The 144179-nt window shown below is 35.0% G+C and overlaps 2 protein-coding genes and 1 long non-coding RNA gene across 5 annotated transcripts; 2 read left to right on the top strand and 1 right to left on the bottom strand.

The window, feature by feature from the left end:
- Nucleotides 1–12244: 12244 nt before the first annotated feature.
- Nucleotides 12245–24971, bottom strand: LOC122525999 (opsin, blue-sensitive). 2 transcript variants are annotated; one of them, XM_043649065.1, is made up of 9 exons: nucleotides 24666–24971; nucleotides 15218–15504; nucleotides 14836–15050; nucleotides 14074–14265; nucleotides 13650–13865; nucleotides 13369–13499; nucleotides 12966–13296; nucleotides 12780–12875; nucleotides 12245–12697 (listed from the first exon to the last, which is right to left on the bottom strand). In XM_043649065.1, exons 3-9 carry the CDS (start codon nucleotides 14892–14894, stop codon nucleotides 12586–12588), a joined length of 1137 nt encoding a protein of 378 aa, XP_043505000.1. In that variant the 5' UTR covers nucleotides 14895–15050; nucleotides 15218–15504; nucleotides 24666–24971; the 3' UTR covers nucleotides 12245–12585. The 2 variants fall into 2 exon arrangements, with proteins under 2 accessions (XP_043505000.1, XP_043505001.1); XM_043649066.1 differs by having other exon boundaries at nucleotides 14836–15037.
- On the top strand, nucleotides 15966–21455 carry LOC122526002. Its single transcript, XR_006305925.1, has 3 exons — nucleotides 15966–16252; nucleotides 21145–21351; nucleotides 21417–21455. It is a non-coding gene; the product is annotated as an uncharacterized LOC122526002 (long non-coding RNA).
- A 22469-nt stretch (nucleotides 24972–47440) lies between the features above and the next one.
- On the top strand, nucleotides 47441–128185 carry LOC122526000. 2 transcript variants are annotated; one of them, XM_043649068.1, is made up of 9 exons: nucleotides 47441–48142; nucleotides 53585–53911; nucleotides 81156–81231; nucleotides 101384–101510; nucleotides 109742–109877; nucleotides 118508–118641; nucleotides 123323–123435; nucleotides 123580–123653; nucleotides 126883–128185. In XM_043649068.1, the coding sequence occupies exons 2-9, from the start codon at nucleotides 53866–53868 to the stop codon at nucleotides 126966–126968; spliced, it is 792 nt and encodes a 263-aa protein (XP_043505003.1). In that variant the 5' UTR covers nucleotides 47441–48142; nucleotides 53585–53865; the 3' UTR covers nucleotides 126969–128185. The 2 variants fall into 2 exon arrangements, with proteins under 2 accessions (XP_043505003.1, XP_043505002.1); XM_043649067.1 differs by having other exon boundaries at nucleotides 53310–53911.
- Nucleotides 128186–144179: the final 15994 nt, after the last annotated feature.

Below are 144179 nucleotides of genomic sequence, written 5' to 3'. Positions count from 1 at the left end.
TTCGAACATCTCTTTTTATCCTCGTCAGCAAAATTTTCTACGATCTCGCGAAGGAAGGTATTCTTCAGGTTAATCCGCTATGCAGATATTCGCCATCTTGAAATTCCGGAAGCTCCACTCAACTTCCGAGAGTTTCGCCAATAAGTTTGTATATCGCGGTATTGCAGCTGGCCACGCTTGTCTGCTTTCCCTATGACGGTATCGTCGATTCTCTCTCTCTCTCTCTCTCTCTCTCTCTCCCTCTCTCTTTCTATTTCTCTTTTTCTTTCTTTTATTTTTTTCCCTTTATCGTACACTCTCTTCCTCTCACTTTCTCTCTCTCTTTTTATTTTAGTCCTATCTCTTTCCTTGTCTCCTTTCCTCCCACGTGACGGATCCCTAAGCCGTGGGGAGAGACGGCTCGAGGGAGAAAACGGAAAACGGTGGAGGATGACAGAGTGCTTCCAGGGGAAGAGGTGGAAAGGAAGTAGTTCCGCGTAACAATGTTAAAAACGTGAAAATATGCGGCGAAGTGCACTCGTAAAAGGAAAAAAAAAGAAAGACAGAAAGAGGAACTCTGCTCGGCCGCAACCGGATGGTGCGATAAAAGGTTGCGGCACCCTTTCCCTCTCTCTCTCTCTTGTTCTATCTTTTCCCCTCTCCCACTTCTTCTCCGATCTCTCGTCTCAGCAACCCTTTGTCGGTCCTATCGTCGGCCGACCTTCTGCCTCCGGGCAGCTAGCCTTGAAGGGTAGCTCTTTGAAACAGTGCTGAAAATCGTCGTCCTTTGTTTAACCGCCCCCTCCCCTCACCACTACCTTCCCCTCGTTAACTTTTCGTGTCTCTTCCTGGTACTCCGTTCGTCATTCGTTTTTCCCGTTTTATCGTGTTATGCCTTTTTCTTTTCCTTTGGTATTTTATTTTTTTCAATTTTTTTGTTTTTATCCTACGTTACTTCGTTTCTTTGTTCTTTGCTCTTTTTCTTTTTCTTGTTCTTTTTCTTGTTCTTTTTCTTTTTCTTTTTCTCCCCGACAGGTACACTTCGGTTAAATTCCATTTCGTCGAAGCTTTACAGTGTTTTCCTTCTCTCCGGTATGTGTAATCGATTTTCTTTCGCGTCATTCATCACCCTATGTCAGCTGATTTTTCTTCGTCGTCGTCGTACTGATGTTACCTGATAGTCTCTACGAATGAATGACGACGAGTGGGCTTGTGCCGTGGTAGTTAAAGGGTAATACTAAGGAAGGTAGGAGGGGTGTACGTTAATTATGAGCGACCCAATCGTGTCGCGAATAATCAAATTTTCACCCTTTTCCGCGTTAGCAACGCGTCACCGCGCCGAGCCGAGAGAAAAGTGAGCTTGGGAAAGGTCCGAGCGAGAGGAGGAAAGTGTGTAAAAAGAGGAGAGGAAAGAGAGAAGGAAAGAGAGAAGGAAAGAGAAAAGCGATAGCGAGGGGAAGCTGAAGGCTGAGGTGGTTGGAAGGGAACGAGGAAGGGAAACTCGTTTAACGAGACTGCCGGGGGTAGCTGATACACGAACGACACGGAATACATCTGGAACGAGATGCAAATTACGGACTTACGAAGTATTGTTGCGAACGTGCACCGGCTTACGTTGCAAAATAATAAATTGCGCAACGTCTGCGGTACCGCGAGACTTCCAACGTTACGATTTGAGAGGAGAATAAATATACCCTTTTATTATTACTTTTTAATTCGGAAAAATTCAAGCGCATCGTTGACATCGCTCTTTTATTTCCTCTTTTTTCTTTTTCTTTCTTTCTCTTTCTACTCTTTCATTTCGTTTCATCGTATCATCTCTCTTCCCCTCTCTCTCTGTCTCTCTCTCTCGTTTAACGAACGAGATGCAAATCTTTTTTAAAGGATTCAAAGTCGACTTGGATCGTATTAGCCTTAATATTATCATCGAGTTATCTCTGTCTTTCTATCTATTATATTTTCCTCTTTTTTATTTTAATTTCAAGAGCTTCCTCATTAGCATATTAGGAAGGTAATTAGCAACTATCGTCCCTTCAACATGCTTCTTTTTATTTTTCTTTTTTCCTTTCTTTCTTTCTTTCTTTCTTTCTTTCGTTTCCTTCTTTACAACTAATTTTTCTAAAACAAAGCCGCCTAGAACGGATTCGTTTATCTTTTCGATCGAATTAGTCCTTTTTTCGAGCTCACATATCTATGGTAATTCTTTTTAACGGGATAAACGAGATACACGCTTATATCTCATTCTCTCTCTCTCTCTTTCTTTTTCCCTCCAAAATTTGATTATCGCATACGTTTAATTTTCTGGTAACGTCCATGCGTTTCTCGTTGACGGAACGATCGTACCTCAGTTTTATCAAACATCTCTTCTCTCTCATAAGCGAACATTATCATCATACCACAAGCAACGAATTTATTATCCAATCGCGTATTTCGTTTTATTTATTCTCCTCTCTTACTCTACGAATCTCTTTTACTTGCATTTATTTATCTCTTATTCTTCTCCCTCTCTCTCTCTCTCTCTTTTTCCCCAAGTGTTGCAAAATGTAGAAGCTTAGGTCGTTTCTCTTTTACCGTAATTTTTTTATTAGGGATCGGTGGGTCTCTCTCTCTCTCTCTCTTCGGTGTACTATTCGTTGAAGTAACACTCGCGCTGACTCGCGGCATTACGCGAATTTACATTTTCTTCGTACGCCTTCGTTCCCCGAAGCCTCCTCTCGGAACTCGCTTGCACGTGATCGGAAACGGAAGTAGTCGGATTAATTCTGTAAACGCCTTCTCTCTCTCTCTCTCTCTCTCTCTCCCCCTTTCTTTTTCTTTTTCTTCCTATTTCTCTCAAAAGGTTCACAGCTAATCGATCGAGCGACTTCGTTCGAACTTCGAGGAAGAGCCCTTCCTCCCCCACTTCTTGCAATTTCTATTCACCTCCAGTGAGTTAATCGATATTTTATATACTTCTTCTTCTTCTCCGACGTACCGGAAGAAGGAAAGAGAAAAGGGATCGTTACTCTGAAAGAAAAAGACAGCTTCTCTCAGCGATCTCGTAAATTTCCGTTAGATCGCTGTTCATCCTTCTGCGTTCCGATAAAATCAAAGAAGAAGAAGAAGAAGAAGAAGAGGTAAAGAATAAGATAAGTATTTAGGTAAATAGATCATTTTAAAAAAAAGAACACGATTTAGGTCAAAGTAACTTTCGAAAGAAATAAAAAAAAGAAACCCTGGTTACAATTGGATTTGCTAATACAAAAACAAATATCTTTATTATTTTTATTCTTTTCGGAGAATTTGAACGTTACCTGAGCGTGTCACGGGAAAAAAATCAATTGAACGATAATAAAAAATGTAACATTAGATGGTTTTTCTCTAATAAAATTGCATCCTGGACACGAGCTGATGTCTTTTGTGAACCCTTGTGCGAGTCAGCGTCTCTCTCTCTCTCTCTCTCTCTCTCTTCATCCCTTCCTCTCTCTATTTCTCTTTCTAAGCTGGTCCCTATGGCAACGAGCGTTTAAGTTCGCTTTAGTATTTCAGACTAGGGCAAAACGTTTGCATCTTCTTCCTTCCAGTACTCGCACCCTTTCTTATTCATCCCTTTTCTCTTCATCTTTCTCAACCTGACAAGTATTGTCCAAGTTGAATTCGTTAAAGAATGAAAGAGAAAGAGAGAGAGAGAGAGAGAGAGTAGGAAAGCTTACCTTCTTACATGGTTGTTTTCTTTCTATTCAAGTTAGTCTTTGCAACGTAGTCTTATAGCTATGTTTCGCGTCTCTCCCCCCCTTCCCTCTAACCACCCTTAGTTTCGTCCTTCTCTTCGTCCACGCTGGACTGGACTTAAGTTCCAAATGGGTTTAGCTCTGGTATCTCTTGCAAGAGTAAACGTCGTGGAACAGAAGACCGAATTGCAGACCGTCTGTCTCTTCCTTTCTTTCTCTCTTTCTCTCTCTCTCTCTCTCTCTCTCTCGTTGTCGTTCTCCTTTTGCGATCTCTCTTAGTTCTACTTTGTGGGTAGAATCTCTTTGTTTCTCGAGGCAATGTTCCTCGGCATTGCACGGCCCAATAACCGCGGCCTCGTCCGACTAACCGAGGATTTATTCTAGATAGTCGTGTCTGTTTCTACCAGACGCAACTCAGACGATAGATCAAGAAGTGATCGTCGAATTTTTACGAAAAAGTATAAAAGCCAACGATATTTATTTACGAGTTTTTTAACTGCATTCGTTTTTTTTTTTTTTTTTCAAAATGTTCCGATCGTTTTGTTGTTCTACAGATGAGATTTTTTTATCTGGTGTTTTATATAATTATTGTTTTTTAATTTGCAACTAAGTGTGTCATACAAAAGGATTTTACTATTTAATTCGAGATAATATATTTATATTGAGTTATAAATATAATATAAGCAAAATATTGCTACATCAAGTGAGCCTCTCAAACTGTTCAAGGGTTCAAAACGATTAAAAAAATTAATTTTTAAAATTGTATTTAAATTCAAGATAACTTTAAAATAATTCGTAGATATTTCTCGTAAATTCGTCGAGTTAAAGGTAGAAAATTCGTAGTATTTTAACGAGAGGTAGAGAAATAGAAAGAAATAAAAGAAAAATAGAAAAGTTCTTGGTAGCAAAGTAGGAAAAAAAGCGACGTTCTCTTTTCGCGAATTTTCGTGAGTATGGATGACTTCAAAGTGGCGAAGTAGAGAAAGAGAAAGAGAGAGAGAGAGAAACGTTTTCTCACTTTCACTCGTTGTCTCTCTACATCTCTTTTCTCTTTTTTTCTCTTTCTCTTTCTTCCACGCAGTACATACACACATACACACACCCACACATTGCCACGATGGTATTATCGTTCCCGTGCGAACTATAAAGGCCAACCTCAAGCGTTACCGCCTTGACTGCAATGCCGAGACTTTCGGCTTGAACGATGCACCCGAGACTTCGTTTTACAAAGCGTTTAACGAACTCTGCTTTCTCGCGTCCTCTCGATTCATCTTCTCCTATCTTCTTTCTACGTTTCCTTAACGTTAAGGCCTGCCCCCGACCGACTTTCATCTCGAAAATCGCGAGAGAGAAATCGAGTAAAACGAAATTGCGTTGCTCTCTTATGCTAAAGGATTTTACCTTTTTCTTTCTCTCTCTCTCTCTCTCTCTCTCTCTTACGCTGTAAAAATATCTCTGTCGTTGTCGAGGAAAACGAGAAAACTTAGATGATCATGGAATATCTTTATTGAATAAAACTTTACTCGACTTGGTAAGTATATTCTATCGGAAATAACGAGATCATTCTACTGTAAATCTTTTAAAGCTCCAATCGACTATGATATCGAACGATATCGTTCGCGGTAACGATTTAATCGATAATGTTAACGAACATTAACCGCGCCGAACCTTTTGGGTCACAAGTGCAAATGTTAACGGCGTGTCTCGATTGAACGTAACTCGGTGTTTCGCGCGGTTAAGCACCCCGCGTTTTCCCATACCCAAACCCTGCCAATTATTTTATCACATTACTCCCGCATGATGCGATAACAACGCTGTCGATCAAATTTCAAGCTACGAAACATCCGTTTCAAACGATTTGCCGCACGTGTATCCGTTTCGTTTGTTCCCCACGATCTGTTTCTCCCTCTGTCTCTCTCTCCCTCTCTCTCTCTCTCTCTCTCTCTATCTTTATTTCTTTCTCTTTTTCTACCTCTATTTCTCTGTTTCACTCTAATTCTATTTCTACGAATTAAACCGTTCGGAAATCATGAAGAATTTATACGATTACGCGCAAATTAAAATGTCGTTTACCGGTCATTAATAAACAACCTTGACAGCAACCTAACCCACCTAGTCGCAGATTTTAAATGCGGAATTCGACAACATTTTATTCAACCGACCCCAACTCGACGTTAACAATCGCGTTCGTTCTTGTTTCGTTTTTATCGCATTTACTTCGATTTAGTCTCGTTAACCGAACGACCTTTTTTATTTTTCACTTTTTTTTCTTTTTTATCTTTAGGAAAGATTTAAATGTTCGTGTATTTTATATGAGCGAGTGAAATTTTGGGGATATTTATTGATATCATTTGCCGAAGTTCAAATGCCTTTGTAAAGAGAGAGAGAAAGAGAGGAAAAGTTGGGTTATCAAATTTCTAAACGTGACGGACACCGATGAAATATGAATCGATGAAACGATTCGTTCGCTCGTAGGAACCTTTCAAAGCCAGAAGCAAAATAATTCGATCGTTTTGTATCCGGCCGGATGGATAGACAGCCGTGACAATGCTTTCCTTATTTGTGTCAAGTTCTATCGATATTGTTGAGATATAAATAAGTTAATTACTGTCATTAATTATTGTCGAGTGGGACAAGCACTTTAAATTGTTCACTGGCCATCCTAATTTATTTCGCTCGTGGCCTCGTTAATTTTACGCCCGTTTTATCCTCGTAAATGCATTTTCTCAGCATTTTCCTGTCCTACCGCGTCAGCATCGATAAATAAAAATTCGTTATTTAGATCCCGAGACACTTTTAACGTACTTATAAACGCCGCTAATTAAATTTATGTATTGACGAAAGAAACAAAAATCAAAAGAAGAAGAAGAAGAAGAAGATGAAGAAGAAGACAAAATTAAGATTATTTATATAATAAATAATTCGATAGGTAAATTTCGTATTGTTTCCCCTAAGGAGGGGAAAAAAAAGCAGGCTCGTCGGTCTTCCTTCGAAGACTTTGCTAAATAACGTTATTTATCAAATGCTCGTGCACCGTTTCCTTCGTCGTAGTATTCCAACCTCTTTTCTACCCTTTTTCCAGAAGATCAATACGCGTTAACAAGGTGGTGAAACGTCACCGATAAGGCCGATATTTATTGCTACCGTTAATATACATCCTACTCGGCCAAATAAAAAGAACATAAAATCCGGCTTAATGAGCATCGTGGAGAGTTTATTACTGCGCGTTTAACTACCACGGATTAAGATGGCTCTATTGAGAAAGATAAAGTTCACCAAAGCTGATGTGCTTTCCTGTCACGAGTTTAAAGATAAATTTCTTGAATAAAAAAATAAACAAAAATATAAATTCTCAGAAAGATAAAATGAGAGAGAGAGAGAGAGAGAGAGAAAAAAAGAACGAGAGAAGGTAAATTGAAATATTGCAAGTCAAGCTGTTTTACTTTCTAATTTTCGAGTTGAAGGATATATAGCGTATCTTCGAAATACACACCTACTTTCCACAAATATCCCAAAGGAGAAGAGGATTCATCGACGTGAAGAAAAGATATAGGAACGGTGAATTCTTTTTCCTCTTTGCTAGCCTCTTTCTGATCCCTCGACAAAGAAAGAAAAATCCTATTACAGTAGAAAGGGATCATACCTCTAATAGACATATCGAATTTTTTCTTGCCTCTTCCATCTTTCATCTTTTTCCTCGTTCTCTAATGCAATGATTTTTCCAATGCAAAAAGGATGTATACATATAGTTGATAAAAGTATCAGTTAGGTACTATCTATTAACTGTCTAACAGTTGAAACAAAGACCGAATACGTTAGACAGTATTCACGTTCGAACATAAACGAAGACTAATGCGATCAGATCAGATCTAGAACCAGCAAGTTCGTCGCTCAGCGACGATGACGACGACGAAGACGACGATGACAACGACGTCGACGACAACGACGACGACGATGACGACGACATACAACGCTTATTTGAAATTTAATGGATCTATTTTGGCGTCGACGTATTGCGGAAGGAGTTGGAAAAGTTTATTATTGAGGACGAAACACACACATACACATACACATACACACACACACACACACGTTTGACCAAATGTGTATGCTCGAGCTTATTGTTGTAAGAGAAAATCAATTTTACGATTCGTCCTAACTAGGAACCATAAGCAACCGAGATACGATCCGATCCGATCTCATAGCGTTTCTACCAATATCGAATCTACTTTTACGCAGTAGTACGAACCAGTCGGTTCTTATTCGGACAAAGTAGACCACGGCTATTCGGTCTACCGCGAAACAACTGTGGTTACAAGTTTGACTTCAGGATAACTAGGGTGGTACACTACTAGAAAGCTGGTATAGTTGTTAATGGAAGCAAACGTTGAATCGGTCCCTTCCTAACTACGCGACTATAACTGCCTGCTTTTCTCCTTCCCCCTTTTTCCATCCCTCTTTTTCTCCCCGTAGATAAACTATTAACCATTCTCTACGCGCTTTATCTATCCCCTCGATCTTGCAAATTGTAATTCCAACAGCTCTACCCTTATAATCCAACACTTATGGGTTATAATGTATATTTTTTTTCTGTTTGACAAGACGGAATAAACAATGTTCACTGTCGTTTATTATATATTCCAACAATGAAAATACTTCAAGGTAATCTCATTTTATTCATATTACCGTATATCAATTTCCCATTATATTTTTCGTTAGGAAAAACAAGCAACGTTCGTCGATTGGGACGCGATGGGGAAAGACTCGAACGGTGATGGGATCCAAGGTAGTGGAAGTAAAAATGCAGAGAAAGAGAAGCAAGCATCTCGGAAAGAGGAAAAGTGAATGGTGGGGATGCCAAGGATAATAAATATGCCCGGACCCGGCGCCCATAAATCCCCCGTAATTGAATTTTCAACATCTATAACTAGCCGTCGCTCGGTGCGACCTCGGCAAACGGGATGTATCTTGAAGAACGAAGCCAGATGATTTCTTCTCTCGTTGCACTTCTCGATGAACGGCCCTTTTTCGGCTTTAACTTCTCTCCCCCCTCCCAACTCCATTTTACTTCCCCGCTTTTTTTTCTGCCGCCCCTTTTCCTGGCTGCTAGGACAATCGATCCTTCGATGTTCCTAGCTTCGCTCTATTTTTAATTCGCCCCGCGAGTTGGTTGGTTCAACTTCTTCCACCCACGCCCACGCCTTCTTCCCCCCCTTCCCCCCTTTCTCCAGCACCTTCATATCTCTTAACTTCCCATTCCCTATTTTTCTTTTTTTCTCTTCCTTCCTTTCTTTTCTCATTCGTCGTGTCTTCTTCTTCTTCTTCCTCTTCCTCTTCCTTTGCTTCTTCTCTTGACTCTCCAAGAAATCGAAGAGTTCCTTTGACGCGAACATCTAATCAAGGATTTCCTCGACTCCAGACTCTCCTCCTTGTGCCAAACCGAAACCTTCACCCTCTTGCACCACCTCTTCTTCAGACTCTTTTCTTCTCTTTCTCTCTTCGTATCGCGACATTAGCTCCCTTACCTTCCCCCTTTCCCCTTTCCATCCTTCTATCGTTCTTCTCTCTCTTTCTCTTTGCATCTATCTATCAATCTATCTGTTCTTTTTCTCTTTCACGCCGTGCCATGCCAACTATATAGACCGACCCGACGCAGAAAACTTTGATTGTACGTAACTTGAATACGCCTAAAAAGGAAAAAGGACAAGAGACAGAAAGAGAGAGAGAGAGAGAGAGAGAAAGAGAAATAGAATTCGGCTTTATCGTCGTCTTCTCGGTCTTCTCGCAAAAGTACGATGAGATTCGAGCTGATTGGAAGTCCTATCGTTGAATGGCTTTTTACCTACATATATATATATATATATATATAGGTGTATTTTCTATCTTTCTTTCCTTATTTCTATATACATCAATCTTTTCGATCTCATTATACATATATGTAAGATTTACGTATAGAGATATATACTTATAATGGTAATAATAAAGTAGTATTTATTAATAAATACTTAACAAGGTATAATGTTTTTAAGAGATAGAATAGTAAGTATCTATAATCCAATAATCTAATAATCTAATAATAAGTGTAACTCCCCACGTCCCGAAATCAACCGCAAGGAACACCCGAATCCGACTCGTCGTCGCCTATCGTAATCCTTCGCCGTTCCTCGTTGTCTTTCGTACCTCCCGTTACACTTATCACTCCTCAATTATTCAACTCTCAGAAAAACGCAACGCACCGTCCTTCCCGTCGCCCACTTATATCCTACATCCCCTCCATCGTCTTCCGTTGTTTCTCGTCATTCCCCTGGAAACTTCCCGATCATTCCAAACTACGCACAAAGGCTTTTCCGGTATTTCACATTATCGAGAACATTCGGGAGACTTCAATGTAGCTTCACAAAGGCGACAAGTCCGGACGGTGTAACCTTATACCCAACTAATATTCTTATCTCACGCTCTTTCTTTAATCTCGACCGGATGCATTCTTTCATTTCTTTCAATCACTCTACACTCATACCATTCACACATTCATATCTATACTTTTTAACAATTCAAAACCCCACATATATTTCATAAGAGTACAATTATTATATTTATTTAAGAATTTTTTTGTCTTGGGGGACTCTACTAAATGTTCGATTATTTCTCATATTTTCATTTGATATTTCATCGGGAAATAATATTTTTCTTGGATTTTGTAAAAGTATTTTAAAACTTGTCCGTTTGCTTGCTTTCAAACTTCTTTTTCTACTTCAACAGTTATATATTTATAAATATATATATATATATATATACTTGAAGTAAATCTGAGTCAGAGTCTGTTGTATATGTATTCATGAAGCAATGTTTCTTGCTTGAGGGTAAAGTTGGACGGTAAGTTTGTCTGGTGTCTCACGTTATTCATTACTTTCGCTCCGTCGACTCGTCGTCTCCAGAGCAATCCTGAAGAATGATACGAAACGAGAGATTAGTATAAACGCAAATGTAACCTAGGCTTTTAGGTATGCTTGGGCAGGGGAAGGTATGGTGGAAGGTGATGTAATCAAGAGTAACCTTTCATTCCTAGTAGTCAGTACGTAGCATTTTCAAATGAGTGATACGATTTAGCTGTGCAAATCGTTGAGAACTCGGTGTTGAAATTTATCGGGTATTGAAATTGAATTCATACATATGCACAAACGAATGAACGAAACGTACGAATGATATGGACAGTGACTACTATTGCGAATTGCGTAATCGATCTTCATATCGTTAATTTATTACTTGTAAGAGCTTAATTAACGTTATGGTCGATTCGTATTTCGAACGCGCCATGTTATTGAATTATTTCGAGTGGCCTTTATTTAATAGAACGATTACGTTCAAGATTAGTTAATTTATTTATTTTAGGGATATTCGTTCATATATCCGGATAATGTCGAGCGTTTTCCATTTACATGGATTTATAGATACATCAATCTGATTTATTATAATTAAATGCGTTAATAGATATTCGATTCTAATGAAATTTATTTTCAAATTGTTATTTTCCACGATTAAATTCATTTGAAGTTCGTCGAAAGTTTTTTTCTTTTTTTTTTTTTTTTTACTCTGGCACGAAAACAATTTGGTTTCATTTTTTTTTCTTTTCTTTTCCTTTTTCTTTTTTTGGTTCGATCGAAGTAACTTTGTTTTTGAAATTTTTGAAGAAGAAAAAGATTCGAAAACTTTTTAAACCCACCCATTCATAGGAGCTGATATTTTTTTCTTCTTCTTCTTCTTCTTCTTCTTCTTCGCTTACAATTAAACTCGTTTTCGTTTTACCGTATCGTAGAAAGAACTTTTCTTTCGAAAGATAATCGAACGGGTATTAGATTAATGTCTTTCAATCTTGATCTCATGAATTGCATAAAATATCGAGGAGTTCTTTCAACAAACAGAATGCTGCTTGTTGTGCCACGCATTGGAGAACCTGAGCAATCGATATTACTTTCGATGTACGTGTACGTGTACTCGTATTTTGTATTACAAATAAAATACCATCGATATAATTGGTTGCTTTTCAGATGCAACAATCCTTTTACAAAATGGATTATTTTTAATCGATAATTTATTTTCATTATTCCTCGTACTTATATTGGACTTTTGATTTTTCTTCTTTATTAATCGTTGTTCATTTATTTCACTTGCCGACACATTTATATCTTTCGATATTATTTTTCAGTTTTAATCGTTCGATTTAACGACCGTAGATTATTCTTTTAGATTATTATTTAATTGAATAAATAATCGATAACGTTGAATGATGTAAAATATTTCTTTTCTTTTTTTATTTTATTGTTGTTTTTCGAAAATATCGAAAAACATCACGAACGACTGACATCTTTCATAGAATTTTGAAATTCTAACAACCCTTAGCTCTTGCCGGTAGTTGATAAAGTTCGAGATATTGATTTAACAGAGGGTAAGACCTGCTTCGTATTTTACTCGTTCTCGATAAGGAAGAAAACAACATTTAAAATTTTAATACAACTTTTTTAATTTAAGCTCATAAGTTCATAAGAAACGAAACATTATCTCATTCGATGCTTGCTTTATTCAAATTTATATAAGAAACCACAATTTAGCGTGCGTGTACCACGTACTACTATTTAATAATAATAATAATAATAATAATAATAATAATAATAATAATAATAATAATAATAATTTTTATACAGCATATTAATATAATATAATATGTATATAGAATATTAATATAACAATTTGTATATAGAATGTATTGACAAGTAAAAGAAATCACAAGGAAAAAAAAAATCGATATCGTATTGGTGGTGGGTTTTCAATACGATTCGATCAACTGTTATTGCCCAAATGATTTCAAATTTTCATTAAGGAACATGAAATATATTTAGAATTATGCTTCATCCGTCTTAACTTTTTCGGTCTGCGCTGAAACATTATCTGAAACTGGTTCCGGTTCGCGTATTCCCATCCACTTGCATCGCTTTTCTAATTCTTGACGATACCTTTATGAACAAAATATTCAATTTAATCATAGAAATGAGTTATATAAATAATGATTTGTACAAATATAAAAATAAAAATTACCTCGGATGATTGATAGCATAAATCCATGGATCTATGCAGGAAACACATTTAGCGAACATTGCTGGTAACATGCCAACATGAGGTGTCAACAATTCGCTAAGAACAAATAAATTTATAATTAAATTGAAGAATGTATCAAATGGACGAGTGTATTGAAATAATTATACATTCCGTATGTTTTCATACCTATTTCCAAAAGCACCGATCATTGCAACAATTGCATAAGGTGTCCACGCGCAAAGGAAGAGGAAGAAAATTGTGAAAGCTACTTTAGCGATTCTGAGTTCAACGCATCTTTCCTTATCCTGATTTGATACTAAAGATTTGACGTTCATTTTTTTAGCCTGATCGCGAAGCATTTTTTCGTGCTGTCTAATTGATCTAATTAATTGAGAATAAAAGTATACGATAAGGCTTAATGGTATCACGTAAGACCAGATGAAGATAGATCCCACGAAGACTCTCGTGTCCGAGTTATCTGATAGAAAATCAAAGCTGCAGGTGGTTAGGTATCCCTCTGAAATATCAAACTTAGATAAATAATCTGTGATGAAAATAAAATCGTCAGAGAATAAAATCATCGTTATACCTGGCACGTATCTGCCCCATATCTCAAAAAGCGGTAAAATTGAAAATGGTAAAACCCAGAACCAAGTAAACGCAATGATTAATCCAGCTTGCGATCCGTTAAGTCTACCATCTATCGGACACGATATTGTTCTAAAAGATAATAAATAAATAATAATAATAATAATTATTATTATTATTATAAGAAAAATTAAATTTATATTTAATGTTTTGTATCAAATAGTTCATATTATTTACGGATATTTTATCTGATGTTGGATAGAAAGAAAACGTTAGAGATACCTGTAACGATCATAGGCAATAGCAGAATTAGTTATCGCTTGTCCAATACCGGAAACACTTCCTAAGACTGCAAATATGCTGCAACCCAATTCCCAGCCCCAAATGCGTTGTAGGAAGCTGTTTACTAAGAAGTGTGGTATTTCAGCTGCCATCACCAGATCGAAGATGGCAAGGTTAACGATGAACATATTCGAGGGTGTCCTCAAATTTTTTGATCTGTAACAAGCATTTCAATTTTATCAGTATACGATACCAGGTAAATTCTAAACACGATGCTACCGTAAACAGCCTAAAGATGGCGTTATAAGTTAAACTTATATTCGACAAATGTAATATAAAATAAAATGAAAACGGCACGTGTGAGTAGATAATAGTTAATAACAATGATAATAATTTCTCGTTAACTTTGGACATATGTACGTACGTGGTAAATATCCATACGACGCATCCATTTCCAACGACGGACATGACAAACAGCATAAAATAAATAAGCGAGATACCAATGTGCCAATACTTTCCAGGTGCAAGATATGCCCTCCAGTGAACGTGCACGAGTCCCATGTGTTCCGGTGGTACGTTCCAACCCAAATACCTTTCTTGCATTTGTTGAACGTCTCTAATGATAATAAGAGAAGACAAAAGTCATAGAAATTGGGACGTTAAAACGTTTTATCTCGAAAGAAAGTTTCGACAAGTACCGAGTCCTTATTAAAGTTAGATAGACAAGAATTATAATACCTTTTTCTTCTAGACATTTTCGACCCTCTCTTATCGACTTACCGAGTATTATTAGCTTCGTAAAGGAATAGTTGAAAAGGGAAGGATGATGAGAACGTAGTAACCTTCTGACTGATTAATATTTCGACAAATATTCGATCATCGTTCGATTGAATTTGTTCGTCACATATTTTTATTATTTTACATTGAATATTTTGTTTTCTACTTTTTTGTAAAATTATATTATATTCGCGATTATAGTTGCACGATGATGGGATAAAGAAAGAAACAGAGGAGGAAGATAAGAAGAGAGAAAAAAGGGATTCGAGTACGCACGTAAGCTTCCTGTGTCTACTTCGCCGGATTATTTCTCTCCTTTCATCCTCAGAACAATGTCGAATGATTATGAAAGAGAAAAAAAAAGGACAACAAAACGAAAAAGAGGATGGAGAAGTTACGTTTTACCTACCCCATTCCGCTGACAAAAGCCTGAGGGCCATTCTCGAAGGTATAGTTCTGTAGCAGCATCCTTGAAGTCTGTGTCGTTGGTTGGTAGACTGACGAATCGTTAAAATGGATCTTTCAAGAGATACGAGGTGTCTGAACGAAGAGTTTTAATCGTCGACTAGACGGATCCTATCCACGTCCAAAAGGTTTTCAATCCTTCGGACCTTGGATAGATAACTGTCGTTGATAACGAAGAAACCAATATTTAAATTTAAACATAATTTTCTTTTTTTAATTGTAAATTCAAAGTTCTGATCTTATGTTTTATTTTGTTTATAATTTGTAACAATATTTTATAACGATCAATTAATTAATTAATTAATTAACTAATTAATTTAGCTTACGCCAAGTCAGGTTATGTGAACTTCTACTAAAATGTCTACGGTCCTTTTTCTGATCGGAATTGAAGTGAGACGCGGTTGACAGCACGTTCCGCAACTCACTTGGTCTGCACCAAATTTGCTGGGCTCTTTTATATCATTCAATCTCCTCAATCGAGGCTGACGTGCCGGTTGATATCTTAATTCGATTTACGAATGTAAGAAACCTTTTTCTACCCTTGAATACGTCCAGTCACGCAAACTTGACTCTACTCCTCCTCCTCCTCCTCCTCCTCCGCCTCTTCGTTTTCCTATGAGAAGAGATGTCCTTTCGTGATGTACTTTTAATCTTCTGTCAAGGTGATCGAAATCGAAATCGAATCTTCTTCTTTTATAATTCATACCAACGCGCGTATACGATAATGTACGAAAAAGATGAAAGGGTTTAGGATTATCTTATTAAATTTTTATCATGATAATTATTTAATTTCTACGTACGCGTAGAAGACGTAAGATTATTGGAGAAAATATCTGTTGCATATTCTTATTTAATGAAAAAAAAAAGAAAAAGAGGAAAAAATATAGATTCCGAAAACATTTCTTTAAAGAATTGCTGATAATCCAGCATCATCGTGATCGTAAAACGAGTACGATCTAACGTCATAAATATATTCTTCTTTCATATTCACGGTACGAGGAAATGAAGAATGGCGTGCCGGTTGAGAGTTTAATTCGATTTAGAAATGCAAGAAACCTTTTGTTCGGCTGAGACCAGCTGGTCACGCAACTTGATTTCAAATCTACCCTTTTATGCCTCCTCGTCCTTTCGTAATGCTTTACGATGTTTCGTATTTCTTTGTTTTTTATTTTCTTTAGTGAAGGCAACGTTGGTGGGGACCGTTATTAGTCGGGAGTTTAGATTCTTTAGTTGGTAAACGAGGATGCAAAGTACGCAAAGGAATATTTCAAAAATCGTAGATTTATTTTTAAATACTAGGAACCCATGTGTTACCGTTGGAAGAACGCAAGGACCGGAATAGAGAATAATCGTGGCAATTGGTTTGTGCATTTGTCTTTCTCTCTCTCTCTCTCTCTCTTTCTGGGTTGGTGGAACGACGTTAGTTGGAACGAGGGAAAGCTAACAAATTGTCCAATCCATTAATCTCTCCAGCGCATACGCTTCTGATCGAGACTAGGCGTTAATCGTGGAAGAGAATGAGATCAGTTTGGTGTTAAATACTTAACACGAATACTCGTGAACAATTTCATCGTTATTGTTATCAAGATATGTAGAAGAAAATGGAAATAATGAAAAAGAAAATAATCAAGAAGAAAAATAATCAAATAAAATATAAGAAAAGCGCGCGCGCAAATAAAGGATTAAATGATACTAGATTGTACGTTTTTTTTTTTTTTTTTTTCATAGAGTCAAATGAACGAGACTAAAGGATTCATCTGGTAAAAAAGGAATTCTCATTCGTATATAACACAACCCAGCTAGAGAGAAAGAAAGAAAGAAAAAGAGAGAGAGGGAAAGAGAGAGAGAGAGAGTGCATCATGCGTGCGAGTATTCGAGCTCAACGGAACAACCGCAGCCTTCCCTCGTCCACCGAGTTAAATCATAAAATTGTCCGTGGGGTGGCCACGAAATTCCACTGATTTACGAGCAGCAGGTCGTCCGTTTTGCTCGTACTCGCGCCGATGGCTCGATGGAGTGTTACTGTGGACTCGGTTGAGGGAACGTTAAAATATTCCCTCTCTCTCTCTCTCACTCTCTCTCATTCTCTATCATTCTCTATCATTCTCTATCTCTTTCTCTCTCTCTCTCTCTCTTCATCTTTCTTTATTTTTCCAGCTTCCTCTCTTTATTTCCATTCCTCGCATTCTTTCTTCCTCGTTGGAAGATACTGTTTCGCGTGTGTTTTTGTACAGTGATCCTGGTCAGAGAAATGACCACGAAAAGGGAGAAAAACAAGCACGATGGAGTAACAGGGGAGGTTAAAAAAAATAAGCGTAAAAAAGGGAACTTGGATTTTCATAGCGTCGCGTAATAGTAGGTAGGGTAGCTGAGTTTTTCACGATTCACAGAACAGATATATTTACGAGCTTTGTTCGTTCGTGTAATTTCGGCGACTCATCGAGGCCGGCCACGCCGGTGTTGTTCACACGCGATAGAAATTTCGTTGGGTGGCTTGAATGACGTACAATGAAACACTTCCGGTTGATTCGTGATCACGTTGTGAAAATGGGATTAATTTTTTTTCTCTTACTCTCACTCGCTCACTCGCTCACTCTCTCTCTCTCTCATTCTCTTTCCTATTTAAATATTATAATCTATATTCATTATATCTTTCTCTCATTTCATATTTAATATTATTACTATTATTTTAAAAAATATGAAAAATAATAAGCGCATCCTCCATCCGTAAACACCGTGCACATTATTTTCTATCTAAACGACCTCCCCTCTTCCTGTTTCCTGTTCATTCATTTTTTATAAGTGTCGTCGACTATCTCATTTTCCTTCTTTTTTTTTTCTTTTTTTGCTCTCCTTTCGATCTCTCCGAATTCGTCGTAGGTTTTGTATCTCAAAGATATTCATAGTAAAATCGAGCTTTTCTCTCTCTCTCTCCCTCTCTCCCCCTTTCTCTCTCTCTTCGCGGTGCAGCAAGCACGATATGCTCGCTTTTTCTTTTGTTTTTCATGTGCTTTTAGCGTGTAGTAGGTAGCGGCATGTAGCTCGCGCACGTTGTCCGATATAAATAATGATCGATCGTACCGTGGGTTTCGAGCTGGCTGGGTGGATGGCTAGTTGGATGGTTGGTTGGATGGTTGGTTGGCAAACGGCAATGGAGAAAGGTATTCGATTGGACGTTACTCTCTGTATCTGTGCGATACTCGTTAGGTAATGCACTACTCGATGGAAGAATCCTTGCTGTTTCCTACCCCGTTAAGCAGGTATTGGACATTGTATCAGAACCATTTTAAACAACTCGGAAAGCTACTCTCTCTCTACTCCGATGACGTTACGAAAGCTCGAACATGACATATTTGAAAGTCGAGGAGAAAAACCTTCAGGTAGAGACACTACGAGAAACAGAGAGAGAAAGAGAGAGAGAGAGAGCTAAATGGACCTAGCCGATTTTACAGGATAAAGATGATATCAGATTAACGAATATCGAACGGCTCGATCATTTCAATAGGCTTTTGTTTTTTCCGATTGAAACGAATTGTATTTGATATTGATATAATTGTAATGAATACGGTTGATCTTTGAGTATAATTCGAGTATGATTTTTAACATGATCATCTCGGTCACTTGCATAAGAAATGTCATACTCATTTTTACGTTAAATTATATTTTCTCTCGTGAAAAGATCAAAAGGGTAAACAAATAATAGTTGAAATTATTTTGATATGGTTTACGATAATATTCGGAAACACTTTTTAATCCGTGTATATTACTTTAGATACAGATGACGCGATAATGACAGTTAGTCGAATACAATTTGACAAGGAACGCGTTAAATATCAAACACGGATTTATTACAAAAAACATTTTTTAATGCGTTTGATACGATTCCTGCGATATCACAATTCCATATAATATTACAACGTTCTCGTTTTATTGATTTTTAAAATAATATATACGTAAACATAGATCGTGTTTCAATAATCGAAAAAATAATATTAACAACGATTTTATAGATATACAGCCTTTGTCACGTGAAAAATATTTCCAAGGGGGGGGGGGAAATAAAAACGGACATCTCATGTTCTCTCATCAGCGTAATAGTTTTCTTTCTGGTATGTGCGAGTAGGATGGGAATAGGTAAGAACAGAGTTTCGATGTTGGCATCGCCGTGCTATTATCACCGTCGTCATTTCGATGGAAGAAAGGATTGTCGTCAGTTACGAATAGAAAGAAACGAAAATCTTGCCATTTAAATCTACATCAGGAACGCTTATTTTTATCCCTTTCGCTCATTTTCTATACTTCGTCGTCGTTTCTTGTGGTCGTTGGTTTTTGTGGGGTTCCGTTTACGGTGGCTCAAACGAAAAACAAAGGAATGCAGATTGGAGAGGGAAAAGGGAATACACGGATTAAAGAGGATTAACGCTAATTGATTGGTCGGTCGATTTCCCCTTCTCCTCTTTCTCTTCTTCCTCCTCCTCGTTCTCGTACTCCCTCTTGCTTGTTTGATAGCTTCCTTAGTATTAGTCAGGAACGGGCTCTAGGTTAAAACACAAGAGGCATCAACCTAGGGGAAGAATGGCTTTGGAGCGCCAACATCGTAAAAACAAAATAATAATATTAGAAGAGGGCAACGAAATCAAAACGTTGCTTGGATGAACAGTTTCATCCAAAAATAGGATTACAAATACCGTTGTTTTAATATCTTTTTTTTATTTCTTTTTTATTTCTTTTTCTTTTTCTTTTTTTTTTTAATCAAATACGGTAAAACCAGTTGACCTAAGAGTGTCATATATTTTTATAAAGCAACTATGATATTAGTATTAATAATTGTTTCTTCATTTAACGTTCGTCTAATCGTTCGATTTTGTTGGTTCTTTAAAATAAAAGGGTTCGAGTGGAAGTGAATATTTGGCGATGCGACAAAAAGATTGCAACTTTTTTTCCAAGTCAAGAGGGATCGTGATTATTCAAATTGTGTCATAGACTCGTACTCACGAGTTGAAATAAATTTTGTTCGCATTGATGAACCGACTACTATCAAATCCATTTACCTTTCTCTCTCTCTCTCTCTTTCTCTTTCTTTTTTTTTTCTTTATATTTCATTGAAACAACCCTCTTTTTCTTCAATAGGAGGATGTACATACCAAAGTTACGAGCGAAACACGAAAGCTGAGTTATCGAGATTGATTTTTCTGCGAAAATTGGGCACAGGTCTTGTAACACAAGTCTTCCCCTTCCCCCGTTCCTCTTATCATTCTCTTCCATTCTTATTTCATTCTTATCGCTATTCCATTCTTTACGAGCTTTCCGATCGGAGTAAAAACTCGAGAGCTATACCGAATATATTTTCAAACTAAATGCAAATGATTTTTTTCATGCTGAATTGTTATCGAATCGATGAACCAAATTCATCGCCGAGGAAGTCTGAGTTATAAAATACAAAAATAATGTACAGGGTGATTCCTTTAACGTTTGCAACGATTTTTATGAATTAATAATCTGATATAATAAAATAAATAATTAACAGAGTTATATATTTTACAATTTCTTTTAATTAATTAAAATCATTAATAAAATTGGTCAAACAATTAAGACAAAACAAAATATAGATAGCAATAAAACAAATTGAAAATGAATAAAAAATTATTATTTCATTTTATACTAATTATAAATAAAATAAAAAAAAAAGTAAAATTTGCCAAAGCATAATACTTCAGCATCGATAAAGTTGAGCGAAGATTTACTTATATAATATATACACACTCACACATATATATATATATATATATATATATATATATGTAATTATATTATAAATAAACTAGAAGTTTAAGGGCACGTTGAATGAAAGCGAATTCGAGTACACAAAGTTAAACTTAATGTAGCGGCAAAGTAGGTAGTTGTTGGAAAAAGAAACAAAAAGAAAAAAAAATTCTATTCGCGCGTCGTAAGTCGACGAACGAACAAGAACGAACGAACAAGAACGAACGAACAAGAACGAACGTAAGCGAGCGAGCGAGCGAGCGAATAAGCAGGCGAGTTGAAAGGAAGTTCTTTTTTGATGAACTTAAGTAAATCGTATTATTCCACCCTCCCCCATTCTTGTTCTCTCTCATGGTCTTCTCCTCTCGTTCTTATTATTTTCTTTTTACTTTTGTAGTTGTTTTTTTGTCTCCCTTTTCTTTTCTTTTTGGTCCTCGTTCTTTTTTTATTAATTCTTCTTTCTCTTACCACCACGTCGACCCTATTTCAGGGGCAGAGAGCACGCGGTCGCGCGCTTTTATTCCGCAATTAACGGTCGAGGAAAAGGGTAGAAAGAAGGGAAAAAAGAAGAAAATGAAAAGGGAAAGAGAAAGAAGGAAAGACAAACTGGCAGCTAACTCTTGTGTCTTCTGACGACAATGAAACGTAGAGCCTCTTATTTACCTACCACATTCGACGCATTTCTTTCTCATTCCAGGTACGTATTCGTTTTTCCCGCTATTTCACGTTGTATTTGCGTTTCTCTTTGTTTCCGATATGCAGCTTAAAAAAAGGAGAAAATAATGAAGAAGAATAGCCACGAATGAGATACAGAGAGAGAGAGAGAGAGAGAGAGAGAAAGAAAGAAGGGTTGGAAATCAATGATGAGGGAAAGAGAGAAATAATAAAAAAACAAGAAAAAGTATGCATCGATACTGCACCAGCCTCCTCTTCCTCCTCCTCCTCCTCCTCCCCACCCCCATAAAAAATTGAACAAGAAGGATTAAAAAAGTAAAAGAAAACTCGTAACGAAGTTAAAATAAAAAGCTAAGAATTTATTTTATATGAAAGAATTTATAGAATCGATAGAATAGAATTTGATTTTTCGATTGAAAAGAAATACAATAAACGAGTATCGTCGAAAAATTGCAAAGCCTGTGATACGGGAAAGGGAAAAACATCTCTCCTCATTTTTCCTACTATCTTGAAAATGGATTTTCTCTTTCTTTGCAGTTTTTGACTGGATATTCAAGAGTCGATCATTATCGCATTGAAAACATTTTTCTTCGTATAGGTTCTACGTAAGAATAAATTTATTCGCGTATGTGAAATAACCTTGGTCAATACGCACAATGTGCATTCGCACGCGTATGTGTGTGGTTGGTTACAGAATGCGGTCTCTGGCAGGTAAGCAAAGCCGATTGTTAGAAGCCGCAATTTCCAACATCTGTTCGAGCGAACCATGTTACTACGTAGACTGCGCCAATTGGCTGGCTGATCTCGACCTCCTCTACTTCTACAGACCAATTCGACTTCTCACGCCCGAATAAACGGTATTATCGTACTTTTGTTCGGCCAGGCTTGAAAGACCATGCGAACGAGAGAGACAGAGAAACAGTAGCTGAGAGAGAAATAGAGAGAGAGAGAGAGAGAGAGAGAGAGAAAATCGACGCAGAACACGTATGGTAGTCGTAATGTCGTAAGGTTTGTTTCCAGAACCATAAAACGCCACTGGTGGACTCCTGTCTCCTCTCTCTCTCTCTCTCTCTCTCTCTCTCTCTCTCTAAATCTATTTATATATATATATATATTTCTGAAGCAAACGTCCTATACTCGTTCAATATAGCGTGCTTCCTCGAGGTGAATCAAGTGGCACTTCTACCTCAATGATGTTTCCTCCACCCCCAACCCCCACCCACACATTGTTCTACGATCCATTTGAGAAAAATGTGAACAAAAACCAATGGATAATCTTATTTCGTAGATTCCTTTCAATTCGATTTCTTTTCTCATTGATATCAAATATTTGTTATTGTTGTTGTTGTTGTTGTTGTTTACTCTAACATCCATAAGAATTCAATCGAAAAGAAAAGAAAAGAATAGAAGTGGAAGAAAAATAAAAAGATCGGTAGAAAGATAAATTGATGGAAGGTAGAATGGCAGTAATTGGAATGAAATCGGTTGAATTGAAATTCACTAGTAAAGGTCGAGTTGTTGATGTTAATGATCGGAATTGTGATCTTTCATGCGTCATAAGTTCTAACCCGTTAAGAGAAGAGAAGAGAAGAGAAGAGAAGAGAAGAGAAGAGAAGAGAAGAGAAGAGAAGAGAAATGAAGTGAAGTGAAGTGAAGTGAACAGAAGAGAAACGAAGAGAAGAGAAGGGTGGGAGAGAAGAGGAGAGACGAACCGTGTACGTTTCACAGTAGTTACGGAAGGTCTTGGTCGGACAGATTTCACTTCGCGTTGAGTATTCAAAGGCGTACAAAGGGATGATACCTGTGTATCTCGATGCAAATGAAACGCCTAGTAGGCTCTGAAGGGCTTAATCAGTCGACTTTGATGGAGGAATCGAAGTAGAGTAGATGCAGACAACTGATCTTGATCGGCAGTACGATCGATCATTTGACCTGCACACTTTGCTAATCGAACGTGTTATGTAGCCCAGTCTAACTGGACGGCCCTTACGAATTCGAGGAAAATTACTCTGACATGCGTAATGCTCTTAACGTTAGTTAAACGTATTGTCGAATAATCTTCCTTTACGAAATGCGATAATAATAATAATAACAATAATAATTTGCTTATGATTTTAAGAAGATCGTATTTCTTTTACGATCGAAAGAGACTGGGAAGTATCGTTTCTTTTTTATCACGTTTTTCCTTCTTTTTCTTTTTTTTTGGAGAGAAAAGAGAGAGAGAAAAAGAAAAAGAGGAAATCGTAAAAAACTAAAACGAAAAAGAAGAAGAAGAAACGTCGAAAAGACGAGCAGCCAGAGTCGTGACTGAAATAACTTTTCATCCCTTATCCCTTCCCTTTATCCTTATTCGCAGTTGCAGTTCGAGTGTGCCGAAGTTACCGTTGGTACATCGCTCGCGAATACAAAGAAAACCGCGTAACGTCGATTTCGCGAAATTCTTCGACAAAATTTCCATATTTTTGGTGCATTGTCTTTTGATGTTCCGAGATGAAAGAACTAAGAGAAAAAGGGCTGAGAAACCGTCGAGGCAGAATATCGTATCCACTTCTTATCTTGCAGACCATCTTACTTCTCGTCTGCTCTTTTATTTTATTTTCTTCTTCTTTTTCTTCTCCACTTTCGGAACACACTTAAATAGTTGTGTCAAAAAGAAAGTGAAAATTATTTCGTAGTCGTTCCATCGGGAAAGTCACATTTTCTAAGACGACGACGAAGACGACGACGACGACGAAGACGACGACGACGAAGAAGATGAAGATGACAACGTTTTCATTATCAAACCGAGCATCGTGGAAACGCAATTTTTCGTAGAGATTCGTCGTAGTTGAAAAGCACGTCGTCTCCTATGTACCAACGACGACGAGTCAACGCGCGTCGTACAAGAGAGAGAGAGAGGGAGAGAGAGAGGAAGGACTTGACAAATGAACATCCCAGGGTTGGAGGAAAAGCACAAAGAGCTTGGGGGTTTACAAAAGCGAGCAACATCTTCCAACCCTCTGATAAGCTTCGATAATCCAGTGCTAGAGAGAACGAGAGAAAGTAGTCTGCCGGTATTCAAGGAAAAGAAATAATATCGGTAGGAGAATTGTAATATCAGAAAGAAGGCGCGATGAGTAGGACAAAGTCGGTGAGAGTGTGGAAAACTCGAAGAAAAGGGCAGAAAGCAGCAGCAGCAGCAACAGCGCATGGTGCCCTTGAGGGAAAGCGAGAAGAAAGGGCTTGCTCGAAGTAGTCTGAGTCGTCTGACTTGTGTAGAGACAAAGCCAATGAGAACGAAAGAAAAAAAAAGAGAAAGAGAGAGAGAGAGAGAGAGTGTCGCCGCGTTACTGGTACCTGCAAGTTCAGTCGCTGTTGCTTCGTTGCAGTTGTTAGCGATGTTGGTGGGTGTTGATAGAAGGAACGGCGACGGTGTGCCGTTAAACTCGAAATTCTAAAAAATAACAAAGGATACGTCGGGACACGGCAACGTGCAAAAAAAAGTGAAAGAGAGAGAGAAAATGCGTATCGGAAGAAGGCGTGTGTCGGTGGCGCAAGCGTGTACGAGACCAAAACTGAACACGTTCGGCTTAATTTTGCCCTCTAGTCTCATGGTTATTCGAGAACCGACGAACTACTGTACGCCTCGCGCGGGACAGTCGAATCGCTCCAGGGGATTCGCCATCTTTTGTTCCGGCACAATGGCGGCCGTAGCACAAAAGTGACTAAGTGCTCGTAATACTCGCCATTATACGCCATCCATCCCTCCCCCTTCCCTCCCTTCTCCCCCTCGCCCCTCGCCACCTGCCCCCCCCCTGTTCTTTCTCATCCTCCAGCTACTCTTCTTCATCCCACACAACAGTCATACCTACTCGTTCGTTCGTTCATTCGTTCGTTCGTTCGTTCTTTCTATTTCTCCGCGCCTTTCTTCCATCTCTTTGCTTTTGCCCTTTTCCTTTCTCGACTTTCTACGTTGCTTTCACCCCCTCCCCCCTACTACCTCCCTATCCACCCTCTCTCTCACCATCAACGGATTCCTCGGTGCACGCCAAAGGAACAAGAGTTACTACTGGAAATGGGATGGAAAAGTGTGGTAGGAATGATCGGGAGCGTGCTATTCGAGAAACCTCCCTCCCTTTCCTCTTCCTATTCCTCCTTCTTCCTTCCTTCTTTCTTTCTTTCTTTTTTCTTTTCCTTGTTTTTTTTTTCTATTTGTCTCCCTACTTGTTGGATTTCTCCAAATAACTTTTTCAAAGCTATCTTAAGATACTTTCTTTCTTTCTTTCTTTCCGTTTTTTTCTTTTTTTCTTCTACGTTTCTTTATCCTTTGTAGTAAGAAAAATGGAAAGAGTAAGAGAAAGATAGGGAGGAGATATATGAGAAAGTGGAAATATCTTTAAAATTGCTACCATCGAAACTGTCTCATCTTTTCTTCCTTCATTATTTACCTTTTCTTTTTTCTTTTTCGTTTCTATCCCTTTTCCTCGTCTAATTGTAACTTCCTCAACGTTCCATAGAATATTTTTCTCTTACCTCTTTCGTCCGAACTCGCCGAGAATCTCGGTGGTTTTGTTTCGCTTATTTATTTTCGAAATGGGAGGAGAAAGAATGGAAATGTGGGAGGGAGGTGGGCGATAGGTAGCCATCGATAACGCATCGGTTAACGAAGGAAAAGATGGACGGAAACTTCGATGGTCCATATAATTCCCCTATTCTCGAAATAATAATGATTCGCCGTTCGTTATTCGTTGACCGGGACGCGTTCGATGGAAAAAGTTAGTTAGGAAAAACGGCCGATTGCAATTTGTAAAGTCGTTGTTGGTTTTCTACAAAGGGAAAAACTGCGAATAGCGGAAGAGGTGTAAGGGTGCCAGGGGGAGGTGAGGTGGGGTGGAACGGATTGGAGTGGAATGGAGTGGGCATATGGACACAGGATTCAATGTTGCGTAGTAGTTCGTTCGAAATTGATATAGAGGACCACACTCCCACTTGCCCCCTTTCCGCCCTCCTTCCTCCCCCTCACTCTTCCTCGCCGCACTCTTGAACCCCTCGCATTGTTCGAGAACGATCGTGACACATGGCTGACACCTGGGGACACCGTGAACACTCGTGACAGAGCCCTGCCACTCGTGTGCTCTACGGCCCTTCGGGAAATTAAAAATTCCTTTAAATCGATATTTAATCGAGACCCGTCAAGCTACTAGCCTCCCGGAAAAGAATCACGCGAGGGAAATGTCGTCTGAGCGTCGTTCGACCATTTATCGGTCCCTTTTTTTTTATTATTATTCTTCTCGTTGCTGCAACGTTATTTTTCCCTTATATTTTGTTTTCCTTTGTCTTAATTTTAATTTAACGTTGCAAAAACTTTTATAATCGTTCGATCCATTCTCAATCCAATCGTTTATTCGTTTATTCCAATCGTCGTAAAAAGAAGAAGAAAAAACAAGAAGAAAATAAAAATAGAATAGGGAATGGGATTGAGTCTCGATTCCGAGTCGTCAATTTCTTTCGAGTTGTTTACTTGCGCGATCTCAGATTTGAAAATAACTTTATGAAAAGTTGAATTGAAGTGAATTTCTCTCTCTCTCTCTCTTTCTCTCGATAACTCTGTACATTTGTATCGTCTCGCGTTAAAAGTTTTTCGTTCAATTTATCGACTCTACTCGTTTGCTTGGCGAAACGTGTTTGAGTTATTATAGGAAAAGATATTCAATTAGGCTCTTCCTGCTTCTTTTTATTATACTTTCTTTTTTTCGTATAATAAATGAAATAAATATTCGAAATAGATTAATCGGTTCGCTTAATCTTTAAAAAAAAGTAGTTATCCCTCCTTTTCAAATTCATTCTAATTATATCTTTGAAGAACTTTTCAATATTTTTCGATTGAATTTTCATTGTAAGCACCTATCAAGGTTGAAAAACTTTATTCCGTGTTATTTATCTTTCTTTCATTATTTTATTTCTTTTTCCTCTTCCTTTATATCGTGAAATAAATAAATAAATAAATCCAGATAAGAAATAAGAGAAAAGTGAAAACGTATTGAAGACATTTTTACTCCTTCGGGTAATCAAATAATCGTAATTCACCTGATAGGTATTATAGGATAAAATAATCAAGAAAAATTCATAACGAGTTAATGCTTTCCCATTGGGAAACAATTAATTTCACGTAATTAATAGCTTGATTTGAAATGATCTTGAATAATAAATATATCGCAACAAAAAAGTGAAACTTTCACGTTAGTTATGGAACTCGGCTGTTATGTCGAACGCGAGTGGATTATTTAAATAGACCAAAGAAAAAAATAATTAATAAATGTGTCGCAGGGAAGTTGGACAGGGTAAGAATTTAGAAACGTTATTTTGATCTTATTGAACGTTTCGTCCCTTCATCGGGAATTCTTCAGCAACTCGATCGTTAAAGTTCAAAGTCTCTTATATATTATTACAAAGACATATAAATTCTTATATTTTTTAAATAAAAAAACTGTACTTAACATCTACGAGTCGTTATATTTAAACACGTAATCAAAAAATAATAGTTTATTTATGAAATAATCAGTCGAAAAAGGAAATAAACATTTCTAATTATTAACTTAGATTATTTTAGATTATTTTAGTCGACTACATTGGTAGAAAATCGTAATGACAACTTTCATGAAACTATTTGCTGCACAATCGAGAAATAATTAAATAATAACAATAGCATGAGGTTCGAAATTGATTGACGAATGAAATCAATCATTTTAATTATTCAACATAGTAAATAATGAAATTTGACAATAATTTTTTCCTTAACCTATCGAGAGAATCATCAGAAATCCAGAAATAACTATCACCTCTAGTACCATTTCGTATCTCGACTTATTCTCGAAGCGTATCGACTAACACTATCTGACAATTCTGTCTGCCCGGATTTCACGTTGATATCGTACAAACGAGAAAATTATGCACTCTTCTCTCTCTCTCTCTCTCTCTCTCTCTCTCTCTCCCATTCTCTTTCTCTCTTTCTCTCTCTGTCTTCTACTTTATTCGAGTTAAAATTATCCACCTCCGAGTAATCTGCATATCTGTCGTTATCATCAAAGTGTTCTCATTTTTCTTTTCTCTGATTGGAATCTTGATATAAAAGAGAATCTCATGATCTAATATTAGAAATTCACCTAATCGATTATCGTCTCTCTACTATGTTCTCTATATCTGCTATCGACTCCAATAGTATTATCGATTATATATATATATATTGTATCGCGTTCGACTTCGACTCAGTGGATTTATATTCTAAAAAATTTACATTTCTTTTCTTTTTTTGATAGCAAACGATGTATTACTAAAAGTTTTAAGTTCTTAATGGACAACAAATATATTACTATAGATAAGATTAAATCGATTTAAAATCTGATGCATTAGTTGGAAGTAGTTAAGTACTGAATATACATTTAGAAGAGATGGTAAACGTGTGGTAACCGTGTGCCACTCTGCATGTAAATGCAACTGCTCTTTAACGAACCAGTCCCATTGCTATGAACGGCAACTTGTAACTTAACTTCTACCGAACTACAACTTACAACTTACAACTTGCAACTGATCTCCGAAGGATAAGATAGTCACATCGATACCTTGGAGAAAGCTAAAGTTTTATCTCAATAGATAACCAAGATGTAGTTTAAGATTACTGGGATGTGTTCATTGTCCAAATTGGTAAAAAATGATTAAAATATTACAAATAATTTGGCAAGACATTTTCATACAAATTCTTGTCACTTGGATGCATTTATTGGATTTCTAAAGTGTCACGAATGTTTTTGAATTACGTCGTTAAGTTTGTTTCCTGTTTCTCAATCACATTATGCAAAGGAATACTTAATGCTTATGAACAGGAAGCCTATTAATTTGTTTTTCAATAGCAAATACGTTTGCACGCAATATGTTAAGAAGTATCTTTTAATGGAAAGGTAGAAAAGAAAAAAATGCTTCAAAGGATCAAACGTCTGTTCATAGACATTTTATTCGCAGATCGTTTGTCGCATAATAAAATATAAAATATATATTTCTCGAGCATAGAACGAAACGGTTCACTTGTCTCGTAGCCCAGTTTCGCTATTTAATACTTTATTTTTATCGGAAAGTTTCTCGAGACTTGTCTGCCATCTGTTCACGTCATTTAATTTCCGGACTCGGACTGAAAACTTATCGAGCTTCGTTTTATTTTCTGGGATAAGATTAAGTCTTTCCATTGATATCGTTGAATTCTAACGAGCTTTTACATTAAGCATTTAGCATAACAAAAAAACAAAAAAAACAGAATGAAAAGAATACATAAATAGAGCGAAGAGCAATCGTTGAATAAAAATTCGTGATTTTTGTTTTGATAACCAAGCATCATTTACATTAGACAATTACGTTGAACTTTGTCCTAAATCACCTATCTACCAATTACTCATATCGCGATCGTATATTTTTAACTGTCATTTTTTTCCTACCATTAAATTCATATCCCATATATGAAGAAAAGACAAGGATAAATATTACGAGTCGATAAAATCTTGAAAATAACGTAAAGTTGAGATCGATCTTTTCAGCATTGCGTAAAGAAAGCATTGCGCCGTGATAAAAAGGAAGAGAGAAAGGAAAGAAAAACGAGGATGAGATTGGTGAAGAAGAAGAAGAAGACTTTTCTTAGGAAACATTTGGAAAGAAAAGAGAAAATCGAGCGATCTTTCTTAGCTCGGAGGAATCGTTCGACGTCGTTACGAGACGGGGTATCTATCGATTTCTTTAAATCTACCTAGCACATTGCCGAAGGAGGAAACGAGTATCATAGAAGAGGGTAAGAAGATCGAGAAAAGAGTTGAAAAGAAAGAAAAAAAAAAAGAAAAGAAGAAAAAAAAGAAAAGAAAAAAAAGAAAAGCGAATAAAAATGAAAGAGAGAGAGAGAGAGAGAGAGAGAGAGAGTGAGAGAGAGAGAAACGAAGTCGTAGGTGGTAAGTGCTCGATTAGAGAGCATCCGATCGAGCCTATTAATCTTCGATCTGTCTAATACCATGCTATGAATTATGCATCGCGAGGGTAGACGCATTGATTTCTCCTCCAGACAGGGAAATATTATTCGAATAATTCAAAGTAATGAGTCGGGGTGGTAGGGGAAAGCGTTTCCGACCATTTTCGAACTATACGTACACCACTTGTCGTGCGATTCGTGGATGATTTTGTATCAGTGTTAGTACCGAAGATGGTGTTGGTAATGGTTAAGTTATAAGGTCAGGAGCCGAGAATACCGTTCAATTTAGTTTTTATCCCTTTTAACCGAAATCGTCTGTGTAAAAAAAAAAAGAGAAAGAAAAGATAAAAGAAAGAAGGTTAGGAGGAAAAGACTGGAGAAAACGAGGCGATTAACGTCACTAAAAATTTGCATTGCTTCTCGGTAAGAAGAGAAGGAATAAGTTGGGGCCCACCCACTTTCACCCTTTTCCAATCCTCCCAAACCCCCCTCTCTTTCTCTCTCTCACACTCTCGCCATTTTGCTAAACACGTTCCCTAATCCTTTCAGGAGGGATAACGGAAATTAGAGTAAGAGAATTCGAGCGAAAACTTTGAGACTACGTCTTACACGAACACGGAAATACGTGGCGATCCTTTTAAAACGAGTACACCGAAAGGGAAACTTTTCTGCTAACGCAAATTCCTATCCTACTATTTTCTCTTTCCCTTTATTTTCCTATCCTTTCTTATCGCATTTTTGTTTTCTTTTTATTCTTCTTCTTCTTCTTCTTCTTCTTCTCTTTCTTCTTTTTTAAAGACCATCACGATACTTTTCGCATTAGTTCGACTTCATTAGATTACCTTCGCAAATTTGGCCTACGCTATTTGGACGGAATGCTAAAAGATAAAAAAGAGTCGAGTGTTTTTTCTTTATATATATATATTTATCTTTTTTGATTTGTATTTCGTCTACTAACTTCTCAATTATCTTCAATCTGGATAAAGTCGGGAGAGTTGAGATTTGTTAAACGACAAGAAACACGAGAATTGGATAAATTTTCTCCAATCGTTACTTACAGACTCAAGATGTCTTTTCAAATATGCGACTGACTCATTGTAAAACATCTGAGCGACGTATAATAAGAAGAAAGGGATAAAGATAAGGATTTCGAAAGTGAAATGAGAAAGAGAGGGAGAGAGAGAGAGAGTCAAAGAATACCTCTGAGGGTAGAATAAATCGAAGATGAGAGAGACATTGCGTATCGTGGCTCTACGATAAATCGAGAAACCCATGGGGAATTTCCAAGAGATTAACGGAGAAGTTTGTACCGTGGTTGGCTCGTACGACAGTATGCCAAGGAAGACACTTTTCTCTAATTCGATGGGAAGTTCCTCGCGGTGCTCGACTTCCGGCACAGTTCGTCGGATCTTGGTCAGCCGACTCACGATCTATTTTCGAACTTTCGCGAAAGTTTGACGACGACGACGACGACGACGAGGAACGACGACGAGGAACGACGACGATTATTCTGCCTTGATTTTCGTAGTTTGCACCAAGTCCTCATTCGTTTCTCTCAATCTTCCTTCCCTTTCCCTTTCTCTTTCTCTTTCTCTTCTTGTCTATCCAGTTTTCTCACTTCTTTTATGTCACGCGGAAGAGTTAGCTTTATATCGTCCACCCTTTTCCGACCCTTATTGCAATTCCCCCCTTCCCCCCCACCCCCCACTTGATCATCCATAATTCGATTAAATCGTTAGCTAAGTTTTCCAACATAATTCAACATTTCTCACGTTGAAGAAGAAGAAGAAGAAGAAGAAGAAGAAGAAGAAGTAGAAGACGACGAAGAAGTTCTAACGTTAACGACTACTAGCAATAAACGAATAACGTTGTACGACCAGTGAAGATATTTTTAAAGAAAACCGAACGCTTTGCTCCTCTTCGCGTCATCGCGACGAACTTCATAATATCGATTTGAAACTATAAAACGTGACCCATGTGTTATTTTAGAATTCGAAGGAGAACAGGCTGATTTTTATTTCAATACGTTGCGATTGGTACATTAGAAAAATGATCTAGAAAAAGGATTTATAAAAGGAACAGTCAAATAAGATCAATATATATCTGTCAGATTTTGATCTAATAATTATTATTTATTAAAAATAAATATATACGAGATGTGCGTATGGAAAAAAAAGAGTATAATTAAAACTGTAATATACTTTATTCTACAAAATATCACGTTTTATTATCGATACGAACTTACGTTTAAAAAGGTAGGCAGCATGATTTCTCATACTGTTTGTCTAGAAACACAAGTCTGGTCTCATGGGACCCATAGCACGACAGTCTATTCTTCTTCTTCTTCCTCTTCCTCTTCTTCTTCTTCTTCTTCTACGTTCGATCTTAAATTTACGTATACACATGTAGAAATACTTACACTTATATATATATATATACACACACGTGTATACACAAACCAAAGATATACTATTTCGACTAAACGACAACGACGAGCATAGATTTTGTGGTTTTTCCACTTACTAGTTCAAAGAAAGATGTACGTTACGAAAGCGAATCTGATTTTTCTTCGACAAAGATTTTCGTATGTATTTGCTGACAAAAATTTCGCCCATATTCGCCGCTCTTGTATCTACCATCTTTTTATTTACGTTTTTTCGTCTTGATTTTCTTACATCCTTCTTTCTCATTCTTCTGTATCTTTGTGCGACAGTAATAAAGAATAAATCTCCAAAGCACCGAAGATTCTCGTAAGACGTAAACGCATACGTCAATATGTTTTTTGTTTGTGTATCTGCGTGTACGTGTGTGCATATATGTTCTTACATTTACGTGCTATACGCCTTTTGATTTTTCCATTCTCTCCATTTTTATCTCTAGCTTTATTCCTAACATTATTTTTCCTTGCGTCGACGGGAACTGAAGCTTCTATCTACTTCCCTTTAATATTAACGTCGAAATTTCGAATATGGTAAAAGACCTTCTTACATTCTTCCAGAACGCAAAACTTTATTCTCATCTTGATACCAGTTGCGAAACTATCAATTTTCGGCTCCTTTCAAAATATAATTTTGGGACCCAAGGAAAAGTAAATGTCTTATATTATATGTAAAGAAAAAAACTTATATTACATTAAAAGAGAAACAATTTATATTGTATTATATAATATTAATATTGGTATTGAATATTTTAAAATGTAAAATTTTTCTTTCGATATTTTTAGAAAATTGAAATTTTTTTTAGTGCTTTTTACAGCGGAGAATTCCAAAAATTTAATAAACGCGAAAGTATTTTTCTTTCTGTCAGTATACTTTTAATCTAATTTAAATTAGAAATAATTTTTTAATAAAATTCCATAATAATAAATGAACAAATTTTTGTCCCTTTCTAACTTCGGCCCACCCACTCAGGTTTCGTGATCTTCCAATATTATAATTCAACCCCTGTTCGATACTTATTTCGATTTAGAAACAATTGGTATGTCTTGAAATATTGGAATACAAAACTGTCGGCATATTTCATTTAAGTTTGAAAAACTAGATTAACGTTTCCCAATTATTTTATATTTTTTATTTTATTTTACCGGATAAACCCATTAATATAGAATTTATAAAAGAGGTCAGGTAAAAATAAAGATAATTATCGATAATTTAGAAGATATTTGATAGATGATATAGACTGATCAGATAAATCTATATCCCGATGAAAATAATTCAAATTCAAAGACATTTTATTAATACAGTTAAAGTAGTCATAAAAAATATAATGAGTTTCGATATATAGCAAATCACGGTTTCAAAGATTTCATGATGGAATATTGAGAGACAAAAGGCGTATGATATTTGAACAATTAATAAACCCTCTAAAAATTTTGCATACAAACAGTGTGTCAGATATCATTCTCCTCTCGCTCAACGTAAACATATTCATAAATCAGAAAATATCATCATAATCATGATAATTGAACTACATAGATTGGTTACTATATTTTATAGCAAATCTTTCAAATTTATTTTGTACTTTTTCAATATCATAACTATGAGATTGAATATATATAAATCAGATTACATTACTATATTCAAGAATTGGACGAATCAATTGACAATAGAGAACTTTTAACGTATTGGTATTTTAAAAATGTATGGAGATTCTATAAATAAATCCCAATGAATAAAGGTTACGGGAAACGATACTGTTAAAATGTGATTTAAAAGAAAGATAGGAAAAAATAATATAATACTAAAATTATTAACGGAATCAAGCGAAAATAACACAGAGAAGAGTTTATACAATAATTAAACAGATGGTATTATGGATATGGATGAAACAAAAACTGAGATATAAAGATAAAGAAAGATAAAAAGAAATAAAGAAAGAAAGAAAAAGAGAGATAGATAGATAGAGAGATAAAGAGAGAGAGAGAGAGAGAGAGAGATGAATTGAATCCGTCTCGTTCTATGTAAAGCCATTATACGAAATGTCCGTTGAAACGATAGAACGTTCGCTTTCACGAAGTCGCAGTCCGGCAAATTTGCAAAATCCAAAGGCGTTCTTGCCAACGTCACTGGAATCGTGATCGTGGCGATCCGCCCTGCTTACGTTGAACTTTTATCAAGAAGAATGGAAAGAGTCTAACTTTTTTTCAGAAAATCGCTTGAGTAGAAGAGAAAAAAGTAGGTTTCATGGTGATAGAAGGGGGTCAGGAGGGGGAACGAGGGTAAGTAGGTATGCTGTGCCTCGGGCGTACCTTAATTCACTACTTCATTCTATCGAATTTTCATCTTCCAAATCTCTCTCCTCTCTCCTCCCCTCCTCCTCCTTCCGTCGACTTTGAGTAATAATTTAATGATGCGAAAGAACCAAACTGGAATACTAAAACTTCCAACGGAAACTTAAAATATCCAGGTTTGAACCTTTTAATAGATACTTCTTCGTCTCTTTATCTTCCTTTTTTTATTTTCATTTTTATATTTTTTCGTATTTATCGTTACACGTCAATCTCAATTTTTATTGTTATTTTTATTTTTTTTTCGTTTCTATTTTCTTATTCGCTTTCTTTCGATTTCGGAGAGTGACAGAGAATAGTATCGAAAAGTTTCAACGAGTAGAACTCGTTAGAAAAAGAAGATAGGGTGATGAAGAGTAGTCGAGACGCATAGGAGTTAGATGGTGGGTGAAATCCCGCGTGAAAGAGTGAGGGATGAAAGAGCGAGGGATGGCGGAGAGAACTGAAAGGACGACGATACCAAGGGGTGACGTGGTGTTGAACGAAGCATGTAAACAATGCCGAAACAAGACAGGATAGAAGGGGTAGGTAGTTGTCTCGAAAAAGGAGAACTATAGGCGTACAGGAAGAGGAAAGGGAACGTGGAGATGGGGAATGAAAAGGAAGGGAAGGAAAGGGAAGGGAAGGGAAAGAGGTTTGGTAGATAATAAAAAAAAAAGGGTGAATGGAGTTTCAGATCTGTTAGGGAGATAAATATCGTTGTAAATAATAAAACGTGACCGGTTAACAAGATTACGAGAGTTGATGCGAAAGTTAAGATTAAAATAAAACGTAAAAAATGAAAGAGAAAGGAAAAAGAGAGAAGAAAAATAAATCGTCCGGTAGTGAAGTACGATGGACCACATGATTTTCTAAATATGCAGGAAGAGAAACGTGAATCATATGAGAGAGAAAAATAGAGAAAGAGAGAGAGAACAATGTAGGGAGAAGGAACGGAGGTTGCTCGAATAACCAACGGAAGGATTGTATTATCCTCAAGGTAAAGGGGGAAAGAGATGTAGTACTCATCCGCAAATCATTTGCATAATTGATTAAAGACTCGTACTAGCCGAGTGTGTTCCTGGCCGTACTACTATGCGCCATATATAAGCCATTAAGGAACGTACTGTGGGGAGCTGAGATTAAGCTGGTATCACATCGTAACTTCTACCCCTCTGTATCCTTTACACCTCTCTTTCTCTCTCGCTCTCTCTCTCTCATATTGTCTCTTGGTTCGCCCGAACTAAATCTTCCTAGCAAAACAAGATTTGTCGCGGAACGAATTGGAATTGTCAACGACGTCAATGTTCCTCTAGTCAACGAGATCGTTTTTCTCCTTTCTTAGATACACATACGCACATCCCACGTTTATATTTTGCAATACTCTCAGTTTACTTTGACTTTTCTTGTCGGTACGATGAAAGTTATAGTACTCGTAAGAATGAAAAATAGAAAAATAATAAAACAAGAAATTTAGTATTTTTTGTTCTTATTTTTCAGACCGCAAATTGCATTTTTGCTTCTTTGATGTTCCTTGAAACCTGCGATATTTGACGAAAGATTCGGAAATACAAGAAAATAAAGAAATCGTAATTATAATGGAATTGAAGATTGAAAAATATTTGTAGAAAAAGTAATACTTTATTACTTCTTGCGTTATTCGAGAAAGTAAAGTTACATATCGCCGGTTTAATAACATCACAGGGTGAAATCCTTTGCGGAAGCTGTAATGTTAACATTAGTATTTAGTCGTTAGCAGGGAGAATGTGAAGGAGCTCTAAGTAGGAAGCATGTCCGCGGGCAACTCTCCTCCTCTCTTTCTCATTCTATCTCTCTCGCACTCTTACTCTGGATTGTACCTAAGAGAAGAGAAACGAGGATTTCCGTTTCGTATGAAGTTGGTTAAACTTACTGATTTTCCCATCTACCACCCTCGTACTCTTCAAACTACGCAGTCAACGCGAGAAACGTACAGCTCTCTTTCTCTTATTCTTCTTCTTCTCTCTTTCTCTTCCTTCCTCGTCTCTCTCTCTCTCTCTCTTTCTCTCTCTTTCTCTTTTGCTCATACTCTTCTACCCCCATCTTTTTCTCATCCCACGTTTCTTCCTTCCCGCAGGAATTTCGCGAACAATGCAATCGCCAAATTGTCAGATTTAATTGCCGATTTGATCCTAAAGCGAGGATTACGCTTTGTGCGAGACTTCCTATTCTCTCGTTCGTGTTTTACTCGACCGTATCTATCTTTATATAATCGCGCGGATATAATTTACGACATCGTTATCCTTTCGTTTCACAGTGGAAATCCTTTATGGAGAATTGCGTTTAATAACCGAGTTGGCGTTCCATCGATTTAAGCGCGATTAAATCCTTGACGAGTTCCCTAATCTTTCATCCTGCTATCTAAATTTTCAAAGAAACGTAATATCTTATTTTTATAAACATAGGTTTTAATTGAGAAGCTAAGAAATTATTGACAAATATTTTGCCGATTCGATAATTTAATATCAACCGCGTGAAAATATTATCGAATATTTATTTATTTCGTTTCATAAATCACGAACGTATTACACAGTTTTACGTTCGACATTTTAAGCCATTCAATTTTTTCCAACGCGTTCGGGAAGAGATCATTTCGCGCTAATCATTTTCTATACACCGCGATTTGATTCATCTTCGTTTTCGAGTTACGGATAGATATTTTTTTTTTGTACGTGGTCGTGCGAAACCGAGAGTGTATATTATAAAAAATTCTACGCTAGTGAAAAATTCATAACCGAAACCAGAGGGATCGTTTATAAATCGGTGTAAAAAAGGGAAATAAATTGGAAATAAATAATTATCGTTAAAAGTTAAATACTTCGTGGCTTTTACCACATATGTGGGCATTTAATTTATATCTAGTAAAAAAAGAAAAATGATTTCTACTTGTCAAATCGCTACAAAGGTAAATAAATGCTTTAACAAAAAAGAAAAAAAAAACAAAATGTTTATTTACCATGAATAAAATTAATGAATAAACATTTACTTAATTGTCGGTGAAATTAAAAATTCCATTACGTAAATACTATCGTAATTCGGATGCTGGATTACGACACGTGATATGCACTATGTTTTTTTTTATTTTCAAATCTCGAAAAGGAAAAGCAATCGATGCACGAATGCACGAGAACGTTTTTCTCGTCGAAATAACTCTGCAAACATTTTAGTAAAGTTTATCGATTTAGATCTGTAACATTGTGTATGTGTCAAGATAATTCGAAACTGAGCCTCGGAGGACCAGTTTTCCAGGATGTCGAGTTGTACATAGTATAAATTTCAGTTCGAGCGATTGGTGTTACTGTTGTTTCTGGTAGTTATAGTGCAATAGGGAAGAGGCTGTCAGGTTGCATACGAGCACATATCATTTGCGTGTCACGGAACGAGAACGGGAAGATCCCCAACTCTCGTACGATGTGTTTGTGGTTTCCTTTCGTATGCGGGTGTCCTCGCTGGTGGTTTCCCGTCTCCTTCCATTCGATTTCCTTCCTACCGAATTCCCTCGACGTTCTCGAAAAATCTTTGACTCTCAATTTGTTACGTGAACGAGCATGAAAAATTACTGGAAAAAGAAAGAGAGAGAGAAGGAGTGAATTTTATAGAAATATTTTTACTCGCAATAAGAATATTTTAAAAATTCATTATAATCTTCAAATGATTCTTAAACATTATATACATATACTCAGCCACACAAAGAAAATGTGAGAACAATATAAGAGGACTTGGCTGTAGAATTCAGCTTCTATTAAATGTTTTGCTAGTACAAGTCTTGAGTGAAAAGTTCATACTTTCAAAGATTCAATATACTTCATCCAACGTCTAGGACATAATGGGTCTTAAGACCTTGAGGATTAATCGGAAAGTTCATCGCTTCGAGAAGACAAGCGAACTAAGGTACCATCATTGAATTTTAACGCACGTTCCGTCCTATCTTCTATCTTCCTTTCTCTTTTACACACTTTCTCCGTCTTCAAATAAAAATTTGTTTTTACAAAATATAACAGGAACGGTATCGCGTAATAATAAAATTATAAAATCTCTCTTTCCGTTTATATATATTCGTTCAGATCGAATCGAAGAAACTATGGAAAATAATAAAAGAAAATTACAAAGTTAACGATAAGATTTAAGGAAAAAAAAAGAACAAACAAAAGTATCTCTTTATTTTATATAAAAATACTTATTTATATTTTTACGTGGAAGAATAAAAAAGAACATTATAGAGAGAAAAGGAAGACAAAAAAATATCGATCGAATTAATAGGACTCGAAAAGGTCGTAGGTAATTTTCAACTGTATATAAATTTGATGAATTTTAGGAGGTCGAGTCAATGCACGTTCTCACGCTCATGCACTCGTAGAATAATTTCAACGTCATTCACGTGATATGCATGTCGCGGACATGCACACAAACATCTCCCTATTTCCTCTCTCTCTCTCTCTCTCTCTCTCTCTCTCTCTTCCCATTTCTGAATATATACATATACATATATATATATATCTGAACTCGATGGAATGTAGCGGTCGAACGATGGATGACCCATCGATTTCATACATAATTTAAGAAGCACGAAACGTATCGTAAACGTTCCGTCCGACGCGAGATAAACGTTCCTGTGGTGAAACATCAGAGTGGTTTCAATGTGTCGGTTTCGAAAATTATCCTATGACTCGTCTTTTCCACCAATTCGCTGTTAGTTCTCTCTCTCTCTCTCTCTCTCCCTCTCGTTTTTGCTATTGCAAGAGAGATAGTACATCGATTTTCGACGATCTCATGAATATACACTTACGACTCGACCTTCCACATTTACTTCCTTCTTTTTCTCCTTTAGTTTTCCTTTTACCCTCTCCTCTTCTTACTCCTACCACTTTCTCCCTCTCTCTCTCTCTCTTTTTCTCTCTATGCGTTTGTATGTGTGTCTTTCTTTTTTCTGCATGTTACGTCGGTGTATCTGTTTCTATATGTGTGCGTGTACATCGACGATACGTGCTGGGAAATATGCATGCGCGCGACCGATACCGCGATGCATGCAAGATGCAGCGCGATAAAAAGTACATTTTCAGCCTCCCAAAGGACCAGCATCCCAGACAACGGGTCTGAGTGAACGAGCGAACTCTTCCGTTAGGCCGACGCAAATTATCCTCGTACGTGGCTCCTCTCATCCTCTCTCATCCTCTTATTTTCTATATAGAAAAATAGAAAATGTAATATACTTACCCCAAGCGTGTATTTACGAAATATGATCATTGTTATTAATTTTTAACGTTAAAACGCGCTTTCTTTTAACGTATCTCTCCTTAAACGCGCGTTTCAAATAATATATTATTTCAAATATTCGCGATAAACGATTGTTTCAATGTTTGTTTCAATTCGAACTTAGGAAGAAAAAAGCAGAAACGTTGACCCGATGATATTTTCTCCTTAAAAAAAAAAAAAAAGAACATTATTTTCAAACATTATTTTAAAAAGTACACTCTTCCCTACCCTCAAAAAAAAAAATAAATAAAGTATCTCCCTTTGATCACTATTAATGAGAAAAGTATCGGTGTTATTTGATCGAAGTAAAAGAAAAACGGAAGATGAAAAGAGAGAGAAAGAAAGAAAACAAGAAAAATTCACTCTCTCGCTCTATCGTCGAGAAAACGAAATAAAATCGAGTCGCCGGGGTGATTTTCTCAAACGAAAATTCGCCGTTTCGAGGGTTCTCTTAGAAATTAGCAAATAGAGTAGAAAAGAGATGAATGTAAACGATTGAAAGAGAAAGAGAGTGAGAGAGAGAGAGAAAAAAGATACATACTACCTACATATATACACGCATACACTCACAAAGACTCGAAAAGCCTTCGTTAACTTTGTCAATAACTATTTGCCCACTTGTTGGCAAGCTCTCTGAGAGATTGGCACATCTATAAATTAACTGCTCGACGCGTTGGGCCAATTAATCGACCTGCGGGGTCGCGATCGTGCGCAGATAAACGTACGCGTTATGTCGTAAATCAAGTGGCACTACGTCTAATAGCGTCGACGTTTCTACCACCTCCCCTCACCCCACCCACCTTCCCCCTTTATATTTCCCCCTTCACCCCTCTTCTTCCTCTTGCCACCCCTCGCTATCTCTCTCTCTCTCTCTCTCTGTCTGTCTCTGTCTCTGTCTCTCGCATTTGTACTTCACACCGAAGAAACGATTCATCGATACGATTACTACTGGATATCGAAACGAGAACGATAACTGCAACGATAAAGGCAACGGACGACTGCATTTATTGGCGATATCGTTTGGAAGTGGAGCATTTCTACTTGGAACTTGTCCGCCTTAGGCCATCCTCCTGTCTACTTATCGAAAAGGATCGATAAAACGTATCATCGCAAGCTCAAATCGTATCTTCCGATTCACGTTTGACGCAACGTTCGTTTTCGTTCCTCTTTTTTTTTCTTTGGGGGGGGGGTTTGTTTTCTTTTTCTTCTCTTTTTTGGTCTTCGTCGCGATAAAAATAAAACGAGAGGAATACCTTCTTTTTGTTCCCTTTATTTTTTCTTTTATCATTCTTCGCCCCTTCAACGAGAATATTTTTTGCACCTTTGCGAGTGGAAAATTTTTATATATACATATATGTATATATTTTTGCTTGTTTGTATATATGTATTTAAGTTTGTGAACATCGTTTCTTGTTTGTTTGTCTATCTTTCTTTCTTTCTTTCGTTTTATCTAGCTGCAATAACTTTAAAAAATCATCGTAATAAAAGTGACGAGCACGCGGTCGCGGCGACAGTTCGTTTCGTTGGAACTTTTATTTTCGTGTGGTAAAGAATATAAAAAACTCGTAGATCGAGTTGCGAAAGAAACGAAAGAAATATCTACTCTCTTTCTTTATCTCTCTCTCTCTCTCTCTTTCTTTCTCTCTAGGATTCTCCGTCTTGTATATCGCACGTTATATCGCGAAAATATGTTTTACATCGGCGAAGCATTGCGTTCTTACAAGCGACACCACGTTACCGTCGCATTCCTGCATCTTCTCTCTCTCCGTGTGTTTTCTTTCTTTATTTCTTACCACTGTTTTGTCTCCAAACAAATATAAGTAGAAAAAGATATTGCCCGGTATTTTATTCTTTTCTCGCAATTCTTACAAATTATACTTTCTATTCGTTTAGTCGTTCTAATTGCATTTACAAATTTTCCACCAAAACAAAAAATGTTTATAATCTCTTTTAAGAAATCCCATCGGGTAGGCATTCAAAAAACAAAAAAAAAAGAAAGATTAGCGAAAAAGATTTATCTTTACGTTATTAACGTATCCACAATTTATCTCGCAATATTGTGACATATATATATATATATATATTATCTTGTTATTTTTTAAATACTATATATAATATATAAAAAGAAAATATTACTCTCTTTTATTTATTTTATCAATTAATTTTTTTTCTTATACGTGAAATTCGTTGAAAACGACTATTATCTTCTCGAAGGAAAATCTCATCGGTAGGCATTCGGAATGTTCACTGAAAAGTCTTTCCATCGGTGTACCTTTCGAACATCCCTCGGGCCGTAAGAAGAACAGGTAGGATGTAGCTTGTAAAAGTCGAAGATAGTTGTCCGTCCGGTTCTGAAAAGTTACTTTACTTTAATTATTTTTCGTCCTTTTCGAGGGCACCAGGGTTGGGTTAGGTTAAAGGTGGTAAGGGGATAAAAGAGTGACGCTGACAGTCGAGAAAGCGAGAGAGAGAGAGAGAGAGACTTCCTCAGACTCGACTACGTTGGAAGATTACAGAGAGTCTCGATAAATATTAACTCTCGTAACTAGGAAAGATCCTCGTTTCGTGGCCTCCTTCCGAGAGCACGTTTCTCTCTCTCTCACTCCCTCTCTCTCTATTTTCTTTCTTTTTCTCTCTCTTTCTTTCTATCTATCTATCTTGTACGAGGTACCGACGAGCGAGCACGTCGCACGAAGTGGCGAAAGTGCACGGGTGCCAGCAGTCTCAACGAGAAGGAAGGAAGTAAAGGGTCGTGGTAATGCAGACAGGCAAGAAGCTTCAAGAGAAAGAGGATTTTCCTTGGTGTCTGACAACGAGTCAAGGTTGTACGACGAGCTAGGGAAGGATGTTCGATACCATCATCCCTCGAGGTGTAAAAGAATGTTTTATTTATTCCTGCGTTAAGTAGTACGAATCTGTGCTTAAGTCAGCCATAGTAGGAAGTTCGAAAATTCGCGTGAAAGAAAAGATAAATAAAATGAAGATAATATAAAGAAAGTAGGAAAATAAAAAAAAAAAAAATAAAAAGAGAGAAAGAAAAGAAAAGAAAAGAAAAGGGAAAGTTGTCTCGTACGAAGAATTTTCTATCGGAGATCATCATCCAAGATCTCTTACCTTCTTTTTTTTCTCTCCCTCTGAGTCAAGTTTACCCCTTCTCATAAAATCGGAAATACGATTGGTGGTATAACCTAGCCAAAGATAACGGCATTGTCTCGTTCCCCCGACAATAACGAGAACGCAAACGCGTTCCTTTTTCTTTATAGACTATAAAGGCGCCGGAGAAATCATTGTAAAACTCGGAAAATTTATCGAGTTTTGTCGTTCCCGTGAAATTTTCTAACATATTACTTCGATCCTCGAAGGAAGATCCTTCGAGCTCTATGTATTTATCTGATATTCAACGATACGCTTATCCTGAAAAAGTAACAACATATATATATATCTTGAAAATATTTAGATGATACACTCTCGAACGAAGAGAGTATTTCTTCCTTTATCACGCAGAGAGGGGGGAGGGGATCTCTCTCGTTCCTACAGATCAACGTTAAATCACGAACACAGTGGCGTTCTCTTATGCGTTCGTTATGTTAATCTTATTTTTATTTCCTTCTTTTTTTTCTTTTTTTTTCTTTTTTTTCCTTTTCTTTTTTAACGTTGACCGGTAAAATTTCACGCGAGACGTGAGAGATAAACCAGACGATGAATTATTCATTTACCGAGATAAGCACAATTTTAAGGAGGAACGATCTCACCGACCAGTTTTACCGTAACGCGTTTTTTTGTTTTTTCTTTTTCTGTTTTTCATTTTTTGACTGAGTCTCGTGAATAAAACAAAAAAACAAAAGAAATTATAAAAGCCCCGACCCCCTATAGTTGCAGAATTAGCTTGTCAGGAGATCGTCAATTTTTGTAGAAAATTTTCCTCGATTATCTCGGTAACGTTGTCGTTTCCCTCTCACCCCTAACACCCTCTCGTACCTATAAATCCAACGATGATATCGTTGCTCTTAAACGCGAAACAGCAGCTTCGTAAGCGAGAAAACGAATTCGCGAGGAAGAAACAAATGCCGCTTTAACTTTAATTTTATCTCGATTTCACGAGCTCCCAGTATATTCGCCGACCTTGCCGGATTTTCTCGTCGCGACGATGATAACGCGTCTTTTCTTAACGATTTCGTTTCTTTCTAATTAACGTTGGAGTAATCAAATGGTTTAACGTTGTCAGCGTTTCCGATTCAATTGCGTTACAATTTTTACCTAATTGATAATCGTCAAATAAAAATATTATAAATCGTCAATAATCGCGTAAGTAAAATTCGAAAATAATTCGTAGACGATGTTTGAAAAAAAAAAAAGAAATGTTTAAGGGATCAAGAGAAAAGAGAATTCATTTTTACGTGAACGGAAAGTGGTCTATTAATTTAGTTTTTTATCAGGGTGAAAAAATATTTTATTCCTTGGTAGTCCCAGCACGTGGCAGTTCGAGCGGAACGCAAGCTGCACAAATAATAATGAGAACGAAAGGGCCGAAACGTCGTCGTCGTCGTCGTCGGTCCGGGAAAACAACAATGCACCTTAATCGTTAGCAAAATTTCATTTTGTCTTGCATTTACCTACCCTATGCCTGGTGGAAGCGCATAAACCTTAACGATTATGGTTATCGTCGGCGTAACAAACGAAATGGCTCGTTACATCACCTTCAGCATGTGAGAAACTGCCGTAAAGTTACGAGAAAGAGGAAGAGGGAGAAAAAAAGAAGCAAAAAAAAGAAAAAAGGAACTAAAGACTGCGAAATTATTTTCATAAATATAACCTATCCCTACTTATTTGTTCTATTACAACACGTGAAAAGGGAATATTTAATGAAAGAGAAAGAAAAGAAAATATTCTTTGGAGAAATTGCATTTTCAACGCGGCCTGTAATTTTTCTTCGGATAAAACGATAGACGTGTAAAATTAATATGTATTTATATTACCAACTGTACCATGACGCTATACCATTGCGTTCCAGCCAACTTTCTCCCTCATTTTACATTCATAAGACTATTTCTCTCTCTTTCCCTCTGACTTGGGTATTCTCTTCTTATTCTCTTCGGCACATAGTCTCTTACCCTTTCTCAACGTCTTTTAGTATAACGCTCAAGGCGTACAATTATCGTTACAAAGGAACAACCTTATAACCATCATTGCGTATCATGACAACGTACAATACAAATCGCTTTACCATAACGATTTCGTATACAAGTTCGAAAAGTTTCTATGCATCTATATACGTGAAAGTAACAAATTCAATCACGCGTTAACACAAGTTAGTCGAATAAATCTATACTACGTATTTATTTGTTAATAAAATTTGGCAAATTATGCAGATCGTAGGGTAATCGTATCAATAGTCGTGGACATTTATCTATCAAACGTTCGAACAATTAGTCGTAGGGAAAAGGGTCGTAGACAGCACACACACTCTCACTCGCTCGCTCACGCAGATACACCAGTCGGATTCGTTGCTAGCTGCAACCAAATTTACGCGACTTCGGGTCACGTACAAGTTGGCAAAGCACGCGCGGAGAAGCAACAATGGAATTATCCGTTGCGGAGCGTATTTCACGGCGGTAGTACCTTTCCTAACTTCGAAGCGTACCAGCGCGTCTTTGCCAGTCCGATTTACAGAAGCTTTCGTGGATACGATCGTACATCTATCTGTCTCTTTCGTTCTACCTTTCTCTCTCTCTCTCTCTTTCTTTGTACTTGAAAAAACTCTAATTCGACTAATGAACGAAATTTCCAAGCTGCTATAATTTCGAGAATGAAAAAAGAAAGAAAGAAAGAAATTATTTCGACTCGATAGTTTTCACATCGAGCCATAATTTCCTAACTTTTCGAAATAACGAAATAACAAATGAAAAAGAAATTAAAAAACAAAAAAAAAGAGAGAGAGAGAAAAAAAAAGAAATGAAAAAAAGAATGAAATTGGAATATACGAAAAAGTTAAAGTTTATCTAAACTCTTTGTGTAACAGTAGTGGAAAGTGGATACACAGCCGATAGAATTGTATCACCTACACCTCTATATAGTACGTTTATTTTCTGCGGACGTAGCGACAAAACACGAACTGACGTTCGCCAAAACATTTCTCTCACTTTGAAGATAAAAAATATTGTATATTATATTATATATCCGCGAGAGAGTGTTGTCCAATCCTACCTGCATTATTTACATATATATATAATATATTATATTATTATATTTATACGTACATTCTCTATGAGATATCGCGTTCAACGATATCTACCTGATGTATAAAAGTTCTACAAAGTAAGTAGTAGACTATTAAGAAGAAGGAGGGATAACGACCGGATAAAATATTTTCGATGCATTTTAATGCGAGAACTTAGGCGTATTATCGTTCGTAAAATTACCTGGGAAGAGGACAGTTAACGATAATAGTAAGGGGAAAAAGTAAAAAAGGGAGAAGAACGCAAAATAAAATCGTCGTGGGTGAGATCAGTAACAATAAGGGATGAGCGTTGAAATGGAACTTGGCGAGGCGGTAATAAGGTCGCAAGCTTTATACGGAATCAGTAGTCGAGAAGGAGAGTTTAGGGGTTTGAGTTGAGGGTTGAGGATTAGAGGGTGAGAGAGAAAGGGAAGAGTCGGGAGGGTTGGAAGAAGAAGAAGAAGAAGAAGAAGGCTTTGCGCTCGATCGACGAAGGGGGGGTAAAGAGAAGAGAAGCAGTCGCGTGCACTCGCACCTGATTCGAGTTGCGAGTCGAAAGAAAATGCGCTTGCGCCCAGGTAAGCCAGCGGGCGCATGGACGCGAGAAACGGCGCGTCCTCGAGCTTTCGTAGTCGGCATCGGCCATCCGCGACGCGAGCTTTCGCTCCAATGACGAATTTGTAAAGCTCGATTAATAAAAATCGCGATCGTGCGTATATGTAACTCTTTCCTTTTTTTCTTTTCTTCAAAACATTTGTCGCACTTTTTCAAGTTATTCTCTTTCTTTTGTTCTTTTTGAAGTTTAAACGTAACAAAATTGAAAATTCGTTTATTCGTGTAAAGTATAGGAAAATAATTTTATCAGTGAATAATAGTAATAATAATTGTAAAAGAAAAAAATAATTGCTCGGTATATATTATGTAAAAAACAATACACCGAGCATTCTTTCGGTCAAATGATTTTACGCTTATATTTATTTTCTATATTCTTAAATACATTTATTAATGTATTGTACGAATGTGGTACGGTACATACGTATATTCGTGAAGTGAAATCTAATTTTCGGAGCAACACCTTGAGGGAATACAGTGAAATTTTCATCGGAGATAGAAGAAGTCGATGGGTCTAGGATCATATCATTTAAGGATTAATCGTTCATTTTGGAGAACGATTTTGGAAAATGTGATTTTTATCGTCGATCGTATTGACGAAGTGAAGATTCGCTTCGAGGAAATCGAAGCGTTTTGAAACAGTGAGAGGGTACCAAGGATAATAGAAAAATAGAGAAAGAGAGAGAGAGAGAGGGAGAGAAAGAGAGAGAAAAGGAGAGGACCTGTATCGATAGTCCGTGAGTGAACGGTTTTCTACGAGTGGGGGATTGGTACGAATTTCGCGCTCGTGAAGATTTTCGGTGAATTTGCTGAGTGCCACATACGACACACGTAACGGGATTGGTACGCTCGTTCGTTCGGGATGTGCTCGTCGAGCCGGAAGAATTTCAATGCTCTGCTTGGAATCGCGGGAAATCGATCTTAACTTCGATCGAAGATCGTCGAAGGTACGATTGAAAATCGATCGTGTATCAATCTCGATCGTGGAATCAATGAAATCTCATTTGAACATATTTTTTTTAATTATCTTATTTATTCGATAATTTATAATTAACAACGATGGATAGATAGATAGATAGAAAGATAGAAATCTAATTTTTTTGTTACCAGATTCGAATCGTTAGGGTGACGTTACGCGAAGGAAAATAATATAAACGTTATAAGGTAATTAACCGAGATGTATTAAATATTCTATACGGTCGTTTAAATAAAAACAGAGAGAGAGGGGGGAAACAGAGGCAAAGCGTAAACACAAATCTTTCGTAACCAAAGGTAAATTTCTGGCGTTAGAAACGTATTCTAAATTCATTAGTCTATTCGGACGCATCGACGGATTTACATCCCTTTCGGGAACGCGGAAAAGCTCTACTCGACGGAATGAAGGATCGCGTTGCTGATAAACGTTGCGGCACTAAGCTTTGCCCTTCCGTTCTACATAGGCCGTAGAAAGGGATTGAGAATAAAGCCAGGTAGTCGTGTACCTGTGTTGCGATAGAATCATTGATTGGATGATGAAAAACTAAACGTGGGACTAAAGGATAAAAGTAACCATTCTGTGTGTGCGCACGCGTGTGTGTGTGCGTGTGTGTATCTGTGTCTATCGATAAACCGCATTTGATCCTACGAACTAATTACGAAAGTCGATTAAAAGTAAAATCAGATATTCCTTCTTTAATTGCGATCGATGAAATGCAATAGAATCAAATTGAAGTACATAGATAATCGTTCGTGATCGAAAAAAGGGGGACTAGTCAATGATCGACTCATTCTATAGGAAAAGTTAATGTCATTGAGAAACTCAAAGTTTGATCACTATCGTGATAAATTCATTCCGAGAACTCGTAGACAGATAGACAAACTTATAGAGAATATGGAAAATACTTGTGAAATTACAGATTCTAATTTATTCAATTCTGAAAATGTTAGGATTTGCGGGAAAGTAATGTTATCGAGCGATAAACAAACACTCCTATCTCTAATACTCTTCGAGATTAAGCTTAAACTCGAGATTTTCGTCATAGCGAACCAGGGTACCGATCGTAAAATATTCATGACGATCGTTCGGTTTCGGTTTCGATTAGAAATTACCTTTCGCGTGCGTCATAATATCAAAATAACGTAATGTCATCAATTTTATAAGACATTGCATTTCCCGAAGTAGGAACTTCTTTCTTTCTTTCATTCTTTTCGATCTGATTTTTATATTCGGTTAGGGAAACTTTGAAGAAAAAAGAAATCGTAGATCATTTACGTGCTGCTCGTTTATCTAACCATGTAAGTACGTGAGTTTCGTAAATAAATACGAGCACGATATCTCTTCTGGGAAACGGGAACAAGAAAATAGAATACTTTTTTTTTATTAAGGTTTCTTTGAGGGATTTAAGAATAATGTTAGACACACGTCAACGATCGATCTTTCGTTTTTATCGTTCGTCGAAAAGGAATACAAAAAAGGGAACGAAACAAAAAAATAAGAAGAAGAAGAAGAAGAAGAAAGAGCTACGTCACATTTAGAGAAATTGGAGAGCGTCTTGGGACGTGTCTTGGCAAGATACGAACAGGGAAAACGAATTTTTCGAACGTTCGATCGATCGATTGTATATACATACACACACACACACACACATACATGGGTGCGTTAGGTCGATCTGAAAAAAAGTAAATAAGTCAGGAAATAAATAAATGAACGAGTGTACAGTCAACCCTCTTTCTTTGAACGAAACCGAAAAGAGAATTGGTTCCGGTCGTAGCGATTTCCGTTCACGCGACGCAAATTTCTTATTTCGCAAAACGCACCTGCGTTGTATGCATATTTATAGGCATACTTATTTATAAGTATTAATCTATAAATGTATACACGTGTTTGTGTACATGTTATATAATAAACATACCCCATACGTGCTTTTATACGAGTGTATAAATAAATTGGCATTGAAAAATATGGAAAATTTCAAAGAACTCGAATACATTTGGAGATCATACAAATTGGGAGAATAAGTAATTCGTTGTAGATAGATTAAAGCTAAAATCTCGGACATTCGACGCATAGCGTTCATTAAAAAGATCAAAGAAAGATAGAGAAAGAAAAAGGATGGATGAGAAAGCTTTGAAAATGTTCAAACACGTTTCAAAGCGAACTAAGGGAAAAACTACGAAATCGTTCTACTTTGTTTTTGTTCGTGGGGCGAAAGGGGGGCGTAGGGGTGAGGCGGGATTTAGATACGTGATAACGTAACGCGCATCACGAACGTTATGCGAAGTTCTCTCGAAATATCGGGGAAATTTTCAATGCAGGAAGAAACGATATGAGGGGGAAGGGGTGGGTGCGAGGGTCGTGTGGATGGTTAGAAGAAATACAGCCGATAAAATGTTACGCGTATCTTTTATCTTTTATCGTATTACGACATCTTTCTTTCTTTCTTTCTTACTTACTTACTTTCTTACTTTCTTTCTTTCTTTCTTTCTTTCTTCCTTTCGTAAAGCAAATCCCTCCTTCTCGTTTCGTTTCTTCTACGAGCATCTCATGCATACATATTTGTAAGTTTGGACGCAAAAAAAAAAACGAGTTATCGATCAGTTTCCAAAATACGACAGAAGATTCGTGTACGTGTTTACATGCATGTATGTGTGTGTAGGTTTTACAGATGACACATCCACTCGATTCTACTTACGCGTATAAATTTGATACTTTAACCGGGTGAAAAAGCTCACATGGGTACTGGGAGTAGAACACACGTATATACAAACACACTCGCATACATACGCACATACATGTATATATATTCTACGTAGAACGTTTGCAAACGGAAGAATCTCAGTGAGCGAGATCGCAACAAGTTGCATTTAAAATCCGTAGGAACTGGCTCTCGACATCGTACTTTCAACTTTCCATGTCTTTTTCTTTCTTCGAAACGGATCTTCTTTTTTTACTCTTTCTTTCCCTTTCTCTCTTTCTCTCTGTCTCTCTGTCTCTCTTCGAAAAGTAAAAAAAGCTTTGGCGAATCAAGCTTTCATATTCAACGTGATTTGAACCATTCAACGCGTATAAAATACATTATCTTTGGTTCACGGAAGTTTATTTCGTCTAAATTATATTCAGATAACTCGATGTAATTCATTTTTTTTCTTTTTTATTTACAATTTCTCTGAATAATAGTTTCATACCTTTGTAACGAGAGATACTAAAATGTAATTGATTAATTAGTTTATGATAGACGTGTTGAAAAAACTTTAAAAAAAATAATTATATTTATAATTTTATCCGATCGATTGTTCGATAAAGTAAACGTATACGAATTTTGAATAAATTAGCGAATCAATTAATTCGAAAAAAGAATAACAGAAAAAACAAATAGAAACATGAAACTGTTCGAACGAATTAATATAAAGAAATCAAATTGGGTCAACATATATTGAAATAATTGTGTTTTCTTTCATTTTCATAATATATTTTTATTTTCTTTGAAAGAAGAAAAAAGAAAAATAGAGAGAAAGAGTAATGATTACCGTTAGGAAAGTAACAAGTTTCTATATTCTTGGATTAAAACGATATAACGGGGAAGCTTAAGCAAAGTCGAGTCAGGAAAGTGTCAGGTGATACTTAAGAAGACTCTTAGGGTGTACTGTTGCGTGAAAAATACACGAACCCGAGGGGTTGCATTTAAAAAGTAAGGAAGGAAGGAAGGAAGGAAGGAACGAAGACGAAAACGAAGATGAAGACTAAGAGATACTTTCTTTACGATCGTATAACTGATAACGACGCGAGGGGATTAAACCATCACTTTATTTTCTTTTCATAAGATAAAGAAAAACAAAAAATAAAAGAAAGAAGAAAAAACATAAAAAAGAAAAAAGAAAAAAGAAACACTTTCGCGTTCGAGAGACATTTCAGTATTATTATCATTTAACCTTAATTTATTATAATTATGTATCCTTTCAATCTCTCGTAATTTTTCTGTTTTCTTTTCATTTTCGTATCATCAAACTAAATTGACACGAAATTTCGAAATATATATATAATATATATAATATATATATTTGATCGCGAGTTAGAGTTAGTTTGTAGAGATGGAAAAGTTGAAACAATTTTAAAGTTTAGACGAGTCATCATCTTCAAGGTTAAATACACATTTTACTCTAAGGTCTACCTAACTCGTCATGTATATTCGAAACATTAATTATACCAAATCAAGATAGAATTTATCAAGAGACACGAGCTTACATCTTATAAGAGGGTGGAATACCGTATATAAACTTACGTGTACGCGTATACACGTATTGGTTAGTCTAGAACACGAAGAAAACGTTTGTCGAGGTTAAATTGCGTGCAACGAAGCGGGAGTCGTAACGCGCACCAGGATTCTTGCTTAAGGGTTGGCCTTATAAAGGGTGCAAAAGAAGAAGAAGGAGAAGGGGTAGACCGTTTCTTTTACTCCCTTCTTTTTTCCCACCCTTCTCTCTTACTCTCCTTTTTCTTTCTCTCTTTTTTTTTCTTTTTTTTTTTCCTTTTCTTCTTCTTCTTCTTTCTCTCTTTATCTCTTTTTTTTACACCGAGCGGTAAAGTAAAGCTGCGGTTAAGACTTAGGAATCAACGAGATGGAAAAAAACGGTGAACTTTTGCGCAAAGATAAAAGGGTAAAAGAAAGAAAGAGAGAGAGAGAGAGAGAGGGAGAAAGAGAAAGATGGGGGAAGAAAAAAGAAAGAAGTAAAAAAATCTTATTACTTGTTGCATTTTTACTGGTGGATAAAATTCAAACTTAAGCAAATCAAAGTTTACTTTCAATTAATCTTTAATTTCATTATCACTACATTTTTTCTCTAATCGTTTCGTTCTTGCAATAACATTTATCGTACTTTAGCAATATATAAATAAACTTTTCGTAAAACAATAAATATTATTCTATTTAAATTGTTCTATGATTTGTCACGATAAATTAATTGTTCGATAAAATAAATGATGGAGCAAAAATAAAGAATGTTACGAGCAATTAAAAATCGTATGCATGCCAAACAAATCTGTTTTTTTTTTGTTCATCTCTGTTTCTCTCTTTCAATTATCTATTCGTTCATCTTTCCCTATTCAGCTATCTATTATCTATCTATCTATCTATCTAGCTTTCTATCTATTTGGTGCGTGACCCCGGTCGGATAGGCGCGTCGTCGGCTGGTCAGCTTGTCGCGATCGGAAATATAATCAAGGTTGGGTGGCAAGGGACGATAGGAGAGGAGGGTGGAAAATAATTGAAACACGAGCGTTCATTAGCAAACGCGCCGGCCCGAACGAATCGCGTATAGTCGTTCACCGAAAGAGTAGAGAAACGAGAAACCCAGCGTTCACTATGTTCTATTATATCATATAAATAAAATATTTGATCGTTATTCTCTTGGAGACACGTTTTTCCGTTCCGTTCTTAGGAAGAAGAACAAGAACAAGAAGAGGAACAAGAGGAAGAGGAAAAAAAAGAAGAAAGAAGAGGAAGGAAGAAAGGTGAAGAAGGAGGGGGAGGAGGAGAAGGTGGAGGAAAGCTTCGGTGACAACGGAGGAGTATTGGGGGAGGTGGGAGGCAAAGAAATAAAAAGAACAGAGGATTCGAATCGGTGTTGGTAGCGGTGGACACGAAAGGGAGAGAAAGAGAGAGAGGGAGGGCAATCACCCCCCGCCCCCCGAGCAATGGATCTTGCGCTTCTACTCTTGGTGGTGCTGCTCAGGCAAGAGGGTGAGTATGCCTTCGAGCTTTTCCGCCCTTTGTAAATTTGCTTTCGACAAACACTTCTACGATCGTTTCACTCGACTCGAGCGTTTCATCATTCTTGACCATGAAAAATTGGTTAACCGGAGAACGTATGTTTCCTTTCTTTTTATTTTCCTTTCTTTCTCTCCTTTACAATTATTTCTCTACGGAAAATAGAGAAAAGAGAGAAGGAAAGAGAGCGAGGAATAATCATCGAATAATGGATAATTGATTTTTCATTCATTTTTATTTTAATTAATCTTTTTCCACACAAGATCAAAATGATTATAGATGTAATTCTAGTATTAAGGTTGTTTCAATTTTTCCGTTTGCGTAATAAAATTCTCGCTGCGTAAGCGAGAAACGTATCGTCTATATATATATACGTGTAATTTAAAACGGAATGGACAAAAAATGGTGTATTTTCTAATTACGTATTTCCGTTACGTGAGTCACACTAATCGCGATTTTACGAGAGAAACGTGCAAAAGAGTAAGATGGAAGAGAAGACGACGACGACGACGACGTCGACGAGGTAAAAGACGACGAAAATGGTAAAAGAAAAGAGAAAGAGAGAGAGTGAATAGAAATGGTAAGAGCGAGATAGTTGAAACTGGAATTGTTGGAATTTATTACGTTACGGTACGTGATACAAGGAAAGAGAATAAGAAAGGGAATGCAAGAACAAAAGAGAGAGAGAGAAAGAGAGTGTAAGAATCCAGGATTAGCTAATTAACTTTTGTCAAGCTGTCTCAAAGATTTCGTTCTTTCCTTTGCATTCTTTTTTTTCTTTTTGCGTATGTGTGTTTTTCGTCGTCTAATAACAAACGCTTGTACTACGTAGATTTTAATGATTAATAATTCGATTAAGTATTCTTTTTCCCTTCTACCCCACCGGTTTCTTTTCTTCTATTTCCAAGAGATTTAATATTATAGAATAGTCTAAAGAATAATACTTTTCAAGGAGTGACAAATGTTTCGGAGAATTTGCCAAGGGGATAGTAATAAAATAAAAAAAAAAAAGAAAAAGAAAAAAGAAAACTTCTTACGATCTTTCCATGATTATTCTTTGATATCCACTCATGGAAATATAACTTCGTGAGATGGATAAAACGTACGTAGGAGAGTAAATTCGGGGACGCCTCTCTTGGTAAGAAAAAGAAAGAAAAAAAAAGAAGAATGAAGTAAAATGGAAAAGAAACGGAGAGGAAGTAGAAGAAGAAGAAGAAAAAGAAGAAGAAGAAGAAGACTTAGGGTATGAGTAGGAAAGAGACAAAGAGGGACAAAAAAATAAAAAAAGAGAGAAAGAGAGAGAGAAAGAGAAACATAGTTTCTTCGTTTCGCAAGCACACGCGAGCACACGCTTCTCTGTGTAGCTACAGGTATCCGGACGTTTTTACATTTGGCTTGGCTCTAAGGGAAAAATGGAGAGGGGTTGGATGCTAGGGACACACACCGGCGTAGTAAAACTCGGGAAATGAAAAGCGGTCGGGCCAAGAAGAGTAAAGTGCATTGCGCCATACATATCAATATGGAGACTGCGAATACGCGAGTGGGCTCGATATGAAATTTTAAAGCCGGTCTTCTTCTCGATGGCGAGAGGCGGATTGTAGAAAGAGGATGAGTTAGCATAAATAAATAAAAGATGCGAGTCGAACTAGGGACTTGAGAAAGTCAAAGAACGGTTGGACGGTGGGGATAGCGCGGTTTATGGGGTGGGGCGGGGCGAGGGGCGGTGGGTGAAAGAATCGTAGTCGGTGGTTGCTTAATTGTTCGAGGAATTATTGAATGAGTCAAAGAGATAGGAAAAAGAGAGACGGAGATGGAGATAGTAAAGTAGCCAGTCACATATGTACCTATACATGTTGAATGGTATTTGCAAATCAAACCAACGAAAGAGAGAGAGAGAGATAGAGAAAGAGGGAGAAACTCTCCATATTCCACAGCATTGGTCAGATGCTTTTACAGTTTACCGATGCAGGACAATATAATGGAGGGATGCTTCAATCGCTTTTATAACGATGTAATATTAACAGCAAATATTTCGCTAACATGCTATTTGCGGGCAGTTGTACTAATGAACTCTCCTCTTCCTCTTGCTTTCCGTCTGTCTCTGTCTACCCTCTATTCGACCACGATAATTTACATACGGTTTTGATTTTCAATATCTGTGTTATTTCGATGTAACTCTGGTAGGTAGCAAGGTTGGTTGGTAGGTAGGTACCTACCTACGCGTAATCATTGAACAGAGTTGAACAAGTTGCTATCGTTATCCGGCTCATCGAAAATTTATTATCCTTTGATCGAACTATTGGAAACAATTACGTACTCGTAACTCTAATTTTCAGGATTAAATTGCCTATCTTTGTCTCGTTGTCTCTGTCGCATATTACGTCAAAAGAAGGTAGATGCTGAGTACACGTCAGACTATCAAAATCACACCTTACCGAAGAGGGATGGATAATTTATCGATCCATTTACCAAGGGTAAAAAGAATGTTGAAAAATGATACGCGCTAAGGAGCATGAGAAAATGGAAATGATTGACGTGGGTAAAGGAAGATAAATTAAAATGAAACGAGAGAAAAAAAAATAGAGAGAGAGAGAGAGAGAAAATGATAAACACATATTTATACATGCGATTGACTGCATTACGAGTATTTGCAAATGTTACATAATATTTAAAATTAACTCTCTCTCTCTCTCTCTCTCTCTCTTTATTTCTCTTTGGAATGCTAAATTGTAGAAATCAAATAAAAACTTATATTATTCTTCGGTCGAGTGAAAAAGAAACGTCTACGAAACGTGTTGGATTTAAAATCGTAAAACACACACTCTCTCTCTCTCTCTCTCTCTCTCGAGTAGCCGTGGTATTTACGAGCGTTAGCGAGAAACAGGAAAAAGAAGAGAGAATGGAAGATAGAAGAGAAGGAAAGGGTGAAGAAGGATGAGAAGAGAGTGAAGGGAAGAGGTTTAAGGGTTGTGGTGGAAAAAGAGGAGGTAGTAGTAGTGGCTATATCGTTTCCTCGAGTCACCTCTCCTACACCCACACCCCCACTCCCCCCTTCGAGGGGTAACCCACCTGATGAAGATAAAACGGGATAATTATAGAGCCTATCGGGGATCGTGGTGTGGCTAAATTTCGTTGAGACACGCGAGATCGGTCGAAGGTGGGCGCGGCAATGAAGGGAAACGCGCTTTGTTAAAGAAAAAACTAAAGAGTAAACGGACGGAACCACTAGTAGTGGGTACTGGAAAGGGTAGAAACCGAGAGCTTTTGCAAATGACCGGTGAAAAAAGAGAAAACCATGAAGGATATCGTTAATTTTTCATACAGCCCAGAAGCATCTGCCTTCGGCTAAACTGACTAATTATTTTTCCATTTTTTCCCCCTCTCCCTTACACACACACACATACACACACTAACTCAAACTTGACTTCATCCATTTTCTCATTCTCATTCTCGCTTGAATTATTATTCTTTTTCTTTTTTCTTTTGTCATTTTTTCTATCTATCAATCCTGGCCAGAAAAATTACTTTTTATTTCGTTCTATTGTACATCTACAAAAAAGTGAAAAGATATTATATAACTTATTATTATATAATTATTATATAATTTCGGAAAATATTATTACCGTTACAGTATGTTCCTCGTGGTTTCGTTGCCTTAATTAGATAAGATAAAAAAAGAGAAACAAGGAGTATGGTGTAAGTAATCTCGATACAAAGACTCGTTCGTAGATCGATCTTCTTTGGGGGAAAAAAAAATTCTTGCGACGTGATCTATAAGAGGTAGCCCACAGATATCGTAGTTTTTCACTTAAACTGTCAAAGTAAAATTCTTGAGAATATTGGAGGCGTCGTGAAATTCTAAATCCTGAGAGTGCGTCCGTTTCGGATTCCACGCGATTGTCGGACGGAACAGGAAGGAACGATAAATTCCGGGAATACGTTTGCGAAACTTTTCTACGGGATAATACTGGGAAGTGTTGGTGATTTACGATTATGTGATAAGGTAGCGACTCTCGTCGCTCGTATTGCGACGATGTGTTCAACGATGGGATATAGTTGATAACGTTTCGCAGGGATTTTCGATACGGGCAGTGTCCTGTGATGAGAGATACCATGTTTAGCTAGTTTAAAGAGAATATATCTTTATTCTTATACCCCAAAGGGCTCGTCATATTTTTCAATTTTCGCATTATCTCTTCAAATACATATACGCGCGATCATTATTATAAATATCATACTCTTGTCTATATTTATTTATTATTTCGGGTATAAATTTATCAACATTTTAAATGAACGATCAATATTCTTTATAGGGGTAAAGTTGCATCAATATTATTTATCGATACAGAGCGTACATATATATATGCTGATATTTTATTACAAACATTGGCCATTTATTTAAAATACTGACAGTTTTTTAATTAATTTCTAATTAAATATCACAGTACGCAATAGCGACCATTTATATTGTATACTATCATAAATATACAATTATAAATTCTGATCGAATGAATTAATTGTCTATCATATAAATTGTTGAACCATCGACAACAGCTTCTTTCGAAGTTATTTTGAAAGTTTTTATCGAAATCCTAGATTTATCCAGTTGGTCGAAAAAAACCAGGAAGAAGAAAATAAAAAGAAAAAGAAAAAGAAAAAGAAGAAGTTGTAAACAAAAGAAGTCATTGAGTAAAAAAGTTGTACTCGGTCGACTAGGAGGTAGGTGGCCTTGATCTTTTCTAGGACGAAAGTATAAACGATGTTTGTACAGCATTTCACATAGAATTGGGTCGATTGTTAAGAGCCCATGGCAAAGAACGTACCGGTAACGTTTATCGACGTACTCGTGTCACGAAAGCTTACTTAATACTTACTTTCCACTTACTTTTGAATTGACTTACATAAACTCTGTCGTTGTAAGTCACGAAAACCGTTCTAACTTTTGTGCGATAGATTGAAAAAACAAAAAAGAAAAAGAAGAAGAAGAAGAAAAATAAACTCGAATGTTATTAATTCGAACGAAATGAAAGCTCGTAAAGAGCGAGTGGAAAGATCGATTATTTCAATGAATTATTTTCGAGGTCATTGGGGCAGATATTCCCAGAGTCAAAGTTTTTCACGATAATTATATATAACGATGATGTTTTAGGGTGGATTATCTAAAGCTTTCGGAAAATTTCTGTTGAGGATTATTAACTTTGGTTGAAGTATATATATTCGAGGTATATATATGTAATAATACACTTATACATGTACACCTGTACATGTACATGTACACGTATACATGTACACCGTATATATGTAACATAAAGTTCGCTTCAGAAATTCGCCCCATATCGTAGTTTTAGATACCTTTCAATGTTGGGAAAACTATCGTTGTTCTTGGAAGCTTTACTTCATCCTTTCCTTTTCATCGTTCATCGCCTAAGGTCTTACATTAAACTTAAATAAGATTGTCGATTTTAGAATTGAAATCTAATAGAATACGAACCGATTAGCGATCGAAATGCATTTTATGCATGATTACTTTTAGAATGACACTTTAAAAAATTTATTGATTTCATTTATCCATATTTGATAAGAAAAATTCAATCAAATTTAATAGGACGTTTCTTATCGTCAAAATGAATAACCTAGGAATAATATTATACGTTACATATAGACATAAGTTAACTTATACATAAGTACTTAGACATAAGTACTTATACATAATATAAGTACTTATATTACTTAATAACTTAGACATAAGTTCATCGAATGGTGTTTCCTATTGAACGCGTTCACTTTCATAAAAGAAGGGGGGGCGGGGGAGGGGATGAGGAGGAATCGATATTTAACGACGTCTGGAATGGTCGGAAAATCGATTTGGCGAAATTACTAACGATTTACGCGCATAGGTTCGCATTTGTGTCGAACTGCCATCGTTAAATTATGTATCGGCTGGTGGCAAAGGTCGTGCGAGCAGTTACTAGTTGCGGTCATTCTCGTATTCGGAATGGCCTCACGTAAAACCGATATGATGCCGACTCACAAAGTGAATTTCACTAATTGTCATTGCATAAAACATGCAGGTTACAATCGGCGTTAAGGGAATGTGTACGCGTGCGCGTATGATGTTACCTCGGTAATTTTCAATTTCCCGCTTAAACGGGACGCCATACTCATTGCCAACGTGCACGCATTCACCACCAACATACTTGCACATTCGCATACGTGTACACTATTTCGTAATGGGATCGTAAAGTTGCCATTGGCGAGACGTCTAATGGAACGTGAACGTATGTACAAACGTATTATGCACATACACACGCAAATACGTACCACCACCTATCGGTTTGAAAAAATAATGAAACTTTTTAAACGAGCTCGTAAATTACGATGTAAATTGTATACAAAGTATACCATTATATTTTTCTATTTAAATTACAAATGACGTATGTTTTATTTCATTTATAAATAACGTATAATGAAAAATCTTGCATTCGAGAAAAATATCATTTAAAGTTCAGAATTTCCTATTAACAGTTTGAAATTAATCTAACCACTAAAAAAGGAAAAATGATAGTCGAATCGAGTACATGATAGTATTCGAAAAATAACTTATATTCGGTTAAAGACTTTTTAACGAAGACGCTGCTCGTTAACCAGACGTTAACGAGCTAAACGCCATTAAGGGGAGAGGAAAATAGGAAACGTCAAGGGGGTGGTTTCAACGACGGAAACAGAAGAATATCGCGTGTCGTGTTTCACATCGACACCATCTTCCTTCTTTCTCTTTCACCTTTCTTTTCCTTTGCATTTCGAAACCAACTTCCTGTTGGCCGACGCAAAAGGGTCGACTGTTTATCAGCCGACCAACATAATTAAAGACTGCATAGTGGTTTTAAGAGAAGAAGGGAAATACACCTTCTCGGGAATTACGATGCGAATGAAATTTAACGAGGTAGGTACGAGCTCGTTGGTTGGTGACACCAAACGTGAACTAACGCGAGACCTAACAGTCGTCGATTCGTTTGAGCCTAATTAAATTCGTCCCGCTGCGTATCGCAATAATTCGATCTCGTGATCGTGGATGGAAAAAAAAAAGAAAGAAAAAAAGAAAAGAATAAAAAAGAGAGAGAAAGGATTAAAAAAAAAAGCCGAGTAAAAGGGTTACGTTGGTATCGATAATGATATTGAAGAAAAATGGGGAATGGGGAGAAAATCCGTGGAGATATGTAAATGAAGTTTCGAGTCGTTCGTCGAACCCCAAAATCATTTTATTTTATAGAACATTTTCTCTCTTTTTGTTTTTTCTCATTCGATCGTATTCTCTCTCTCTCTCTCTCTCTTTCTCAAATTTAAGTTTACAGTAATGATATTCGTGCACTGTATTTTATTTTATTATTGCGTCATAATAACGAATTAGTTCGTTCCAATGGTTGGTATTTATTTTACAATTACACAAATATAATTAATGATGATATTTGAAATGTCGTACTTATTACAAAATCGACAGATTTTGTCTATCGTACGTTGGGAAAAAGTTCGAAACGTAAACGAGATCGGGTATGCAAGTCGTGCCAGGAAAATAGATTTCGTGCTCCTTTTGGCAAACGCGTCGTGAATCTAACCACAATCTGTTAGAACCGATGGCCATGATGATCAGCGGGTTCCTTTCAACGTAACTTTCGAATCCCTCCCTCCTGATGTTACGGATCAAAAACTTGTTCTACGATGTACGTGGTCTCCTGTGAAACAGCTTTTCCCCGAACGTGAATTGAACGAAAATACGTATTCCTATTAATTTCAAACTTTTCGAATTTTATTTATAGTGCGGAGGTGAGATGATTGCTCCTGGTTGGGTAGAAGAAAATGGGAGTTGGTCACGAGGAGGTGTGCATTCATTTCGTACAACTCATATTCGACGCTCTACAAATTTACAAAATAAAATATCAGTTTAATCACTTTAAATTATTTAAAATAATATAACAATGATAATAATAATAATAATAATAATAATAGTGATTTTAATAATGATAGTTCTCTAACTTTATTATGTATCGAATAATTTCGTGTGATAGTTTCTACAAATAAGAAAAATACATACAACAGAAAGTTCCGTTAATGAAGACACGATTAACCATTCCAACCAATAAAACTTTCATTCCTTCCAGGAAAAATCTTCTCATTTCCGTACAATACCACGTATCGCTATAACGATTGAGCTCAGTTTCGATATACAATATATTTCGAATCAAATTTATATAAAATCGTTTCGAGAGAGGTAACTTTATAAAAATGTAGGATCATATTTATAGTCAAATACGTACATTCCAGAGAGAGAGAGAGAGAGAGAGAGAGAGAAGGAGATTTCATTGATATCTACTTTTACAAAAGGAATAAAAAAAAGAAAAAAAAGAAATGAAATAAAATAAAATAAAAGAAAAGAAAAGAAAAGAAAAGTAAAGTAAAAAGAAAAAAGACAAAATAGAACAAAAAGAAAAAATCGTTGGAGCAAGTTACTACTCTAGTCGAGTTGAGGCTCATGCGATAAAACACGTACGATTTCATTCGACGATAAACGTGTAACGTGATTCCTTCCCTGAGATTTCGCAAGATAGAAGAGCTTTTTTTCCCTCTCTCTCTCTCTCTCTCTCTCTCTCTCATTCTTTCCTTATCAGAGAGAGAGAGAGAGGGAGGAGAATCGGGGGAGGTGGTGTAGTTTGAGGTGATCACGCGCGACGAATTACGAGGCGACATTCGATGAGATCGTAGCTTTTTCCACGATCGTTTTCGTTTCTCTCCGTACACATTTTCGACGAATTCGATAGGTGAACACGTGAATGTACGAGTGTAAAAAAGAAAAGCCCTGAATTAGTTAGGTCGGAGCCACGCGCATACGTGAGCCGAATTTTCAACCAAACGTTCGCAACGAGTACCACAGGTGGAATAATTCTCGAGGAAAAAGAAAAGGAAAAGGAAGAGAAAAAAAGATGACAAAATAAATAAAAACAAAAGAACAAAGAAAAAGAAAAATACATAATATTACAAGACAACGAAAAAGAACGGAGAAATAAAATAAACCGTCGTACACGCGGATTAAGAGCTACGATTATAAACGTCTAAACTTAAATTCCGCGGTTGAATCATGGATATAAAATTGTAATGGTCTGATTAATCGATTGAATTACATTTATTCATTCTTTTTTTTTTCTTTTTCTTTCATTCTTCCTTACTTTCTCGATCTTTTAAAAACGTTTTAATTACTTGTCATAATTTTTCAAACTAATACATTATAGTTATGATTTTTACAACCCCCTTTCGTGCTTCATTATCTCTTCGTATTAAATGAAAAAATTTTATTTAATAGTTTCTCCCTCTCTCTCTCTCTTTTTCTCTATATCATTCGAGAATACAGGAAGAAGGATACCACGTGCGGTACTTTTTTATAAATTTTTTATTTTTTAAATTTACGCTAGCCGGAAACACGAAAGAGAGTACAGGAAAGAGCGATAATTCTGAATTTCGAGTTAAAAGTATGAGGGAGTCGAGTAACGGCGCGGAGTACCGTCTCCCTAGGGAGCAGCCTTAATTTAACTTAATTCGGTGATAAAACGATTGGCGCCCACCGAGCAGTTCCACTCTCTTTTCCCCTGCCCCTTTTTTCCTCTCTCTCTCTCTCTCACACACTTTGTCTGTCTCTTTCTCACGCTCAGCTCTATTCTGCTCTATAGGACTGAGCTTCTGTCAAATCGTTAACCGTTCGCGCGTCCACCTGGTTTCGCATTAATTTCTCTTCAAACTCATCCATTCACGTCCGACAAGCTGCCATCTCTCTCTCTCTTTATCTCTATCTATCTATCTATCTATCTATCTATCTATCTATCTATCTATCTTTTTTCGTGCTCATCCCTTTCATTTTATTTTCTTTTTTTTTTTTTCGAACCTCGTCAGAAACGAGCGACGAGTTTCGCTGGCGCTTCGTTAAGTGCTTCAAAGCGAGTCATCGCTTACTGAAATCGTGTGAGAGCGTACTGACTGACGACTACGTATTAAACAAAAACGAATTTTCTATTCCTTCTTTCTTTCCCTCGATATAATTCTAGTTGGATTCGATTCCTCGTTAATTACTGCCCCATAACCAGGCAGCACAATCATCGCATATTCGCTTTCGCCAAGTGCTGTTGTATGGGAATCAATCGTTCGAAAGGGTCCTTCATCTTCCTGGAGACGAACTCGATACTGGCGACCCATTGTCAACATATCGAGATAGGAATAAAAAAAAAAGACGAGTTTTGGTATTGTACGAGCCTTTTATTCGATCGTTCAACGTCTCTCTCTCTCTATGCGTATTAATATTTTTTCATTTTTTTTTCTCTTCCTTTTTTCTATTTGTTTTTTCGCATTTATTCCTTTCTTCTATATTCGTAATAATTTATTTATTTTTTTTCCTTCCTTTTTTTTCTTATTTAATATCGTCCTCGTTATAACGAACTTAATTACAAACGAGTTATTATTTTTTTCGTCTAACTCGGGTTGGAAGTCTTTCGCACGTTTAACCGTACCTAGGCTAGGAGGTTACCCATCGAAATAGGAATTTCTGTGGGATGGAGGTAAACGAGAGGCCACGACCAGCGTGGTTCGCCACGGCGAGCTCTCTCATTGAACATTCAAATGTACCGAGTGGTCGGTAGCCATAGCCATACTCTGGCCGTTCTTGTGGCTCTTAGCCCCTCTCGGAGCATTCATTCGAGATCAACCGAAACGAGAATTCTTGATAAAGTGTAAGCGTGAAACTTGAAAAGGTAGAGAGAGAGAGAGAGAGAGAGAGTGAAAGGACTGCGAAGGAAATGTGAGATATAAAAAAGTACACGAGTAAAATGACTTTTTAAGATTTTTTTCTACACCATTATCAACGGATTACGCGATCTCTCGTTAAGTAAGAGAAAGAGAAAGGTGGAAGAACTAAAGAATAAGAAGAAGAATGAAATATACGAAAGGTATGTGTGATTTCTCGCCAAATTATTTTCTCACGATAAATTTCTACCAAGTCCCGCCCCCCTCTCCAACTTCTCTCGTGATCTCTCTATCTCTATTCGTCTTAGTCCCCTCCCCCATCCCTTGGTCCTTCTCCCTTTCTTCTCCAATCCCTATCCTTCTCGTAGCTAAAACATAAACTTGGTAGGAATTTGTCCAATATCCGGGCAGATGTTTGCCAGTAAATCTCTCGGAATTGTCGAATTAGGAGAGTAAAGGCGTGGAAAAGCTAGTAGTACTTGGGATTCTTTCTTTTTTCCCTTTTATTACGTAGACATAGAGTTTACCGTAAGAATGCAATCTACTCGAGAATACCAATTTCTATGCTCGTTTTCTTTTTTTGACTTTTCTTTCTTTATTCTTTTTTTCGTCACCGTATATACATATATATATATATAGATGTTAATAAGGTATCATGTGTAAAAGATATTTAAACATTTTCATGCTACTATCGGTTCATTCGTATAAGTTTGATCCCTCGTTTGAAAATATTTAATCGTTTTATTAATTACGCGAGATTAGTGGGAGAAAGTTCACGAACAAGGAAGGACTCGAGAATAAAGCTTTGTGTTATAATAAAAATAATAATAATAATAATAATAATAGGTATTTCTTTTTAGAGAAGCAGATAAGGCAAGCTGCATGGCTCGTTAGTTATATTCAAAAAGTATTCAAGCACGTAACCTGTTTAGTTTTTCCCTTCTTTCTCATTCTCTCATTCTCTCTCTGATTCTCTCTCTCTCTCTCTCTCGTTCGTTCTCGTCATCCTTCTCTTTCGAGAAAAGGCACGATCCAGCAACACGTCATTCTAAAGCGTGACAAACGTGGCAAACTTTTACGTATGACGCCATAAACTCTCGTGCCGAATAAGTTCTACATCTAAATGTCCGACAGATTTATAGAGGCAAAATGTGTTGGAGTTGCGTAGACACGCTTCGTCTCATCACAGGCGGTTTGCAAAACGGTAGATAACGCGTTTAGAATTAGCATAACTCGCTGGTAGGTTGGTACTATGGGAATTACTCTCATTCTATTTCTCTCTCTCTCTCTTTCTCTCTCTTAGTATTTATAACTACAGCATGAAATATAAATGATAGGTAGGTGCAATTAAGTAGTTACGACTAATGAGTCTGTCGTCTTTAATCGTAAGCTTTTAAACCATATCTCATATAATTATACCCGCACGCATCATAATAATACCATAACAGGCATTAACGAATGAATGATTATTTTGAAGATTAAACGGTTAATAACAAATTATCGTATGAAACATATATTATTTGTAAGAGGTAAAGTGATGAGAAAATAAAGTGGAGAGACAAGTACTAAGTAAATCAACCTGTTCGCACGAATCTCTCTCTTCTCTTCGAGAAATCGGATTTCTGGTAGATAGGTGGTTGGTAGGTAGGTAGGTAGGTAGATAGATATATACGTTAAGCTATTCACCCTCGAAACCCATTGACCTCTGACCGGACCTCGGAGACCCTTTTCAGGAAGAGAGAAGCGCATATCATGGGACATCTACGTGATCCCTCGGAAATTCTCTCCCTCTCTTACTCTCTCTTCTCTTCTCTTCTCTTCTCTTCTCTGCTCTGCTCTTCATGCATTCTCCCTGTAGATATTAGGGTAAGAGTGTTAATAATCGACCACCCGAAGAGAAAATCTTCCAGGTCCTTGGACTTCATGTTAATATTAGGTGGTATGCTTTCGTGAAAATCCTCGGCCTGATTTGATCCTAATAAAGTTATCATAGGATATATCGCAACCTATATCACGCTTGAATCATTACTTCATTAAAGGATTTATTCGAACGACAACTTCATATGAGTAATAATCTTTAGAATACTAATTAGAGAGAGTGAATAAGAGAGAGAGAGAGAGAGCTAGAGAGAAAGAGCAGCAAAGGTAGCCAGAGGGTGACACACACGATGATTAATATTAACCTACGTTACGCTATAGTTACGGCAACGTGTGTTTCGGCTGAGTCAGCAAACGGCGTAGGACCTCCGTGACGGTTCGTCCCTTGCGGCGCCATTGAATCGATCGCGACGTAAAACACGCGAAAAACTGTCTGACGCGTAGCTTCCCTTTACCTCTTCCTCCGACACCCTTTTATGCCAACAACCCTTCCATCGGAGACTCGAGCATCCACCACCTCTGCCCCTTTGCCGTGACTCTAGCATACATTGAGCTTTTACGCGATTGGCCAAACGAACTCGCGTTAGTAAGAGCTTCTAAAGCGTTAAAGGGTGAAATCTGCACCGATTGCATTATACGAAAGGGGTTTTACAATTCTACTACGTCACTTGTACGCTCACTTTCTTTCTCATTTTTCTTTTCTCTTTTCTACCATCCTCTTTCGTCTCTTACAACAATTTCTTCATTTATTTACCTTTATACGAATAGACCTTTTCTCTTTCTTTTTCTTTCTTTTTTTTTATTCTATCTATCTTTCTTTCTTCGAAGGGAAAGAAGACGGCAATAAAGTCACGCCATAAGCCGGAAGGAGACCTTCGTTGAAGTATTACGGTGAGGAGGGAGGGGGGGGGACTCTCCGTCGAGGCTCGTAAAGACAAAAATCGAGCTTTTTTATTTTTTTTATCAGCGGATAAATTTATCGCCATAACCACCGTAGACCGTGTATTAGAAGTTACGCGCACAACGCACACAAGCACAAACATATACGGGCACGTATTCGTTCTAAGGGTTCGCGGAAACGTCGTAAAGGACCTTCTCCGTTGAGAAACACGTAACTGACTTTCCTTGATGACCGTTTTATAACGTCCAACTACTGTCCAACGTTATAACCTTTAAGTGTGTGCATCGGTGTATATCGCTAGTCGCTGAATTATTGTTTGACACGAAGTCTATAATCGTTCGACTCACGTAAACGAGTAAGGTGCTCGAAAAGCGGCGCTTTTTAAATTCGACTTTCCCTTTTTATCTGATCCGAAACGCGAATGAGGGGCTCAAAAGTTAAGGTCGATGAAGAACGTTAGGTACGGCTGAGAAATATATATTACTTTGAAGAAAGTTTACCGGTGTCTCGCGATATCTTCCTTCAAATTAATAGATAAGTCCAAATACCACAAGGGAATAAAAAATAAAGAAAAAGAAAAGTTATTTTATTCTTTATTCGACTTTGTTAATGTTATCTGATCGAATGGAAAGACGAGGGAAGAAAAGAAATGTTCGAACATTATAAAGACATTATCGAGACAATTTTCGCTAATTGTCGATTACATCGATGAATTTTTTTGAATTTAATCGATCGTTTTGATACGAGTAAACTCCTGTAGTATTTTAATTATATTAAAGATCGAATTATTATTGTTGTTATTTGACTCGATAAATTATTTCAATCGCAAATAGTAACTAATTGGTCAATCTTTTAATATCAAAGTATTTAATTGATCGGTCCAATCGGTCTTCCTTAAATAAAGAATCGCTCGAGTGAAATCTGCTTAAAACAAGTTAGCAGACTACTCAACGAGAACGACCAGTCTCACTAACGCGATCTACAATTTAAACTCGGCTTAACTCGGAAATTTAACTTTTGTCCAGGCAAAATTAAGCAGTCGAGTTAGCTTGAAATTTAAAATCAACCGGCTAAAGCAGACCTAAAGGATGACCTTACACGCAGAAAAGTCGAACAACGGCGATGCTACCTTTCCTGCTGAAAAGTTAAATATGTTTCGCGAGTTGACTGACTGTTCGTAGATATTGCACTACTCGAAACGAATCGTAATTAAATTTAATTAGGTTATCGGTAAAATTCATTTAACGAAAGAATAATCTCGACGTTTATTCAAACGTTTCAACTTCCTTTTCGTTTCATAAATACTAGCAGAAAAATCATTGAAATAAATGAAACTTTTGTATTATTACATAGACAAAAATTATTCGAAAATGGTTCTATTGTAACGATGTTATTTGAGTGCATTGTTAAAAATAGGTCATTTTCCCTTATAAAATGGTATTTGTTTTACCTCTTTATGACTTTCCATTCTGGAAATATAACTTTTTACAGTTTGTCATTCATAATCGCAATGAAACAGCTTTTCACGGTACGCGCGTAGCAAAAGGAAAAACGCTATAAGCCGGGTTGCATAAATTCTTGAAATTTATGTTGGTCAGTAGGTATATGACCTCCTATCAAAAAATTATATAGGTCACTGGATCAACTAACTACAAACGAGAATATCTCTAGAATTAGAAGTCGTAGAGACTTTGAACATAAATCGTTTTAAATGATATTTAATTATTTAGATTCTTCACTTAGATAATAACAATTAAAAATAACAATTTGTTATAAACAATTTTAAAAAAAATAATTTCTAATAATACATATGACCACATACATACACTACATACATTTTAGAATTTCTTATAGACAATTTGAAAAAGAAAAATTTATAATAATTAACATCCTATAAAATAAATTTGCATACAAATTAAACAAATCATTTTTATTAACAACATTGTTGCGAACTATTATTATTTTAATCTCTACGTATATGTCTATATAATTTATAATAAATTATTATAACACAGATTATCGTATTTACAAGAGAACTTTTAACAGAGAATATTTTATATTTCTACGAACCCATAGACAAATGAGAATATAAGAATAAGTATAAACAATTTCTTCGAAAGTAAATACTAGAAAATTTACGTTTGCCAGTGAGTATGTGTGCGCGCGTGTGTGTATGTGTAAATTACGTTCTCGGTGAATCGTTTACTCGAAAGGAAAACGACGACGAGGAAGATCAAGATAGGGTAGAGTCATAGACGTGGTAGAAAAGAGAAGGTTAGGGTCCGATGGAAACGTTAATGCCGTGAGACGGAGGGACTCACGTGACTGGTTCATCCGTAGGCGCGATAATGCAGGGAGTAGTGGCCATTACCCCTTTTCCGTGTCTCCGACCTCTTATACGCGAGTTTCTAATTCGTACACGACTACTACCAAGACAACATAAAGCACGATTTTCAAGGGGTTTCATGGCGTGACCAGATAGGAGAGAGAAACTCTTTACTAAAACGACGGACAGGCGTTATAGGATAAGATAAGCGAACTTATTCTCATCCTTTTCTCTCATTCTCTTCTTCGTTTCTCTTTCTCACGTACTTTTCTTTTCTTTTTTTTCCTTTTTTTTCTTCTTTTTATTTTTTTTTTTTATTGAAATATACGATCTTGTCAGATTAATCAGGCGTAAATAAAAGCCCGAAAGATTACGATAACGTAGCCAATCGTCCTTTTCTTACGTTAAAAAAAAGAAAGAAAGAAAATCTCGAATCTCGTCTTCTATTTTACCTTTCCCCAAACATCGCGAACGGAAGGGAGGATGCGGGGGACAAATATTTGGGCCACTTGATCCCGAAAGCCGTTAGAATCGTTTCTCTTTTAGCTTTCTTGGCGATAAGCTAAAACGGTCTCGAACATTTTTCCCTTAGTCTCTTGGTATCGTGGAGGGTAAAAATACCTTAAGAGAGAAAATTCTTTTTAGCAGGTTAAATTTCAACCCTCGCTCGTATCTTCCGAGCGGGTTTCTCGTCGTTCCTGGTAAATGTTACTTTTATATTTCTCGGCTCGTCAACCCGATCGACAGCTCGTCCTCCTCCTCCTCCTCCTCCTCCCCCTCGTCTTTGTCATAGTATTCAAGAAACATGATGCGTTATTAACATCGAACACGTTACCAATCCCCCGATGTGCGACAGAACGAAAGGGTCTTATTTTATCGGAAGAACGAAACATTCCACTATTTAATTTGAGACGGACAAAGCCGACGTTTACGGTTACAAAATAATAGAGTTTCCCTGAAGTAGGAGAAACCAACCGCGGAATAAATTGTTATATCGCAAGGATTTAATAGCTTTCCGTGATACGTCCTGTCATCCTGGCAAACCTGGCAAACGGTAGAAATGGATAGGGGATGCTCTCATGTTTTGTTAATGCGGCTTTAAATTGATTGACGTTGGTCGTTGGGACGTCCCATCGTCTGTAACAAGTTTTTTAAGTTTTGCATGATAGTACGCCGCCAACCATCAAAAGCTCTTTCGTTCGTTTGACACAGACGAAATCGAATGTTTCACTGATACATTCAGATCGATTGATATTTTGAGATCGTTTAATTAACGAAGAGAAAGAGAGAGAGAGAGGGAAAGGGAAACCAGTTTTATTCGTCTACTCATCGATAACGTTATTTCTCCAAAATCTCTTACAATTAGCTATAAAAATATAATCCGTTTAATAATCTGTGAGTTAAGTCCGAGCTGTATCAAAGTTAAACTGTAAATAAAATTTTGACTATAGATATGATGGACATAAATAAAATGTTTAAATCGATGAGTTTCAGCTTCGAACGATATATAAATAGTATTTTATCAATTTCGATATTTCGTTATTTTCTTTCTTTTTTTATTCGCTAAATAGTCGAATCAAAAAATTTAATTGGCACCTTGAACCACGGATATGATAACCACCTATAAAAAGCACAAAATTACAGATAAATATACTAAAGAACCGTTTATAAATTTGTATTAACACGCACAGACCGTTACTGTTAAAACGTTTTATTTGTTTTAATAAATTAATATTCCCCGATATTAATTAATATATCAAAAAGTGCGAAAATGTTATCGTATATAAATAAATAAAATTAATTACGAGATGAGAGATAAGAATAAAATTCCGATATGATATAAGCGTTTATTAAACGCTTTTCTTAATAATTGATAATTAAAATAATAATTAAAATAGATAATTAAATATTTCATCGAAAATTATTTTTCTTCCTTCAATATTAATTAAACAAATACTTTTTTTTCTCTCCTATATTATAATGAAGTAATAATATCCTTAAAATTGTGTTGCCGTTAATAAACCATAGACCATATTCTCATCAAATACTTTGAACATGCACCAAGCTCGAGGGTTTGAACAATTATATTTGGTTTTATTTCTACAGCTGCCGCCGGGACACGCATGGTCAGAGGATAAGCATCGGCGTAGCCGATACACGCAACAACGATTAATTTTATCCTCTGGTCTCTACACCCCCTACAACACCACCACCAACAACCACCCTTCCCCCTACTACGACCCCCATTTCTCTCTCTCTCTTTTTCCTGTTTCTTTTTTCCTCATTTTTTTTTATTTTTATTTCTTTTTTTTTTTATTTGACTCTCGACTACGTTCTACGTTTTTCGTCCTCCGGTCGATTTACTCTTTAAAACACGATCGATATGTCGCAAATCGAGCGTCCCTTTGGCGATTGACGCCGCCGAACGTTTGAAATGCTAGGCATATTTCGCGCGGAACGATTTTTCCCCCATCGACAACGTTATCAAGGTAACGGCCTAGATCGATCGTTTTCGATAGGAATTTTACGAGCTCGTTTTTCGATTAACTTTCACAATGTAATCCCATACGCTTGTAAACGCGTTTGTTTTTCTCTTCTTGTTTCGTTTTGTTTTGTCTTCTTCTTTTTTCTTCTTTTCTCTTTTATTTCGAATTTTCATCATTTCCCGAGCATATTCTTCGAAGATAAAATATGATCTTAATTTTATTACGATTACGCATTAATGTAGGATTCGTGAAAAAATTGGGCCATTTGACTGACTGCACCGGGACTCGAACCCGGATTTTCCGCTTTCCGAGTGACTGCTCTTTAACCATTGAGCTATCCACGGTCCACCGTCCAATCTCTTTACGAATGCCTATTTAAGTATTTGGCTTGGAAGCGCTCGCATTCCACATTATTGTAAAAAAAAGATTAAGATGATACGATAGCGACAAAAAAAGATTAAACTTGATAAGAAGAATAAGAATAAGAATAAGAATAAGAATAAGAATAAGAAGAAGAAGAATAAGAAAGAATAATTTTCGACTAAATTTATTTCGAAAGTATAAACAACTGAGTGAGTGAGTAAAGTTAACGTTAGTTTTCATCCTTTTTAAATGTGAAAGAACTCGGAGTCCACTCCCCCACCCAGCTTCAAACGAATTTCTCATTTTCTAAGATTTCTTTAAAAGATTCTATCAACCAACGCGATGGTAAGAAGACGTACATTCTGTAATTAACGGTGCTACCACGTTCAAAGGATGAGTCGGTAAATCGAATGTTTCTCAACTTTTTCTTTACTTTACTTCTCTCCTCTTTCTTTCCTTTCCTAGCCGACCCCCCCCCACCCCAAACTTCGTTCCGTCTCCCTATCTACCCCTATTTTCTTCAGCAACGAACGGATTTAATAAAGACTTGACGAGAACAGAGTCGCGCCAACTACAGCGTCAATTAGTCCCATGCATCTGTGAACAATGAATAAATCAGTGCAGTACCATTCCCAAAAAGGGAATCGCGTTTCGAAAGGAGGAGTTAGTCTGAATAGGATAAGACTAGGACAAAAGGTGTCGAGTACTTGTACGTGTATTACGACATTTCGCTGAATTACGCGTGAAATTTCCTTTCTCTTGTTGAGGAGGATGAGATAAACGAGAGAGTGAACGGGAGAGAGAAAGAGAGAGTAAGAAATGGGGGTGTGAGGGAGTCGAGGGGGTTGAAGGTAGATGAGCATAAGAAAAGTCGTTCTATCGAGACAAAAGGTAAAACGAGTAGATAACACGCGATTCCTGATAATTGCAAGACGAGTGGAAAAGTAGAGAAAATTGTGGTTGTTATGGGTGATTGTATTATAGTTGAAATTATATAACTGGTATTATTCTTTCTGTACTAATAAATTGAGAAAGAAAAAGAGAAAGAAGAAGAGTAACAGGATGTTTTCTAGAAAGAAAGAAAGAAAGAAAGAACATTTTAGTTGGTTTTATTTCTTTCGTCCTAGTATTTCACGAGGACCATTAACGCGGCGAGTTACGTGATTCGAGGTAGAAATCGACATTTACGATACCTTCGATTAGTAGTGATGGTGGTGATGGTGATGGTGGTGGTGGTGGTGGTGGCGGCAGCGGGCTTTCGAATGTTGTTCAAACAAAAGATAAATTCGACCTATAAATTTCATCCCCTCCCTACTTTCCCCCCACCCCTTGTAGTCCTTTTTTATTCGTTGGAAAAAAAAAAAGAATTTGTCGATCGCTTTGCGAGAACAACCTGTCGCGTCGCGTTACTCTGCCATGTTATGCCCGACGCGATTCCTATATATCCTACGCGTATGATACATGTGTACATCGATACTAACGTGTATACACGCGAAAAAATCTTTGCGTGTGTGTATGTCTGCGTGTGTGTGCTGTTTTTAATCTCCTTTCGTAGTTGTCATCGTGATATTTACCACGATAAAATTGTTTTCGAAAAAGAGAGAGAGAGAGAGAGAGAGGGTATAAAATAGAGTTGTTCTATGAATCATTCATTTCTTCTAACACTTTCGTTAAAATTTTCATTCTAAAAATGAATAAATATTTGTAGGACTGGATTTATTGAAAGATAAACAATGGGTACGTAGAAGTGAATAATAAATCTTACAAATTAGTGCGATTCTCACGATATAATACAAGCAACTATCTATTATCTTCGAAACTATCTTAAAATATTCTCTCTAATATACATATGCAATTGAATATATATTCTCTAGACTCTCTCTCTCTCTCTTAAAGTACTTTCTCATCGCTTACTCGTTTTTCAATACTTCCTTTCGATCATCGAAACTCACCCTTCTCATCTTTCTTTTCAAAACGTACACTCACTCAGGTTAAGCAATATATACACACACGCACACACAAATACACCCCCGCGTATAATAATCCTACATTGATAACGTGCCGAAATATAAACTTGACGGTCGCTGATTTACTTAGCATCCGCTAGCTCATAGACACGTGTATTCATACAACAATGTTTTATCAAGAAACCGTAGAGTAATTTTCTTTCCGTCCCTTCCTTCGAACATATCCAACGTTTTCCCGGCACAAGCATACACAGTAAACTCTCTTTCCCTCTCTCTCTCTCTCTCTCATACCACATTTTCTTCGTTCTCGAATCTATGTTATATGTAAACGTATTTGCTATTGAATCCATTCACCGATAATCCCTATGTAGTATACATATGTACAATTCTATATATAGGCAGGTATGTGTAAACGTACTGAAGTTAATATCCGAATAACCTATAGGTCGAACAGCGAACGTTAATAATGCTTTTGCATGGTTGATATCAACGCGAAAATGAACTCGTTCAAATGATCATCGGTTTAAAAACTCTATGGATATTTCACACAGATAGACGTGTAAATTCGTTTAGATTATTTAAGTTGATAGTCATTTAAATAAATCATTTTTATTAACATTTGTTCTTTCGTTTCTTTTTTTTGTTTTGTTTTCTTGCTTATTAATTTCGTACTTAACTCATTTGGATAGGTTGAAAGAAAAATCGTAAAGGCGTGAAAAAGAGAGAGAGAGAGAGAGAGAGAAAGAGAGAGAAACGATGAGCCAGGTAAAACGATCCGTCACTCTTGTCAAACGTCCTCCGGATGATCCGTCCAAACGGTTTTCCAATATTTACGAGCTATCTCTCGAACGGTTTCTTCTTGCACTATTGACCACTCGTGTGTACCTTTATGTATCTGTGTGCGTTAGTGGATGTGCGTGCACGTGTGTATCCGTACGTGTACGCGTTAATTTTCTATTTATCATATAAGATTTTTTCCTCGCAAATAAGTCCTACGCGATTATTTTTCTAATAAATTAACATATTCCTCGTCTCGTTTTTTAGCGAACAAGTATTCCGGAGTATTATTGTTACTTTCTTTAGAAAGAAAAAGGAACGAAAAATTGTATAAATTAAAAGGTACCCTTCTCTCTCTCTCTCTCTCTCTTTCTCTCTCACTATACACGAACTTTTAACGATTGCAGTGTTTTAGCCACGAATTTATGCTGTCCTTAGATAAGTTAAAATTAAAACGAGTTCTCTCTTTCTCTCCCTCTCCCTATCCCTCCCCCCTCCCCGCCCACCCTCTTTCTACCACGTTCGCGTAACTTTAAAATCACGTTCCCCTCTTTCTCTAACTCTTTCTCTATTTAGCTGACTATATCTAGCCATCTCTTTTTCTCCGTTACATCGGTGTGCTTTACGAGCCACTACTCAGCTGATCCAGCTTAATGTATGCTCTTTCGTGGCGCTTAAGTTAACTCGACCGATTTTATACTTTTTAATACACGCCGAACATTAGATCCTTTTAATATTTTCCGTATTGTTTTTAATTACGAAACCTTTTTACCATGATTAACGCGTTAGCAAATTTTCGCTATTCCATTTTCTACATTTTAGTAAAAAAAAAAATAGGTAAACGTTAACGTCTATTATTATTCGATTAGCTTACATCAATGTCATCGAAAACAATAAGAAGAGAGAGAGAGAGAGAGAGAGACCTTAATCGAAATTCGATCGTGTCTCTACACTATTACATAGTCCATTTACCTTACTTAAGTTTCTTTAAAAAGTACTTTGCGTAAGACCGTTAACTGTATAAACTCTCAAACATGCGCATATCTATAGACAGTTAAAGGCTCATAATCGTTTCCTTAGACAAGCAGAATCGATTCTATTCGTATTGAGATCACTTCTCAAAGTTGACCGTTCTACAACTCGATCGGGCAACTTCGAATGACTGTGTCCAAAGTCTAACCCACGACGTGCAATTAATTCAACAATTTGAAAGGAGGTGGAAACTGGCAGGACTCGATTGAGAATATCTCTCTCTCTCTCTCTCTCTCTTTTTCTTTCTCTCCCTCTCTCTCTCTCTGTCTTCAAAAGGTCGAACAAAAGGGATCAACTATCTCGTATATTGAAGATTGAAGATCAGTTATTCGCAAGTAGTACCAAGAGAATCTACCAATCGACGATTCAACGATCGGTTATGGTGGTTGCTCTTCAGTCTAATCTGGAAGTGCCGTTATTGTGTTCCTTGCGTATAACAGATGCGGTTATTGCGGTGAAACGAGGAATATCGATGATTAGAGAAACAAGGTAGCTAGCCTGCGGTCGTGGCCACACCTTCCTATTCCCAATTGCTCCGAGAATTAATTTATCGAAATGCGTAGTTAATACTACGACGTTAGGCCTCTCATAGCAACCACTAAATTTTGGATTTCAGTGATTAATGATTTAACTACTCGATCTATACCTTAAACTACCAAATAATCCTTTCACCATTTAAACCCATTCCTATCGATTTAAGTACACGCTAATCTACTTTCTTTCCACCGCAAATGTCTACTTCGATATTATCATTTATGTTAGTTTATTTAGTTTCTAAATATTCATGAAAATTAAATTTTCAATTAAAATAATTTTTTTGTTTATGTAGGTTAATTCAAAACACTTTTAACCCATTTGTTGCGGAATTTTTTTAGCATGAACAACTCATATATCGGTTAGTTAGTAATGAAAGGGTTAAAATTGGATGGGAAAAAATAAACATTAATAGTTTTTATAATATTTTATCGAAAGTCTACTATAATTGGTGGTAAAATGAAAGGATTAAAAAAATGAATTAGAATTCGTTGATAATTAATTAGCTATTATGATTTTTAAATAAATGATTGAAAAAATCCGATAAAAGTTTCTTTTGTTTAGTAAAAGAGACTTTAGAAAATAGAGTTGAAAAAGGTAGAAGGAAAACGTGGAATTGAATGTCTGGAATAATTTATGCAACATAGAATGAAGAAGCGTGACAATGGTTTCGTATGTTCATGTGAATATACATATACATCTATACAAATGTATATACATCTACATACTTACTCTCGAACGGTTCTCTATTCCGTGTCTGCTCTGGAAGAAGTACATTTCGTTTTCAGCTTTAAAAAGAGAAAAGAGAAAGGACAGGAAAGGAAAAGAAAGGAAGAAGAAGAAGAGAAAGAAAAAAAAAGAAAATACGAAAGGAATCGCTGAAAATTGAATTCGTGCATCGACTTTTTCGATAGCTGAGGATTCCTTCGTCGAGGGAAATAACAAAGTGACGCTAAATTCGACAGTTTCGCGTTTCAACTTTGCCGAGAAGAAAAGGTGGAGAAAAAAAAAAAAAAAAAGAAAGAAAAAAGCTGCCTCGGCATTTCGATTATCTTTTTCTCCTTAAAATAAGAGGCAATTTCTATATTTTATCTTACGTTATTTCTTTCTCCATTGTAATAATATAAATAAAAAACGCGACACACAATAGAATTTATTTTCCATAACAATACGTAACTAATCAAGGTAAGAAACAGTTAACATGAAAGGATAGTAGATTCTCATAGCTGAATCCTTATCAACAATGTACAATTCCCTTTTCTTCCTTCCAAGCCAAGTATTTTCATTATAATAGGTATTTGTATTGTATTCCGAGTGAAATAGCACGGTACTTAATTAAAAGGAGCCTTTTCGGTTTGTCTCAACACATCCTATACATGCCACAATGGAATTTTATTTATCTACCATAAGGAAGAAAAATAACTATATTCCGTTTCGTATATCTTAATGAGAAACTATTCTTATTATTATCTTTAATAAAAGATAATAATAATTACCGTTATTAGATACTCTTATTATTCTTCAACAATGTTCCCCCCCATAAGCAAACTTTTTTTATTTATTTCTCTTCTTCTCTTTTCTTTTCTTATCTTCCCAACATGTTTTACGAATCTAAGAAAGATTTTCGAAATGGTTGGCATACAAATCGTCAGATTAGAATAATCTGATCGAGGGGGGAAGAGAGAATAGAATTGTAGGTAATATCGTCGGTTGAACGATTCTGCTCGTAATTCGTATTATTTGCATTGATTGCGAGGAGAATCATTGAGGGAGAAAGAAAAAGAGGACAAATATGGAAAAGATTTCTTTGAAAATGCTAATTTTGTATATTGAATTAAAAAACAAAGATATTATTTTATCAGTGAAATGAAATGCACTTTATTTAAACTGAAGTACATGCCTCCTCTTCTGGCCTCCCACCGAGAGAGATTATACAAAATATTGTTACCCTTTCAGGGAAACAGAATTATTAACAAACAAAAAATAAAACACGAGTATATATATATGTACTACCGTTTGATATAATTACAAAAAAATATCGTAAACAAATGTAAAAGAAAAAGTACAATGTAATAAAGTACAGAAAAGATAATTAAATAGGAATCATTTCTTGAACTCTTGAATTCGTTTCCCAGCTCGTCGTTCTAAGAAATCCTAGACCACCTAGACAAAGTTTTTTTTCTTTTCTTTTAGTATCGTCGAACACCAAATGCGTGTTCGACGTATATATCATGTGATCACCTAATGGTATATTTCACTATCAACCTTCTTATTGTCTTGCACTGTTTTATGACACGCAACTTATTTCATTGACATATTGTAGCATTTTATCTTGCAACCATATTTTTGATTGATCTTGATTAGGCAGAATAATAAGATACTATTATTATTGAACCAGACGTCTATTATTTCTTATACTCGTAGAAGAATATTTTCTAAAATCCCATAAAAGGTGGATCGATAAAAGTAAGTCGAAGTTGAGGAAGTACGTGCGAGGAAAGTCAAGATGAGAAGGAGAAAGAACGAAAAGGTGTTCACAAAAGACGTCACAATAGATTTGCCGAGGCATTGTTTGAACATCTAGCACGATCCACTTCCGATCCACTTTCCTTAAGGTACTCATGTACCACCGTAGTACAATTTTCCGAGCCTTTATACCCTTGTCACACCACCGATGTTCAAGGCTCGAGACGAAGGTCGGAAAAAAAAGCTTGTCGTAGGGTCGAGTGTTCAAAAGGAACCTCTTTTAAAGTCACCATTGTATCGTCATTGCTTTCTCAGGTCAAGGATTTCTTCGATTTCGGAATTGAAAGGAACAGTGGAATACTCGTCACGAGTGGACCATTCAACATCGATCGACAAAAATTCTTAATCTTTCGCTAATATTGATTGGAAAGTGTAATTGTTAGTAAAAATAGGGTAAGAAAAATCTGTTATAGTTTCGAAAATTAGGATGAATATATATTTAACTTTATGTCCTATTTTTATTATTAATGCGATATTAATAAACGTTGACATCAAACTATGGGTATAAAATAATTTTGATATTTTGTATTCACGTATTTTATCAATTAGAATTTTAACGAACTTAACAGAACGATCATACTTCGAAGTATATTTTTTGAATGCTAAGACTAATTACAATTTCAATTATTATTTATTATTATTAAAATTGTATAAATAAATGTTACGTTAATTATAGAAATATATTCTAATCGAATCCTACAAAGGAACTGGAGTTGATTCGATATCTAAAAATATGTCGAAAAAGAACAAGTTTTTATTGGAGGTACACTGAACTATCCCTCAAATTATCAAGCCACAAATATTGTCTTTTGTTTATATCTTCGAATTCATTAACCTAACAGCAGCAACTGAATATTACAAACAACGAGTTTCAAATCATCCTAATCAGAGTAAATATTAATTAAATATTATTCCTTCAATTATTATCATAAATTAGATGAGAGGAGAATGTTTTTAAATTTAAAATTCGCGAACACAATTTTTTCGAAAGCAGAGCTTTAAATGAAACAATGTTATCTTCTTTTTTTTGATGTATTTTTACATGGAGAATCACCACAACTCAGTTGTACTACCTGGCCGGATATATTCTATATAAAAATAAATGTTCACTTTTCTCCTCTGTAAAATGTTTTTCAATTTTTGCTTTTAAATATTTATATTTTCTCGTATTCCTTTTATTCAGTAAACAGTTAATTCTCTCATCCTTTTGTAACAGTTAATCATACAAATTTGTTTAAAACCAACGTAACTTTTATATATTTTTAGGATTCGTAGTTTTAACTTCGCACGAATTCTCACTAACGCTAAATATTTTACAGTAATCACACAAGTGTTAGTATATTTTTTAGAACAATATTATATTCAATTATTATTTTAATATCCTTCTTTTAAACTTTAAGCTGAAGTGTACGAAACGTTTGAAAGCTAAAAAAGCAAGTGAGAGAGAGAAAGAGAGAGAGAGAAAGAGAAAAAGAAATAAGAATATAGATAATAGAAATAAAAAGTCTGAAGTTAAGGATAACTCGAAGAAAATGAAGATTGCGAATGTAGTTTAGTTACTTACTCAGTTAGTTTATTTACTTTCATTATTTTATTTTATTTTCTTCCTCTCACCTGGATAATTCTCTCTTTTTTTTTTATGTTACAGTCGCAGCTCTGAAGCTACTCCATATAAACGTCCCAGCGTACACCTTAAGGGGCAAGAACGCAATTCTGGAGTGCAGGTGAGAGAGAGTAGTATTTTTACTACATAATACTATACTAGCTATACATGTCAAAAGGGAGACCAAGAGGATGAAAAGTCTTGGAGAAAAAGATAAGTAAGAAAGAGTAAAAGAAGAAGAAAAACAGAAGGAAAGAGCGAGGAAGTAAGATAGAAAGTGGGAGAAGGGATGGGTGGGGAAGAATTCCTTTTCTTTATCTGCAAACGTCTTGGAATCTCGTCTCTTGTCGACGCTTCAGGATTCTTATTTTCTCGTGGTATGTGTATAATACGAGAATCGGATACGGATTCTAACACATGGATTCTTTACTCAAGTCTTTCTCTCGTTTTCTTCCTTTTCTTTTATACAGGATGTCTCAAAATGCGTGAACGTAATTGAACGGATTCATTTAATTACGATAAAATTCAAAAACGAGATTATATTGAACGACACGCGATTTTATGAATTTTTTATTTTTATTTTAACGTACCGAAACTATCCCTTAACGCTTTGACAGCCACGTTTGTCATATATCATCGGCCACTATTTCTCCCGTGACATTTACAATTGTAAAAGTCTAATGAAAATGAACACTTAGTGCATTTTTAACGTTACCGCTAATAATAAAATACACAGATACTATGGTAGATATCTTTCTAGAAAATACCATGTTGAGTGTAACCGTGTTATATGAGACTCAAATTTCATTATTCCTTAGCGTCATTATTTTAAGTTCATTTAGTTATCCAATGCTGTAGAAATACAGTGCTGTACCAAGATTTCTCGCAATTTGTTTTCCGTGCTAGAGCGAAACCGTGTTGTATTTTGAAATAAAAGGCGTCCCATTGAACAATTACAAATTTTATTATTGAAACATCAAAAGTGAAAGATGAATTAATATGAAATTTTGAATAATAAAAGTAGTACCGTAACATCCTGAGCAAAACATGTGATTTCGACATGGCATTGGTCAAAGTGTTAAGTTATGCTCGCATATTTTGTAACACCCTATATATATTTATTTCTCTCCCTCTCTTATATTCTTGTTGTCTATTTTCTTTCATTTACGGAGTGTTGAGTATTCGAATGTGATACATCGGAGAAACACAGAAGGGGGAGGGAGTGTATTATGTAATTCGACGATAGACACGTTTACTGCAAAGAGACTTTCGTGTGTTATCACTGGTCGGTCAGTCCTTTCTCTGTCCGTCCCTTTGATATACTGTCTCGTTTGATTAAATACGATAGCAAATCGATCGTAGTGTACCCCTTTAAAAATCTATTCAAAGGTCCACTGGGTGCCCACGTATCTGTCTCTGTGTATGTCTATCTATGTTTGTGTCTCAAACAACGGAATCAATCCTTTAAATGATTTTCATCGTCGAACTATTCACTTGGGAGAAAACGTGTATTCTCCTTTTAAAATCGTGCATTTTAATAAATTATATATTTTTAATTGTAAGACAATTTTATAAAAGTAAACGTAAAGAAATTAACTGTTATTATGTATCGAGCAGGTGGGGAGGGGAGGGGAGAAAAGGAGGAGGGTTTTAGAGGAAAATTAATGTGGATCATTAACAAATTCCGTTATCGGACTCCACTGAATAGTATTTTTGATATTATATTTATAACATTGTATATTTGATATTATTTATATATATATATAAATTAATTTTATATGAAGTTGCAAATTTGCGATGGTTTATCTTATTTCTTTTCTCTTTAAATAATTTCATTATTTCGTTATTTTCTTTTTACTTCGAATAGGATATAAGAAAGATGTTAATTTTGAAGTATTATGCGTAATTAGAAGGAATTATCGGCGTAGAAGTAATTAATTCTTGTTAAATATTGCCCAGAGCGTTAAAACGTCGTAAAAGCGTAACGTGGCGTAGTATAACGCAGAAAGGTAAGGTAGATACTGTATTCATTTATACAAATCGATTTTCTTGAGATTAAGTCTGTCGGTGCTTCAGGGGCTACGCTGAAGTCCGGGATGAAATGTAATTAAAATGATCTCCGCTCTTCAGACCTTCAGATTTTTATTCTCCTCCTCTTATAGAAGATTCGTTTCTCGTCAAAGGCGTAATAACGATACCTTCGTTTAACAAATTTTGTAATTCGTTAGATAACGATTGCTCGTAAAGAACGAGAGAAAGAGAGAGAGAGAGAGAAAGAATAGTGACTTTGAGTAATTATTATATGAAAAAGCCAATAAATCTGATCCTTTTGAGTATAACTTATCCGCTTAAATTATTATTTCATCGTAGAAAAAGAAAAAACAGAATGGAAAATGTATCCGACAATAATCGAGAAAGGATTTGTATTCTTCAATCAAATTTTACCTGAGAACAAAAAGTCTTCGATCGTCGTTCTATCAATTAGGAATATTTTAAGTGACACGATGAAGAAAGAAAAAAAAAAGGGAAAAAAATATATTAATATAATCATAATCTTCATAAATTATAATTATAATCTATTATACATTTAAATGAGTGATTTAGAAAATTCTCTTTGATGAATAATTTCGCGATTCGTTTTTACGTGCCGGTCCGTCGCGTCATAATCACTAATGTACGCGAACAAAGGTGAAATGAGAGATAGAAAGAGAATGCGAGAGAGAAAGAGAAAGATAGAGAGAGAGAGAGAGAGAGAGAGATAAAAAGCTGACCGAAACTCTAGGGCTGCTTTATACTACGCGTCTTCTTCTCTTTGTACGCGTAATATTTCGCGTTGGTCCAATGCGACGGATAATGGAGAGTCATGAGGAAAAGAACGTCCGGTCGCACGAATCACCACCGGTGTACGATATTTTTACAATTTTTTTTTTTTCTTTCTTTTCCGTCGAGAAAAAAAATGGGCCGAGGAAGGGGAAGGGAAAAGAGAGGAAAAAAAAAAAAAGCATAAACCGTACAAAGTGCAACTACTCCCCCTACGTTCAAAGCACACAGAAAGAAAGAGAGAAAGAGAGGGACAAAGATAGAAAAAAAAGAATAAGCTATTACAACTTGGATCAAAAATTAATCATTCTTTCATACGAATATACGTCCTACATTTATTTTATTTTTTCGATAATCGGGGACTTAAATGAAGAAAAAAATGATTCGCGTATTGTTATATTTAACGGTTGGATATTTAGAAAAAAATTTTTTTTATGAAGATTTATTAAACGTACGATCGGTATTTCAAATGAAATATCAATTCGTATTTAATTTTCGAAATGTTTAATTTAACAACGATTAAAATTAAAACTTTTTGGTATTTTAAAGTAAATAATAAAAATGTATAATTAAATATCGTGATATGTGTGATACAGATGTTCGATGTTACACACAGGTTAATGAAAAAAAAAGAAAAATAATAAAATCTCTCGGTATTTCAATCGTATGATAAGTATTAACGATTAATTTATCAATATAAATATTTACTTATTTTCGAAACGGAACCTTTATCCTATAATATATTTTCAAATAATAATTTATTTGCAAAATTTCGATCTCTAAATAATTATTTATAAATATTTAATCGAATATTCCATTGATATACTATTGGCGTTATATTTAACCATAAAAAAAAAGAAAAGAAAAACGCTGAGAATAAACAAAAATACCAACGTGATAAAAAAAATGTTAGGAATCGTTGATATCAAACAAATAACGTAAGCGAATGGATAGATTAAATAAGAAGAGGAAGAAAAAAAGAAAAAGGAAAAAGTTAAAGGGAGGAAAGATCGAAGGCGAGATAAAATACGAAGGAGAAAATGCAAAAGAGTCAAAGTTTGGCATCGCGAATCGGTATAAGAAGAGAGAGTCTCCTTCGACTTCTCGTTTCATTTATCGTAGTCCTCGAGAGATGGGACAAAGTCTAAGCGAGAAAAGAACTCTCGAGTTCCGTACTTCAGCATCCTCCTTTGCCCCACTCGAACTCGATATAGAGACTCGCAAGATGAAGAAGAGAAGGACGAGAAAGAAGAAGGAAATATAAGAAGAAGAGGAAAGAAGAGAGGAAGAAGGTAGACGAGGAAAAGGGAAAGGAGAAGAAACGAAGAAAATCCTGTTCGACCGTGTTCCTTCTTCCAATTGCAGATCCCTCGAGAGTATCCGCGCGTACTGCGGACTACTTCTCGGTGAAGCTTTGGGCTTCTAATCTGTCGATCGAAATTCCATCGTTGCCGGAGGTGCTTCAACGAATTGATGGGCTGCCCAAAAAAGCGCGGACAGAGAAACACAAAGAAAGAAAAAGAGAGAGAGAGAATGTGTGAGTGAGTGAATGAGTGAAAGAGGGTAAGGGAAGAAGGAGAGAATGGAAAAGTGTATATGAGAGAAAGAGAAAGAACGTAAGAGAGGAATTCTTAAGAAAGAGAGAAAAGGTAGGAAACAAGGTAGACTGTTAGTCAGCAAAATTCGTTTCAGCAAAGCGATCCGTCACCGAATATCGGGAAAAGAAAGACACAGAGTCCTTGAACTAGCTAGAATGGACGAAGGATTTTCTGAACCCTCGAATACTCAAACAAGATTTACCAACCCTAACACATAGATGAAGATAGACATGTTATATCCACAAATGCATACCTGTACACGTGCATATACATCAAAATGTACATTTCTTATACAGAATACAACGCGGATACTTTGTATATCTAGCATATTCGAATAAACACAGAGACACGGATATGCATACGCGTATACACATACACAGACGGTATATCGAACATCAAGAGATAATATAAAATCCGAACGAATTTACTTTTTGCGAATTCAGACGTTGTGTCTCTGACCGTAGAGAACGGAGTTACTTTTACTAGTTCCTCCGCCAACCTGTCTTCGTCCTCAAGCACGTTTTCTTTCTTAGAATCTCTACTTTCTCTTCGAACTAAATTTAATCTTCTTCTCTCCCTCGAGAAATCCGTTATTGCAAGTTTTTTACCTTTTTTTTGGTATAATCGAGGAACAAAATAATAACCATGAAATTTTTCTTCTTATTAAAATTATCTAAAATATTATTCTAAACCTAACTTATAACTTTGTTCTTTTCCTTTGAAAACGTGTAACCCTCGATGCAAACAAACCACAGATCGTTCAAAACTGTATCATCCTTTTAAACAAACCAAGGGATGACTTTTTTAAAAATAAAATAAAAAAATAAAATACAGGAAATATCGTTTAATCGATATTGAAATTATCGAAAAATCCTTGATTATTTATTCAACGACGAGTTTGTAATTTTGTACAAGTTGACGAGTTGTCAACTTGTAAAAACAAAATTACAACTTGTCAAGTTGTAATTTTGTCTTATTTCCTAACCATCCTCTTACCTTGAATACAAACAACCCACAGGTCGGTCAGAAGCACCCTGATTTCTCTGCTCTCTCTCTCTCTCTCTCTTTCTCTTTCTCTCCCTTACCTGCATCGTCTTTCGAAATTAGCTGAGCACCCTTCGTTGAAGAGCCGGTCGTTCAACCGAGCAAGAGAGACCGAACCCGCAGGCACGTCTTCGTGTACGTCGACGAGCAACTCTCGAATTAGTGGTCGGTTATCTAGGATTTCTCTTGTCGAGCGTACGGTTCGCGCATAACCATAAGGTCTCTCTCTCTCTCTCTCTCTTTCTCTATCTTGTATATACTCATACAATCTACTCTTAGGAGAAACGAGATGTTTCGAGGCACACTTACGAGCACGCTCTTCCCTATCCACTTGCCGCTTTGTTAGTAATTGTACTCCCAAAGTTATCTGAAAATCGTAGTCCCCTTCTTGAAGCTGAGAAAGGAAGCAAAGTTGTGAACAGCCGGGAAGACTAGCAAATTAGAAGAAGCCTATGCTATTGACCGATCGGTGGAAAAGATCCTTGATCCTTTATTAAACGAAATACCGAACGAAGATTTCTATCTTTCTAATAGAAAATTCTCTATCGTGTTTATGGGTTCGCGCAAATATGTGTTGAATGATCGATACTTATCTCGTCGTTCTATTAACTCTTTCAGATTAATCTTCATTTATAATAATTATATTTAAACGCGTGAAAACAAGTAATTATTAGATACTCGCAAATCAATTGGATTTGGTTCGTTTATTTTTACAAATGTCTGTTTCCTGCGAAAATTTAATATTTAATTTTATATATTTTCCTAAAGCAATATAAAATAAAAAAAAAAGGGAAAGTAATTTTTCCCCAATGATTTTCGTTTTAAAATCGCTTTCGTCGCGTCGAGGACAATTACGTGCTCGTTCGGACAGGCGAAATCCAATTTTTAAAATGAAATCTTGATAACGCGAGCGCGACAAATCAATTAATATGATCATTAGCGTGTCCTCTCTCTCTCTCTCTCAACGTAGGAGGGTTCATTAATTATTTCGAATTTTGTAGAACGTTCGAATATACAATACGCTGGGACGCTCAAATATGATATGAGTTTATGCATTATAAGCTTTTATTATACACCAGGGAGGAAGGTGACAAATCTGATAGAAGAATGTTGACTAATTCACCAACTCGTTCTCCATAATTTCAAATTAATTCATTCCTTTTGATATAAACATTTTTTGTCAATCTTTTTATTTTCAAATATCTATGTAGAAAACTTTGATTAAATTGATAAAAACATTCCAACTATTTATTCGTGCACATTATTAAATATATATTTTCTATAGTACATTTCTCAAAATTGTTTTACTATTTGATTGGAGATAATGTTACAAAGAAAGAACTGGAAAAAGAAAAAAAAAAAAAGGTTATGTAAAACGTCCATAGTCGTTTCTCGAACCATTCGCGGAGGCTCGACCATATTCGAAGATTAAATTTATTCCATTCCAGGTTTTGTGTACGTGTGTATACGTGTGTGTGCGAGCGTGTACGTGTATGTGTAGGATATCCGTGTGCCGTGTGTATACGTACGGGCTCTTATATTTTCTACAATATTTTCCATTCGGTGGAAGTTGGGGGAAATACATAAAACGAATCGACGAATCGAGAGGAAACTGCCTTTCCGCTTACACGCTCCCTCGATTCAACCGAGCAAAAGCAAGTGACGTTTGTTCTTATATCATTTAGACTTTGCGGAAGATATTTCGCGCATCGCTGAACGCAACCACCACCTTGCGCGTATATTTTATCCCTTTTTCCTTTTGTATACAAGTCTTTCATTTTCGACTCACGTATCGAACAAAGGTAAACCCTGAAAAACGAAGAAAAATAAGAGAGCAAAGATAATAAAAAAAAGAAGAAAAAAAGAATTAAAAAACAAATCTAACAAAACTTGAGAAATAAAACTATACAGTAGTAAGTAGTAACACGTTTTTTTTTTCTTTCTTTCTTTCTTTCTTTCTTTCTATACGAGTCTCATATACATAGAAACGAGAGAACTCTCGTCGAGAAAACGACGTCTCGTTATACGGAAAAATTAAAGTAATCAAAATAGGTAAAAAATCGATGAACTATTTCTCTATCTTTCTCTCTCTTTCTCTCTTTCTCTACATACACGTGCATACATATACATATAATACATATACACGAGTACACGGTTACTCGAGTATAGAAATATGTAAATATTTTATTAAAAACAGAGCTCGTTTTCACGTGGGTACACTTTGTCGCTAACGTTTTTGTCGTCGGTAGTAGTTTTATAGATAGGTAGATAGGTACCTACATCTAACATTAATGTATTCATCGACAACGGTCTGTAACACCGGGCAACCATTACAGGAAAGTACATTTAGCTGATTGCGTATCGGCAAAGTGCACAATCATAGGCAGCATTTCTATCTTGGTTTTTACGATGGGAAAAGAATCGATATTGGGAATGGTACTCGATATCGTTTTCGATGGTAGGTAGTACATATATATAATAGTATATATAGAAGAAGAAGAAGAAGAAGAAGAAGAAGAAGAGAGAGAAAATGAGGAGAAGGAGGAGGAGGAGGAAATTCAAAGAAAAAGTACAAGGGAAAGGGAAGACAACTAACTAGAGTCCCTAGCGCGTACTTCGTCTAGGTTTGAAACGTATCGCGTGTTCAAAATACCTGCATGCTTTCCACGTAGCATCGTAACCAAGATGCTGAAAAGCGCGAATCTTGAGTAAATTGGAGTCCACGCTTTTTTGCCAAAAAATCGTTAGAAAAGTAGAGCAACGCCAGCGATTTTCCTTTATTTTGCGTTCTTCGATCGAAACTTCAGACTGTAATCTCCTCCCCCTTTTTATTTATTTCTCTCTCTCTCTTTCTCTCATTTAGATAAAAATTTCTTCTTTATTTTCTATTCCACCTGTATCATCCAGTCTTCTTCCGATTCATTTTTCTCACATTTTCGTCCTTCCATTTCTATACGCGGCAATCGAGCGAAAAACTCGACTGGTATGCGCGTAAATGAAACACTTGACCGTCGTCTCACCCTATTCGTCATCTTAGCCCACTTTCAACCACCCTTTTCATCAGCCTCACACATACGCTAACAAGTGTTCATACACTTTTTCATTCTCCTACTACTCTACTCCTTTTTCCTATCCTCTTACCTTTCTCTTCTTTCTTTTTTTTTTTCTCTTTTATTTTCTTGTATTTCCTTCTCCTTTTTTGTTTCCTTTTCTTTTTGCCCCCTCCCCCGTTTCCCCATTTTATCTCTTTCCACACTTAGTATTTCGAAAATCTTTATTACACACACGGTTTTATTTTCAAACCGAACGGATACCTCAAACGAAAAAATGGTATTCTCCCTTTTGTTTTCCCTCTTTTTTTTTTGTTTGATTTATTTTTACGTGTAGAATTACGTACAGTCTGGTCGTACCACTCGTTCATGTACATACTGTGTATTTGCGAAAGTCTATCAGTCGTTTGGACAAACTCGTAACTCGACGTATTGTGTTTCGTTCGATATCAATTTCTTACGCATATCTATCTCGCTATGATGATAATAATAATAATAGTAATAACAATAATATAATATTATTTGTAAATCTTCTAATATAGGATGATATAATTTAACTGTGCAAATGTAAATTATATATATACACGTGAATAAATAATAAAACAAAATTATTTATCTTATTAAGTATATATTGCTAAAATTATTCGTCATATATCTGATGAACAAACTAAATGATATTTGTGTCTCGTAAACGAGTAATACTGAAATAAACATAAATCATCCTTTATTATTTGAAATACGTTTTTCGTACGAATCACATATACATTAATGATAAAATTCATAAATGTGATAGTGCATAGTATTGCATTACGTTATCTAAAAGAAAAATCGAGAAAAAATAATGTAAGAGTAATACGAGCTATCCCGAAATGTTTTCAACCCTTTTTACCATCCTTTTCTTTTTCTTTTTCTTTTTCTTTTATTTTTTTCCTTGCCCCTTATATGTATAACAAGTCTTCTCGTTTTTCGATGTAGCTTTTAGACGTAACCGAAGCGTCTCGAAATAACGTTACAAAGGCACGGTATCAGCCATTTTGCCCGCGAGCAGTTCGAATCGTCTTCTACCTTCTTTAAAAATCTATGCGCATAGATAAACGTACGTGCTTACATGCCTCGTATAAACTTCCACACGTGGAACCGCAGTCAACGTTGTGTCATCGTCTTATTCCTCGTCGTCTACGTCGTCTACGTCGTCTACGTCGTCAGCAACTTTGCATCGAAAAGTCTTGGTGGATAAGCGAGATACTTTCTGAAGAAAGCCAGATGGCATTTTCTCAGACATGCCCCTTTCGATCAAAATATTTTATATTTCGATTTAGTCGTCTGGAAAACTAACATAAACGATATTCATTTAATATAGATCGATTATCACCATTTAATCTATTTTTTTAAATATTAATTATTATATAATTAAGATTAAACATTTGATTAAAAAAGTGAAATTGACTTGTAGTAATTTATTGTAACTGCTTTTAGTTTTTATTTTCTTTTTTTTTTTTTATTTTTTTTTTGAAGAAAAAGAAGAAGAATAAAAATAGGATATTTGTATTCTTATGAATCACCACTATTGTGTACTTTTTACGGTGTCCCTATTTGACCTTTATCTTTTTGAAATTGTACAAAAATAATGCTCGATTAAAGCAATGTTGATTCAAGTAAAATTAACTTATACCAATTTATCGTGTGACAGACTTCTTTCCTTTTTATTATTTTATTTTGTAAAGAACAACAAAACACAGTATGCTCATATTTTTATAAATCGTCACTATTATGCAGCTTTTACGGATATTCGATTTAGGGTACTTCGTAAACTTGGATGATAAATTATTCGTAGGTAAGAGTCGCGTGGATGATAAACCGAGCAAGCTGCTGCACGAGAGAGAAAGAGAGAGGGAGAGAGAGAGAGAGAGAGATCTGGCATTGGTGTACCGTTAATTAGTCCCAGCGAATGTCATTCATCAGCTCAATAATTAAATCGCTCAATAATTAAGACACGGTCTTGCCGGGACGTTTCTACTTCGTGCCACATCCGGATGCTGAAGGGTCGGAATTACGACTTTACACGTCGTTTTCTAATATTATCCAGCGGATCCCCGTTGGGACGCGACCCTAGCAACCGTGAACTGAGAGAGATAGAGAAAAACAGAATGAGAGGAGAAGAAGAAGAAGAAGAAGAAGAGAACGAAAACGAGAGAGAGAGAGAGAGAGAGGAATAGTTGGAAGAGAGAAGAGAGAAACGAGACGGTCCCTCGGCGTAGGTATAAATTGCAAATTAGTTTACCGTCCCTGATGCAGCTCTCTCTGGCCCAGCTCTCACCCCGCCCCCCCTCCACTATTTCTCTATCCTTTCCCTCATTCTCTTTCTCTCTCTCCCTCACTCTCTCGTTCTTTCGTTGGTTTATTCGTTGTGTCGCTTCACTCTCCACTGTTAGTACCCACCACCACTAGGACCCCAGAACGAAGCTCGAAAAGCGTTGGTAGCATCGAGAAACGAAGTTCGTGGCCTGCTGCTACTACTACTGCTACTACTACTACTACTACTACTATTACTTTTGCTACTACTGCTATGCTTGTGAATATATGTGAGTAAGAGCAAGAGATAACGAGCTACGGATCGCAAATCTCTCAGCAGCTATTTCAAGCACGGTGATTTCTCAGCAACGCCTTCCCCAACGATGACTCTTTCATCAACGGCATCCATCTCGAATGGAATCCTGATCAATGACCGCAACCTCTTCCTTCCTTCCTTCCTTCCTTCCTTCCTTCCTTCCTCGCGATACCAACCAACGAGAGTTTCCGAGTTTCCCATTGCAAACTTGCATCGTTCGAAAATTTCTCCAGAATTTCTTTTTACTCTTTTTACTCCTCCCTTTCTCTCTGTTTCTGTTTTCATTTTTTTTTTTTCGATATTTTTATATATCCATTAATTTGATTAAATTTTACTTGGAAAAACTTTTTCGAAGAAGACCCACTTTGAAATTGAAAATAGTTTTTGATACGGGTTTTTTTCGTGATTATTGTTTAAAATAATAATAGTAATAATAGTAATGCGGCTCTAGTAGGAAATAACGTTTTCAAGACACAAAAAGTTGGAAATTGTTAGAAGTACGTTTATCAACGGCTTACACCAGCTGATACAACTCACAGACGAGGATCAAAACCGGTCTTGGGCTTCCGTGTAATTTCTCCGTGGAGATACCTTCATTACGATACCCAAGATACTACTTCCCATTCATCCCTATCCTCCTTTCTCTCTCTCTCTCTTTTTCCCTAGCACTTTCTCACGATACCTCATCACGATACTCGAGCATTTATCTGCAAATCTCATTCATCCATGAAGTTTACCGGGATCTCGTCAACTCGAGAGAAAGAAGAGATCTTGCACAACAGAGAATAGAAAGAGTCTCGTTGTTCGAAGAATATGCGAAGGAGAAAAAAGAACGAATTGGAGCTTTGAAAATGAACGAGAGAGAGAGAGAGAAGAAGAAAAAGAAGGAAAATAAAAAAAAAAAAGAAAAAGAAAATAAAAACAAGAGAAAGCTAAAAACAAGAAAGAAAGAAAAAAAAGGAGAAAGAATTTGACTGCTATCGTAGAAAAGAATTTTCCTTTCTTATTCTACAAAGAAAAGTTCACGTGTTCCATGGAGTTGATTTTCTTTCTTTATTCCTTCCTCTTCAATACTACTTCTCGTGGGAATAAGAAACAAGTAGGATGTAGCATAAGACGCAACTCCTTCGTCAATAACAATCTCCCGTGAGAGTAAGTGTCAGATGTGCAAGACGTTGTCCTCATCTACTTGACAAGGATCTTCTTGTTTTACTTCTTTTACTTACTTACATATGTATATATTCACGTACATATGTATGTATGTATGTATGTATGTATGTATGTAAGTATGTACAAAATAGTCCATTTTTCTCTGTCCTTCGTAACTATCCTTTTTCTTTGCCCTTCCCTTTTACCTTATGTCAGACGTATAGTTGAACGGTCAAACGAGCAAGCCAACGTATCAAGAAAAAGCTTCACTGAAGTGAAAAAGACAAGGATGAAGATAGTGGAAAGAAACGCGCGTGATAGAAATAAGAGAAAATAGATGGTTGAGAAATACTGACAGATGGGAAAGAAAAAGAGAGAAAAAGAAAGAGAGAGAGAGAGAGAGAGTGGAAAGGTAAAAGAGTAGAAAAGGATGAGAAATCTCGAAGAGACGTCCCAAAGGACAAGACCCTGCAAATGAGCCGAAGGATGCAAATCAATCCCAGGACGCAACGCTCCAAATTGTTCACCTACGCTCGAATGCGGCAATCCCTTTTCCACCATCTCTCTCTCTCTCTCTCTCTCTCTTTCTCCCTAAGGTTAGAACTCTCTCTCTCTCTCTTTCTCTCATACACAAACTGTTTCACTTCGATCTCGATCTCTCTTGGTCCAACGTAAAAGCAGGCCGAGAACAAGCCGGTTGCACCCGACAAGCGAACCAGAGAATGTTCCCCCTGGGTACTACGCTGCTGCTGCACGTTGCCAGAACATCTTCGAAACGTTGCTGCAACGGCGTACTCGTTGCACCAGTAGCAACGAGTATTATTGCAACGAAGCGTGCATTATCGTATCGAATGCATCCATAGCGGTGTTGAATCCGTTCGACCAATTCTACTTCTTACTCTTTGTTCTTCGACGAACAACTATTCTAACCATTTTCTCTATGGAATTAGAATCTTATGGTATACCTAAAGGTTCTCTCTCTCTCTCTCTCTATCTATCTATCTCTTTCTTTCTATGTAGTTGCTATTAAATTTCTGGAGATCAACGAATATCTAAATCTCTTTCACTCTAGTTTCGACAAATATTCAAATATATATTTTTGTTATATATTATTATTTTTTGAATAATACAAAAATATATTTCAAAATTATTATTAGTGTTATATTAGTGAATTATGAATTAGTACTATATATAATTAATACAAATATATATATAATAAAATAATACAAAAATATATTTCAAAATTATTATAAATATCTTGTTAGTAAATTATTAATTAGTACTATGTATAACTACCAGTTATATAGTATTACGAGTATTAATTATTAACTAATTATTAGGTTAATTGTGTGGGTCACGTTGTGAATCCTTTATTAGATAGGATAGACATTTAAAATCGTACGAATAATGATGTTAAAATTATCGGAATAATAGAAAAATATATTTCAAAATTATTATTTCTCTGATTAGTTTATTATTGAATGGCCAATTCTAGCTAAAAGTAATAATCATGCGAATAAAAAAGAAACTAAAGGTAAACGTGTAGAGTGTGAGGGGACAAATGAGATAAGACTTGAGTGTGTGTGGAATAGTGAGCGTGAAGTTAAAAAATAACATGCGCACTGCGATATATAGGACGATGACCCGATAATGCAAACAACCAAATAACAAATGTCTCATTTCATGACAAGATAAAAATCGAATACCTAAATAAGACAGCCAACATTAAGTAACCGAATAACGAACACGTCTTACTGTATTCATTTTTTTTTAAATTTCATTTTCTTTTAGAATATATTGCATCTTCGTAATTTCCTTTCATGTTATATAATTCTATCATCATTATAATTGGAATTACTTTTTTTTCGTTAGTCAAATATCCTTTCGGAAAACTGATTAAGAAGAGATAAGCCTACATATATATATATATATATATGACGTAATAAAATATTAATTGTTATTGTGACTCTACTACCTTATATTCGCGTATATGGATATTTAAATTTATGTATTATAACGAGAACGGTTAACGTTGTTTCACGAAACTCGTTTTCAAAGTTCATACCTATGAGATAGAAAAGGTGTATGGGGGGGACAGGGGATTGCGAAGGAAAGTGAGCAGGCGGGGTGGAGGGGAGGAGGGGGTTGCATATGCACGAAGTTACGATCGTAGAAGATTACTTGCCGGCGTTAAAATAGAAGTTGTCGTGTTAACGGAAAATTTTCAGTAAGTAAAATCATAAAGTCGTAAGGCGTATATTTTCCCCCTAACATCCGTTAATCAGGCTCGCGTGAGCTTCGAAATCCGTCACGTTGGCGAGAATTCGTTCGACGCGTCACGAAAACGAATCGAAGTGGAATATTAAGGTGACGTCACATTGGCACATTTCCTAGTTCTTTGTTTGCATTAAATATGCAGACGATAAATCATTCAAACGACTCTTACTAACGTACACACGTTTACCTGGTAGGAAAATATAGGTCGGCTTTGGAATAATTTTAATAAAAGAAGTAGAAGGAAGAAAGAAGAAAAGAAAGAAGAAAACAAAAGTCACCCCATCCAGGATATATATATATATTTAAATATAGTATAGTAATCTAAAAAAAAAAAAAAAGAAAAGAGAGGTGGAGAATAAATCGACGAACAAATCCTGTATTTTATTACTCTTCTTTAAACGTCTACGGGATTGAATAGAAATCTGTTAAATGTCTATAAAAAAAACATGATATATGTAGATTATAATCCAAGTGAAATATAATAGATCGTTGAGAGGGATCGTTGTCGTACCTCGATATAACGTTCTTGACGTATACGTAGTCAAAGTTGCGCTTTCCAGTTGAATAATATAAGCAACAATCTCCGAAGTCCGAGAGGAAAATTATTAATACCATGTGTCCATCGGTGAAACGAAACGAACACGGCGATAAATCTTTCTAGTAGATCGAAGCTCCATCGAAAATTCCATTAGTGAATATTTCCTATGCGATATGTGTGAATCTACATATACATATATGTATCTATATATATATAAATGTATTTACGTGTATAAAATGATTGATATTCGCAGTAGTGAATCCATCGGTGCGATTAATTCGAAGGTAAGAAGTATAATAAAACTAATCGAGAAAGTAGAAGGCTAATTCGAATAGCTCGAATATGAATGGGGAAATAGGTAGTAGTATTGGCATGCAAGCACATGACTCATGAATGTAGCCTATCGGAAATTATCATCGCTAAACAGGACATTGCGTGTCGCATAATTGCTATTGGAAGAGGAACGAGCATTGAATCCTCGTTGAAAGGGAGTGTAGGTACAAGAACGATCGATTCAATGCCAGAGGTCGATCTTCTCTAGCTGTAGAAGGAGTTATGTTACATTCAAATACCGAGTCATTACAAAGCGATCAACTAACGGGTATACCTACATCCCATTAACGGAAGAAAGGGTTCATCTCCGAATGATTTTTAATTTTTCATTGAAAGAAAGATATTAGGATGATGTCGCCAATCATCGATGATTAAAAAATCATCGTCGTACGAGTAGCCAACGACTAATAATCAACGAATGAGAAAGAAAGGTAGGAAGGAAGGAAGAAAGGAAGCTTCGTGCGTACCGTTCGTTCGTTCGTTCGTTCATTCGTCACTTAATGGGGCTGCACTTGTGTAATTAGTCGTTTTACGAACATCTCACCGTAACTTATTACCATTTCTACCTTCAGGAAGAATCGAGATAATTGGAAAGGCTCGTAAAGATGGAGGGCCCAAGCGGAGTTCTGATAGCGGAGAGGTAATTTCTCCTTAAACGTGATCTAAATTAAGCGCATTGCTGGTTACCAGGTATGCAATTATGAGAAACGCAGCAGAAATCGGGAGGGGAAAGAGAGAATGAGAGCGTACGAGTGGAGGGAAGAGTAGGAGGTGAATGAGTGGGTGGGTTTATAGGAAGGGGGGTTTTATTAGGAATCGCGTGTAGAATGGAAAGGAAAAGGGTGGTTGATTTTTTGAAATTTGGTTCGTTCAGCTACGTTTATCGGGTTAAAAGGGAGCGTTAATCGGACTACTTCCTTCGTAAAGTGGTTCTCCAGGCCGATGAAACAAAATTACAGTTCTCGAGCGTGCAAAGACGACGACGACGACGACGTTGCTCGAACAAAGGCAAGAGCAGTAACCTAACCATCTTCTATTCTACTAACGTTTCCCTTGATCCATTTATCCTTCGACCAAAAGCAACCTCCAAAGGGAAACCACTAACCAGTCTCGCGTGTCTTCCTTGGATCAAAGTAAATCCATCGGACAACCTTGAATCGATGGGATTTTTTTCAAATTTTCCTTTCAACTTACTTCCATATATATATAGAATGTTATATAACAAGAAGAATAGGAAAATAATGAAATCGAATATCAAATACCAACATGTTAAACTTTGATAACAAGATTGTAGATTTGTATAACAAGATTGTAGATTTTGATTTACACGTAACGTCGTTAAGTATTTAGAATATTAAAGTAACTGGTTAATTATGTTATCGCATGAACCGCTCATAGTAGTAGTCCAGGTCCAATCGTCAGTACCACGTGCTTTTGAATTTTAATCAATTAATGAGATAATTCAGCATATCGTATGTATAATCCAATAAACACAGCCTGTTGCACTCAACGATCTTACGAATGTATCGACCGTAAACGAGATTGCTAGCGGAAAGGGATGCCTGACTAATAGCTTGATTAGAACGATTAGAGTATTGGTCGGTGGTTGTCCTATTGGTTCAACCAATGTTGATAATCGTGCACGAAGTTTGCATTTCAAATCGCATATCGACCATTAGTTGATTTATTCAGTTTTCCTCAATGATCTCGAAACGTGTGTTCTGATATGATCCAAAAATTATATTAATCATCGTTAATATCTAAGAAAACAAATGTTCAAGAACGTTTCTCTTTTAAAATATAAAGTCTCTTCTTATTATGAACTTGAACGTATTACAACCATAAATATGCTCGTTTTTATCAATGCCCGTATCTTTTAATTACGAATAAAATTCCCCCAATTCAGGAACGTTAAATGAGAATCCTTTACGGTCGGAAACTACCGTAAATTCTTTAATGTATATTCAAAAGGCGCGCGTCAATTATTCCGGAATTTTCCGAAGCGGTAATCGTCCGTATCCGCCACTTTTAAATGCCGTTGTAATGAGACCCTTGTGGGCTCAGCTTTCGAAAGCTTTCGTCCTATTTTCTTGCCGAACAGCCTCGAGGACACATCTTTGGAAAAAATAACGAATCTTCTATTGTTGCAACACGAAGACTACTTGTAGATATAAACGAGACGAATATTTTTCATTGTGAACGAATATGCATGTCTGTATACTTTTAAATAACATTGTAATCTCATCATATACTCGTATTAATTGTATTTATACATACATAAAAAAGAGATTTTATTACTTTTCCCTAACGAGCCAATAAAGTTGTCCTATTTCTATTGGCTCAACCCAAGCCTTTTATAATATTTGATTTAATTAAGCCTTACCTTCATCACCTAAGCCTAATTGAAATTACGAGAAGAGGACTTCACGTTGGAGGAATCTTCAGATATACAAATCTTTTGAATCGGAATATAATTGACCATTTTATAAATAAAATTCGTTGAATAGGAAGAAGGAAAGGAAAGGAAAGGAAAGAAAAAAGAAAAGGATGACCATTTTCTTAGAACTGGTTTTATAAAAAGTCTCATGAAACCTTTGTTGTGTGTAGGATTTAATGGAAGACCGAGTTGATTAGTAAATTAACGAACCAGGAGTAGTCTGCTTCGATCACGGATGTTGATCAATTACAATAATTGTAACTCACCCTCTTGAAGTCCACCCCCCAAAGTCCTCGTCACGCAAACTATTGTGTCCGTTCGTTCTTATTCCAATATCATTACGATCGTCCAATCAAATAAACAATCTGGATCAATGTTATTCTTTTTCTTCTTATTATTATTTATAATCTTTTTTACTCGTTCGTATCATAGTCGAGGAGATTCGAGATTAATACGCATGAGATAAAATCGTATTGTACAAATAGTTTCTTTCTTCTCAATATTTTACAGGATTTCATAATAAAGAAGAAAAACGATCGATGAAAAATAATTCCCCGTAGGGCTTAATTGTTTTTTGTTTTATCCTTAATGAAGGAAAATCCATTCGTAGTGTGAGAGGTAGAATGGGAAAGAGGGTTAGAGAAGTACTACTAGTAGGAGAAAAGAAAATATTTGTCGAAACTCGTGTATCGGTAAACTCGTATAATCCATAAGCGACCAGTTTGGATTATAGTTGGAAATTTAACACAAAAAGAGAAGTTAAAAAGATCGTGGCATCGTGCTAGCAAAGCTATTCCAATGTGTAGCACACATATTTTCCTAAAGCAAAGAATCATTGGCCGATCGAATTGAACTAATAAGCAAACAACTAAAACGTTTGTGTATGATAAAGCAATTAAGTAATTTATTGGAAAGCATTTCGTAGTTCGTTACATTTGTATTCGATGATTTTTCTTCGATTTTTATTTTAAATTCGTTAATATGATCAATTAGTCTAAGTTAATCAACGAAATCGATAAATTTAATAATAAAATGAAAATATTATATATTTGTTTTTGGATGGCACGATCGAATTTTATACGAGATAAATTGGTCTCTTTGATTTTTCTATGCTTTTTAATATTTACCACGGGATAGTGATTGCAAAGTAAACTTAAAAGCATTTCACTGTCGAAGGATACGCTTTGGTAGACATAAACTCTTATAAAACTTGACAGTTCGTAACGTCATTAATTTCAATTACAAAAGAAACTTCGTATCTACCGAAATGCATCGTTAAAAAAAACATACCTGAATGATGGTCGATAAAAAAAACATTTATTTTTTATCCAGATATTACTTTCGATAGCAGGAAAAATTGCTTCCACCGCTGAAAACAAATTTTATCGTGTAAAACAGAAATATTTCTAATATTCGATTTTTAAAACGCAAAAGTAATCGGCGCGTTTTAAAATATTTATTAAAATCGGTTCCATTAACTGGAATAATCAAATGTTAAAAGAACAACCCTGAATGGCGGTTGAACAATTCTTTTTTCGTTTAAATATTGCTTTCTATACAAGCGACAAACAGGAAAAATTACTTCTACTACGAATAAAGAGTTTTATCGTATAAAAAAGGATATTTCTAATTTTCGCTCGTTAAATAAAGCAACTTAACGAGTTTTAAAATATTCATCTAAATATTCATTTCAAATATCAATTAATTACCGAGTATATCAAATAAAGTAAAATCTTTTTATTTATTCGTTATTACTTCCGATAACTGATAAGCAAAACAATAATATTAATTTTACTGTAAATAACGAGTTCAATCATTTAATTGAAATAAAATAATAATTCTAATTTTCGCTCGTTATAAATACCGCAAGTAATCATCTCGCATGTTTATAAAAATATATTAATTAAAAGAATCGTGTTAAATCACTGAAATGAGCCTCGCTCGTGTTTCAATTAAATTACTTGATATTAGTTTCATTTGTTTCTTTTATTGTATCAGTGTAATTTGCTTTATCGATCTTTCATATTTACAACTGTAATTTAACTCGACTGGCTTTAATATTTAAATCACTGAATATATACACCACATTTATACTTTAGTTGAACTACTGGTACGAGATTTTCGTTTATTATTTATTAAACTACTAAAATAAGTCTCGCTTCTATCTTACAATTAGTTAAAATATTGCAAAAAAATTATATGTTAAATAGTGGCGAGGACGTTACAATAGTTTTATAGATATCCGAAGTGAAAATATTTCATCGTTTACTATTCGTTCACACAATGTCTTATAACTTTTGAATATAAATACAGTGTGTTAAAGTGTCTCTTTCATAAAAGTGAATACTCGCAGGTGTGCGCGCAGTATCATTCCAGACGAATTTAATAGCTCACAATGGTCTTTCTTTTATTGTTTCAGCTATGATCTAGAATCGGACAAGCTCTATTCTTTTTCCTGGTACAAGGATCACGAAGAATTCTATAGATACGTACCTAGGAGTGACCCGACACAACATAGTTATCACGTCGAGGGTATTAAAGTGGACGTAAGTCAATTTTTTGAACGATCCTTTTTCAATACAGATTGATTCACATAACTCTTGCACAGTTCTCAAATAACATTTAAAAATAATCCGTTGAATAAAAAATTATTAAACACGAAAAGAAATTGCATCGTTTCAAGGGACACGAGTTATTTTATTTTATTTTATTTTAATATAATATTAATTAAATATAATTAATTAAATTAATTAATTAATTAAATATAATTTAATATAATTTATTTTATTTTATTACAATAATAATTTATTTGATAAACCTATTAATAATATAATATAATAATATATATGTAATATATATAAAACTATTAATTATGACTCGTTGGTTCTTTTTTATGGAAAAAAGTTAGAAAATTTTCAAGATAAACTTTGTTTCCTTATTAAACTTTATATCATTATAACGTATAATTCTTTTTCAAAATATATTTAAGATCTTCAAGTAATGTGAATCATTTAGAATGATCAGATTGTTATTCATAAGTTATAAAAAATATAGTAAGATGGACGATGACAAAATAGAATAAAATTTGTGATACATTGATGTTGTCTTGAGAATATCCATGACTTTCGACGAGGATTTACCAGGTCTAATTTACTCTTTAAATTATTGTGGAGACGGTATAGTCTTTCTTTTTTTCTATTTTTTTTCTCTCTCTCTCTCTTTCTCTTTCTCTTTCTCTCTGCTCCGTTTCACAAGAGAGGAGAGATTGTTCATGTCTAGTAGCAGCTTTCGCATTTGGAAGGACGAAGAGATACTGCGACTTCGACTTCCACGGAGAAGACAAACGACCTATTTCGTTTCACGATTGCGCATAGTGATTCCTTAAGGAAGATCGAGTTTTCGTAGAAATAGAAGAAGAAAAAGAAAATATTAAGATGAAAAAGAGAGAAAGATTGACTCGTAAATTAATACAAAGTTTGATATGTAATTGTTCAAAATTAAATATCCAAGCAAAATAATTTATTAAATAGCTATACTTATCAAAAACAAGAATAATTATCTCTGATCGTATTCATAATCGAACTTCTAATATTTCTGACAATCGATTGTATTGAGTAAAAATTGTCTTTATATTTTACATCATTTTCAAAATAACTTTTAATCGAATAAATAGGATAACGCAACACACTTTTTTGTTTGAATTAGTATATGATACGTCGGTCTTAAAAAACACATACAAATATTGCCATATTCGATTATAATATTATCAAATTTATACGAACCTGAAACCGTTTAAGTTATTTTATCATATTTTTTTGTTTTCAAATTGTTATTACTCATTTGTACTAAATTTAAGATCCCAATCGTAATAAGAATGATATTCTACTTCATCTTCATCCGAACAGTGTGTGTGTGTGTGTTACATCTTCCTATAATAATTTATTTTTTAAAATAGAGTATTCACGCGTATAGATATTTGTATTCACGAGAGTCACTATATTTATTATAATTTTTATTATTTACGTTGGTTAGTCTGGCCGTTCTCGTTGACACGTTAATAACGAGTTAGTGCAAAAGCGATATGACGTAAATTTTAATGGCGCGTTGAAAATAACGTTGAGATATATCGCGAAAATGATAGTAATGAAAATGCATTCTGATAGATATCGGTCAAAAATCCTAATTGTATTGGGAGTAATGTATTATACATTGTATTGGATCAACGAAGTAATGAACTTCCAACGAATCGATAATTCGAGAGAATAATTAGAAAATATATATTTCGTTATCGAATGTCGTTCAATCAATACATATATGTACGCGCATTATAATATACGTATATATTTATACTTTTATTTATTTACGTTATCGAACATTTTTATTCAATATTTTATTAAATAAATTATCAATATTTATAATATAAATATTAATTTGTTAAAATATTTTAAATAAATAGTCAATATTTATTTATGAATCGATTAAAATTCATTTATTGGCGCAAAATGAAATACTAAAATATTATGATAAATTATATATATATTAATAACTTTTTTTTTTTACATTATACAATGCAATAGTAATCATTTATATAACATACTGATAATATATTATAAATATTTCTTTCAAATATTGATTAAAAGTGTTTAAAGTATAACTGATTTAATAAATAACAGTTATGTGCATATTTAATAAATTTTTATTTATCTCTCTCTCTCTTTTCCTTTTTGTTTGTCTTTTGATCTTCTCCTCTTTGAGAATCAACCGAACGAGAGAGTGGCATTTTTCGCACGCTTGAGATTACCAGCCAATTTCTATCCAATTTTCCACGGAGCACCTATAAAAGAATTCCATCGGGACGATGCAAAACATAAACGTAATACACATGCTGCTCATGCATCGGCATCATCAATTTTATATTCAGCACAGTCAGACTACCTTTATTATATTATTTGACGTTTCGAGATACGACTGTTACGTTTTTTTCTAATTCCTTTCTATTTTTATTCCTTTCTCTTACGAATGAAAGAACAATTTTATTGATGTGTATTTATTTTTACACAGGTTGTTTCATTTATATTCTACCAAACAGCATCAATATATTCTAGATTTAAAAATAACAAATAAAATAATATGTGTGTGTGTTAACGTAAAATTGTAAATGATTTGTTATGCAATTATCAGAAGGAAACCAAAATAACGGATGACTGATTTTTTGCTTAAATATGTATAATAATATTCGTAATTACAATGACCGCGAATACCGAACATTACATCACTTCTATTAATTAAATACCATTAAAATTACTGTAGAAAATTAAACAAGAAATAAATCATTTGTAAATTTAATATATATATATATTTATCTTTATAATTTAATAATATCAATTATTTACGATGTGTGATAAATTTTCGTATCAAATTTGTTTTTTAATTTTATTTTCATAGAATATGTCGACACCTTATAAAACGAGGATCAAAATAAGATATCCAGTGTATTATAAAAAAAAAAAAAGAATAAAAACATGCATGAAACGAACGTATTGCAAATAAACGAAACGATAATCGAAACTTTGAACTCGTTTTCGTTGGCTTTCAGAATAGACGCGATGAAACGAATACGTTTTAACGATCTGTCGAAGAAGGTAGCTATCGAGAATGGAATAGGGAGTCTGATATACTATATATATATATATCTAATCGGCCCAATCGTAAAAATCGTCTATATATTCGATTAGGAATTCAGTAGTGCAGTCTGGTTGGTTCGATAACGAGACCGTTTCCGCTTCGTTTTTCTAACTTCCGCAAAATTTTCTTTTCTTTTCGAAGCTATGCTCTTTAAGATCGGCCCACGTGTAATGAGGATTACGTGAGTCGAATCGGCCAATCCTCTTCGCGTTCCTTCGATCATGAAAAAAGTTTAACTATTAATCCAAACTCGGCCAAGCCTAGCAACCAAGCAAGCAAGCAAGCTACCCACACGATATCGATAAAGAAATTTTTTCTCATACCAAATCTACACTATTTCATTCTGTCATAAATCACTTCATAAAAATCACTTCACTTCGAGGATAGAACGACATTAAAACAATCGATATTGGTTTATTAATAGGAATAATAAAACAATATTGTAATGGTTTATTAAATAGGATTAATAAAACAATATTTTATTCTTTTTACGTGAATAGATTATAATGTTCTGAATTTAATATAGAAATGTATTTTCTTTTCGGTATTAAACAATTCTTCAATCGACTACCGTAATTTTTAAATATTAACTTTACGTTACTGTATTTTTAACAGAGGATATGTATGGATTTCTCCAAATAATTGTAGAACAAATTAACAAGTTTTTAATTAGGTAAATCGACTTTTGGAACATCCAGTATATATAGAATAAGAGGAAGATAAAGACATAGGTATATAAATGTTTCTTTTTTCCTCTTTCGTACTTTATACCATCTTATTCTTCTCGGTTTATCCCGTGACACTTATTGGAGTACCAAGAAATTAAGTGGATTCCATAGTGGTGACTGGCTCGACACATTTTTCATCCCTTTTTCCTTTCTTCCTAATTTCCGCCCTTTTTCTTTCTTTTTCTTTCTCCCTCGTTTTTTTTTGTTTTTTCATTTTGAGCAAAAGAAACTTCGTTAATTGCTATATAGTAATTCTACTTAGTAATATTTGCAAGAAAATAATACTCGATCGTATCAAATTCAATTTTGATTTATACGAATAAATTTGATATTATAATATAATATTATATTAAATTCTTTTTTTATTGATATCTTCTCATCTCAGTACTTATAATAATTCACGGAAATAGGAACTCTTCTCGGATATTAATTTCAACGTCAATCTTACGATGCTTATATTAATTTACTAATGAAAATTATATAATATTACCAGTCTGTTATCGAAAATTATTTTCAGAAGGTTAAATACGGAGAGAGAGAGAGAGAGGAAATTTTGAGAAGGAAAAATAAAGAAATGAAAACCTATAGATAGAAGCACTATTAACGAGAAAGAAAACTCGATAAATTGATCTAGTTTCCAAGATACCTATTTTGTTGCAAACGCAAGATCTTGAAGTCTTTCCTATTCGATATACCCAAAGAACTTTGTATGTTTCATTCCAAACGATAGTGAGATACAAAAGTTTTTATCGATGTTCACAAAATGTCATTAAAAACAAAAAAAAGAAACTGTCATTTTTCTATGTTTTACATCGATAAAACTTATCAAATAATTTAATTCTATAGTATACATTTTATTCAGTGAAAAAAAAAATTGTTAATATTTAAAAAATATCAGTTTATAGTAAATTTTGTTTGGGAAAAAAAACAAAGTTATGAAAGAAATTAATTTCATGGCGTACACAAGCACGAAATATTTCGCATTATTGAGTTAGTCTATCGTGTTGCAGCTCGACATTTTTCAATATTTAAAGAAATATCGGACGACAGGGTACACGATTAAAGTTTTCCCGTTGAAAATTCATGCTATTAAGATCAAAGATCGATACAGTTGATACTGTCGTTCACGAGGGAAGAAAAGATTTCCCAATACGAATCTAGTTTTAGTTTTCCTATCTTTGATTCCTTGGGAAATAGTATTTTAAACGTGGCCTCTTCAAAAGACAGACCTAGATCGAAAAGTAAGAAAATGTAAAAGTATAAGAGAAAGAGAAACAAAATCAGTGCGTGTGTATTTCTATGTGTGTGTGTGTGTGTGAAAAAGAGAGGATACTCTTGTAAAAGATAGAATTGCAATGCTTGATAATCCATTTACTCGATCGCAAGACTACTTTTCACTTGTAAAAATATATCTCTTTCTCATTCTTCCTCTCTTCTTATATCCATCGTCCATTTAATACTTTTCGCAAAGAATAATACAGAGCAAAGAAGAAAGAAAAGAATGGAAGAAAGAAAGAAAGAGAGAGAGAGAGAGAGATCAACTTACAAGTACTCTCAAATAAAAGTATTGGATTGGTCAATAAGTAATGTTGGAATTTTTAATAGAGGTTTGTTTGAAAGTACCTGGAAGAGTAAATAGTCCCTAGATGATTTTAAAAATCAATTTCTCTATTCTCCGAGACTTGGTAAACGAATTTGTTTTTTTTCCCCCACCGTTCCGAACGTTCCTTCGTTCCTTCCTTCACTTTTATTTCCTTTTCTTTTTAATTAAAAAACTACAAGCTCCGGGAAGGAAGTTTCTTACGATCCGAACAAAAATTACATCATCGAAAAGTCTCTCGAAAAAAAGAGTAATTGATTTTTAAAATCACCCGAAGAGTTTCAGCGCGAACCTGTATTAAAAAAATTCCGACATTACTTATTGGCCGACCCGATAAGAAAGTAGAAGAAGAAAAAGAAAAAGAGAAAGAATAAGAAAAGGAAGAAGAAAAAGCGTGGGAATGAAATTAAGTAATAAGCTGGAAAATCTTGGCGAGAGGTAAGGCGGTGTAAATTTACATTTGCGAAAAGTTCATTACGTTTCTTCACTTCGTTTAACAACGACGTATGGTATATTAGTTTTGAAAAAAAAAAGAAAAAAGAAAAAAGTAATTGTTTTTTGATATCATCCAGAAATTGTAGAACCAGGCAGTGTAAAAAATTCCAACCACAGTATGAAAGTACTATAAAATAAAGTAATATGCTTATAGTAACCTAGTGGATGATATAATTTTAGATTTGTAAAAAGTTCATTGCGTTTCTACGTTTAATAACACGGGAAATTTTAATCTCGGGGAAAGAATAATTGATTATGAAAATCATCTGATAAATTTTTGACTCAGGCTGCGTTAAAAATACCGACTTTGCTTATTGGCCAATTCAATTTTGAGAAAAGAACTGTAAACCCATAAAATGGAGAAAAATAAATTAGATAAACGGGAGAAAAGTTATGGAATAGTGATTTTACATTTGCGAAAATTAAACCGCATTTTTACGTATTATCATACGCTAAATGTTAATCCTCGAGAAAGAGTAATTGATCTTCCAAATCACGTAATAAATTTTCGACTCTGATTGCATTAAAAATTCCGACGTTGTTTATTGGCTGTGTGTTCGTACGGTCATAAAATAATCTTCACTTTTCGTACTGTGCACGCACACTTGAACATACTTTATCATACTACCTAATTATGACAACCTAATTTTTCAAACTTTCACGTTTTAAAGAGGGAAAGAAGTAATATAGGAAAGACACGAATTCAATTGTTAATAATTAAAGATGTATTCTGTTATTCTGTTATAATGAATATCAGCATGGTGCTTGGTTGCTGATATTATACTTATTTCTACAGTGAACGATTAAATGATCACTGATCAATGATTAGAATAAGATTTAAGCCAATTGGATAGCGAACAAAATATTTTCTTACATTTGAAAATGAATAATGTATATTTTATGCATTTTATCTGCTTTTTCTTTTTTATATAAATTACAGGATCTTTACAAATTATCGTATCATTACAAATTATAAAACGTTTATATTACGTTAACGATTTAGTGTTAAAAATTTACCTGTTCTTCCTTCAGTCTTTTGTATATTATACTAGTTTGTTCCTCCGATATTCTTTCAATAATTCTCGGAATTCTTTCGCAGCGATAGATCTTGTGCACTTAAATGTAGCGAGGACCAGTTTTCTCTCTTAAATAAACATGACTAAAGGTTTTATTATACCCGATCGAAACTTAACAATGGATTCGGCTACCCTCGTGCCCAAAAAAAGGTGTGGGAATGGCGGTCTCGATATCTCTGCTGTGCTTTTAGTTGTCGTATCTAAGATAAATGTTTGAGATATGATCAAATTCACTGGAATATCGAACAATTTACATTTTACATGTGATTCTTGTCGCAACATTGACCAACTCGATATGAGAATAAAACGGGAAATCAATAAAACAGAAAAATACGCTGAATAAACATGAAGAGGAGAGTGATTCGACATTTGCGTAAAGTTCATTGGATTTCTAAGTATGATAAGGAGTGAAGGGGAAGGGGGAAGGGAGTGTTAATCATCGAACTTTGGAAAAAAATCTCGAAGATTGGATAGTTATTGTTGTGTACCTTTAAATGGAGAAATTTCATTAACGCGCTTGAACTTCTAACGCCTTAATTTGAGTTCAACATAAGTTGTGTTCGAAGATACAATAGAGAGAAGACTTGTAAGAACTATAACGAGCTAATTCGGCGCGTTATCTCGTGCAGAAATATCTCGGGAGAAAAGAAATTTTGTTTTCGAAGGAAACGTTTCCCTTCGATTAAAAGGGAGAGAGAAAGAAATAGAAAAAGAGAGGAAACGGTCTAGCACAATTTTCTCTCTCCCTTTCTCGAATGAACTTTTTCAAAAGTACGACGCTTATACTTTAATCTCAACCTCGGGAGATAAAATATAAAAGAAAGAAAGAAAGAAGAGATTGCATTACTAGCTCTGGAATTATAATTATACGAGCATTGCTAGATTTACGACGACTAATTAATTCGGAAATCTAGTGCCACGTGGGATTCCATCCCGGTGCGAATGGCATTAAATTACGAAATCAAAACGTCCGAGTAAGAGAACTTTTTAGCGGAAATTTTTTAATGAGGAAAGAGGTGAATTTTTCTAGCAATTCTTAGAATGAGAGTTTTCCTTTTTTTTTTTTTCTTTCCTTTTTTGCAAAAATAACGTTTAAAATATATCGTTAAGATTGTAGTCATTTGTCAACTCTAATCGTGATAATTTATAACTTCATTTCTTGTTATTATTTTTGTCCTATTTTTCTTTTACAGCACCGACACTCTAACAATACACGAGTGCAACTACAAGATGTAAGCTTTCACACCAGTGGGAGGTACAAGTGCGAAGTTGTCGCAGAGGCACCTAACTTTTATTCGGTTATTGCTGAAGCCAATATGGAGGTCATAGGTAAGCCCTTTCCTTCTATCAACGTTACTGTTTTAATAATTAATAATGTACTTTGATCGTAAACTCGAATTCTCTGATAATTCAACTACAACTGGCAACATTATAGAGAACTATAATCGCTATTAAGCACCTTGACGCAACTTTTCGATGTTGGCCATTTACCGAGCTCCTTTATCTATTTTAATCTTACCCTTATCCTGACCTTATATCATTAGTTCTCATCAACAATTTATCTTCTAAGTGGCAATTAAACTTCTCGCAAGACAATTTTTTTTGTTTTTTATTTGCAAATATTTAACTATCAAGTAAAAATAGGTACGTAAAATATCAAAATACATATTTAATTATACTAATAAGTGGACCAAAATTTTGTATATCGATATGAAATTTTTCTACGTAGAATATATATATATATATATCAAAATAAATTATAATATATTATCGAGGCAACATTTAATTAATGTTGCTGATAATTTATCTTAAATATGTTAAAGAGTTAAACGTTTTACTATAAAATAAAAAGATTTTCTCAAAGTATATTTAATTATGTTAATAAGCTGTATCAAATTTTTGATGATAACGCCAGATTTTGAACCACACTTTACATGAAAAATATCTTAAAATGAATAATTAAATTACAATTAAGGGAATTTGTAATCAATATTTCGAATGGTTCACCTTACAAACGCTCAAAAGTAAAATATTGTTTAATCATAATGTAGAAAATATATAAAATCTTGTGAAAAAAATATAATGAATTATGTTAATAAATAAAGAAAATAATGAGAAAATATCGGGAGAACAAATTTCTATACACTCTCAGAGTAAAAGTGACTTCAAATCGTGTTCACAATAGATACGATTAACAACACGCGATTCAGTTTAACCACGAAACCACGTTGCAACAGTTACAATGTAATATATTGCACCTGACGTATTCGCGACCTACATATGCACATACGTAGCGTGATATTCTGTGATATCGTACAATTACATCAGTCTCTTTTTCCAGGTTATAAACTTTTTTCCACCTTACGTATTTTTAAGAATAGGCGAGAATTATTATCAAATTTATCCTCAAACTGGCATGACGTCGTTCTAACACTTACGGTAGTTGACATACGATTTTGCCACGCGACTATGCAATTGAACGAACGAATATGGCCTGTATTAATAATTCTATTAAAAAAAAAAAGAAATAAAACCAAATCAAATGATCATATTTTCTAACTCGCGTGTAAAGAGCAAAGTATAAACTTTGTTTAAAATATAATTCAACGATATATCCTAGCGATATAATGAACGAGCCCCGTTTGTTTTCAAACTCTCGCGAGCCCATTTTTTTTCTACTTATTTCTTTTTTATCTTGTTAATTAATTAAACGAAAAGATTAAATTGGATTACGGCGGTTAATATCGTAAGTCAACATTTTTTGTTATTTGCACTACAAATTCGGACCTACTATATATTCTATCTTCTCAAACGAAAATAAATAACTCGAATAATAAAAAAAAAAAAAAGAAAGAAAGAAGAAGAAAAAAATAGTTAAAAGTATATCAATCTTGTGGAAAAAAAAAAAAGGAAATTAAATCGAAATACAACGCGGAGGAAAAAATAAGCCCCGTAAATGTATAGCGGTTATATCAAATACAGAGATGCGGTGGTAGGGTAGCTGTATAGATGGTATATGTATGATATAAACGTGAAAAGAGAAAAAAAAAAGAAAAAAGAAAAAAGAAAAAAAAGGGAGAAAGATAGAAGCATATTTTAAAAGCAGAAAAGCCTGGCGAAGGGCAAAGGTACGAATTTTCTTCTCGAGGTGCATATTCGGCGGTGGGGGGGAGGTTGGAGAGGGGAGAGGGAGGTTGAGGGAATAAAAAAAAAAATATCTTCCTTTTTTCGTCTTCCTTTTTTCTTTCTTTTTCTCTCTCTCTCTTCTCGTACCTCTTCTTCTCCACTAATCCTGTCTCTCCTAAACTATCTCTCGTTTTCACGAGGTAGGTTTTTCCGGTCGCATTTCTTGAGCCGTAGCACGATCGATAGGCCACGTACCCACAGTTACCACGTCTTTACCAGCATCGTGGAAAATTTCGTGCGCAGGAAATTACCTGCGGGTATGGTTGGCCCCTCTGTCCTCGTAGTTTTCGTTCACGATGGCTATACGCTTCACTGTGTCACACACATACACATAGAAACACATGGAAACACACGCTCACGTACAGACACACAGGCACATAACACGTCAGCAAGCTATTTTTTCCTTCTTTTTTACCCTTTCAACGACCCACTTTCGATGATCTGTGTTACACATTGCCCTATTTCCCAATATTACTTTCCTCGTCCTAGTACTACTACTGTTCTTCGATTAACTCTATAAATTTCAATCGGATTTTATTCTTACTTTGAAATTATTTAAGTAGTATTTACACCTACCCTTTAATGCATTTTATAAGATAATACTTAAGGGGGAAAATTCGGGAATAACGTTTTTATACTCGAATGTAATATTTAACTGAAATAAATATTTGTAGAGAAAATTTTAGAAATTTTTTTTGAGTTATATTCCGAATATCCAATTTTTTTAATAAATAAAATCCAAACGCATTTTTATATTTAAATGTATCAATTTAAACATATATATATATCACAAGCTTATATTAATAAATCTACACGAACTTCCGGATTAATGAATACATATTTAAACATTCGAGACTATTAACAATATTAAGAAAAAAAGAAATCGATTCTAGATCGACACGAATCGAATGATAAAATGAATATGAATCGGAAATGAATAAAAAAAAGTGTGGTAATTTAAAAGATTGGAGAAAAAAAACTATTATAAAACTTTCATCTAATTGCCAACTTCCTGCGAATTGCTTTTTTGCCTTCCGGGACTCAATCTTTTATCCTGATCCACCCACGCGCACACGTTCATACGTACGCACACATAAACGATACTAAATTGCACTTTTTTTAATGATAAAACACGACGATGTACTTTGAAGAAAAAATAATACAACCCGTAAAACTTTGCTCACCATCTATGTTATCCTGCTTATATTTTTAAGTAATCACTAATGAATATTATTAATTCTACAAGTATTTGTTTAATTATAATTTGTTAAATGTAAATTGTATACTTTGAAACGGATCTTGTGTCCGAATTTTCAGATTATTTTTAAAAATATATTTCAAGTATGAATTCACATTTATTTAAAGTAATGAAAAGGTTTCATTGGAATATAATCTTTTATTATCTTTGTCAAAACTACTGTAATGATTATTTCGTAGATCTGAAAATTCATTAATGACAAATTCTTGAAAATAATCTTCATATTGACGTACCACTTTGAACTAATTGTTTGAAATTTAAGCGAAACTTTATTAAACAAACATAAAATCATATAAATTGAATGACTATTATTAACGCAATAACAATTTAGCGTGTATAAGATGTGAATTTCTTTCTCTGGATCTCCGCGTTTAAAAAATTCAAGTTTACAATTCGCATCTTCCGTTTAAAAAATAAAAAACATTGACTCGCGTCTTTCATCTTTAACATTTCCAAAATGAAAGACGTGAATTCATAGTTACAGTCAACGATGCTTTAATCGATCATCCGAGTCTTAAAATATTTTATTTTTAATATTAATATTATATTTACCAAAAAAATCTTTGACGCACCCATAAAACAACTTAGAGCAAAAAGATAACGAATATATACAGCATATCCAAATGACAAGTTAATAGGAAATTGTATTAAAGATTTTTTAAATTATACAATTTATTAATACTTAATAAGAAACGATTAGAAAAAAATTCGTGAAATTAGTGAAATATGATTATAAGATAGATGATACGAATCATGGGTCACGTGACAGTTTGTCGATCGTTTAACAAGAACTTAATCGATTTATCGTCTCGTTTGCAAATTGTTTCCATCCTGCCGTTCCGACATTTAACGGGTATTAGCGTCTTAGCTGATTGGCATAGAAGATCGAAGGAAACATCGTCGTCTTCTTCGTCTTCTTCGTCGTCTTCGTCGTTGTCATCGTCAGCGTAGTCAACGTCGACCCCGACATTCGATTCTCTTTCGAAAGGAAAATCTCCTGCTACCTACCCCTCGCGATGGTTACCTTTAAGCCGCTTTAAGCGAATATATCTCCGCTAGGAAAAGTAGCAAGCGTGTAACCTGAATGGATCAATCCGACCGCGAGTCGCGAATGGCTTCGTTGAATATTCTAAGCGAGGTGTCACGACGGCTTTAAAAGCTTATCCGGAGGTTGCACTTTTATCGCGATACCAAAGTCGGCAACGATTTTCATGCATGTTGTCTGCTATCTTCACTCGAACTAGATTAAATGAGACGTCAAAGAGAAAGAGAGAGAGAAATATTCTTCGGTTGCTACAACTTTTGTCCTAAATTTCATTTTCGATTAAATCTAATACCAACGAAATATACAGGGTGGTTCGCCAACTATCAGCACCTAAATGTTTACACTACCTTATGTACCTCATCGTGCCATATAAGTTTTCTATATATAACATTTTTCTTTATTATAACAAAAAACGGAAAGATTTAGGTACTAATAGTTGGTGGAACACCCTGTATATTTATCCGAATTTAATTAAATGATTATAAATTTATTTATTTATTAATGATATATAATTTATACAGGGTGGTTCGCCAACTATCAGCACCTAAATGTTTACACTACTTTATGTACCTCTTCGTGCCATATAAGTTTTCTATATATAACATTTTTCTTTATTATAACAAAAAACGGAAAGATTTAGGTACTAATAGTTGGTGGAACACCCTGTATATTTATTCGAATTTAATTAAATGATTATAAATTTATTTATTTATTAATGATATATAATTTATACAGGGTGGTTCGCCAACTATCAGCACCTAAATGTTTACACTACCTTATGTACCTCTTCGTGCCATATAAGTTTTCTATATATAACATTTTTCTTTATTATAACAAAAAACGGAAAGATTTAGGTACTAATAGTTAGTGGAACACCCTGTATATTTATTCGAATTTAATTAAATGATTATAAAATTATAATGATAGATGAGTAGCTCAAAATCCAATGCGGTTAAGTCCAAAAACATAACAATTGACAAAAGTTCATGCTGCTTTTCTTTTTTTTCTTTAATTTTTTATTTATTAATTTGATCCAAAAAGTATGTATAGTATATATCTTTTCTCAAAGGATGGGCTTTGCAACGAAACAAAGATACGTATAGGATGTGTTAATAAAAACGTTAATTATTTATTAGGACAAATAAGCAGCAGGACAAATAGTAGTGGTTATTAGGACAATTAAATAGTCTTAAGAACTTTTGAATTTTTACTTTTCGACAACTGAAAAATATAGAAAAAGAATAAATCCTTCAATAACTAAAAATAATATTATCCATTCTATTAAAATTTACAAAAATCAAAAAATATCAAGAAATGCATTTTGCACGACTCATAAAGGGAAGTAGAGAAGATTTCATTTTTATTTATAGGTAATATTGATATATTCATAAATAGACTAATCTGGATGAACTACTATCTGAAATAGTTCATTATCGATTAATTCTATCTAAAAGAAAAAAGGTTCTAAGAATTATATCCTCTTTTATTCAATTTATGAATCATTTACGAATCATATTTATAAATGTTCAAAGTTATATTATGAGTTTTTAAATTTGTAAATTCATTTAAAATTTCACACGAATTGATTAAATATTCTTTATTACGCAAATAATACGTAAAAAGTAATTTTAGATTAGTTATCTACCTTATATGAAAATAAATCTAATCGAATTAGATTTTTGTAAAAAGATTTATATATATATAATCTGTTTGCTTCACAAAAGTAATGTAGGGAATGATGAAAATAAATATCTTCCAAAGGAAACGCAAATTGAAATCGTATCGATCCAGTGTGTGCTTTAAAATCCAACATAATATATGAAAACATTTATTTTTATCCAATTAATAATATGCGAAGATACGTAAAATGAAATCGCATCGAACCAATGCGATGCCTTTAATAAACAGCATAATATATGAAGAATTTTGTTCTGGTATTCGATTAATAAACGAAGAATCGTAAAATCATTATTAATAAATATCATTATTAATACGTTAAAACATTCTTTTCTTTTTCCTCCAACAATACGCGGAAATTTATTTTGGATAATATTTTTTCATTGATTTGTCCTATATGAAAATAAATCTATTCGAATGAGATTTTAAACATTTCTCTCCCTCTTTCACTCTCTCTCTCTCTCTCTCTCTCTCTCTCACTTTATTTGGCGTGAGAATCGTGGGAAATGATGAAAATAAATTTCCCTGTGAGGAATCGCAAAACAGGCGCGTGCGCGACACGTTTGGAGAATAATTAGTCGGTATACGTCGATTGCTGCTTACGAGTATGCAAATTTTATATACACATCGTGTATAAATATTTATAGTGTATAATCGCGTATAATGAATCTGCATATACTTTTGTAGTGACCAAAAAAGAGGAGGGAGGGGGAGAAAGAGAGAGAGAGAGAGAGGAAGGGAGATTAAAAAGAAAGAGAAAGAAAAAATGTTTTTTATTTTCTTTTTAGTATTTTTACCATATACGATTAAATACGAGTAACAATTATTTACGTTCTTTCATTAATCGAAAAATTTAATGTTTAAAACGGGAAATTTCAAATACAAGGGATTTAAAGTATTGTTAATAAAAATATATAGCATGATTGAAATTTTCTTGTTAACGTTATGCGCACGTAAAAATATATATATACACACATGTACACGTACACGTATATGTTCGTGCTTTTATAAATTTCTTTGCATATAAAAGGTCTAATAAACGACAGCATTTTCTTCGTGTTTTAAAAATGAGTATATGCGATGATGAAATACATACATTCAAAATGCTTGGTTACACAAGATCAAAAGAATCTTTTTATCAACCTAGAACAGATTGCAATGACAAAATTCGATATTTAATATTTAAAAATTGTTTACCGAAGACAAAAAAACAAGTCTTCTTCGAATAGAAGAACTTCGATACACATATAAATATATGTATGTATGTAGGAGTGGTAACAGTGGCTTAAATACAAAGCGGCACGAGTGAACGGTAAAAAAGCATGAAAAGAAAAAGAACATAAAATAAACAGCTGATAGTTGGTGGGAAGAAAGAGTATATGTATGAAAGTACGTTGTAAGATGAAAGAGATTGTTTTTTAATTTAAATATGTTTATTTACAAGGTGTATAAGGTGAAGGATAACGATTTATTTAAAATATGTTCGTTTACAAGAGGTATAAGACCAGAAGGTAATATAACAAGCGTATATCGATCGGTTAGAAAAGCAAAGTCGAATTAAATCGAATCACTTTACGTTGCCTAAAGATCGTAAGGCATCTTCTGTAGCGTTTATTTCAATCCTCTGTTTTATTAAATATTTTATAAGTAGAATTAACATCGGTGTAGGTTCATTATACGTACACCTTCACAACGAACCCAATCTTACATGTATATGTATGTATGTATGTATGTATAATAGAAAATATTCTCGTAACATTTGAAATCCCGAATAATCCTACTAATCCTTTTTCATTGCTCGAAAAATGGATGATAGCTTTCATAGATTACTCGCTAAATATTATCCGTCTATTCTATAAACACCAACGGATTATGGTTTCTCTTATTCCCAATATGTATTATTAGTAATTGGCATAATTCCGGCGTTAATTCGCTCTATGTTATTTAGATATTAATCGAAACAATAATTGATCCTGAAAATGATTCTCGTGGCGTTTTAGTATCGTTCGAATCTTTCGTTACTTTTTGTCTATCAATTTTCATCGTTTTATCATTTTTTTTTTTCTTTATTTGGTTCAGTTCTTTTTCTATCTATCTATCTATCTATCTATCTATCTATCTATCTACAGTAATTCACGAAAGTGAACACTTGATGAATCACTTGTAAGTGATTTAAACACTTACCGTGAAATATTTTATTAATTATACTAAGTATATTCCAACATATTATTATTAACATTGAATTGAGTTATGACTCTCTAGATTATATAGGGCAAGGTTCAAGCAAATCGAATTATAAATATCTACAATAATTATAATTAGATGATAATAGTTATGATATTCGAAGTATGAAGTTCCATATTACCAAATGTTAAAAAGGTTAGTAAACAGTATACAAATCGTTTACAAGATGTTATTCGTGCCAAAAGTGATCCTACTAAATATTACAAATTTAAAAGTTATCTGTTTAAATACTTGTGCGGCTACAGCAATCTTTACGTTTTTAAGAAATAAATCATTGAATATTAATTAATACAATATTTCATGGTAAGTGTTCAAATACTTGTGCGGCTACAGCAATCTTTACGTTTTTAAGAAATAAATCATTGAATATTAGTTAATAAAATATCTCATGGTAAGTGTTCAAATATGTGAGTCGCTGTATTTTTCTCATTTTCTCTCTCTCTCTCCCTCTCGTTATCTCGGTAGAACGGACAAATATTTTCGTGTTTCTTTCTCCCACCCTCCACCATCCCGCATCATTCATGGAAATTCTTTGCAATTTTGTCGCAGCTCTGCCCCAAGAAAGTCCCAAGATAACGGGCGAAGAAAAGATTTATGCTAGCGGCGACGTTCTTGCCCTGAATTGCACCAGCGACAGGTCTCATCCTGGCGCGCATCTCAAGTGGTTCATCAACGACGAACAGGTGAGCACAAAAATTCACTTCCTGTTTTATTTGTACTTTATAACGAATAACGAGGAAGGGGGGGGGGGGGAGCGGGGGAACGAAATAAATCATAAAAAGTATATCCTCGACAAAGAGTAGAAAAGAAGGAATGGTTAATTTAAAAAAAAAAGCAACGAAACGAGAGAATATAATAAAAGGAAGAGAGAAATTTTATCTTTTTTTTTTTTTAAAGTAATTGGAAAGAATACAATTAATTCTCAGCGAGAATTATAAGTAATTTATGTTGACGTGATAAATGTACACATATGCATAATTTTATTAGCATAAGAAAATTATTCATTGGCCGAATCTTGTCAAGAAAGAAATAAATAAATAAAAGAAGAATGAGAGAAAGAAAAATCAAAGTTCGACGTACGAAAATTTCACGTAAAGAATTTTAATCGTAACCAGAGGTAAATGTTAAAAAATTACGGGAGCCTGTCTAACAGATTTTTAACAGATTTTTTTTTATTATACATGCATCGCGAATATTTACGAATTCGTGGAAGGATATGCTGCATCCATCAAAAATCGATCGATAAAAATGAAATTCTTAGAGAAGATTTCTTCTCTTTCTTCGTCAATTTTTAATAAAGTTCCTTAAATTTTCAAACGAATGAAGTTCGTTTACGTAAATGTTCTCTCGTTCACATGGGAAAACATCGAAAACTAAAACGGCAAGGAAAGAAATAGAACATTTTCTCTCTCTCTCTCTCTCTCTCTCTTTGTATAAACTTCGTTTAAAATGAACTTTTATTGTCTAGATTTTATTGTTTAAAATTATATTTATCCCGTTAAATGTGAAAATTTATTACCGTTGATGTATCGTTCATGTTTTTGCTACCACACAACTTATTATCGTTTCGTGTGTTTTGTAATTTTCTTTCTCTCTCTCTCTCTTTTTATATATATATATATCTTTGTTTTTTGTTTACCCCGTAGAGTACATATTTCATAAAAAAGATAATTATTTTCTCGATTGACCTCTGGTAGCATTTGGAAAATCATTTATCATAGAACGTCGATTAAAACCACGAACCAATCGACCACTTTTCCCAAAGTCTATATAAACCAATCATTTAACGAGACAAGGCGCGGATCGGTTCCGACAAGGTAGTTATAAAGCGAATATTTTGTTTCGTTTCGTTCGAATAAAATAGAAATAACGCGAGAAAAATGTCAAAAAAGAAAAAAAAAACGAGAAGAGAAGAGAGGAGAAAAGAAAAAAGAGAGGAACGAGAACGTTCTATCCACTTCGGGCATCGTGTATCATAACAAATAAAAAATAAAAAAATAAAGAAATGAAGAAAAAAGAAAAAAAGAAACAGAGAGAGAAAGAGAGAAATGAAAGTGAAAGTTAAACGAGAACAAAAGTTGTTAGTTTACAAAATGATTCTTCAAATATTTACAAGTTAGTAGTTACTCGAAGATCGAAAATAAAGTGTAGGATTAAAAAGAAAGAAGAAAAAAAAGGTAAAAAAAATTAATTTTATTCTTTTTTTAAAATTACATTCGAAAAGACATCGTCCAGAATTTTCGAATAAAAATTAAATCAATAATTCAACCGGTTAAACTTATAATATCTTTGATTGTCACACTTTACGGGAATACATTTTGATTTTTTACTTCGGTGTTCTATAAGAATCACGGATTTTATTCGAATATAACCGAGTTTCATTGTTCGAACATAATCACGAAAGAAAAAAGCTATTTTTAAATCGGTCCCACGTGTTTATTTATTTAATCGACATTAATAGATCCGATTTTTTTTTGTAACGTTTCTCTCATAATATGGCTAAACAAAAGGAACGAAATGAATAAAAAAAAAATGTAGGAGAGACAAATACGAGTTGAACCACCCCTCCCCCCAAGTTGAAATAAATTTTTCAGAATCGAAAAAATAAAAAATTAAAAAAAGGAAGAAGAAAGAGGAACAAGAAAATGGAACAATAAATAGAACAGTTTAAAACCATCATTTCTAGAACAATTCACTTAGCTTCATTCCTCCTCGGTTGGTTCGTGCAACATGAATGAAAGAGAGAAAAAGAAAGAAAGAAAGAAAAAAAAAAAAATAGAAAGAAAGATAAGATATTCGCAGATTCGAAGAATAAAAGTAGCGTTTGAGATGATGGAAGGAGGCAATTTCCTGAAGGTGAAAGGGAAATCCTCTAATTAATCCGAGGAAATGTGAGAGAAAGAGAAAGAGAAGAAAAGAGGAGGGGAAAGAGAGAGAGAGAAAGAGGGAGAAAGAGAGGGAGAGATTAATTTGCTTTTGGAGAGTCTCGAGGAAAGCCCGTGATGGCGGTGACGCACGAGAGCCCTTCTTTTAATTGTTACCTCGTTGCAAAAGGACAATCTACGTCTTCGTAATCGTCAATCTTTCTCATAGGTTACTTTTTCTCATTCTTTCTTATTATTTAAATGTTGATACTTAAACCAAAATCGATTCCCATCGGAGTATGTTTGAGATTTAATAATACTCTTTCAAACAATGCAAATACTTTGATCAACGAATTTCTTTTTTATACATTCGATCGAGATGACAATACGTAAGAGGAGAAGAAGAAGAAGAAGAAAAAGAAACAAAAAAAGGGGAAAAAGAAAGACCAAAAAGTAAGAATGAAAGAAAGGAGGTTAAGAAGTTTCTCGTTAAAACATTGTCTTTCAAATACCCGGCTTGATAAATAAAAAATGAAGTCGAATCGATTAGCTTTCTTCTAACGACCAAGTGGAAATCCATTAGGAATATGTGAATCTTTAACGACGACGAAAAGATTATTATATAGATCTCTTTTGCGTTTATTGAACGGTAAAGAAAAAAAAGAAAAATAAAAAGTAAAAGAAAAAGAAAAAGAGGGAAAAAAAAGATCCGAGGAAATAGGGTACTTCTCTCCATCTATCCATCTATCCATCTCTCTCTCTATCCTTCTTATCTTTTTATTTCTTTTTGTTTTCCTCGTTATTACTCTCGCGCTTTTATTTTTCTGCTCGGAAAAGTTTTTCTACGCGAACTGGAAACATTTTTATCGATCACGTTTACTTTACTGAATAATTCATTTCCCTTTGTTGTTAATATGTACGTGTATCATTGGAAATAAAAAGAAGAAAAAAAAACGGGAAAACAGCTTTTCTTTTAAAGAAACCAAGTGCTTTCTTCTTTTTCTCTGTTTTTTTTTTGTTGTTACTGACATGTATCTCTCGAGGAACCATTTCTTTTCTTCGACAGTACTAATCTCGTTCCACCTCAATTAATTTTTACGATGCTACAGAGAAAGAACGAGAAAAAGAAAGAGAAAGGGTGGGAGGGAGAGAGAGAGAGAGAGATAAAAATGAAGATTGGAAAAAGAGAGAAAGAAAAAGAAAGGAAAATGGGGGAACCTTTATAAAACGCTTTACCCGAGCTGTTTTTCTTCGGAAGCAATCGTTACTGGAAAATTTATGCGCTCGAAGAGACTCGCGTATCCGGCCTTTTTCCTTGCTACTGCTGCTGCTACTGTTCTCTTACCTTGGATGATGATAAAATTTAAACTGGCGCGAATGCAGAAACGGAGGGAAAGAAAATAAGCATTATGAAGATGCTTGAAAAATCGAACGGTTCAAATTTAGAATGCATGGTCGATCGTCAGAAAAGCTTCGAAAGTGGTAATGGCCTGCCGAAGATCAAGAATAATCTGAATAAGAAAGTGGTTTTCTTCCCCGATGGGAACTGTAATTAGGGGGAATTCAAAAAACGAGACAGAGACGGATAGAGAGAGAGAGAGAGAGAAATATAAAAAAAAAGTATTTCATCTTTTAAACTGTCCGTTTCTTACTTTTCTTTTATTATTTATTTATTTTTGTTTTTCCTTTAATTTAATTAATACCAACAAAAACGAAGATCAGATATTTTCACATTATTTTCATGTTCCTATTCACTTTGCTAGTCATTACTGAATTCAAACGACCTTCATGATCATAATCATCCACTTCTAATTACTCCTCTCTAAATCCTCAAAGAGACCTACAATTTTTTAGCTCATTAAATACTTTCAAAGCGTATTCCTCACTTTTACATCCTTTTCCCTGATGTTCCACATTTGCTAGATATAATATTACGTATTTTTTTCAAAGTTAACTCTTTCGCAAGTAATTCAACCCGCATCGATAAGTCGAAAATTTTTATTAATCTAATTACGTTTTATTTATATATCACCCGTATACGCGTGATTGCTTATCAACACGTCAAACTATTGTATATTTCGGTTTTGACTGTTTTTACTCGTTTAAACGCGTCACCGTTTATCGTATATCCTAAATTTCCCGTTCATTTTCACATTTGATTGCTAACAACATTACATCCTTTCTCTCTTTCTATATTCTCTCTTTTATTCATACAAACACACACACACACACACACACACACGAGTGTCGACGTTATAGGCAGATGTTCGTATTTTCGCAACATTCCGCGATAGAATTCGTTGAGTTGGCTCGGGAAATGAAAATTTTCCATATACGGACATCGCTTTCATAACGACGAGTGTCCGTGGCGTTACTGGCTGTATAAAAGCTTTAAATTATTTATTTAAATATTGTAATACTCGTTGCATACTGTTGGTAACGTTAAATGTTGAAAATTCATCCATTTTCCTAAATTCACCTCACGCGTTTTGTTCTCTAGGTGAAAGCTGATTTGGAAGGGAAACTAGAACAGCACGGTATGATCTCGATGGTATCGAGTCTCCGACTGAAACTTGAACCTGATCATCTCTCTAGTGAGAAGATAAACGTCAGGTAAAGTTTCTAACTCATAACTGACGCATTACTTCCTCTTTAATATTATCTTCCATCCTTTAATCGTCCGTTTCGTTTCGTTACGTTACGTAACGTTACGTTTCTCTTAACATTTGTTCATTTTTGTTCTTTTTTATTTTCAAGATGCGAAGCAATCGTTCAATCGAACCAAGAACAGAACGGTCAAATCTATGACGTAAGGACAACGGAAGTTTTCGGTGAGTAGATTACTTCATCTTCATTTTTCATTTTTCATTTTTTTCTTATCGTTATTGCAATTTTTTTTTTTTAAATAAAAATAAAATTACCAATACTTTTTTAACACTAAACGTACCGAGCTTCGTGTGTACCTATTTCTTTCTTGATCGCAACGAATCGAACGAAACCATCTTCGAAAAGTCATATATTTTACGATTTATGTATAGCAAATAATATACCATTTATGCAATAAGAATTTTTGACTCAGTAAATAATAATTGACAATCGGTCATAGTACGTTTAGTGTTAAATAAATCACCGATAAATATAATTTATGATTTACAATATATCAGGTCGAAAGAAAAGTTCGTGAGAAATATTTTAATAAAAATTCAAAGACAATACCTATCGTCTATTTATAAATCTTGCATGAATTTAACATAAAACCATGATATTACCCATAAAGTATCGATCATTCTTTCGTCTAAATTGCAATCCCCTTTTTTTGTTTTATAATCTAACTCAAAACTACGACATTTAAAAAAGGAAACTACCAATATTTTATGATTCTTAAGTTAATCAAATTATTATCGTATGATATATATCTTTAGATAGTAGGAAAATGTAACTCGAGTAAGGCTAACGTTTCTTTTCGTTAAACGCGAATAAAAATTTCTCGCGAGCAAAAGCGCTAGCAAGAAATTGAAACAATATTTTACAAGTACTACCTACCAAGTAATATACTGTCTATTATCTTATACCTCTTCCACTATCCTTACGTTTCTTTTTTCTATCTCTATTTTTCTCTATCCTTTTATTACATCATTTTACTCGTATCTTTCTTGAATATGGCCAAGTTCGTCGTCGGTGTCTCCGATGCATCCGGCGGTGTTAGTTACCCTCTAATTGCGACTTAAATTAGTCGGTAGTATTCTACAAGCTTGTCCATTTTATTAGCATTCCTTCGTTCCTTCTCTTATTCTTATTCTTATTCTCTTATTTTATCTTATCGTACCAAACTCATTCTCTCTCTCTCTCTTTCTCTCTTCTCTCATTCCCTTTTCCCTTATTCCTCTCTTCGTTCCTTTCTTCATCTTTCAACAACCATCTCTCGTCGAGAAAATACGGTCGTAAAATTACGTGACATTTCCGAAAGAAGAAGCATCGCTTAATCTCGTGAAATTAGTCGACGTTACCTCTTGACTCGACATTTTCATTGCTCTTATATGCATTCGTCGTCGGGCGTTACTTTGGAGATAATTAATACCATATACTAACGTCAATATATGTATATATGTATGTATATAGAAGATGCATCAACTAACTTTATTACGTGATATATATTTCCCTTATTTTTAATTATGCTATTTAAAATATTTGGAAGGAAACTACGTGATTTAACAAAATTTATTCGACGACAGGAAATAATTTTACTTATCAGTCACTTTTTTGTTAAATGATGACATACAATCGTCTTACGAGTAAATTAATTTTTCATATTATTTTGAATCAACCAAAAAAGAAAAAATATTACAACGAAATATCTACAATTACAGATCGGGAACATTTTCTTAAAATATTGAACGCTGATGCTCATGTTGCTTGTCTTACGAAGAAACAGATATTCATTTTTAAATTAATTTTTGTGCAGAGTAATCGTTGATCTCGATTTTGCATAAAACATTATCTGTTATATAATAAAATATTATCAAACTGCTTTTGACTGTTATTTCCATGCCATGTGTACCTAAATATTTAATGTCAAAATATGTTTGATAATTCATTGAAATTTAATAAATCAAAACTTTATTTATACGTAAATAAATATATATTTTTATTAAATTATTAATTAATATATATAAAAAATAAATTGTTCTAAAAAAAAAAACAGAATATTATAACAATAAACAGAACGATCAACATGATATTCGTAACATATATAAAAAAATACTAATATAAGAGAAGAAAATAGTAGACGTAGAGTTTTAATTACGAATTAAAAATAGAAACACGTCACAATTACGAATGTTCAGTTTTCTTAGTATAGGACATGTATAGGTACGTCAAACAAATTCGTATTTTTCCAATTGGACACAATCGAAAATAATGAATCCATCGAAGTGTTAGTCGTTCGATCGTACTTCCTTTCGCAAATACATTTAGATTAAACCGAATCGTGTGAGTCTTCTCATTCGTATGTACATATATGAATGTATAGGTACATATGCACGTGGAAACTGTTACCAATGCATATCAAGAATAATCAAATGGCCATTAGTTATGCAACGCCACGGCATATAAATCCCAGTGGGAAGAGCTTTGTCGAATTACAATGCAAATAATACGCGGCATTTGACCAATCCCGAGTATAACGATGCCATTGAAACCTTCTCCAAACTGATGATAAAGTGCATACATGTAATAGGTATATCCCCCTCCGATCCCCCCCTACTCCCTGCGAGAGTATGCACATATATGTGTGCATATCGGTGCACGTGTTGCTCACCTCTCAACATTTTAATACGACCCAAAACATGATCTGTCGTCTGTATTGTTTTTCCTATTCGAGAACATATAAAAAAAGAAATCTATTCCCCTTAATGCATAAATTATTATGAAAGAGAGAGATAAGAAAGAAAAACAAGAAAATGAAAGAGGGAATAAGAAAATTTCAATATGAAATAGAACGATAAACATAATATTCGTGACGTCTTCGACGTCTTGTCGCTTTTCAAACGTATAACCGAAGATGGAAAGATATTTTCTTCGATGGGAAATATAGAATCACTGTATAGAAAAAATTTCTACTCTTCAAAACGCTTTTATCAATGTATTTTTCAAAGTACGCAGGTAATTGGAATAAATCTTTTTTTTTTCTCTTTTACCTTTCGAATGCGTTCTTTAAAAAAATCCCCCCATGGAAAAGACGAAATGAGATCGTAAATTGTATACCACTCTCGCTTGTATATTCGCGTAAGAAATATTTATTCGAAACTTATCAAATTCACTTTTATTCCCAGGAAAATATCGTGCATGCGTGCGGTTTCCTAACGTACATTTTTTTTTTCCTTTTTTTTTTTTCCATACGAATAATACATTAACGCGTATGCGTAAGCAAGCCAAGATCAGCTTATATTTTGTTCTTAATCTCTAACAAAATTAATATGTCATTTAAAAAGACGCATTAAAGTAACAATTAAGAAACTAAAACTAAGTACCACTTTTTTATTCTGATTTACTCTGTTTCAGTTCAAGGCCAAGCTAGTCTCCTGAGGCCATCCGCGTGTCTACTGTTGACCCTTTTCACGCTACAACGATTATTGCTGCCTCTTTAGACACCCTAGAAAAAAAAAAAGAAAGAAAAAAAAAGAAAAAAGAGAGAAAAAAAAGGGATTAAGAATTTCCTAAGACTTTCTTTTGTCCTTTCTCTCGCTCACTTTCATCTCGCATTTTTCTTCCCAGTCTTTTAAAAAGAAGAGAGAAAAAATAGAAAGAAAGAGAGAGAAAGAGAGAGAGAGAATGAAAGGGTGGGAGGGTGAAAAAAATTAAGATCGGAGGAAAATAAGAACGTAATAAAAAGAAGAAAAAGGTGAAGAGGAAGAAAACGGAGCATTGCGTTTCGTGACGATAGACAATCACGTCGTCGATACTGATCGATGATGATGGATGATTAAATATGGTTGGCAAGTAACAGGAAACGTTGGCAAGTAGTTTTCAATTAATTAATTGTTGACTGTACAGTTTCGCATCTCGCGAAAATGATACCAAGTATCTCTTCAACGATTGTTGTGTTTCTCGGGTGTCACCCGTTATAATATAAAGATACGTAGATAGTCAATTGCGAGGAGAACGATAGGACAAACAAATAATAAAAATGTCGCGAGGAGGGGGGGAAGAGGGGAGGAATGAGAATAAAAGAAAAATATCGACTCGCATAAAAGGGTTGCATCGAACTTGAATAACGCACAAGAGAAAATAAAAGGGAAAGAAAAGGAGAGAAGGAATAGGGAATGGAAGATAGATAGAACAAAAAGAAAAAACAAGAAAAAGGATAGATAAATATATATTTAATATATATTTAAATCCTTTAACGTCATTTAACGTAATCGAACACCGATCGTAAACGAATAATTGAACACCCGACAAATTGAATTATCCAAAGAGACGCGGAATAGAATTTAATTCTAATCTAAAAAGTCACAGTTATATATATCATACATATTATATTAATTACGATAAAAACTTAGAGAACAATTTTGTTTGTTATCTTATCGTCAAATGCAATATAAATATCTAATGCAATAAAGAAAGTCACGATAACTGCCATCGACAGAAAAAAAGAAAAAAAAACGTTGTTGAAAAGTTTCGGATGTTTCCTCGAGACATGAATCTTCGTACTTTTACTACGATGGAAGTGAAAATCGGGGAAGGGGGAGTTTGGCGGTGGGGGGTGGGGGAGCGGGGGAGAGGGATAAAGGAACCACGGCGTATAGAGAGAAGGTTACGTTTGAAAAAGGAAAATCCAACATTGATTTCTCGAGAAAGAAAGAAAGAAAGAAAGAAAGAAAGAAATAAGAGAAGAGAGGAGAAGAGAAATAAGGGTAAAAGCTTCGAATCGGAAAAAGCTGCGGCACTTTTATTTTCTACTACGAGTATATCACAGAGAGTGCTATTCGTTCTCGTCTTGTCGTAGTGTTTCCATTTCGACGAACGCATTACTATGAGAGCGAGCGTTATCGCTGCTAGGTATGTAGAAAAAAAAAAAAAAAAAGAAATAGAAAAAGGAAAAAATGGAAAAGGAAAAAAAAGGGGGACAAAGTTCACGCGCCGTGATCCTTTGCCACGATAAAATTAGCTCGTTACTCAAACCCGCGTCTCGTTCGTTCTACAAACGTGTGGTTCGTTTTTTCTCGCGAAAGAAAAAAAGAAAAATCCAAATGAAAAGAGAAGAAAACGAAAATGAATCATTGGGGGGGGGGTTGGCAAGGGGGCAGCAGGTCGGACACGTCGTTTTTTAGATCGTTTTTCTATGCTTCGGAACGTGTTTCATAGATCGTCTAGCGTAGCTTCGATCGGAAACGCAATCTGACAAATTTGATATTCTCTTAAAGCGAGGAAACTCAAACTAGGCGACTACTTACACTGATTGTAAACCGTGCGATAAATTCTATCGAATATTTCGTCAAAATAATACAAGTATCGCGGATAGAAAAAGAAAAAAAGAAAGTTTGCTAATTAAATTTCAACAAAATGAAGAAAAGAAAAAAATAAATTTCCCCCAAAAAAAACAAAGAAAAAAGAAACAAGAGTGAAGAAAAAGAAGAAGGAGGAGGAGGAGGAGAAGAAGAAGGAGAAGTTTTAACGTACACAAAACATAAAGTTCGAGTAAGCGTAGAAGGTTGGCGGACTTTTTTCTTCCGCGACCCGAGACTTGAAAGAAGAAGAAAAAGAAAAAGAAGAAAAAAAGAAGTGGTAGACGAGAAAATGTATATAGCAGGAATCGCGTTACGCAGTAAATGAAGGAACGAAGAAACGAAGGAATGTAGAAACGAAGGAACGAACGAAGGAACGAACGGAGAGGAGACGATGCGAAGGAAAAAGTTCTTTTTCTTCTTCTTCTTCTTCTTCTTCTTGGAAAGGTCCGAGCGAGAAGAAGTTCGGTGTTACGTAGCATTTATAAAACTTTCCGAATGCCACTTGTCCACCGAGGCGAAACTTAAGATCGTTTCCCATGGAAACGCCTTATGCCGAGACTACTAGTTTCTCTCTAGGTTCTCTTCAATACTGTTGGACGAGTAGTAGTAGTAGTCAGCCATGCTTATCTCCACACGACGAACGAATAGGAAGGAACGAATGGTGGGTGGTTGTTGTTGTTCTGCTTGGAGAACAATGGAACCCATCAAAACGCTCGGCCAACTCGACTTTGGGGAGATCCGTGGTCGTCTCTAAAACACATACACAACACACACACACACACATATACACACACGCACAAATATTACACACCATAGAGACACATACTAACATTCGGTATAATGAGTTCTTAACTCGAAGTACGTTTGATAATCTAAGATCGTATCGAATAAAAGGACACTTTGACCTAAACAACGAACATCTATCCTATAAACTAAGAACACGCGTTACGATCCTAAATACGATAAACCACACCTAAAGCTCGTCAACTTCTTTTTCCAAATCTAAAAGATCAAAATCGCGAGAGAAGTTTATTTCAGATAAGTCGATTTAAAAGGTTGACTTGTGTCCGACCTAGCTCGACGTTATCGACACGTTCTATTTAAACTGACAGTAGCCTTGAACGTTCGTATAAATCGGTTTTGTTCGCAGAGTTCTGAGATCTTTCTTTGGAGCAAACTCAAATCTTCCTTACATGATAGACGCTGCTATATATAACGACGACACTCGATAATAAACCCTACACATAGACATACACACATGCACGCACACACGCTTACATCTATACAGAGATATATACACACAGACAGGACGCGTGATATAGCACGCGACATATCAGAAACGTAGACCGTAATATGCGGTCGTCCTTCCATTATAGTACGCTTCCTCTACCCATATTCTGGCCTATCATCCTTGCTGAAGAGAAGAGAAGAGAAGAGAAGAGAAGAGAAGAGAAGAGAAGAGAGACATCGCATCATCGTTAGACTAGACGCATCAAGAAACCACTTTGCCGGTTCCTCCTTTTCGTCTAAAAGCAACATCTCTTTAGGCTGGTTTCTCGAAGAACCGAACCACTGATAAAGTAGGTATCGTTTCATGCATATAGTTTCTCAGAGGGTGGCAGGGATGGTTACAAGGGAAAGTAGAGAAGTCTGACGCGCGTGGTAACCTCCTTCCTACGTCTTCCTACGTTTTCTCTCGAGAAAAAAGGGGCCTCGAAAAAAAAAAGAAAGCCAGGTGAAAAATCGAATCGTCATTCGAACCTTTCTAGTCGCGATAGACACTAAGAGCCTCTCATCCGACACGATAAAAGATAAAAGTAAAGCGACGTGGGGTGGAGGGTGGTGTTGGTGTGGAAGAGGGGGTTACAGGGGGAAAAGAATCGCGAGTGAACTGCGAAGATATGAGGAAGAGGCGAGAAAAGGGGGAAGGCAAGACGAAGAATCGAAAGCAAAGGAGCAGAACGCGCGAGAAGGGACATTAAAGAGAATCGAGGGACGTTGAAGGGAGCTAAGGGGAGCAAAAGGGTGGTAGAGGTTTGCTAGGTTTGGAAGAAAAGAAAAGAAAAATTCTCGCTAACGCTTTGTCCTTGAGAAAGCTCATTCGAGCGAGAGCAAAGGCAAGTAACCATCCAGACTTCTCGCATCCAACTTTTCTATTTTCAACACCTACTTTTATCTCTTGCGCTTCCCTACTTTTTCATTTTCCTTCCTTTTTTTTTTCTTTCTCTCTTTTTCTTTTTCTTTTTCTTTTATCTCTCTCTCTCTCTCTCTCACTCGCTCTTTCTTTTTTCCTCGTTTTTGTGTTGCTTATTCTTTCTTTCTTTCGATTCTTATCTTCTGGTTCAACTACTCGTTTTCGAAATCTCGTTACACTGTCACGATCTACGAAGGATGGACTGTTGTTCTCAGTTTTCTTCTCAATTTTACACGTGTTTCTTCCTCTCTTTCATGAAATAATCTTTCATTGATACGTCTTCGTCGTTGCTAATTAAATAAATGCATTCTCGTACCGGTTGTTTTCCCCTTTTCTTCGATTCTATTTGTTAACAAATAAAATGGTGTTTGTTTCGACGCACGTGTCGTACGATCGATGCGATTCTTTTCTTCTCTATTATAGTCTCGTCTCTTTAAAAAAAAAAAAAGAAAAAACGGATCGATTTTAAATAAAATTAATATCAACAAATATTTTTTAATTCAATCTCCAAAGTTGAAGTTTATTCTAACGAATGTTTTAAATCCGTGAACGAGTATACACGAGTGTTACGTCAACTCGAGGCAAGATTTTATAGATCACGTAGTGCCTCTTGACGAAAAAAAGGAAAAAGAAAGAGAAGAAGAAAAAATCCTCAAGAAAAAAAACGTCAGAAAAAAACAAAAAAAAAAAAGCAAAAGGAAATTAAAACTCGGAAGAATCGTTTTTCTCGTTGTTCCAAGTCCCCCGTGTCCCCCTCCAAGCTCCGCGTCGTCATTTTTCAATCCCGAACGAAAAATCGAAATTAATCGTATCCTTTTTCTTTTTTTCTTGTCATTTATTTTGTTTTATTTTTCCTCTTATTACTCTTCTAATAAATTTTCCTTCCAAAAATATTCCGACGAGACACGAATCGATATCCATTTTAGAGAGAATCGTTCGTCATCATTCGATATATCGTCGTGATCACGAATATTTAGCCACGCGTTCCAGTTCTCACGATTTCTTCTTTCGTGACATAACACGAAAGATACGAATATTAAAAAAAAATACACATATATACATATATCACGGATACGCTGCTACGTATATCATCTGTTGTTTACGTAGGATAGATAGACACAACGCGTACCTATTTTTTTTATTTTTTATTTTTAATTTCATTTTTTTTTCCTTTTCCCTCTCGGACGATGGCCCCGAGGACGTGAAATCGTCGACATTCCTAGTCGAGATAACGTGAAATGTTCAAATCACCGACTAAAAAAAATCTCCACGAGACATTTGTATAAACATTGTACATACATATATACATACATACATACATACATACATACATACATACATATATACATACATACGTACGTACGTACATGCATAAATATACCTACGTAAGCTGTGTGTATATGAGAGAGAGAGAGAGAGAGAGAGAGAGAGAGGTGAGAATACGCGCAATGAACCAAGAGAAAAAGGGTTTTGTATTGCGATACGTTAGCGTGAGAGCGAATTTCAAAGAACCTTTTGTGCTTTCGATGGTCCATTAAAAGAATGAAAACAAAAATGATGCGTCCTCGTCGTTCGTGTATATATACATATATATATATATATACATACACATACCCATATCATATACATACATATACATACATGCATAGATATATAAAAATATAGCTCGTTGATGATATCTTCCTGTTCTTCTCCCTCCCTCTCACCTCTCCTCTTCTCATTCTCCTTCATCACCTTCGTTCGAGCGACGCAAGATGATATTATTTTGCTATCGAACGTGATCGAGTTAAACCTCGAGACAATTTTCTCTCGTCTCGTTCGCGTTCATGTACGATCGCACCTCTACAAGAGATTTAATTGTAAATGAATGATATGAAATGAAAATAATAAATAAACAACAACAACAACAAAAATAAACAAAAAGAATATAAAATAAATATAAATAAATATATATATATAAACAAAAACCAAAATACTACTCAGTGTTTAGCCTTCAGTTGTTACAAAGCTTCCGATACACACGTTACAATTTAAGGAAACTAAACGTTGAAACAAGGGATAATATTAAATAATTAGGATTGTGTGTGTATGTGTGTGTGTGTGTGTGCTACGCGTCGTCAGTAACACGCAACATACATACACCCACACACACACACACACACAGAGATACACTCGCGCGTACACGCATATACATACAAACAGTTAAACCACAATAAATGCATAATAAACATTGTTTAACTTTCTCGTGGATCGCTGTTCAAACGAGAAGCTTTTCGTCGAGTCGAAAACGGGGCAACAACACATACAACCTACTACTACATATGTACCTACCTTACTTGTGCATACACATATAAATACATATATACCTAATATCGTAATATAAATAAATACAGAACAACATCTCACCGCTCGAAGAAACTTTTCTCGCCCAGTTTCGCGTGCACTTTATTAAAATATCCGAGGAGAAATAGGAATTCGACGCGAAAAAATTTAAGAGTGTGTGTGTGTGTGTGTGTGTGTGTGTGTGTGTGTGAGAGAGAGTGAGAGAGAGAAATGTGAAAAAGAATATGTGAAGAAACAAAACGAACAAACAAAAAAAAAAAACCACAAAAGAAATTAATAAAGAAAAATAAAAAAAAAATGAACAGGATTATGTACTTATGTGTATGGCCTAATGTATATATTTCGCATATTTAGTAATAAATCATATTTCATTAAGTCTCGATTACTTCATTAACTATCCCCCTTCCCCCCTTATGGACTCTATCGTCTTAGCCAATGAAAACGGTAAGTAAAATCGATCGAATATTTCCAACGTCGTTATATCAAATTACTTATCTACCTATCATCTGGCTCCTATAAGAAAATCTTTCACGTCTTTACGAGATGAAATTGCCGATGGATTAATTTCTTCGGGGAAGAGAAGCAGCCTTAAAATAAAGAAAGAAAAAAAAAAAGAGAAAAGGGAAAAGAAGGGGAAAGAAAAATCCCGAATCAAACGATCTCACTCATTAACGTTAATAATTATCGTTAATTAAAAATTTCATTTAGATTTTCCTCATTTTAACGTACGATTACTTTTCGCGTGTTAAAATTTTTATTATTAATTTAGATTTCTTTTTGTTTTTTCTTTTTCCTTTTTTTATTATATATATTGGAAACAAAAGATAAAGATAACATATAATAGTATTTTTCTTTTTGATGTTATAAGAAATGAAAATTATTTTTCAAAGAGAGAGAGAGAGAGAGAGAGATAAAATGAGATAATTTTGCTTCGAGGCAACTGACCCTTCGTGCTCGACGATAATATCATTGAAATGGGATGGCTGATTCACGAGCAAGAAAAAGATAGATAGATAGATAGATAGGATAGATAGATAGAAAAAGAGAAAGAGAGAGAGAGAGAGAGAGAGAAAAAGAGAATAGTTCGAAGACGCAAGGATGAGCTCGATACAATATGAATTCCCCGGCGAATAAACGTTCGGTCAATGGCGACGAGCCGGAAGGCGATTAATGCTAATGGCTCGTGCAAAACGAGAACCCATCGTGTTCTCCCGTTTGAATATGTATCGATGCATATTTTACTTCCTACGAAGAGAAAAGGAGACGACGAGTAACGAAGATGGAGAGAAATACAGTTGAGGGTTGGTTGGTTGGTTGGTTGGTTGCTTGGTAGAAGGGTTCGTATTCGGGGTAGGGGTTAGTAGGAGGATGAGGGTGGTGATAAGGGGTGAAGAAGGAACGAGATGGGTAGGACAGTCAGAAAAGACTCGTTGTAGGGATTCTCACCAATCGGCCGCCGGCTGAAAATCCATGATCGTAAAAAGGATTTAAAACGTCGGACTACCGAGACACAACTCGCCACGGATAAAAGAAACCTTTTTTGGCGTCGTTCTAGTATCGTCGTAGTTGTGTCGTAGTTGTGTAACTCTACCGAGATGCAAGAGAGAAAACCGAAAAATGGACCGACAAATTTGCTACTACGTTTTGTAAAATATAATATCGTTGGGGGACAAAAATTTCTTTGTGTGTATTGGTTTATCGTCAAAGGGAAATAACATTTTAAAGGATTTCTTTTGTTTTTTCGATATCGTTCAAATAAAAAAAGTATTATTATAAGGATCGTTCATAAATTGTAATAATATTCAATCCAACGAATGATTATGCATAATTATTTATATTCGTAGCTCGTCTTTCAAAATAACGATGATATAATTTTTTTTTTTTTTAATTAAATACAGAAAATGTTTAGTCGAAAATTGATTAATTAATAAATACAATCATTTTCAAATAATAATGAAACTGCGCATTTATTTTTAACAATCGTAAAATCTGATAAAGAATGTTAAATTAATATTCAAAATTTAAGATTGTTTTAAATGATACATTTAATGTCAAATGATATTATTTGAATTTGAAATATGTAAATCGAGAATTGACTTATCTTATTTTGTGACATTTTTAAGTACCGTATTACTTAAATATATATTTATCATAGTATCAAACAGAAGAGAGAATCTCGTAAATAAATTTTTAGTGAAATTTCGTAATAACTCTCGTTAATGTGGAGAAGATGGAAAAATAAGTGACATTTTTAATACACGTAGCCAAATATATTTTCACCCCGTGAGATTATGTGTGTCACATCGACGATCTGATAAAAATGAATATTTAAAGCGTGGAAAAATAAATGTTGTCTCGTTGAAGGCAGAACGACGTATCTAAAATATATTATATAATACATAACCGTATGTATAAAACATTATTAAATATATATATACACATGCATATATGATAGGAAAAAAAATTCTTGGAATAAAAAAACAAATGTTAGGAGAAATCGATATGGGATATAAATGAATTTTGAATTTAGATTGTACTTTAATGTACCTTGAGATAAATTAATTTCGCTTGTTAGTGAGGAGGATTGATAGACAACTCGTTGGATATGAGTAATCGATTGGTAATCATACGGAGGAATGAGCAAACCGAGGAGCTCAGTAACGCATTTGCAGAACATCGATATTGAGGAATTGCAAACAAATATGGCGGAGGATGGTTCTGGTTCGTCTAGGATGTTATCGATGCGTGTCACAGAATCGATCGTGCCGGAAGCGTTGATCGTGCGATAATTCAAAGCTCGTAAGGCGGTCCACTAGAAGGGTGTTACCCCATAGCGTGTAAACAAACGAGACACAAGCGTCTCGAGTACCTTCAGGGCTTCTAACCTTCCTTCCTTCCCTTCTTCCTTCCTTCCCTTCTTCCTTCTTTTCTTTTTCTTTTTACCTTTCCTTTTCTTTCTTTTCCTTTCCCTTCTCAACCACAGAGAAACGATATTTCCCAACAATATTATTCTTACCTCGTTTTACGCTTTACCACGATTTTAACACGATACGCTTACTTACTTACTTATGCATATAAATGTCGTACTCTGATACGACTTCATAACACGGTAGTCGGAAAGATAACGCAATAATTAACTTCACACAAGTTAATTCCGTCGTTACGTTGGAAAAATAATATTTAATCTATGCTCGACCAAAAGTCCCTAATTAACATTTATGCTAATCTGAGTTATTGCTCGACAAAATAATTTTTTAAATGGGAAATGTATGCATTCTATTAATACTTTCATACATTACTATCGATGCTTTTTATAAAAGTAAAACCAAAATGTATAGTAAAATGTATTTAAATATCAATCCAAAATTCGAATATATAATATATAATATATAAAATATAATATATAATATAGAATATAATCCCAAATTATTCAAACACAAAAAGTAACTTATAACATTGGAACAAAAATCAAAATAAAATACACATTTGTACGAACTTTTTGCGTGTGACTCCTCTGTTCACTTTTCACGTTGATCACATGTATTACGAAACACCCTGTATATTGATTCGTCTATTCTTTATTTTAATCTTAAAACCAGTCGACGAGCGTGAATGTACGCAACCACGATTGCACATATGTAAACGTAGAGACAGATGCTCGGTAATTGTTAAATCGCGTGCGGTGATCGAAGATATCCCGCGACTTTGAGTACACCCCTTCTCGACTTTACCACCCCTTACCTCTTACCCCCTACCACTCCCTGTTCATCCACCTTTCTGCACTCTACTACGATACTAATACCTCCTGTTTTTTCATTCCCTCCCCCTTTATTCGACGCAATAACATTTTACGAGCAACACAGCTTTTGCTCGAAGGGTAACAACCACCTTACGAACCCCTTCTATACGTTTCTATCGACGATAGTAAAACCCTTGAAAGCGCTTTAAGCTTTCCTATATATTATCTATATTTTTTGTTCTCACGAACAAACACTCAAAGAAACGAAAAAAGAAAGGAATAAGAAGATTTAAAATGTAACGTATATAAATCGTTTGTATGATACATTCGAATGAACACGTTGTTGATACTAAAACACAAATAAAGAAGGAATATAATTGGCAATTGTACAAACGATAAACAAACAAAATGTTTAGCTAAGAAAAACAGTGAGAAAATAAAAAACAATATGATCTTTCCGTATTTTAGTTTTCTTTTCCTTCAATTAACGATTAAGAGTTACTTCGATTTCAAATATTAACAATATTTGTATGTATCATTGTAATTAAATAAAATAACGTTTATATTTGTAATAAATAATTAAATAATAATTATTCTAATAATAATTATCTAAAATATAATTATATAAATAATAATTATCTAAAAATATTCAAAAATACTTAACGAATTGCAACCTTTTTAAAATTGATTACGTTAATCAACTTATATTTTCCTTCAAGCAATTAATTATTTTTAATATCCTTCCTTTTGATTACTTCTTACCTTCATTCTCAATTTCTTCCTTGCTTCGTAATCTTTACATAAAAGCCACGATAAGTTGGTTAATTGAAACCGATCGAAGCATCGAACGATGGAAAAATAACTTTAAAAAAGAAAAAAAAATGTCAAAGGGACGAAGAGGAATGGGAGTGGTAGTGGCATTAATTCGATTGCATTAATTCTACCGTTATGTAAATAACAAAAGCTCGAAATCTTTTTAATATCGTCGGACGTTTGAGAAAACTTACGAAAGATGAACAATGACGCGTATTCGAGCGAACGAGAAACGTTATCTTTTTTGTTCTGGCCCCTTCCCTCCTGCCACCCGCTTCATCGAAACTTTATTAAAATTTTTCTAATATCCCAGTTATATCCGAGCCAAGGGTTTGTGTATCCATAAAATAGTCAAGATTTATTCCGAGAAAATACAGAATAAAATTCGTCGATAATCGTACAAGAAATAAAACGTTCGATTATTACGTGCACGATTCAAAATTAATCGTAACGTAATATTAATTCGTCTTCAAATACGATAAATAACTTCGTACGATTGAAATGTGTAGTTTGTTGAGCTCGTAAATAGTTCGAAAAAATTGTGAAAAGTTGTGAATAAATTTTGTAACAGCGAAAACAAGTTTGAAGTCGAAAAGTATATATAATGAGTTTCCCTCCAAAAAAAAAAAATAAATATAATGTAAGAAGATTGCGGTGGTAAGAAAATGGTTTGTACGAAGAGAGAGAAACCATAAGCAGAGACAATGAGAATCCTGTAGCGTGGATTGGATGACTAACTTTAACAGTCTCATAATAATACGGTACGGTAATTAAAATAATATCGATAAAACCAATAATGATAATAGTAACAACATGATTATATAGTAATAGTTTATAATAATAGTAAGTATAATGATAATAATAATATTGATGATAATGATAATTATAATATAATAATGATGAAGATAATAATACACTGGATATAATAACGATCTTCATAATGGCAATAGTATCATAATAGCGATAAAAGGGGGGAGAATGACGCAAAAGTGAAAAGTTAAGGTCGAAGAATTTTTTTTTCTTTTTTTTTTATACCAAATAAGAATTCATTTCCAAGTTGTATAACAAGATGATGACAACTTGACAATTTTCCATGTCACAACTTGGCTGTATAGTACATCGGACCACTAACGAGCTGACAGAAGAGAAATTGTTTCTCTTAGGAAGATGCGATTGATCGATGATGTTAGTAGGGTTGGCTCGAGAGAATCTCGCACCTATTTCTCTCTCATACCCAACCCCCTCCCCCTCCTCCTCCTCCTCCTCCTCTTCCTCCACCCCTCGTCCCAACCTCATCCCGCCAATCTCTCTCTCGTTTTACCATCAACGAGCAAGATAGCTCTCTCGTAGATCGAATATACAGGGTGTCCGATATATAAATGACCAACGTTTATATGAAACTTTGTTTTTTCATTTTCGTGCATAAAAAAAAGCCTACACACCAATCGGTCGAAAAAAAACCTCAGACACCCTGTACATTTATTCCAAAAGTTTCTTTAGAAAAGGAGCGCCTCGAAATAGCGTGTTCCTTCAACGTTACTCTCTCTCTCTTTTTTTTCTCTCTCTGGATAAGGTCTCCTCGTTCGAACGTAAAAATTTATCGGAAAGAGATTTTTCCCTGTCCGACCAAAATGCTGCTCGTATCTACTAATGCACGATATAATATTAAAAAGGAATAGGGTAGGGGCCGAGGTGAGGAGAATTTTTGTTCTCTTCTTTTTTTTTCTCCTTTCGAACTATTAAATAGTAAACGATCCGAGTTCTCCTATCGATTCTGACAATCATTCACGTTAATACATATTTTATGAATTAATCTGATGCAATGAATAAAAGAAGAAAAGAAAAAAAGAGGAAAGATAAAAAAGGTAGAATAAAAGTAATCGTAAAATTGTGTTGTGTATGCATGTGTGTGTGCGTATTTGTGTGGATGATATAAACTAATCGCGATTATAATATATTGAATAATGAATTTATATTCAAGGTTTGAAAATCGTCCGATGAAATCATTGAGAGATTGGAGTGCGTCATCGCTTAGGAAGAAGGATCGAATAGAAAGAGAAAGAGAAATAGAGAGAGAGAGAGAGAGAGATATGTGATAGAAACGCATGCGAACGAATTTTCAAATCCCCAGCACCGTTCCAGCTACTGGTGACAGATACGAGCTTGTTATCGTCGAGCTGTCAAAATTTCTCCGCTAGTTCGCGACCACGTATGACCTCGATGACCCTTCATCCTGCTAGCATTCAGCAGGACGTTCCTGTTCTGGAAGCCGGAACACGCTGCGGAGAGCACCGGAGGAGAATGGAGGGATAAATGCGGAAGGAAGGGGCTTCAACTCGGAGGATATTCCCCGTTATTGGCATGCGCATACGTGTGCAACGGTGTGCACCCTATAGGGTGCTTCTATACTTTTAGAAACGACTAATGGAAAGTCAATTCTTAATTCGTTTTTTTTTCTTTACTTTTCAAACTCTAACTTTTCCAAAGAAATATTATTCAAATAAATACATATATATTATTTTGTTGTTGTTGTTGTTTTATTTGTATTCTTTATTGTATCGTCCGTTCGTTCGTTCATTCGTTCGTTCGTTCGTTAATTATCATTCACCTTTTTTTTCCTCCCTTCTCTTTCTCTTTCTCTCATTAATATTTATATAAATTATAAAATCGTAATAAAAGCAACGATGATTAAACTTGTCGCAGTTGCCGCTACAATATGCAAAAGAGAGCTCCCTTTTTTTTTATTTTTTTTTTTTTTTTTTTTTTTTTTTTTTTAATATGAATTATACTTTATCCAATAAAATGTAAATGATAAAAATAAAATAGGAGGTTGGATGGACCTGTACAACGACACCGCACGAATATATCTGTATACTAAATAAATATGTACAAACACAGATATAAACACACGCACACGCATACATTCACACACATATATGTATAAAGCACACGACGGAACTGTCACCTCGTTGAAATCGTCGGCATTGGCAGTAGTAGAGGCTTCGTCGAATGTACGAGCCCTCAAAACCAAAGCTGTCTCTCCTTCTACAACACAGGGTTGCCCGCATGCGGCACACATGCGGCCTGTACGCGAGCTAACGCGGTCACATAATCAGCACTATTGACGCCATTATGGCCGCGAGAAGGAGAGTAACGTCGGTGGACAGCGAACCTCCCTCCAGTAAATGCACTCACCCTCTCTCGAACTCACCCCTACGAACCATTCCGTATTCCCGTTGATGATAGTCAACGGAGACGCGTGAGTAAACAGTCTACTCGCCTAATTGTCTCTCTCTCTCTCTGTCTGTACGTGTATGCGTGTGTGTGTGTGTGTGTGTCTCTTTTTATCTTATCCACCACTATGAGATTCATAAAAAAAATTAAGTCGTTGAATTAACTGGAAAGAAGAGAAACCCGGGTTTTCCCCTTTTAGGTCAACTATTTGAATCTTTGAACTAATCAAGGTCAACATTCTCGCAAATGATTATTTTATTATTATAGTATGGAAATGCTCGATTCCATGCTGTTATATAACTCGTCTTTAGCCAGTCGGCAATCTGTCTTTTCATTATCCTCACTATTGTTTGAGAAAATGCAATTTCGTCGTTCGCAGTTCAACTTCCCGGTTAGTCGAGTTATTTGTTTCTATGTTTTCTCTTTCCTAGACATTCCCGAATACAAAAATCATTCGTACGGTTTTTAAAACATTGATAACGCAACGCGAGTCAATGCATATCTTCTGAAATAAATAAACAAGGATTGTAAATATTGTTCTTTGATAGCAATGTTCGTTCAATCCTCCGATATCGTTCCATTTGAATTTTGATTTTTTAACGTAACGTTGTTAACCGAGTTGTCCATTTTGTTTTTCGAAATTAAATCGAAAGAAAATAAAAGCTGGCATAACTGTTTGATATTTCGAGACACTTCGAGACCACCCGCCAAGTTATATGAACTCGTACTAGTTTAAACAAATTGATTAAACATCGAGTGTTAGAAACACGTTATTCCGATGAGTTATTGAATACGTTTTCAATTGTTGTTATTCGTTCATTGAAAACTAAAAGTTTTTAAAAAATCAGGACGTTGTTATTGGTTAAGCATTGAAAAAGAAAAATGAGAAAGGAAAAAAAAGAGATAAAAAGAAAATAGAAAAGCTCGTAGACTAAGGTAAACGATACAGCATATAATATAATATTAAACTTGATGAAAAACTTAATAATATCGGATCTTCGTCCTCGGCTATTCTTATGCCTTTATTGCACCTTTTCATCCTTTATTCTTGCTTTCTTTCATTCCATTGAAAAGGATTTTGAGGAGGAAAATTTTCAAAATCTAGCACGCCATCCTATTTCTTTCTCTCTCTATCTCTAAAATTCTTGTCTTGTTTTGTTTAGAAAGACAGAAATAGCCAAGTGAAATACATATAAAACGTTCAAAGACCCATTGATATCGAGCATGGCATCCTCTCGAGTGTCTGGAAGGTGTTCGAAAAAGGAATGCCTCGTTTGGTGTGCGCAAAGATGAAAATGAGAGGAGGACGTTAGTAGGTGTACAGGTGCTTAATTAAAATTCCCAGAGAGATGGCGAATGTAGTAGAGGTGGAATTTATAAACTAAAGCCTTCCGTGCATGAGAATTTATTACGACACTGAGAAGAGCCGTAAAGAGAGAAAGAAAAAGATAGAAAATAAGAGTGAGGAAGAGAGATAGGGTGAGGGAAAGGGAGAGGGAGAGGGAGACTAAGTTCTCTTACCGTTTGAAGATTGAAAACTACTGCAAACGTCTCTCTGTTTCGCTCGTTGACGTGTTCTATTGCCACTAAAAGAGTAAACGAGAGAGAAACATAGTAAAAGTGAGTGAGAGAGAGAGAGAGAGAGAGAAAGACTAGTTTTCGCGTGCACACACACGCACACGCACGCACACTAACACACGCATACGCACTTTAAACTTGTATCGACTTCGCGCACACGCTTGAAAACAACATCGAAGTAAACTTGGCTGCATACACAACAGGATTTTCTGGCAAAGAGGTAGGAAGGTTGTTGGTTCGTAGGTAGGTACTCGTAGGTAGATTCGAAGGTAGGTGTATTGCCGGGAGGATAACGCACGCAGGCCGACGCTACTCGAAACAGCAATTTCGTAGGTATATTCGTAATGAGGCTTCTCCCCTTTTACCCCTACTTCTTCTCTGGCAGTACGTTCTCGTTTTACCCTAGCTACCCCCTCCCTCCCCCTTCCCCCTTCCCCCTTCCTACACTTCTTCCCCTCTGTCTTATTCTCTGTCTTTATCTCTTACTCGCTCTCACACTTTCAAACCAACCTTTCGCCGTTCCTTCCTTTTTACGCTATTACCTTCATACTACTGGCAGACATGATTGCGGCTTGGAAAATATTTACTGTAAATACTGCGAATAGAAACAACCCCTACCAGTGTCGATTTAAGTTTCCACGGAATTATTACGTGTATGAACTTTGATACTACAGATAGATATGATAAGGTATTTATAAAGTATATTTAAATATGTAGATATAGATGAGAGAAAGGTAAAGTTAAAAGAAATCGATTTTTACATTATCTCTTCGAATTATTGAAATTTTTTATATCTAAGATCGCGACCCAAAGGAGTGTATATTCTTCTTTTTCTTATTTAATTTTACATTCGCGAGATTTTTTCTTTTCTTTCCCTTTTTTTTTTCTTTCCGAGTTTTATACAGTGTAGAAAAAAAAGATAAAAGTACGCAAAATGGATCGTATATTATTCATTGATATAACAAGAAACATATTTTACATTTAAAATGTATTTAAAAAATGATAGGGAATATTGGTGTGACCTAATTTTGTTCAAAAAATATTACTGATTTAATGATACTTCATTTGTTTGCAATAAATGATCGAATTTGATGAATTCAATTGCGCGTTACGTTCATTTAAATTCTTTCACCATCATTTATATCACCTTTAATTATAAATACGAATAAAATTCTTTTCTAATAATTCGATATACGAAGTAAACGAAGTAAAGGAGGATTTTTTTTTTAATCAACGAATTATTCGAATGAATATTCTATATTAACAGTAAATACTTGATTCGTTCCATTTCATTTCTATGTGTATAATTATCTAACCGTTTTCTTTTTCTTTTTCTTAATTATTATGCTTCATTTATTCGATTGGTTCTGATTGCTCTGTCCCTGATTAATCCTCTTCCCCTTACACCCTCGTCCTCTTTGTCTCTTTTTTAGTATCCCCCATTTTTAGT

This window comes from Polistes fuscatus, unplaced genomic scaffold (assembly GCF_010416935.1).
Source record: "Polistes fuscatus isolate 324 unplaced genomic scaffold, CU_Pfus_HIC Scaffold10, whole genome shotgun sequence".
Taxonomy (NCBI): Eukaryota; Metazoa; Arthropoda; class Insecta; order Hymenoptera; family Vespidae; genus Polistes; species Polistes fuscatus.
Note: the sequence above shows the minus strand (reverse complement) of the source record. Positions and strands in the feature narration are given on the sequence as shown.

Coding starts and splice junctions, on each gene's coding strand:
- LOC122525999 (XM_043649065.1), bottom strand. CDS start 14,894: ATGCTGCTACAGAACTATACCTTCGAGAATGGCCCTCAGGCTTTTGTC. Junction 14,266..14,835: donor GCTTTTGTCAGCGGAATGGG/GTAGGTAAAACG, acceptor TATTATCATTAG/AGACGTTCAACAAATGCAAG. Junction 13,297..13,368: donor ATGGGGCAGATACGTGCCAG/GTATAACGATGA, acceptor TTGATATTTCAG/AGGGATACCTAACCACCTGC.
- LOC122526000 (XM_043649068.1), top strand. CDS start 53,866: ATGGATCTTGCGCTTCTACTCTTGGTGGTGCTGCTCAGGCAAGAGG. Junction 81,232..101,383: donor AACGCAATTCTGGAGTGCAG/GTGAGAGAGAGT, acceptor TTATTGTTTCAG/CTATGATCTAGAATCGGACA. Junction 101,511..109,741: donor TCGAGGGTATTAAAGTGGAC/GTAAGTCAATTT, acceptor TTTCTTTTACAG/CACCGACACTCTAACAATAC.